This window comes from Pseudorasbora parva, chromosome 9 (assembly GCF_024679245.1).
Source record: "Pseudorasbora parva isolate DD20220531a chromosome 9, ASM2467924v1, whole genome shotgun sequence".
NCBI classification, from domain to species: domain Eukaryota; kingdom Metazoa; phylum Chordata; class Actinopteri; order Cypriniformes; family Gobionidae; genus Pseudorasbora; species Pseudorasbora parva.
Genome location: NC_090180.1, coordinates 21,116,961 through 21,261,139, shown reverse-complemented (window position 1 = coordinate 21,261,139; position 144,179 = coordinate 21,116,961). Strand labels below are relative to the sequence as shown.

At 38.2% G+C, this 144,179-nt stretch overlaps 8 protein-coding genes and 1 long non-coding RNA gene across 20 annotated transcripts; 5 read left to right on the top strand and 4 right to left on the bottom strand.

Annotated features, from left to right (window-relative positions):
- Nucleotides 1–10,906: 10,906 nt before the first annotated feature.
- On the top strand, nt 10,907–17,330 carry LOC137090354 (serine/threonine-protein kinase pim-2-like). Of its 3 annotated transcripts, none has more exons than XM_067454307.1 (11): nt 10,907–11,304; nt 11,758–12,027; nt 12,136–12,369; nt 12,987–13,184; nt 13,360–13,454; nt 13,580–13,630; nt 13,812–14,193; nt 14,299–14,478; nt 14,933–15,105; nt 15,343–15,568; nt 15,763–17,330. In XM_067454307.1, exons 1-9 carry the CDS (start codon nt 11,277–11,279, stop codon nt 15,073–15,075), a joined length of 1,581 nt encoding a protein of 526 aa, XP_067310408.1. In that variant the 5' UTR covers nt 10,907–11,276; the 3' UTR covers nt 15,076–15,105; nt 15,343–15,568; nt 15,763–17,330. The 3 variants fall into 3 exon arrangements, with proteins under 3 accessions (XP_067310408.1, XP_067310407.1, XP_067310409.1); XM_067454306.1 differs by having other exon boundaries at nt 14,933–15,081; nt 15,763–17,328; XM_067454308.1 differs by lacking the exon at nt 14,933–15,105 and having other exon boundaries at nt 15,763–17,329.
- A 3,751-nt stretch (nt 17,331–21,081) lies between these two features.
- LOC137089591 (glutamate-rich protein 6) lies at nt 21,082–46,315 on the bottom strand. 3 transcript variants are annotated; one of them, XM_067453181.1, is made up of 11 exons: nt 45,856–46,315; nt 43,758–43,816; nt 43,420–43,533; nt 43,238–43,330; nt 36,769–36,938; nt 33,342–33,403; nt 30,652–30,821; nt 29,789–29,871; nt 22,302–22,457; nt 21,751–21,973; nt 21,082–21,618 (listed from the first exon to the last, which is right to left on the bottom strand). In XM_067453181.1, exons 1-11 carry the CDS (start codon nt 45,884–45,886, stop codon nt 21,358–21,360), a joined length of 1,422 nt encoding a protein of 473 aa, XP_067309282.1. In that variant the 5' UTR covers nt 45,887–46,315; the 3' UTR covers nt 21,082–21,357. The 3 variants fall into 3 exon arrangements, with proteins under 3 accessions (XP_067309282.1, XP_067309284.1, XP_067309283.1); XM_067453182.1 differs by having other exon boundaries at nt 21,084–21,618; nt 43,420–43,530; XM_067453183.1 differs by lacking the exon at nt 43,758–43,816 and having other exon boundaries at nt 21,083–21,618; nt 43,420–43,530.
- Nucleotides 46,316–55,138: 8,823 nt separating this feature from the next.
- wu:fi34b01 (uncharacterized) lies at nt 55,139–57,583 on the top strand. Of its 2 annotated transcripts, none has more exons than XM_067454300.1 (4): nt 55,139–55,359; nt 55,459–55,639; nt 55,757–55,872; nt 55,949–57,583. In XM_067454300.1, exons 2-4 carry the CDS (start codon nt 55,504–55,506, stop codon nt 57,398–57,400), a joined length of 1,704 nt encoding a protein of 567 aa, XP_067310401.1. In that variant the 5' UTR covers nt 55,139–55,359; nt 55,459–55,503; the 3' UTR covers nt 57,401–57,583. The 2 variants fall into 2 exon arrangements, with proteins under 2 accessions (XP_067310401.1, XP_067310399.1); XM_067454298.1 differs by having other exon boundaries at nt 55,216–55,359; nt 55,490–55,639.
- A 169-nt stretch (nt 57,584–57,752) lies between these two features.
- Nucleotides 57,753–70,764, top strand: zgc:153615 (uncharacterized protein LOC777747 homolog). The gene is made up of 7 exons (XM_067454301.1): nt 57,753–57,908; nt 58,943–59,061; nt 66,579–66,696; nt 66,790–66,990; nt 67,151–67,274; nt 67,479–67,572; nt 69,202–70,764. Exons 1-7 carry the CDS (start codon nt 57,879–57,881, stop codon nt 69,290–69,292), a joined length of 777 nt encoding a protein of 258 aa, XP_067310402.1. The 5' UTR covers nt 57,753–57,878; the 3' UTR covers nt 69,293–70,764.
- A 2,850-nt stretch (nt 70,765–73,614) lies between these two features.
- On the top strand, nt 73,615–78,732 carry zmp:0000001127 (uncharacterized). Its single transcript, XM_067453386.1, has 7 exons — nt 73,615–73,880; nt 75,694–75,832; nt 75,980–76,066; nt 78,001–78,042; nt 78,131–78,247; nt 78,337–78,378; nt 78,464–78,732. Exons 1-7 carry the CDS (start codon nt 73,615–73,617, stop codon nt 78,581–78,583), a joined length of 813 nt encoding a protein of 270 aa, XP_067309487.1. The 3' UTR covers nt 78,584–78,732.
- Nucleotides 78,733–87,041: 8,309 nt separating this feature from the next.
- txndc12 (thioredoxin domain containing 12 (endoplasmic reticulum)) lies at nt 87,042–110,916 on the top strand. The gene is made up of 7 exons (XM_067453180.1): nt 87,042–87,209; nt 96,193–96,253; nt 97,124–97,176; nt 99,539–99,612; nt 100,139–100,208; nt 102,019–102,102; nt 110,070–110,916. Exons 1-7 carry the CDS (start codon nt 87,107–87,109, stop codon nt 110,147–110,149), a joined length of 525 nt encoding a protein of 174 aa, XP_067309281.1. The 5' UTR covers nt 87,042–87,106; the 3' UTR covers nt 110,150–110,916.
- On the bottom strand, nt 87,901–94,894 carry LOC137090350 (uncharacterized). Of its 7 annotated transcripts, none has more exons than XR_010907842.1 (8): nt 94,567–94,894; nt 94,088–94,167; nt 93,672–93,776; nt 92,116–92,178; nt 91,043–91,109; nt 90,840–90,919; nt 89,538–89,601; nt 87,901–89,265 (listed from the first exon to the last, which is right to left on the bottom strand). It is a non-coding gene; the product is annotated as an uncharacterized lncRNA (long non-coding RNA). The 7 variants fall into 7 exon arrangements; XR_010907843.1 differs by having other exon boundaries at nt 93,697–93,776; nt 94,567–94,893; XR_010907841.1 differs by lacking the exon at nt 91,043–91,109 and having other exon boundaries at nt 94,567–94,881.
- Nucleotides 110,917–113,258: 2,342 nt separating the features above from the next.
- On the bottom strand, nt 113,259–130,607 carry gipc2 (GIPC PDZ domain containing family, member 2). Its single transcript, XM_067453178.1, has 6 exons — nt 130,059–130,607; nt 119,338–119,523; nt 118,753–118,933; nt 116,633–116,751; nt 116,450–116,531; nt 113,259–114,184 (listed from the first exon to the last, which is right to left on the bottom strand). Exons 1-6 carry the CDS (start codon nt 130,332–130,334, stop codon nt 114,033–114,035), a joined length of 996 nt encoding a protein of 331 aa, XP_067309279.1. The 5' UTR covers nt 130,335–130,607; the 3' UTR covers nt 113,259–114,032.
- A 1,657-nt stretch (nt 130,608–132,264) lies between these two features.
- dnajb4 (DnaJ heat shock protein family (Hsp40) member B4) lies at nt 132,265–140,713 on the bottom strand. The gene is made up of 3 exons (XM_067454297.1): nt 140,165–140,713; nt 137,816–138,393; nt 132,265–132,623 (listed from the first exon to the last, which is right to left on the bottom strand). The coding sequence occupies exons 1-3, from the start codon at nt 140,373–140,375 to the stop codon at nt 132,390–132,392; spliced, it is 1,023 nt and encodes a 340-aa protein (XP_067310398.1). The 5' UTR covers nt 140,376–140,713; the 3' UTR covers nt 132,265–132,389.
- Nucleotides 140,714–144,179: the final 3,466 nt, after the last annotated feature.

Here is a 144,179-nt window from a genome sequence, read left to right as displayed (position 1 = left end):
AGTATAGTTTTTAGATTTTATAGTTTTTAGGAAATAACAAGAGTTCCGTACATGGACATCACATACTGTGAGTCTCAAAAACCATTGCCTCCTCCTTCATATGTCAATCTTGTTTGTGAAAAATACCAGGGAAAAACAGGCTATTTTAAACATATCGCCAACTGTGACGCAATCGCTGAGATCCTTAACGCCCCCAACATTTGCATGTCAGCTCATGTTCATTGTCAGGTGGAACTATGCAATGCGCAGCCATCGGGAGTTCAGCAGATAAACAAGCGCCACGCGAGGATAGCAAAAATGGCAGCTCTCATGGACACAAATATCATGTTGCAGGCTGTGCAGGGGATGTGAGGACTTTTCATAGCCTTCCCACAGATAAACAATGTCAACAGTCATGGTTGATGTTTATTTACAATTGGATACTGCAACAAAGTAATTCAAAGTTGTTCGTTTCCTCGGCCCATTTCACCACAGAGAGTTTTTCTAACCTGTGAATTTGGGTCTCGATGGTACAAAAATTGAGATTGAGCGAGCACATCGGATGGGCCAGTTCCAGGAAGGAAGAAAGCAGAGGAAAATTGTTGTTAAGTTTCTGAGATTTAAAGATTGCCAGCACATCCTTTTTTTTCTGCGAAGAAATTAAATATTTACATCAACGAAGACTTTTCAGATGTGGTGCAGCCAAGGAGAGGGGAATTGCTGCCTAAACTGAAAGCAGCCAGAGAAAAAGGTGAAAGAGCTAGTCTAAGGTATGACAAACTTTTTTCATCCAAAATTATTTGGCCTGCCATTGGACAAAGAGAATATGTTTACTATCCAACTCAAATTGTGTTTCATTGATGTTTTTAATCTTTTGTAAATGTCATCTTTATTTGTAAACTTGTCAAAGAAAGGATTAGCTCATTTAAACATATGCAGTCTTAGAAACAATATTCATGAAATCACAAGAATCTGTTCTACAGAAAATATTAATGTTTTAGCTTTATCTGAAACACATCTAGACGACAGTTTTGAGAACTCACAAAAAGTGGGGGAGTTGCATTTTATATAAAGAAGAATATTGTCACTACAATTAAATCAGATTTCATGTGCAGAGATATTGAAATATGGTTACAGATTAATCTTCCATTCAATAAGCCATTTTTGGTTGGTTGCTGTTATAGACCTCCAAACTCCAATGTAGAGTATGTACAAACAATATGTGGAAATATGGAAATGGTTTTAGATCAAAATATAGATATCTTTCTGCTTGGGGATTTTATTATTGATTGGTTTTCAAAAAAGTGCTCATTGCATAAAAAATTGATTACAATGGCTACTGTATGCAATCTCGAACAAGTGGTGACACAACCCACAAGAATTGCTATGGATAATACATCTAAATCAACATGCATAGATCATATTTCTACTAATGTTCCTGATTAATGTTCACAAGCTGTTTCTGTGGGGGTAGGATGCAGTGATCATAACCCGACAGCAATTTCAATAATAATGAAAATTCCTAAATCTGGTGGAAGGATCATGTATCGTAGATCGTATAAAAACTTGAATACCAGATTGTTTGTTGATCAGGTCATTAACTTAAATTGGTCTGCAGTTCTTCAGGAGGAGGATGTAAATGCTTCTTTTAACATTTTTATGCTTTTAGTAAAATAGTTGATAAACATGCACCTCTCCGGAAAAGATCTATAAAAATCAAAAGATTAGATGAAGAGCTAATGTCCCTCATGAGGCAAAGGGATAATGTCAAAGATAAGGCCTTCAAATCAAAATGTGATGTAGACAGAGCACATTATCGCAAGTTGAGAAACAAAGCTACAAAATTAAATAACATAAAGAAAGCATATTATGGACAACAAATCTCCAATTCTAGGAATGATAGCAAACAATTCTGGAAAGTATTACAGGATTTGCAGTGTAAAAAGTCAAATAATTTGAATATGTACATGAGGGTGACATTATTAGTAAACCATATGATATGGCCAATCATTTGAATGATTTTTTTTATATGCAAAGTAGAACAATTAATATCTTGTATGACAATGCAAGATATTGAATCTCCTTGTGACAATGTTAGATTTATTATGAGAGGGAAAACTTGCTTCCTGTCATTTAATACTTGTAGTGAGGACAACGTTAAAAATTTGCTTCTCTCCTTATCTGATGAGAAAACGCCTGGTACTGATCATCTTGATGGCAAAATGTTTAAAATTGCTGCAAATATTTTGTGCAAACCAATATGTCACATCTTAAATAGTTCAGTTCTCAGCGGAGTGTTTCCTAAGATATAAAAACAGTCTAAAATTGTCCCTTTACTTAAAGATGATAAGGCAGGGTTTACTCCTTCTAATTCCAGACCAATTCATATTATTCCTGTATTAAGCAAAATATTTTAAGTACTTATGCTAAAAGTATGCTAGAGTACTTTACATTAAACAAATTGCTAACTAGTTAACAGCATGCCTATAGACCAGGCCATTCAACTAACACTGCATTAGTGCATATGGTTGATCAGTGGCTTACATATATGGAGGATAAAAGACTTGTTGGTGCAGTACTGATTTTACAGCTGCATTTGAGGAAATTGACCATGATATTCTGTTGTCAAAGCTCAAGTATTATGGATTCTCACAATTGTCTGTTTCACTGATAAGGAGTTATCTCTATTGCATTAATGGTAGTTCCCTTTCGTTCAGTCACTCCGACGTAACGTCAGTGACTGACGAATGGGGGTTTCGCTTAGAAGCCTGTCATCTCCGAGACTAGAAAGCGCCCAATGGCAGTGCCAATGCCATGGGCATGCGAGATTTGCATGCGTAACTCCGCCTACCCACGTGGGTATATAAGGAAGTAGCTGGCATCATCGCATTATGTTTTAATGCTTCGGAGCCAAGGGTTACATACCTTTCACTCCTATAAGCCTTCTGAGTTAAGTCAGTTCTTCGAGACGATCAGGATCTTCCAGTCGGTGTTGGTGTTCGGCGAGTTCCAGCGGTCACATACTTCCTGCCTGCTGGTCGGACGATTGGTTTCCAGTTGGTGTGTGGTCCCCTGGGCACTTCGGCATCGACTGCGAGGTTAATCCTCTCACAAAAGAGCTCACACGTGGCACGTCCTTTTCAGGATGTCTCGCCCGTGTGCTTCTGGGTGTGGCCGGTCTCTACACTCTTCTGATGGGCACTCGCACTGTCTGGCATGCTTGGGCTTCCAGCATGCTCAGGCGGCGCTTGTGGATGAGTCATGTTCCTACTGCGGGAACATGGCCATCTCCGTGTTGCGGTCGAGACTCAATGATCTCCGTGCGGCCGCCGGAGTGAGAGTCCCCTCCGTCACCCCCCGATCTGACGTGTCCGCGGCCTTGGTCTCATCCGGTCCACGGGGCGTCTCTTCAGCTAGTGGCCAGGGTGACCTGACTGTGATGGTGTGGAACACAGGTCGAAGACCTACAGAGCTGCGGGGCAGGCTGCCGCCTCTTTGCATGCCATGGCAACTCTTCAGGCCTACCAGGCCAAGTTGCTGTGTGACATGCACGAGGGTGGAGCCGACCCAGGGCTCAGAGATGAGCTGCGTGCCGCGACCGACCTCGCTCTCCGGGCGACGAAGGTTACCGCACGCTCCCTGGGCCGGGTGATGTCCACTTGTGTGGTCCAGGAGAGACATCTATGGCTCAACCTGGCCGATATGCGGGACGCCGAGCGGACTCGTTTCCTCGACTCCCCCATATCCCAGGCTGGGCTATTCGGCGGTGCGGTCGAGAGCTTCGCCCAACAGTTCTCGGCCGCCCAGAAGCAGACTAAGGCTATCAAACACATACTGCCTCGCCGCCGAGGGCGGCCTCCTGCGGTCCCCCCCGCTCCCGCGCGGCCACAGCAGCAGCCTTCAACCGGGTCGCGCCGCGAAGCGCCGCAAGAAGCTGCCCCAGTCCGCGCCAGCCCCGCGGCCCGCTACACGCCAGGCCAAGCGGCGCTCCTGACGCGGACAGCTCAGAGATGGGCAGTTCTTTCCAGGAGACAGTAGCAGGGCCGCTCCTTCCCCCGGTGGAGGGCCGGGGGAGAATCTTTCGTTCCGCTGCCGCCCCCCGGGGTGGCAGCACCCTAATGTGGTTAAAGAAAGAACTGACATACCCATCTCTGAGCACCCAGAGACCGGTGACGGCAGTGTGCGCCGCCCCCGGGCCACGCCGCTCTCGTCCCTCTCTGTCGCCAGCCCCCTCTCAGAGCAGACCCCAGTGGAACGCGAGTCCTTCCCTGGTCTCCTCTGTCAGGGCGCAGCTGTTACCGCCGCCCCGACACCGGGCCGCTACGCCACCCGAGTCCGGGCCGGTAACGCTGCCTCGCTGCCCCACCGAGGGTACGCCGGTGCTCCGCATGACCCCATTGGTACACTCCCTGGGAGCGTGGCTACAGCTGCCGGGACTGTCCCGCTGGGTCGCACGGACCATCCGGCTCGGCTACGCGATTCAGTTCGCGCAAGCTCCTCCCCGCTTCCGGGGTGTCCGGTACACCATGGTGGGGTCCAATGCCCCAGTCATGCGTGCGGAGATCGCGACCCTACTGGCGAAGGGCGCGGTCGAGCTCGTCCCTCCAGCTGAGATGAAGTCCGGCTTCTACAGCCCTTACTTCATTGTACCGAAGAAATCCGGTGGGTTACGACCGATCCTGGACCTTCGCGTCCTGAACCGATCCCTGTACAGGCTTCCGTTCAGGATGTTGACTGCGAAACGCCTTTTCGAATGCGTTCGTCCATGCGATTGGTTTGCAGCGATCGACCTGAAGGACGCGTACTTCCATGTGTCCATCCTTTCGCGACACAGACCGTTCCTACGGTTTGCGTTCGAAGGGCGGGCATATCAGTATGCCGTACTACCATTCGGGCTAGCTCTGTCCCCTCGCGTCTTCACGAAGATTGTCGAGGCAGCCCTTGCGCCACTCAGGCAACAAGGGGTTCGCATCCTGAACTATCTCGACGACTGGCTCATACTGGGCCACTCTCGGGACCGGGTGTGCGAACACAGAGACCTGGTTCTCCACCACTTAGCTCGTTTGGGCCTTCGGGTCAACTGGGAGAAGAGCAAACTCTGCCCAGTGCAGAGGATCTCTTTTCTCGGTATGGAGATCGACTTGGTCGCCATGTGCGCGCAGCTTACCGGCTTGCGCGTGCAGTCACTGCTGACTTGCCTCAGGCAGATAGAGAGCAAGAGTGCGGTTCCACTGAAACTGTTTCAGAGGCTCCTGGGGCATATGGCATCTGCAGCCGCGGTGACGCCGCTCGGATTGCTTCATATGAGACCGCTTCAGCACTGGCTTCGCGATCGAGTCCCGAGATGGGCATGGCAGTCTGGCACGCTCCGGGTCCCAGTGACTCAGGCCTGCAGACAGACACTCACCCATAGGTCGAACCTCAGCTTTCTACGGGCAGGTGTGCCCTTAGAACGAGTTTCCCGGCATGTTGTTGTGTCAACAGATGCGTCCACCACGGGTTGGGGTGCCATGTGCAATGGACATGCAGCCGCCGGCTCTTGGTCAGAGAGCCAGAGCTGCCTGCATATCAATTGCCTCGAGTTGCTGGCAGTACGGTTCGCTCTGCACCGCTTCCGAGCGTTGCTGAAGGGTCAACACGTACTAGTCAGATCGGACAACACGGCCGTAGTAGCGTACATCAACCACCAGGGCGGTCTACGCTCCCGCCGCATGTCTTAACTCGCCCGCCATCTCGTCTTATGGAGTCAGAAGCGCCTGAGGTCCCTTCGTGCTATCCATATCCCGGGGATCCTGAACCGTGCGGCCGACGAGCTCTCACGGATTCAGCCAATCCCTGGGGAGTGGAGACTCCATCCCCAGTCGGTCCAGCTGATTTGGGATCAGTTCGGGGACGCACAGGTAGATCTGTTTGCCTCCCACGACTCGTCCCACTGCAGCCTGTACTATTCCCTGACCGAGGGCACGCTCGGCACGGATGCACTGGCGCACAGCTGGCCGCGGGGCCTACGCAAGTATGCGTTTCCCCCAGTGAGCCTTCTTGCACGTGTTCTGTGCAAAGTCAGGGAGGACAAGGAGCAGGTCATCTTGGTCGCCCCGTACTGGCACGGCCGGACCTGGTTCCCAGAACTAGTGCTCCTTGCGACAGCCCCTCCCTGGCCAATTCCTCTGAGACAAGACCTACTCTCTTAGAGACGGGGCACCCTGTGGCACCCGCGTCCCGATCTTTGGAACCTCCATGTGTGGCTCCTGGATGGGACGCGGCAGGTTTGAGTACCCTACCACCTCCGGTGGTGGCTACCATCACTTCCGCTCGGGCCGAGTCCACGAGACAGGCCTATGCGTTGAAGTGGAACCTCTTTGTCAATTGGTGTTCTTCTCGCCAAGAAGACCCCTGGAAATGCCCGATCGGGTCTGTGCTCTCTTTCCTCCAGGAAGGGTTGGATCGAAGGCTGTCTCCATCCACCCTGAAGGTTTATGTGGCCGCTATCGCCGCCTACCATGACCTCTTGGACGGGAAAACGGTAAGTAGGCACGACCTGGTCATCAGGTTCCTGAGGGGTGCGAGGAGACTACATCCTCCTCGTGCTCCTCTCGTACCCTCTTGGGACCTCTCAGTAGTTCTAAGTGCTCTGCAGAGGGCCCCATTTGAGCCTTTGCGGTCAGTAGATGTTAAGTTCTTGTCTATGAAGACAGCGCCCTGAGCGCACTGGCCTCTATCAAGAGGGTAGGGGACCTGCAGGCATTTTCGGTTGACGAAGCGGGCCTGGAATTTGGGCCGGCTGACTCTCACGTGATCCTGAGACCCCGGCCTGGATATGTGCCCAAGGTTCCCACCACTCCGTTCAGAGACCAGGTGGTGAACCTGCAAGCGCTGCCTTTGGAGGAGGCAGACCCAGCCTTGGCATTGCTCTGTCCAGTACGTGCCCTTCGCGCTTACGTAGACAGGACGCAGTGTTTCAGGACCTCAGACCAGCTCTTTGTCTGTTATGGTGGGAAGCTGAAAGGGAAGGCTCTCTCAAAGCAAAGGCTGTCTCACTGGATAATGGACACCATTGTTTTGGCTTACCAGCAGCAGGGACGCCCATGTCCCCTTGGGGTCAGGGCCCATTCCACCCGGAGTGTGGCCTCCTCTTGGGCTTTAGCACATGGCGCTCCGCTGACAGACATCTGCAGAGCTGCAGGCTGGAGGGATTTTTCAGTCAGATTATAAACTAAAAGTCTAAAACTAAAAGTCTTAAACCAAAACTAAAAATCTAAATTTGAAACTTAAAGTCCAAGTCGAAAATGAATTTGGTATTTAGGATTGGGCATTTGGCATTTGGTGTTTAGGATAGGGCATTTTCTATTTAGGATTGGGCATTTTCTATTTAGGGTTGGGCATTTGGTCATTTAGCCATTTAGGATTGAGGATTGGGGATTTGGGGATTTAGGATTGGGAATTTGGTATTTAGGATTGGGCATTTAATCATTTAGCCATTTAGGATTGAGGATTGGGGATTTAGGATTGGGCATTTGAGGATTGAGGATTGGGGAGTGTATGCAAATTAGGAGGCGTGGCCCAAATACTGGAGGCTGGGTTTGAAATGGCTGGTGCGCAGATGCATCTTATGGACAGCAGAGGGAGCTCCCAGTGCTAAGGAGCACACTTTAATGAAACCAAACGGAGCGAGTGAGCGGCTTGAGCGAGGACTGTGCGATAACTTCAACTTAATGACAGCTTTGTAACATTTGTGGCCTCAAACACAAAGTCACCAGTGAAAGGAGTGCTATCGGTCTGACGACGAGAAAGCAGCAGACAGTGCAGCAGGTAAGATGCTAACATTAGCTACTAGTTATATAAGCTGATATTGCTAATATGCTTTAGTAGGGAATTATTATATTGGGACATGCTGCCTTGTTTTTTAAACTGCGGTAACCCCTCTGACATTAGTAGATACACTCCTTTCCCATTGCCACTAGATGGTCTTGTGTATGTTTTTTTCTTTTTTGCTATATAGCCTATATACATTTTATTAAGATTGTGAGAGAAAAGAAATTAGGCTTGTTCGACTTGAACGCTGCACACTGCAAGACCTATCGGTTTATGACATCAAAGTACTGCGATGCAAAAGCATAAGGAGCGTCTACTCTCTTTGATGTCATATGTTGTGTGTGTATGTATGTATACGTTAAGACGATGTCAGTCAGAGCATAATATAGCAATATATTGCGGTCCTTTTTACACTGCACAAAAACCCTGCTGTTACATCGTCACTGGCCTTCATGATTGCTTTCCTAATATATATATACACACACATACATATACATACATACACACACAACATATGACATCAAAGAGAGTAGACGCTCCTTATGCTTTTGCATCGCAGTACTTTGATGTCATAAACCGATAGGTCTTGCAGTGTTCAGCGTTCAAGTCGAACAAGCCTAATTTCTTTTCTCTCACAATCTTAATAAAATGTATATAGGCTATATAGCAAAAAAGAAAAAAAACATAAACAAGACCATCTAGTGGCAATGGGAAAGGAGTGTATCTTTTAGGACATTAGGACATACTAATGTCAGAGGGGTTAACCGCAGTTTAAAAAACAAGGCAGCATGTCCCAATATAATAATTCCCTACTAAAGCATATTAGCAATATCAGCTTATATAACTAGTAGCTAATGTTAGCATCTTACCTGCTGCACTGTCTGCTGCTTTCTCGTCGTCAGACCGATAGCACTCCTTTCACTGGTGACTTTGTGTTTGAGGCCACAAATGTTACAAAGCTGTCATTAAGTTGAAGTTATCGCACAGTCCTCGCTCAAGCCGCTCACTCGCTCCGTTTGGTTTCATTAAAGTGTGCTCCTTAGCAGGGGCGTAGGAGCGACTTTGACATTGGGGGGGGGGACATTTTAGCCACTATGAATCAACGTCCATCCCACCACCATAATAGTAACAGTATAGTGACGTGGTACAAAATGTATAGAATCACAAACAGCAAATAAATAAACAAAATCATCCGTTTATCATCTGTTTAAAATTACACAAATATTGAAGTTGGGAAACATAAAAGTGTACAAACCCCTCCTGTAATTACAGGCAGAAAGGAAAGTAGCACTTTAAAAGGCAAATATTTGATTCGTAACCCCCCAAAAATACAAAAGTCACATACGGCTTTGGAAACAAGCACTTGGAACTAGAACTATTAAATTGTATCTATCATTATTATCTAGATCAATAACATGTTCTGTGTGTATCAGTGGAGTTTTGCTGACATCTAATGGGGAAACTTTGGCACTGCACCCAAACAAACTGACAGATAATTTTTGAGATATCAACCTCAAATTTGGAACACAACTTTTATGGCTTTTTAGTTTTAGAGTTTACTGTTTAAAAGTTCTGTTTCATAGAAAATATGTTTTATACAAAATATTATTCGTAAATAATTTTCATAAACTTAAAAATCTATAACTTTTTTTTTCTTTTTTTCACTTTTAAAACTTTTAGTTTGGCTTCAACAATAATCTGCCACAGGTCTTCTTTAAAATAAGACCACACTTAAGTTTGTGCTCCCAATATTACATGTTTTATGACAGTTTTTTTTACATAAATCTTTTTTTAATTGATGCACAAGGGTTAAATGTACTATGTATGTTAACATTTAGTCAGTTGGAAGTCAGAGTCCCTGCTACTGAAGTCAAAGAGCTTGAATAGGTGCTTGAAAACATAGCATGAAATCACTTTGGGTTTGACTGGCAAAACCGAATATCTTCTTTGTTGCGCTTTCAAAATAAAATTCCAAATGTTACAGTTTTTGTCCCTGCGTATAGGCTAATTTTTGGGTGGGACACATGCAGCATTTTCCAATATTGAGGGGGACACGTCCCCCCGGTTCCTACGCCAGTGCTCCTTAGCACTGGGAGCTCCCTCTGCTGTCCATAAGGTGCATCTGCGCACCAGCCATTTCAAACCCAGCCTCCAGTATTTGGGCCACGCCTCCTAATTTGCATACACTCCCCAATCCTCAATCCTCAAATGCCCAATCCTAAATCCCCAATCCTCAATCCTAAATGGCTAAATGATTAAATGCCCAATCCTAAATCCCCAATCCTCAATCCTAAATGGCTAAATGATTAAATGCCCAATCCTAAATACCAAATTCCCAATCCTAAATCCCCAAATCCCCAATCCTCAATCCTAAATGGCTAAATGACCAAATGCCCAACCCTAAATAGAAAATGCCCTATCCTAAATACCAAATGCCCAATCCTAAATACCAAATTCATTTTCGACTTGGACTTTAAGTTTCAAATTTAGATTTTAAATTTTGGTTTAAGACTTTTAGTTTTAGACTTTTAGTTTATAATCTGACTGAAAAATCCCTCCATAGTTTCCAGGCAAAATAAAATAGGAAAATATGTTTATATGTCATTTTGACACGAATACATATGAATAAATTACATTTTCATGTAAGTCTGTAGGTTAACATAAATGCAGATATAGGCCTAATTTTAAAAATAAGAAACAACATAATTGTCGATTTTGAAATATTAAACCTGTCAATACAGAACGAAATATTCGTCAATACCATAGATATGACCGTCAAACTGTAGACATTTTTGCGTAATGTGACCAATTATTTTTTACAGTCTATGAATGTGACGAATTGAATCTGATTTTAGGACAATTTATTTTATTAGGATAACTATTTAAACATGTTAAGGACCCGCGCGGCCACACGTTATAATAAAAACAATACAGATTTTTTTTCTCAAAAAGAATACATTTTATACTTATAGAAAGCGTCCAAAAAATCAAATTCGTAACAATTCAATAAATGTCTTCAGATCATGGTTCAGATTCGATGTGCGCTCACGCGCTCTGCTCGCTCGCGACTTCAGGTGATTCAAACTTTAGTTGCTATAGCGACGCCTGTTATGAATTCTGACTTTATAAACAAACAAACTGTCTTGAAAACGCTGGTTGAAAGACGAGGCGAATTCAGACTTTTGCAGAGTATTTTCTGTGCAAATCCTGTGAAATTGATCGGAATCTGAACATTTCTGAGAGAAGACATTCATTCTAGAAGACCGGAGGATATATCCTTTACATAGCTGTTTTTAAAAATATATATTATTATTACTTTATTGCGGAGGACATTTTTATTGTATTGTTCTTTTTATCATTTGAGTTTTATTTAATTTTTTTTATTTATTATTAATTTAGTTTATTTTTTGGGAACATTTCAGAGGAGAGTATTCTCTCTTTTTTTGTATTGTATTTTGTATTGTTTTTTTATTGCAGATTAGAGGATGTCGATGGCCCACATGGGGGAAAGAGGTGAGTGCTTTAGTTTTTCATGTTTATGGTAGCCATGATGTTGTACAGATTGACTAAATGAATGTGAAGAAACGAAACGTCTGCGAGTTAAACCATTTACTCCCCGAATTTTGTATTTGATTCCTGGCATATGAAAAACTTTTCAATTTGAGTAAATAAAGTAACATTTAAATTTCAGTAATTGTAATTGCGTTACTTGATTCAAAAAAGATTTAGTTAGCCTACATGCGTGTTAAGTCACTGCGAATGAATAATTTCAATAAGAGTAAGAGTTTAACAGAAAAACTAAGTATACAAATTATCTAATGACCAATCTGTATATATATAACAATTTGTAATTGACCACTGACATTGATTGTCAGTGGACAATCAATTTGATTGACTTTATTGATTATTAACGTTATTGATTATTATGAAAACATTACTAACTATGTGATGTCTGAAATATTCCAGCCTCTGGACACTCCGGATCCAGGAGAGCTGCTTTCTCTCAGACGGATGGTCAGGAGGTTTGGAGACCAGGTTCTGATGACCGTGACCAGGATGCACTGTCAGATCCGACCCAGACACAGAGCCAGGAGCTTCCTGGATATTTAACATTGTCTTCTGAGTCTGTTTCTGTGTCCACAGGTCAGGCTGACAGAAAGAGGGAGTGGCAGAGCGGCAGCCAGAAGAGCCCCGATGATGGAGGTCTGTCCACTTCAACAAAACGCTCTTGCAGAGGTCAGAATACAGGCTTTTATTAAAGAAGTTAATAAATGTTTAGTCACAGAAAATAGAAAGTAAAAAACAAAAACAAAGTTACAATCTCTCCCAATGATTCTTCACCAGGCATCCTGACATCATCATCCTTGTCCCTCCCTGAGGATGAAATAGAGAGGCAGTTGTCAAGCCTTCACAGTGGTGATAGTTGGGACAGCCAAAACGAGCAGGGCTGTTTGTTCAGGTCGGACAGCCTCGAATGGTGGCTGCCAGGTCAAGTTCCTGTCGAGCCAACAGAGACCGGAAGTTGCCGAACTGCTCAGGGTTCCACGGAAGCTTCTCCTGTGAACGAGATCTCAACAGGTGAGACTGACATAAAGCTGGACAGTGTAACTTGTATAGAGATTTTGCCAATTCATGCATAAGATTGCATTACATTTTTAACATGTTAAAAGGGGTAGTACTTCAGCGCTGGGAAGATGAATCTGTTTTTAAACTGGATCATTAATGTAGTAGAAATGTGAAATTATTTTGAATTTGGTGCTTTCTAGACTGAGAAAAGACAGAAAATGTATTTTTGTCTCATGGGAATGAAAGACAACAATTCCCAGAATGCTTCGCTGCCCTGTGAGGCCGCTCCAAAAGCCACCGCTACTGAATCACTGATCACTTTTTCCACCGCGTTCATCTTCATAAAATCAGTTCCGTTAGAGAACAGACTGACACTAAAATTAAACTCAAGCACGGTCATTCGAATATACTCCAGGGATTCTTCTGATAGAAAGCCATATGCTAATCACTGAAGTAACCCTTTAATGTCCTCTCAGCAAAAAAAAATCTGAAATTCAGACTTCCATCAGTTTGCATTTGTAACATTACAGATAAGAATTAAACAATAAAATTATGTTTTATTCAGGACTAATGAATTTTCAGTAAAAGATGTTTCTAATAGGGTTTTCATTTGTTTTTCTTCATTGCAGAAAAACCTACAGATTGTAGGAAGAGGAAATTGATTCGTTCTTTCCTCAAGAGGCTCTGGAAGGCTGTGAAGAGTCCTTTCCGCTGCTGTTGCCTCAGTGCTGTGGATGTTGTGGAGCCTTTCGTCCCTCCACCAGATCTGGAGCCGGAGCCAGAGCCAGAGCCAGAGCCAGATCCCTCCAGCATCCAGCCAAAAAATGGTACATCGCCAGTCATTATTTCTCCAACATTATTTTAATTGTTTTTTGTGCAATAAAATATCTTAAGGCTCGTTTTCAGAGAATATTAATCTTTTCTCAACACAACCAGCACTGATATATTATTAAAATAAAACACTGGATCTAGCAAGCTCATATTTGTCTGTTTGTCTTTCAGAGTCTTTTGAGTCTCTCTATAACGAGGGAGAGATGATTGGATTCGGAACGTTTGGCAGTGTGTATGAGGGAACACGCAAATTTGATGGCAAAAAGGTAAATCTTACCGAACTGTACAGACATTTTGCTCTTGCATGCATCAAAACATATTTAAAACAATTTACAGATGGTTTAATACTTAGTGCAAGGTCCGGTGCTTGAATACTGTACTGTTATTGCAGGTTGCCATCAAGCGGATGAGCAAATTGGACAATTTTCTTTATCTTGATATTGTAAGTTGGCTTAAACCTGAATATGTATTATTTAAGTGCAGATTACTGTACATACACCCGTAAGAAGCATTAGGTGTAAATGAGATTGATAAATGAGTCTAGAGGCACGGTATAAAGTAAAGATGATATGTTTTTTTCAGATGTTTTCCCAGCTAACCTTCTGTCTACTACTTTTCTTTAGCCTGGGCATCCCGAACCTCTCATTACAGAAGTGGCGCTGCTGCTAATGATGAGCCGAGAACCCATAAGCCCCTACGTCATACAACTATACCAGTGGTTTGAACACCCTCGAAAATTCACTCTTATTTTGGAGTACCCCGAACCCTGCGAGAGCTTGCAGGACATCATCACTCGTCATCCTCAACTGTGTGAAACAGTAGCACGGGTCTTGATGCAACAGGCTGTGCTGGCGTTACAACACTGCATCGAGCACGGCGTTTTTCACAGTGATATTCATGCGCAGAATTTCCTGGTGAAGAAAAACACGTACGAGCTTAAGCTGATAGACTTTGGCTGTGGTCAGCTATTTAGCAGTGATGGCTACGAGAGTGGCATATACCTCGGTGAGCATTTTGGGAGTGTGGAAACCTGAATGTAATGACTTGCTAATTATTTGATGCTTTAAAAAAAAAAAAAAACTCAACAATGTGCAAATGTCTTGCTTACAGGATTACAGGCTCACTGCCCACCTGAAGTCTTCACAGAACCTCGATTTCACGCCGTCCCAGCAAATGTCTGGGCTCTAGGAGTGCTGTTGTACGAGATGGTGAACGCACACCATCCTTTTTGCAGTAGAATGGAAATCGCACAAGCCGAAGTTAGATTTCGGAACGCCAACTTATCCCTAGGTGAGTGAATAATATTGAAATCATTGATAAACACTGTTAATAAGCAAATCTTTGTCAAAGTGAACAAAGCATCGTGATGCTACGTGCTACAAAGCACACTTCCGTTTCACACAGCATCATCATGCACTCGTTAGAAAGGCACATTTACATAAAGACAAATCCAACACAGCTAAAAGTATTCCTGATACGTTGGCCCTGAAACATGCCCTCACAAAAACCAGTAAGAGCTGCGTGTGAAGTTTAAGTCGGGGAAGACGCAATGCATTAAAGGGGCATTTGCAAGTTTTAAAAATATATATATTTTATTTTTTTAATAACGCTAGGGTCTCAGAAACTACATATTTCACATGCTTCAAAGAAAAGGAAGAACATTTTACATCACATTAATCATTTTTTAGATGCTGTTTCAAATGGCCATGACTAACAAGCTTTCTCCTTGTTAAAATTTGTACAGGATGCAGTGATCTGATTGGCCAGTGCCTAGCCCGGGATCCAACTAAACGGCCGACATTAGAGCAGATGTTACAACATGAGTGGATTAGAAATGACTGCTCTACTGTAGATTGGAGAAGTTCAGGAGATTCACTCGATCAGTGATTTTAGGTGTGAGGAAGTGTAACAGACAGAGTAGGATTATTATCATTTGTCTTCAAATCTTGATTATTTGTAGTGAGCTTTTCAAATTTGTGTTCATTGTGATGTTCTTGCTATAGTTATGTCACCTTCATTTATATAGCGCTTTATAAAAATATAGATTGTTTCAAAACAGCTTCACAGTAATAAACAGGAAAATATGTGTTTCAATTCTGCTTTACATCAGACATTCACGAGTTGACTTGTTCATATAATTTTTGTATTGGGCAGGAAATATCATACTTGCTGTCCTCGGTGGAGGGCTTGAGCTCAAGACTTGACCCGAAGCCTGAAGTCCTACCGCAACCTGCCAGGAACTCAAGCTGCCACACCAGAGATCCCAGAGCCAGTCCACATCTGAGCAAGAACATGGGAGACTGAAGACTGGAAAGAAGTCATCACAGACACATTTACTTTGTTTTTCACTCCATTCCACTCCACTGGTTTGAATCCACAGGTAGATCGTTCAAATTTGCCTGTAGAGGAGAGGTATCCAAAGCACATCAAATGACCACAGGGTTTCCTCAGGGCTCAGTGCTTGGACCTCTCCTCCTCTTCATTGACACTACATTACTGGGACCCATCATACAGGCACTTGGCTTCTCATACCATTGCTATGCAAATGACACAGATTTCTACCTTTCATTTCAGCCAGATGATCTGACACAGTAGATGCACAAATCTCAAGCTGTCTGGTGGAATCACCTGGAGCTCAACCTGGCAAAGACTGAGCTTCTTCCCTGCCAATCCAACTCTACAACACGACTTCATCATCCAGCTAGGTTCATCTTTGATTTCCCCTTCAAGGTCGCTCAGAAATCTTGGAGTAACCTTTGATGACCAGCTGTCCTTCAAAGACCACATATCAAAGACTCGGTCGTGCAGGTTTGCACTACACAACATCATAAAGATCAGGTCATTCCTAACAGGGCATGCAACACTGCTTCTAGTCCAGGCCCTGGTCCTTTCTAGGCTTGACTACTGCAATGCGCTTCTGGCTGGGCTTCCATCGTGTGTGATCCAAATGCTTCAAATTATTCAGAGTGCAGCGACACGTCTGGTCTAGCCTAGAAATCTAGACGCACTCTAGTGGCAGCAAATCTAATTTGCTGCAAGTGTCGTCGAGCAACTCCCAATACACTTCTGAGCAGTAAAAACCAAACTCTGGTCAGGCCAATCACATTGTGTATAGAATCAGTGGGCTGGGCTTAACATAATGACGGCCGAGTTGCGCTTGCGTGCTTCTAGTAAACACAGAAACTGGCGAACGGCGGTCTTTTGAATCAGCTTTGACCGTGACTCTAGAAGACTTGGAGTTAAGCTTTTCTTTGAGAAAAGAACAAAGAACGGCACCGAAGTCATTCTTAAGAAGGGAAGATGTGTTCTGAGTTTTGCAGACCGGATACGGCGAAAGTTTAATCTGTCAACAAGCTCTGCTTCACCTTCGTTTCTCTGGTTGGTTGTAGCGCTATCCAATTGCGTGCACGCCGTTCAGAGGGACTCCCCATCCTAATCTCTCTCACGCTGAGATCACATCAAATTCACCCAAAATCTATAAGGTTTAATGTGAACAAGTATCATAGAGTATTATACATGTTTGGTATCACTTAAAATGTCTAATGTTAATAAAGGTTTAGAGATATTTGGCAAGCAGTGGATCATGCAACATCCTCTGTCCCCAATAAGGTGTAAAATACCCACATCTGGGACAGTGATTAATGTAAATTAATTGTTAATACATTTCAATTTGAAAGAGGTTTCTATCTTGGTCTGATATTTAAAGAGAGGAAAAGGTTCGGGGTGATTTGTACACTCAGCCTCAGCACTCAGTGCACTTGTTTACACTTTACTTCAGACCATCTGATGTTATGTATTGATTATCTTTGAATTGATTATTTATGTAATTGGTGTTATACATTTACCTGACTGTTAATAAATTGTTACATTGATGTATTCTGACTTACTCTGAAATTATTTATTTTAGTGTATCTATCTATTGTTACCGTATGTTTATATTATATTACCCTATACTACATGTATTTTCCTCTATTGCCTCCCAATTCTAGCTTCTGCTGCTTTGGGTGATGTACCGAACTTAGTATTTCAGGCACTTTATGGGATTTTTCGCCTCTTCATGACAAATTAAGTTACTGTATTCCTCAGCTGTAAGTTGCTTTGGATAAAAGGGTCTCCTAAATTAATAAATGTAAATGTTTTTAAAAGTCATTCTAAAAATCTAGTTTATATAGCACCTTTTTATATGACCAATCCGTATATATACTGTATATATATATTATATATACAGGCAGAGGCGTAGCCATCTTTTCAGAAGTGAGGGGGACAGAAATGTCATAATACCATTTTTTTTGGACCGATATAATTTATTGCATCTCTTGCTTTTAATTTGGTAAGATATCAAATACACTGCTGAACAATAACCACTACTATCTATAATATTATTCTCCTATTTTTTATGCCAATTTTATGATTGGTTTATATACTACAGACGCTTGTGCATTAAGTCACCATAGATTTTATGCAATGTAAAAAAAATAAAATAATAAAGTTCTGATGTAAACCAGCTGTTCTCTGTGTGAATATATAGTAGAATGCAATTTATTCCTGTGATCAAAGCTGAATGTATCATCATTACTCCAGTCTTCAGTGTCACATGATCCTTCACTAATCATTCTCATATGAGGATCTGATGATCACACACATTTAGGATTATTATCAGTTGTGTTGCTCATGGTGAAGCTTAAATTCTAAACATTTGTGGTAAAATTAAAAAAGAGAAATTAATACTTTTATTGATCAGACATGCATTCAATTGGTGTTATTTTTAATATTACAAAAGATAATAATTTATTTAATAAATGCAAATTAATGCTGTCCATTGAACTTTCTATCATCAAAGAATCCTGAAAAATAAAATGTATCATGGTTTCCACAACATTTTAAAGCAGCACAACTGTTTTCAAGACAGATAATAATCATAAATGTTTCTTGATTATAAAATCCTCATATGAGAATGATTAGTGAAGGATCATGTGACACTGAAGACTGGAGTAATGATGATAAATTCAGCTTTGATCACAGGAATACATTACACCGTACTATATAGTCACATAGGAAAAAAGCTGTTTTAATTTGTAATAATATTTCCCAATATTACCATATCGGCCAGGTTGAGCCAGAGATGGCGCTTCCTGACCACCAGGGTGGATATCGCCTGACCAATGGCACGGGCGGTGATTTGTCGCCTGGAGGGGCTCTGGGCCAGGACTTGGACGGGAGCTTCGGTTCCCCACGCCAGTTGGAAGCGGTCACCGGACACAGTTGCATCACGACGGCCCAATCCACCGGCGGGAGACCTTCGTACCCCCTTGCCCTCCATGAAGGGTAGTGAGGAGGGAGGAACCACCAGGTCACCCTCGGGCGCTGAACGGTGTTTTACGAGACCTAGTAAGCTTACCGGATACGGTGAATGTTTAATCTATCAACAAGCTCTGTTTCACCTTCGTTGCTCTGGTTGGTGTAGCGCTATCCTATCGCGTGCAGAGGGAGTTTGAAAGACAACCGTTTATCCCGCCCCTCGGATTGAGCCCTGTCTATGGTGAGTTTCCAGACCAAATATCTTGATGTGGGTCTGGCTTGTCAGGCTAGCTCTGGGGTCCTAAGCGGACACGATTTCACAGGGGGGACAGGATTTAACTCCATAACTCGGTTCCCTTCAACATGAAATGAGTACTGCGTGATATGCCATGCTACGCACAAAGATGCTCATTCGTCACTTCAGTCGAACCCAAATTATTTGCCATGGTGAAACATCTGCTTTTATAGCCCACGTTTCCACCCCATTTCACTCACCATTGATTTAATTTCTTTAACTTTTTTAACTAAGGTTACATTTACATTAATTCTAGGGGCCTCTATAGGGGCCTAGTTTATGAATATATGAGGCAGCCAGTGGTTACTCCCAGAGTAAGCAGGATATAACAAAAAACATGTGAGTGCAAGAGTTCATGCACACAGGACCTGTGATTGAAGCGCAGGGACCTCAAAATTATAAAATCGAACAAATGTGGACGGTGAGAACCAGCTGGCCGCTGCACAGATGTCATCAATGGAAATGCCAGATGATCACGGCCAGAAGAAAAGTTTTAACTCCTGTTCTTCCTGAGAAGGAGGAAGGGCAGAGAGAACTACCATCTGCGCCCTAAAAGGTGTAGATAGGAGTTTTGAGATGAATCCATGTCTACGTTTTATATTATATAAACTAATATAAATGTCTAGGTTAATATACATTTTTATAAAGGCTTCAGAATTTAAGAAAAAGGAGTTTTCCCTGTAGCATCCTGTCTTATTTATATTAACAAGATGAATGACGCAGTACTCGTTCCATATCCAAGGGAACCAAGGTTACGTTAGTAATGGAGTGTGTTTGTTTGTGTGTGTTTTGTTTTAATGATGAGCCATTTATTTTTGTGTTAGCTATATTTTTAACTGTCCTTTTGGTTTTTATACAGAGAAATGTACGTTTGTTACATACTCCCGTGATCTCCAGAGTAGTACAGTGGCCTACATTTATATCAATTACATAATATACTCTGTCTTTAACAACATGTAACAAAATGAACAAAGTGAATATGTTAATTGGAAAATGTTTTACAACCTGTTACATTGATATTGTAACCTATAATTATTAATAACCACACCTGTTAGGAAATAAAGTTGTCAATACAAACAATGTGTAAATTAAGCAAATGATTAGATAGATGGATAGATAGATAGATAGATAGATAGATAGATAGATAGATAGATAGATAGATAGATAGATAGATAGATAGATAGATAGATAGATAGATAGATAGATAGATAGATAGATAGATAGATAGATAGATAGATAGATAGATAGATAGATAGATAGATAGATAGATATATAGACAGACAGACAGACAGACAGACAGACAGACATACAGACAGACAGACAGACAGACAAAACCATAACACACACACATGCATGCAACCCCCCCACCCCCACCCCACACACATTCACATAGGCACACTTGGATATGTGGTGTATGGTTACAGTGTGTGGTCATTGAAAATGTCTTCTGATATATATTCCTCACAGAAAATGAGCCAAGGCCAATGAGTCTCAGATAAAAAAGGAAAACGGGTCCAACAGACCCGAACACCATACAAGGGTTAAGCTTGTCTCTTGGCATTTTTTTTCTTACACTACTTTTACTTTTATACTTAAAGTAGTTTTGAAACCAGTACTTTTACACTTTTACTTAAGTAAAAAGCTTGAGTTGATACTTCAACTTCTACAGAAGTATTTTTAAACCCTAGTATCTATACTTCTACTTGAGTGATGAATGTGAGTACTTTTGACACCTCTGTTTGTTTGATATGTAATACTTAATGTTGAATACATGTAATTGTATATCACTGAGACAGCGAATGGAAGCTGACGACGAGTCAAGACTCACAATTATCCTGTCTTTTCTTCCCAGTCAATATTGTGCATCACATGGGAAGAGGCTAGTGCAGCAGATATTTTCTCTGATCAGGTATCCCATTTGTTTCTGAGCCAATAAATGTTGTTTGATGACTCGTTTTCCGACGCAGGGTACTTCATTTGTTTTAAGTTGTTTGCTCAATGCATGAGACGCCTTTAATTCTTTGCATGTGTAAAAGTAGACATGATTTAATTTATATTTGTAGGCTACTTTTATATTTTGGAGCAACTAACCCAACTCCTACTCTAAACCTACCCACTTCTCAACAATATAAACATGTAGCAGGGAAATAAAATTAGTCACAGGTATTGTGACTACACAAAAACAGTATAAAGGTATTAACTCATGTTGCATTCGGAAGTAATACAATATCTTAATGTGAAGAACTTATCTTAATGTTTTAATCGCTGAAATGATGCGACATAACTCATTCAAATGATACACCTGACTCTTTAGCATGACTTTATTGGTCGCAAGACACATGAGAGCCAATGGCATTTTACAGTGTGTTAAAAAGTGATGCCGAAGGAAACTGACCAAGCGTCAATATGTGACCAATAGGAGACTGCATTGAATTAGTTTGTCTATGTCCAATTACATTTCATGGAGAGGGCTGGGTTTATGACATACACTGCATTCTGGGGTGATCGATCGAAACTGCTTTAGCTTCACTTTTCAGGACTTGTGTGGCACACTTAAGCAAGAATATCATGTCAGTTCATAGACAGGCCCGCAGACAACGCTGGATAAAGGCTTTGTCTGGCTCTTCCATCTGCACTCTGTGGCTCAAACTCTGAAGCCTTCGGACCAGCGAGTGAAGGAAAGGTGGAGGTCTGACCCGCAGATGTGTGGGGCTGGATGGGAAGGTTTGGCACTGCTGTAACCGTATCAGAGCCATGTGAAGGCCGACCTTGCATGCTAAAAGTACTAGTTCCTCTTTGCACATGAGGGGTTGAGCAGGCACGTTGTGTTCTTTGGACTGTAAGTTGAAACATGGAAGACATAACACTAAGCTGGACTGATCTGAGTTGAGTAATAAATGTGACAGATCAAGATGTCTTATATGAATAGCTAAAATTGGTGAGCCGATTAAAAGACAAGACTTTCTTACCGACTCACAGTTGCCTACTCTGAACCTGGCTTGCTGCCCTGAAGCAAGGAATGACACAAACACCAACTGTTGCCCAAGAACTCGAACCCCTATATTTCTGTTGAGAGACAGAAAGAGTGGTCTCAGGGGTGTTGGTGTTTGAGCCTGGTCTGTCCAGCTCCACGTTCTGATCCTTCTTCCGCTCTCATCTAGACTCCGCCCACCCCAAGCATCCATACTCAACCTGCGCCACAGGAAACAAGAACCATATCACAGCAGATTAGTCACAGTTCACATAACTTTATATTATATTACAGTTTAGCTGTGTTTATAAATTAAATTTATAAAGGGTTAGTTTATCGGCATTTACTCGCACGGGACTGTAAAATAAAAGTTTTATAAAATTGAAACTCTTATGGATTTGGAACGGCATAACGGCGAGTACATGATGACAAGTTTCATTGTTCGTAAATTAATCCGTTAAAATGTTGGACTTTCCCCTCCTCTTGATCAAGAATCAGTCCATTTGAGATGTTCGGATCTGTGTCAGTGTAATAGCAATAGGACTCTACCAAATGCTGCCGTTGCAATGGTAACAAGTGGCTCTGCCATTGGACTGAAAGAGGGCTCTGATTGGACAAAGAGTTGTCGTCATGTCATCCCGTATGATACAGATCCTTTCCTTCTTACAGCTGAGAATGATGACAGCCAGGTTACCTGAAGGATAGCTATTACCATGACAATAAGGACAAACAACATCAATTGATAATATGACATATGAAATAATGGAGAACATGAAGCTCCAACCTTAGGAGGAAAAAAACAAAACACATAGCATCAATATGCGGTTTGGTGCAGTTATATTTATGTGGCTGAGAAGCTAATTAAATTCTGATGTATGTAATGTAGCCTACTTTTAAACTACTTACATAAAATATCTATAGATATCAGTCACTCTGTATCTCCCAATAAAATTGTAACATGCATGTTCTGTTTTGTCATTGTATTTTGGTTCTGTTTCTGTTGACGATTTGGCATAATCTTCCTGGACTTGGTGTCATAGAAACAGGTCCATAATCCTAAACATTGCTTGGGAGCAGGCTTATTTCATGTAAACAGGATTAGATTGCATCTTTTTAAACTGGGTTGATACCTAAAATCTGTCCCAACCACTGCTACTTTATTATATGAGTTCCTTACTGAACCAGGGGAACAATAATTAAAAATAATAGTATAAAAATACAATTTATTGAAAATATTATTTATATAGGTCAGTGGAGGTGACAAATTATAGGAGTGGATTGATGCATTGGCCCTCTTCAAAGAACACAACAACAGTAATCTCTTTATTCCAATCCACAAATTGTTTGAAGAACCAAATTAGCCAGAGTTTAGTTATCAAGATTAGAAGATCCTGATCTGTCAAATCATCTCAGATGTATTAAGCCCTGCAGGGTGCATTTCCCAAAAGCATTGTTAGCCAACTTAGGTTGCAAGTTTTATCGTTATCAGCATAGTTCAGTGAGTCTGTGTTTCCCAAAATCATAGATCCAGTGAACATTCACAAACAGCATCACAAAGTCATGTGGTGGGATTTCGACCTGTGGCTAGAAACAAGTACGACACACGTCGACTTAAAGGTGCCCTAGAATGAAACATTGAATTAACCTTGCCATAGTGAAATAACAAGAGTTTCGTACATGGACATCATACTGTGAGTCTCAAAAACCATTGCCTCCTCCTTCATATGTAAATCTTGTTTGTGAAAAACACTAGGGAAAAACAAGCTATTTTAAACATATCGCCAACTGTGACGCAATCGCTGAGATCCTTAATATGTATGCCCCCAACATTTGCATGTCAGTTCATGTTGTTTGTCAGGCGGAACTATGCAGTGCGCAGCTATCGGGAGCTCAGCAGATAAACAAGCGTCACGCGAGGATAGCAAAAATGGCAGCTCTCATGGACACAAATATCATGTTGCAGGCTGTGCAGGGGATGTGAGGAATTTTCATAGCCTTCCCACAGATAAACAATGTCAACAGTCATGGTTGATGTTTATTTACAATTGGATACTGCAACAAAGTAATTCAAAGTTGTTCGTTTGCTCGGCCCATTTCACCACAGAGAGTTTTTCTAACCTGTGAATTTGGGTCTCGATGGTACAAAAATTGAGATTGAGCGAGCACATCGGATGGGCCAGTTCCAGGAAGGAAGAAAGCAGAGGAAAATTTTGGTCAAGCTTCTGAGATTTAAAGATCGCCAGCACATCCTTTTTTTCTGCGAAGAAATTAAATATTTACATCAACGAAGACTTTTCAGATGTGGTGCAGCCAAGGAGAGGGGAATTGCTGCCTAAACTGAAAGCAGCCAGAGAAAAAGGTGAAAGAGCTAGTCTAAGGTATGACAAACTTTTTTCATCCAAAATTATTTGGCCTGCCATTGGACAAAGAGAATATGTTTACTATCCAACTCAAATTGTGTTTCATTGATGTTTTTAATCTTTTGTAAATGTCATCTTTATTTGTAAACTTGTCAAAGAAAGGATTAGCTCATTTAAACATATGCAGTCTTAGAAACAATATTCATGAAATCACAAGAATCTGTTCTACAGAAAATATTAATGTTTTAGCTTTATCTGAAACACATCTAGACGACAGTTTTGAGAACTCACAAAAAGTGGGGGAGTTGCATTTTATATAAAGGAGAATATTGTTACTACAATTAAATCAGATTTAATGTGCAGAGATATTGAAATATGGTTACAGATTAATCTTCCATTCAATAAGCAATTTTTGGTTGGTTGCTGTTATAGACCTCCAAACTCCAATGTAGAGTATGTACAAACAATATGTGGAAATATGGAAATGGTTTTAGATCAAAATATAGATATCTTTCTGCTTGGGGATTTTAATATTGATTGGTTTTCAAAAAAGTGCTCATTGCATAAAAAGTTGATTACAATGGCTACTGTATGCAATCTCGAACAAGTGGTGACACAACCCATAAGAATTGCTATGGATAATACATCTAAATCAACATGCATAATCATATTTCTACTAATGTTCCTGATTTATGTTCACAAGCTGTTTCTGTGGGGGGAGGATGCAGTGATCATAACCCGACAGCAATTTCAATAATAATGAAAATTCCTAAATCTGGTGGAAGGATCATGTATCGTAGATCGTATAAAAACTTGAATACCAGATTGTTTGTTGATCAGGTCATTAACTTAAATTGGTCTGCAGTTCTTCAGGAGGAGGATGTAAATGCTTCTTTTAACATTTTTATGGACACTTTTAGTAAAATAGTTGATAAACATGCACCTCTCCGGAAAAGATCTATAAAAATCAAAAGATTAGATGAAGAGCTAATGTCCCTCATGAGGCAAAGGGATAATGTCAAAGATATGGCCTTCAAATCAAAATGTGATGTAGACAGAGCACATTATCGCAAGTTGAGAAACAAAGCTACAAAATTAAATAACATAAAGAAAGCATATTATGGACAACAAATCTCCAATTCTAGGAATGATAGCAAACAATTCTGGAAAGTATTACAGGATTTGCCGTGTAAAAAGTCAAATAATTTGAATATGTACATGATGGTGACATTATTAGTAAACCATGATATTGCCAATCATTTGAATGATTTTTTTTATATGCAAAGTAGAACAATTAATATCTTGTATGACAATGCAAGATATTGAATCTCCTTGTGACAATGTTAGATTTATTATGAGAGGGAAAACTTGCTCCCTGTCATTTAATACTTGTAGTGAGGACAACGTTAAGAAGTTGCTTATTTCCTTATCTGATGAGAAAACGCCTGGTACTGATCATCTTGATGGCAAAATGTTTAAAATTGCTGCAAATATTTTGTGCAAACCAATATGTCACATCTTTAATAGTTCAGTTCTCAGCAGAGTGTTTCCTAAGCTATGGAAACAGTCTAAAATTGTCCCTTTACTTAAAGATGATAAGGCAGGGTTTACTCCTTCTAATTGCAGACCAATTCATATTATTCCTGTATTAAGCAAAATATTTTAAGTACTTATGCTAAAAGTATGCTAGAGTACTTTACATTAAACAAATTGCTAACTAGTTGACAGCATGCCTATAGACCAGGCCATTCAACTAACACTGCATTAGTGCATATGGTTGATCAGTGGCTTACATATATGGAGGATAAAAGACTTGTTGGTGCAGTACTGATTTTACAGCTGCATTTGAGGTAATTGACCATGATATTCTGTTGTCAAAGCTCAAGTATTATGGATTCTCACAATTGTCTGTTTCACTGATAAGGAGTTATCTCTATGGCATTAATGGTACACTGTAAAAAAAGGCAAATTTTGAACTTTTGCAGTACAATCGACTTAGATGTTTAAGTTATTTCAACTTAAATTATGTTAAACTGACTTTAAAAAATGAGTTACATCTTGTATAACTAATAAAAACAAGTTTAACATTTCTTAACTTATTTTGATGAGTTAAAACAATGAAAAAACTTATGTTGTCATAACTTATTGAACATATAATTTTTTACAGTGTAGTTTTTTCTGATAGTAAATGTATATCATGCAGTATTCCACAGGGCAGCTGTCTGGGTCCACTCTTATTTTCATTTTTTGTGAATGATTTGCCCCATGTTGTTAGAAATGCAGAAGTTGTACTGTATGCAGATGATGCAAGTTTATTGTGTGCATCTCCTTCAATAACCAATCTAAGTATGAACCTTTAAAAAAACCAATTACATTTGATTATCAACTGGGTTAATTTGAACAAATAAGTTCTAAATATTTCCAAAACCAAATGTATTGTTTTTGGTACTAAACATTTGTTACATAAACCTTGTAAGCTAAATTTGACTATTGATACAACTTTGGTTGAGCAGGTTACTAAAATTAAACTCTTGGGTCTCAAGCTGGATAATAAGCTCTCATTGACTGATCAGATAAATCATATTGTTTCTAGGATGGGCAGAGGCATTGCTTTAGCTAGGAAGTGTGTGCCGTTTTGTCCACCCTCAGTCATGAGAACAGTAGTCCAGTCTTTGGTCTTGTCACACCTCGAGTTGCTCAGTTATTTGGTCCAGTGCTACACTTGAAAAAATCTTCAACTTGCACACAATAGAGCTGCCAGAGTTGCTCTTGGCTGTTCCTACAGGACCAGTGTGAATGAGATGCACACTATATTAGTATGGTTGAAGGTACAGGATAAATTAAAGATAAGTCTTCTGTGCAACATGCATAATGCCATCTATAAAAACAGCCCCAGATTTTTTGTGGATAACTTGTGTACAGTGGGTATTGCCACCAACATTTCTCGGCAGGTCAGCTCTGGTGATTTAGTTGTTCCTTTTGCACAGTCAATTTGAATGAGGAGAACTGTTCTATTTACATCCTCAGTAGCTTGGAATCAACTGTCAATGTGTATAAGACAAATAAGCAACAGATCTTATTTTAAAAGATGGTAAAAATGTATGATCTGTAATGAAAACTAAGTGTAATGACTCAAATTGAATTGTATTTATTCTTTTGATAACATATTGTAAAAAGTGTAATGTGATTGTGTATAATATGTTTTGATATTGTAAAATGGACCCCAGGAAGATTAGCGACCACTCGTAGAAGCTAATGGGGTTCCAAATAAATAAATAAACTCTGCATTAATATTCACAACCCTTCCAAATAAGGCAGTAACAGAGAATTAAATCCTAGGGACAATTTCTAGGGTTGTAAATGGACCAGTAAAACTGTATCTGGACAATTTTTTACCTTGAATAAGCCACATACCCTCTATTTAGATATCAAAGAACAATTTAACATATTGTTTCAAATCATTCTAGGGCACTTTTAATGAATAATTATATTGAGCAAAATAAGCAAACTGTCATTCAGTACAATCTATATGTTTCATTTTGAATTCAAATAATTTTACATCTTTTAGTCAGTATTGTTTGTTTAATGCCTGATACACGTTGTACAATTTTGTACCATCTTAGATGAAAGATGAACAATCGTGGCAATTTCTATAGTCGCAGCTTCTAAACGATGGGGCTACGTCTTACAGTGAGAGAGGCTCAGAGACAGCCAAGATAACCTGTGATAATTTTATTTAACAGTGTGAGAAATTTAGCATGATCATCTCACAGCGTGTTTGTTGATACGATCTAAGTCTACTAACTATTTAATAAAAGTGCAACATGAAATGGCGTATAGAGCAAATCAAAGTGACATGCCGTTAAAACTCAAGCCCTATTGGCAAAATTGCCATGTCAAGTTGGCCTCTTTTCCCTAACCATGACGTTCATATTTTCCTCATTCACATCCTCTTTTTTGTCATTTTCATACATGTTGTACCCAAGTTTATTAGATCAATGTCATACAGTGTGTTTTGTAATGATCTTATAGGATTGCCAAAAACACACAGTCTGTAGCAGGAATTAAGGATAGTTATTTTCCTGAGCTTCTTCCCTGCGATTCACCAATGTTTTCTGAGCAGAATTTACTATTAAAAACACAGCTCCTGTCAAATATTGTATGTCTTAGTAAGATGATATTTAAATACTTAGTTTTATAATAAACGCTATTGGATTGTGGGGGCAACACATAATGCATTAGAAAATTAAAAGAAATATCTATGGATAATAAGTAAACCTATCATGCAGTCCAGCAAGATTGAGATCTTGAAATATTTATATATATATATATATATATATATATATATATATATATATATATATATATATATATATATATATATATATATATATATATATATATATATATATATACACTGTAAAAAAATTGGTTGTTTTTTGTTGGTTTAACTTAAAAAAGTAAGTAACCTGGTTGCCTTAAAATTTTGAGTTTATTGAAATTAAAAATTTGAGTTGATACAATGAAGGAAATTTGTTTAATAAATAGAAACTCAAAATATTATTGTATCTGAACAACACAAAAAATTTGATAAATCATGAAATTAGCAGTATTTGGCATGTTTCACTGCGTCATCAGAAATAAAACACACACAATTACCCAATATGCTTACAAAATCTTTTAATAATATTTTAATAAAGGTTGTCGAAGCTCAAAAATGTTCATTGTATTAACTCAAAATTTTAAGGCAACCAGGTAACTTTTTTTCTAAATATTTTTTTTTACAGTGTATATATATATATATATATATATATATACACTCACCTAAAGGATTATTAGGAACATCCTACTAATACTGTGTTTGACCCCCTTTCAGCTTCAGAACTGCCTTCATTCTATGTGGTATTGATTCAACAAGGTGCTGAAAGCATTCTTTAGAAATGTTGGCCCATTTTGATAGGATAGCATCTTGCAGTTGATGGAGATTTGTGAGATGCAGTTGTCAGAGGATGGGTACATGGTGGTCATAAAGGGATGGAAATGGTCAGGAACAATGCATTTAAACGATGCCCAATTGGCACTAAGGGGCCTAAAGTATGCCAAGAAAACATCCCCCACACCATTACACCACCACCAGCAGCCTTCACAGTGGTGACAAGGCATGATGGATCCATGTTCTCATTCTGTTTACGCCAAATTCTGACTCTACCATCTGAATCTCTTAACAGAAATCGAGACTCATCAGACCAAGCAACATTTGTCCAGTCTTCAACTGTTCAATTTTTGAGCTTGTGCAAATTGCAGCCTCTTTTTCCTATTTGTAGTGGAGATGAGTTGTACCCGGTGGGATCTTCTGCTGTTGTAGCCCAGAGAGAAATTGAACAGGTGTTCCTAATAATCATTTAGGTGAGTGTGTGTGTGTGTGTGTATATATATATATATCGGAATTTAATTAAAAGGCATTTACTTTCTAAAAATATAAACTCAGTTAATCAATCAGGCGACAGAAGGCATGTAGAAGATTGTGTACAACAGGTTTTTCATCAAAGATCATGTTGATAATTTAGAAGCCTTAAAATTTTGTATATCAAATATGATTCAGCATAGCCACTTTCACACAGCTATTATGACTTAAAAAGTTCCACTTAATATTTCAGATCATAGCCAAAAGGATACAAAACTTGTGCAGAACTATCTGGAAACACCGTGAGAAATTTATCTCCATTAGAGTAGTACTTCTCCAAGAAACTTGAATTTTGCTGAAAAAAAGAGACCAGATGTTTAGTTTAAGGACATTATTATGGAAGCTTGTTTCTGCCACTTGTTTTCGTTAACTGACACTTCTCATCTCACAATTCTAACTTTATAACTCGCAATTATTCATATTGTTCTCGCAGCTGTGTGTTATACAGATATAAACTTGCTATTCTACAAAAAAATCTGAATTGTGACATTATATTATATTATATTATATTATATTATATTATATTATATTATATTATATTATATTATATTATATTATATTATATTATTGTGGCGAGATGAACGAGCGAGGGACATGGGAGGAGCGAGTGAGAGCGAGTCCTCTCATGAGGGAGCTCGGAGGCATTTAAGGATGAGCGACACCAGTCAAGGACGAGAGAGGACCAGTCCTGGACTTTACGTTGAGTTTTGTTTATGGTTTGTTATGTGTGTGCGGGCAGTCGTCCGTGAGGGGCTGCCCGCAGTTTACTTTCGTTTTGTTTATTTAATAAAAGTTGTTGAATGTTCGCTGGTTCCCGCCTCCTTCCTTCCCATTTCTATGAACGTTATTACGATTATATTATATTATATTATATTATATTATATTATATTATATTATATTATATTATATTATATTATATTATATTAATTATTGGTATCCCTATAACGTTACCCCTAATTTACCGGACAGTGTATCCACGGTCACGCTCCAAAATGCACACAAAATCTCAGAACTTGAAACTTCCAAACCATGATAAATCAACTTTCTAACAGAGTGAATTATTATGGTCAGTTACCTGGTGATGAGTTAAGCCAAACTCAATTGTCGCCAATGCAGAAGACTCATCACGTGTCCAGTGTCCAGAGATCTTCTCCATGTGCATGTAATCTTTAACTTTCCAAAGATCCTCTTTGGGTGCGCAGTTAGAGAGACGGAAACTGATGACTGCTTTATCATGAGGCACATCTGAGAAGAGAAATTCAAAATGTAAATACTCAATGCACTAACAGGGCGGAGCAGATGAAGCCTCTCTTCTTCTGTCGACACATGGGATGGAGCATGGAAGGCCTGCAGACCCATAAACCATGCCATGCTAAAAGGCACTTTGGGCTAGACTCAGGTCTAGGATGCAGGATGGCTTGGACTACCCGAGGGGCAAACTCCAGGCATGAGGGAGAGTTAGAAAGGGCCTAGAGGTCCCCCATTCTTTAAGGGATGTAATAGCCAAGATAAAATCCATCTTGAATGTCAGGTTCTTAGCTCATCCTCATCCGGGGCTCATCCTCTACACACCACGGAGGAACCGTACGACCAACTGGTGCCTCCCCAAAGGCCCATCACTTAGATGGGTGTGCAAAGCTGCAATGGCAGCCACGTACACCTTAATTGTGGACGGGGTAAGACCAGCAGAGGGGCAGGGGGGACAGCCCTCAAAGGCCTCGCTGGAGTAAGGACCTCTTTCCCGAACCCTTCCTAACCTGAAGAAAGGTCCTCAGATCCACCTTTTTGTCTGGAGTCTTCTGGTGAGAATGTAGCTTAGGCTCCCAAGCTCTCGGAGGGGGAGCTCTAAAGGCAATGCTCTCTTTTTGCTCTTGCCGGTACAAGGAGCACGTTGATGGCTGAGCCACCTGGCAGCAGCCTTCTTAGACCTTGAGCGGCGAGGGAGGTACTGCTTAAAGTCTGCAGACTGCTTCTTTGCCTCCTGAAACCTGTCGGGACCGCATTAATGGCGTCACCGAACAGGCCAGAAGACGAGAGCGGGGTATCTAGGAGGAAGTCCATATCCTTCTCTGTTGATGCGAATGCTGCCATGGAGCGGGCCACCTCCATGGTAACACGGAAAGACGAATCTGCAGTCCTACACAGTTTCGGAGATATCATCAGGGCCCGGACCCTCGCCCTCATCAAGGTCGTCATGGTATGCCTGCATAATAGCCATAGTATGCAGGCAAGCACCAACCCGACCCTCCACCATATAAGCAGGGTTTTGTGGGCAGAGTCTAGGCTTTTAAGGAAGATGCAGCGTCAGGGAAAGGTAGCTGGCTAAAGCCTCTTTTTCCTAGTCATGGGAGTAACAAGGGAGTAAATAATGACATAATTTTAAATTATGGGGGGGCATGGTCATTTTTGTTACTTGTCCATCCATGGGCATATTGTCAAACACATTGGCCCTCATTTATCAATCTTGCGTAGAAACGCGCGTATATGTTGGCGTAAGATTATGCTTACACTCCTCTCACCGCCTGATTTATGAAGCTGTGCGCACCTCTGCAGTCCAGGTGTACGCAATACTTGCCCTTGATAAATGCCGCGGCTGAAAACGATCGTCATTAGAATAACACGCCCCTATATATTCAAGTCTCCGCCTCCCCCACGCCCTCATTTTACGCCATGGACAAACAGAAGACGACAAAGAAGCGAAACTTCTCCGACGTGGAGATCGGGCGCGCTCAATCACCTCACCAGTCCACTAGTCAGGGCAGTGATTAGGACATAAGTCAATGGGCTGACTCCCTGATCAGTGCCCTGACTACTGAACTAGTGAGATGATTGAGACACGCCCATCGAGACCATCACCAGGGAAGTGGGAAAAAAACGAAATTGTTTTATTTGGGAGTTTAAAGAGTGGAATTAAAGGCACCTACAAAAACAAAATATGGACACAAATAACGAGTACTGTTAATAGTGTGGGGGTTGAGAAGCGCACTCCAGCAGTTTATATAGCTGTTTGGATGATAAATTACCATCACTGCATTATTTTACAGCACGTTTTGAAACAATTAGCATTTAATTTCGTATCACGGCACATGTATTGGGGTACAATAGTGATGATGATGTGATGTGGAGTAAGATTCATTCACATTAATAATTAGGCTACATGACGATTTGTAAGATTCTTCTTATTATTATGATTATTATTCTTAATGACGCTTGTTATTTAGAAGAAGAGTGTCGTTTTTATTGATTTTATTATTATTTAAAAGAAGAAGGTCATTTTTATTATTTTGTCAGTCTGAATTATTGTAGTCCCAGTCCGTGCGCCGCTGCCGGGCCAGGCGGGCCTGAAACGTCAGATAAAGCGCACAGGCTCGCGACTGGAGGATTACATATGCCTACAAATCAAACGCTTTGGTAAAGTCACACAAATTAAACATTGACGTTCATGTTGCACAAAAATAAACACTAAATGTTGTTGTTGTGGTTTTTAACAGTGGGTCATATAGCATATCTTGTTAGTGCGTTTTGTGGTGTTAGGAATTGTTTTTCTGCGCATTTTCACACTAACTCAAACGTGCGTACACCACCTCCTGAGCTGGCGTAGGATTTGAGCGTGCCGTACGCCAACGTCCATATTGATAAATCTCAAAGTCACCGTGGGTTTGGGTGTACACAAGGTGTACGCTGGAAATTTGGTGTACGCACTTTTGATAAATGAGGGCCATTGTCACACAAACACACTCTCACTTATATATTGTGGATACTCACTGTTCTTTGATACCAATAAACTGGAGTGAGCAGCTCTGTCATTTCTCTGCTGCTGTCTGAAACTAAGCCAGAGGAATGATAAGTAAACAAAATACATATTCCAGTTTTCATAACATGCTCAAGTAAAAACACAGCAGAGGTCATATGCCATGTTTACACTACCATGTAATGGTATGGGGTATCAAATGTTTGGGGTCAGAAAACTTGTTTTTTATGGTTTTGAAAGAAGTTTGTTCGGCTCGCCTACATTTATCAATTAAAATACAGTAAAAACAGCAATATTGTAAAATAATATTATAATAAAAAAATTATATAAATTCAAAATGTCAAAAAGCTGATGTCAAAGCTGAATTTTATTAGCATCACTGCTCCTGTCTTCAGTGCCACATGATCCTTCAGAAATCATTCTGGGCTGCATTTCCCGAAACCTTCTTAACTCTACGTCATTCTTAAGCTATACCTTAAGGTATCCCTTAATGTTAATATGTGTTTCCCGAAACAAACTTAGTTAAGAATACCTTCTTTAAGTCTTACTTTCGTAAGGTTGGTCTGGACCACTCTTAGCTATACCTTATCACTATTAAAAGTTCATTCCACTAGTGGCCACCACTGTGAAAAAAAGTTTCTTTATATGTCAGTCTATACGAATATAATTCTGAAGTTGTAATATACACCCAGTGTTCAATTAGGCTAGTTGAATTGTTTTTTAGTTTTTTTTTAATGCAAGGATTAAAATTGTCATAACATTTTTAATTACAAACACTAATGGTTGTTAGCTTTTTAATGATATTATCCAAAGGTACATCAGCTGGCAAACCATTAGACAGGAAAGGCTTAGGAGTCTATTTAAAGGGAATGATTGTGAAGGGGAGGTTAGTCAAACTTTGGCAGCGAGGCAGCGAATAGAATTGTGCTAAATCAAAGACGGCGCCATCCGCAGAGCCATTTAGTCGTGAAAACTTTAGCCCCCTGGCTATCATGTCAGAAGCTGCTATTAAAAATACATTTCGCCTACCACGAAAGCAAATTCAGCAGCTTTTAGATCTTGTTGGACCAACTTTTTTGAGACAAACTGGACGGAGCTCAGCTCAGCCCTTAAATCAGCTCTTAAATCTGAAAGATCAACTATTTCTGAAGCGCTTAATTTATAAAGAAAATTTTTTTCCCCCGCATAACGCAGTGAAACAGCCCCTGCATAGAGTAAATAATCAACTCTTGAGCCATCGATATAAGCCAAATCAGCACCGCCGCCACGGACAGCACCTGCTAACGTCGCACTTAAGAAGGTTTACCTTAAGCGACCTCCTTAGGTATAGTTCGGGGAACACACCTAGAAATGGTATACCTTCAGTTAAGTTATGCCTTTAGAGTCTTCATAGCGCGCTTAGAGACAACGTTATCGGGAAATGCAGCCTTGATATTTTGATTTGCTGTACTGACCCCAAACTTTTAAAGGTGCCCTAGAATGATTTGAAACAATATGTTAAATAGTTCTCTATTATCTAAATGGAGGGTAAGTCAAAATTTGTCCAGATACAGTTTTACAGCTCCATTTACAACCCTAGAAATTGTGCCTAGGATGTAATGCTCTGTTTTTGCCTTATTTGGAAGGATCGTGAATATTAATGCAGCGTTCTGCTCTGATTGGCTGTTTCACTCCACTGCTGCTCAATGACAGCATCTATATACATCTATACCATCCGTCATAGTAATAATTTTTCAATGATAGCCTCTCAACTTTGAATCAAGAACTGAACTAGCGCGTAAATATGTTGTTTACAGTAACGTTACAGTTTGACAGTAGAGTACTGATTTAAAAGTCGATTTATTTAGCCAAACAAAGTAATGTAGAAGCCACTCAAAATAGTCAGTGTCGTGTTTACTACTCATATGCTGCAAAATACATTTAAATTTAATCATTTAGCAGACGCTTTTATCCAAAGCGACTTAAAAGGCGACAAAAAAGGGGAGAGCAATAGAAGCAACGAAACAAACAGGGCCAACAACCTGTAAGAGCAGTAAGAAGTCTCAATTAATTAGCCCAGTACACAATTTTTTTTTATTTTTTATTTTTTTATAGCCATCTACAATAGCCACCTACAACAAAAACTCACGTATGCAAAATACCGAACACTGGATTTTGATAGCCATGATAACAACCCATTAGGACTAAGGCTTTTGCCCCAGCTGTTGTCGTTAATGCAGATTCAGTGGCCCAATGGGTTGGTTTTGTATGGCATTCTAGCTAAACGCGCAGCAATAGCCGTCTACAACAAAAACTCACGTACGCAAAATACAGAACACTGGATTTTGGAAACTGGAAAACTGGAAAATCATCCTACTTTAGTTCTCAAAAATGTATATTTATTCAACACATTGAATAGAAGCCTTGTCAAATGACTATTGATTAGAAGCCTTGCCAAATGACTATCGTTTCAACTTAGATGGTGAAGAAGGTGACGTTAACTACAATGATCGACTGAGCTCTGTAAGCAACTAAACCGTAGTTGTAAACATAGTTAGTTTCTGAGTTGTGTTAATGATGAAATATAGGCTAATTTAGATTTCAGTCCGTCAAGAGGGATCAAAATTCATATCTACTGTTGTATTTTATGACAACACTGGCAGGAAATAATATTAACCTGTCATTTGACAAACTGTTATGTAGGCTACTTGGAGTTTCCAATTGTTATTTTTGCATCTTGCGTTAGATCTAGAAAACACAGGAGATATTATCGTAATGTTGTCTAACTAAGAAACTTTCAATTTAATCTGAAATGGGTTCGACAGTCACAAAGTGAATAAACTCACTATTTACTGCTTGCAGGAATACGGTTGAAATCGGCCCTTTTTTCAGTATCAGACGCCGAGCGAATCCTGCTATATTGCCCCAGGTTAGAAAAACTCTCCGTGGTGAAATGGGCCGAGGAAACGAACAACTTTGAATTACTTTGTTGCAGTATCCAATTGTAAATAAACATCAACCATGACTGTTGACATTGTTTATCTGTGGGAAGGCTATGAAAATTCCTCACATCCCCTGCACAGCCTGCAACATGATATTTGTGTCCATGAGAGCTGCCATTTTTGCTATCCTCGCGTGACGCTTGTTTATCTGCTGAGCTCCCGATAGCTGCGCACTGCATAGTTCCGCCTGACAAAGAACATGAACTGACATGCAAATGTTGGGGGTGTGCATATTAAGGATCTCAGCGATTGTGTCACAGTTGGCGATATGTTGAAAATAGCCTGTTTTTCCCTGGTGTTTTTCACAAACAAGATTGACATATGAAGGAGGAGGCAATGGTTTTTGAGACTCACAGTATGTGATGTCCATGTACGGAACTCTTGTTATTTCACTATGGCAAGGTTAATTCAATTTTTCATTCTAGGGCACCTTTAAGCAGGAGTGTATTACAACACAAACCTGTGTTTTCCTCTTTCTTTTGCTTTATCTCGTAACTCTTCGTCCTCACTGATGAAGGGGTCATCTAGTCGACCAGGTCCACTTGGCTGTGTCTCAGAATTTCTCAACGACAGATGCTTTTCATTGACCACAATCTCAAACAACTCTCTGTAGTTTTCACAGCAGAAGTCCTGAAGTCCAATTAGACATTTATAGATTCAGAAAAAAGTCTTGACACAATATTTGGATAACGCATTACAAGTTACGTAATGAGATGACTTTTTTTTACTAGTAAAGTAACAAATTACTTTAATTTACAATACATTATATGAGTTACAGTAATTTTCCTAATTAGTAACTCAACTTGCTTTGTTGTATTGACAACTCTCCTGTCCCCATGTTGAGAGAAAGTGTAAGTGTGCACTATGTAAACCTCATTGTAGTTTAGACTAATGTGAGCATTTACTAATCTCATTTGCACAAAAACAGATTCAGTATTCCTCAAATTAATAAAAACAGTAAAATGCCAATGGAATTACACAAACCTAATTAGATTTTGAACAATACAAAAATACATTAGCTATTAATCACATTTTGTATTTAATTTGTGTGTTTAATACAAATCTTCCAGTGAGATTCTGAATGCAATGGACACTTTGGGCCTGTCCAAATACCCACACTTGTGGTCTTGGCCACTTGAGAGCTTGTCAATGTGAAAAAAGATAATTGCACAAGACTGTCTCCGGTCTTAAAAATGCCAAAGCGCAGTGCCCTGAACGCACACTAAACCCACACTATCTTGAATAGCACTTTGGAGCGTTATTTAAAGCTGAGCATATCCCAGCATGCATCATATTTGTTAACTCATATACCCCCCGAAATCATGAGGTGTCGAGGAAAACATTCTACTGTAAGTTTTGTTTGTAAAACATAAAGTGCAAAGATTAGTAAACTGTGTATTGTGTACAACATTTGCAACTGCTTTTTATAACTTAATTAGAAGCAGCAAAAAATTTTAAATAGTTTATTCTATTCTACAGGGACTGATAAGACATTTAGAAGTATATTTTAAAAAGCAAAGTATTGGAAATCAAAATGATGCTCTGTTAAGATTTGCATTTTTGCAACACTGTATGTCCCATTGGGTAATCTAATGTTCTACACAGCTGCAGTTTTCACGCCTACTTGAACACTTCGGCTAAATTTGCTACAGGAAATACGTCAAGTGGTCACGTCCAACGGCCATAAGTTTGGGGTTACATCCAAAATGTAACTTCCTACACTGTAGATAAAAAACAGTTGTGGCAGGGGAGGCGTGGTTTTGCGGGATCGGCAGAGGGAGAGAGGAGGCGGAGCCGAGCGGGGCGTAAGTGGGTTAAGTGCAAATGAATAACACCTGTCTCTGATTGCAGTAGTTGGCGTGGAGAGACGGCTTAAAAGCCACAGCAGAGAGAGACGAGGGAGAGAGAGATTTGGACTGGGACTGTGCGTGGCTGCTGGAGGACGACAAAGAACAGAGCTGTTGTTGAAAAGTTAAAAGAGTTTTGAGTGTTTTGAGCATAACGCCAACGTGCGTACTTTGGGTTTGATAAAGAGAAATAAAGTTGCAAGTCCCAGTCACGCCGACCCCGCCTTCATCCTTACATCCTTGACCCGAACCACACTGGTGCCAAAACCCGGGAGGAAGAAGTGTGCATGGAAACTCCATCCCGCCACCCACTTGCGGACCTGGTGCAATCGCTCGCGGGCCTCCACCAGGAAACTCATCAAGATCTGCGGGCCGTCAGGGAGGAGCAGCAAAAAAGATTTGAGGCGCTCCTCCAGGCCCAGCATGAGGACCGTGAGCTGTTCCGGAGCTGGATGGACCGGGAGGTTCAGGCCAGTCCCAAACCCGCCAGCGACTCAGCCGCCACCATCGCGCTCTCGAAGATGGGACCGATGGACGACCCGGAGGCGTTCATCGACCTCTTTGAGAGGTCCGCTGCCGCTCGGGACTGGCCCAGGGATGACTGGCCAATGCGGCTCCTGCCCCTTCTATCGGGAGAAGCGCAGGTAGCCGCCCACCAACTGCCAGTCAAGAACCTCCTGGTCTACGACGACCTCAAGCGCTCCATCCTGCAGCGGGTCGGCCGGACACCGGAACAGCACCGCCAGCGGTTCCGGACCCTGGCACTCGAAGAGTCCGGCCGGCCCTTCATCTTCGCGCACCAGCTCCGGGACTCGTGCCGCAAGTGGCTGATGGCCGGAGAATGCGACGCCGAGGGGATCATCGATCGTGTGGTGCTGGAGCAGTTCGTCGTGCGGCTTCCGAGGAAGACCGCGCAGTGGGTCCAGTGCCACCGCCCGGCGTCGCTGGACCAGGCCATCCAGTTGGCGGAAGACCAGATGGTGGCGTGCCACGGGGTCGGCGAGCCCTTGCCAGCGGCTTCTCTCTCTCTCTCTTCTCTCTCTCCTCCTAACCCCGCCCCGTCTCTCTCCAAACCTGTCCCCGCTCCCAGGTCCAGAGCCGGAGTGCCACCCCGGCCAGCGCCGAGGTGGAGAACGGGGGCTGCGGCCGAGACAGCGGCGACTCCCCGGCCGGCGGCCCGGGGAGGAGGGAGCCTAGATCCGTTCCCGGGATCAGTATCCCCGTCCCTCTCTCCACGCCAAGGGCTGGACCCACTTACAGCCACTAGGGCGGCGGGGAGGCCTGGGCCGGCTTGTTGGCGCTGTGGGGACCCGGGACACTTTATTGATCGGTGTCCGATGATGGATGTGGGGACGCTGGTCCGGGTCCCCGACGCGCCACAAGCCGCCCCCGATCATGCTGGCCTGTACCAGATACCCGTGAGTATCAAGGGGGGTACCTATCAGGCTTTGGTGGATTCGAGGTGTAACCAAACCTCCATCCATCAAAGCCTGATTTCACCTAGGGCATTGGGTAACAGCCGCATGGTTAAGGTGAGGTGTGTGCACGGGGAAGTGGTGGACTATCCGTTGGTGCCCGTGGATATCCAATTTAGGGGACAAACGCATAGTGTTGAGGTTGCAGTTAACCCGCGCCTCCGGCATCCCATAATTCTGGGGACGAATTGGCCAGCGTTTAATAAATTATTAGGGCACTTATGTGTGGATGCCTCTTGGGGGAAGAACGGAGGTGGAAGGATAGCGGTTGCGCAGGCGGGCGAGGTGGATTTGGGACCGCCGGGGGCAGTTCCAGGGGAACCGAGCGCAATGGGTCCGCCCATCTTCTCAGAGCGCGATGACTTTCCCTTGGAACAGTCCCAGGACGAGACGCTCAAAAATGCCTTTGCTCAGGTCCGTTCCATCGACGGCCACCGTGTCCACCCTGAACAACCGCTCTCCTATCCGTACTTCTCAGTAATAAATAACCGCTTGTATCGGGTGGTCCAAGACACCCAGTCAAAGCAAGATACAACGCAATTGTTAGTACCAAAAAGCCGCCGGGAAATGCTTTTCAAGACGGCTCATTCCAATCCAATGGCGGGGCATTTAGGTCAAACGGCCACATTAAACCGTCTCATGGCCCGATTCTTTTGGCCGGGCATTCACGAGAATGTACGCCGGTGGTGTGCGTCTTGTCGGGAATGTCAGTTGGTGAACCCACCGGCCACCCCAAAAGCACCGTTGTGCCCTCTCCCATTAATGCAGGCCCCCTTCGAAAGAATTGGTATGGACCTCATCGGGCCATTGGAACGGTCCGCACGTGGACATCGCTTTGCGTTGGTGCTCATTGACTACGCAACACGATATCCCGAAGCAGTTCCTCTCCGCACGATTTCAGCGAAAAGTGTGGCGAGCGCTCTGTTTTCATTAATCTCCCGGGTGGGAATCCCGAAAGAGATTCACACCGATCAAGGCACGGCGTTTATGTCACGGACGATCCGCGAACTATACGAATTATTGGGCATTAAGGCGATCCGTACCAGCGTCTATCACCCACAGACAGATGGTCTGGTGGAACGTTTTAATCGCACGTTAAAAACCATGATTCGTAAGTTCGTTCACGAAGACGCCAAGAATTGGGATAGATGGCTTGAGCCTCTGTTGTTCGCTGTTCGCGAGGTCCCCCAAGCCTCCACGGGGTTTTCCCCCTTCGAGCTGCTCTATGGGTGCCAGCCGCGGGGGGTGCTGGACGTCCTTAGAGAGGATTGGGAGGACGGGCCTTCAGCGAGTAAGAACGAAATTCAGTATGTCCTGGACCTAAGAGCAAAACTCCACACTTTGGGGCGGCTATCCATGGAGAATTTGCTCCAGGCTCAGGACAGACAGAAACAGCTCTACAACAGAGGTGCGAAGCTGCGACAATTTTCACAGGGAGATAAAGTGCTTGTATTGCTGCCCACGTCCAGCTCGAAATTACTCGCGAAGTGGCAAGGACCCTTTGTGGTCACGCGGCGAGTCGGAGAACTCAACTATGAGGTGAGCCGGTCGGATAGGGACGGGGCACGTCAAATATACCACCTCAACCTCTTAAAAAAATGGTCAGAGGCGGAGTCAGTGATGCTAGCCACGGTTGTGGGCGGGGAGGAGGATCTCGGGCCGGAGGCGGTCCAAAAGCCTCATTCTCTCGCTCTGGCCTCGGAAGGGGGATCACCTCTCACCCTCGCAGCTCACTGACGTGAAACAGCTACAGGCCGAGTTTGCCGACGTGTTCTCGCCCCTACCGGGGCGGACTGACCTCATCCAACACCACGTTGAGACGGAGCCGGGCGTGGTGGTTCGCAGTCGGCCATATAGACTACCGGAGCATAAAAAGAAGGTAGTGCAGGACGAATTAGAGGCGATGCTGGACATGGGGGTAATAGAGGAATCTAACAGTGATTGGGCGAGCCTGATAGTTTTGGTGCCCAAAACGGACGGCTCCGTGCGATTCTGTGTAAATTATCGGAAAGTCAACACGGTGTCAAAGTTCGATGCGTATCCAATGCCAAGGGTGGACGAATTGCTTGATCGGCTAGGGACCGCTCGTTTTTATTCGACGCTGGACTTAACGAAGGGATATTGGCAGATCCCCTTGTCTCCAATGTCTAAAGAAAAGACCGCTTTTACCACGCCGTTTGGATTGCACCAATTTGTCACGCTTCCATTCGGGTTGATCGGGGCCCCCGTAACCTTCCAGCGACTGATGGACAGGATTCTCCGGCCGCACGCTGCATATGCCGCTGCCTATCTAGATGACATTATCATCTACAGTACGGACTGGCAGCGCCATATGCAGCATCTGCGTGCTGTACTGAAGTCGCTGAGGAGGGCGGGGCTAACCGCCAACCCGAAGAAGTGTGCGATTGGGCGGGTAGAAGTAAAGTATCTGGGCTTCCACTTGGGTCATGGGCAGGTGCGTCCCCAAATTGATAAGACAGCGGCAGTTGCGACTTCTCCGAGACCCAAGACCAAAAAGGAGGTTAGACAGTTCCTGGGGCTAGCGGGATATTATAGACGGTTTGTGCCTAATTATTCGGATCTCGCTAGCCCGCTGACTGATCTAACTAAAAAAGAGGTACCAGATACGGTTCAGTGGACGGAGCGGTGCCAGCAGGCTTTTACCCAGATGAAGGCTGCTCTGTGTGGTGGGGGGGGGGGCTGCAGGCCGGACGACTCCCCGGCCTGAGTCGGGCGGTGGGGGTATGTGGCAGGGGAGGCGTGGTTTTGCGGGATCGGCAGAGGGAGAGAGGAGGCGGAGCCGAGCGGGGCGTAAGTGGGTTAAGTGCAAATGAATAACACCTGTCTCTGATTGCAGTAGTTGGCGTGGAGAGACGGCTTAAAAGCCACAGCAGAGAGAGACGAGGGAGAGAGAGATTTGGACTGGGACTGTGCGTGGCTGCTGGAGGACGACAAAGAACAGAGCTGTTGTTGAAAAGTTAAAAGAGTTTTGAGTGTTTTGAGCATAACGCCAACGTGCGTACTTTGGGTTTGATAAAGAGAAATAAAGTTGCAAGTCCCAGTCACGCCGACCCCGCCTTCTTCCTTACATCCTTGACCCGAACCACAACAGTATTTGACAAAAGAAATATGTCTGAATTTACAGTCCTCATAAAAGTGTTGACAAAAAGTCCCCAGGTGACCTGCTACTTCCGGCGAGATTCTAAAGTGTGCACATGATGGACACTTGACAATCCCATAAGGGCATGGGGGAGGATTTCTGAATGGACAGCCTGTGTGATTTATATGTGAAAATTTGTTTTTGCGAGCATTTGTTACGCTGTTTCCAAATGTGCATATGATAACGCACTTCATAACGTGTTATATGCACACACCTCTAAACCTACCCAATGGGGAGACGACGCGTATCATACAAACGTAAAAACTAGTTATAATTTAAAGCTGTAAATAAATTAAATAAAAGTTGGAGTTTTTTATTATTCTGTATATTTACTGTTTTGTTGGCATTGCGTGTGTTGTCTTAAGAAATTTTTTATTAAAAAGGTAGCTTTCCCCAACAATGAATAAGTGTACATATCGGCCATATGTTCTTTCTCAAGAGACAAACCTCTTGTGTCTCTGCATGTCCCAGATCCAAAGGAGGACAAAATCTTGAACCGCAGAACTGACAGCATATTGGAGAGTCCCGTTGAGGTTGGGGCTTGTTAAAACAAAAGTTATTTATTCAAAATTAGTAATTTTCTAAGATCTTACACTTTTACAATGACAGAGATCAAAATAATAGGCTACCTGATGACTGTACATTCTCTCCTGGGACTCTCTTTTGTATTTTAGGAATCCTGGAAGCCCTCGACAGAGATCTGGTGAGGATTCCAGTGTTTGGAAATACTCCTGCTCCATCTGCTGGACAGGAAAGAACATGGTGTGGAGAGACCATAAGGGTGAACTTGATAAGAGAATCAGCACACATTTTTAAAACACTACTTAAATAGGGGCATCAGAAGCTGTTTACTTGTTGTATATACATTTGTACACACAATAAAGGGACGTATTTGATTTGGATAAAGTACAAAAAGAAAATTGTATAAAGCTTTCAGAGTCTAAAAATATCACAATAAATTTCTTACACAATCAATATAATTGAGGAGTGTTCCAATCTCTGAATCCATCACTGCAGAATCAGCATCTGATAAAATGAAAAGCAAGTTGAGTGTTTCAAATATCCCTTTTTTGTCTAATTAGATTTTCTTAAAGGGTTAGTTCACCCAAAAATGAAATTGAAGTCATTAATGACCCTAATGTCGTTCCACACCCATAAGACCACACAGTTTAAGATATTTTATATTTAGTCCGAGAGTGTATGGAAGTGTATGCACACTATACTGTCCATGTCCAGAAAGGGAATAAAAACATCATCAGAGTAGTACATATGTGACATCAGTTAGTTAATTAGAATCTCTCTAATATTTATTTGAGGATTGAACACAAACGAGGAAGAGAAGACAATGCTGAATAAAGTCGTAGTTTTTGTTATTTTTGGACCAAAATGTATTTTCGATGCTTCAAGAGATTCTAATTAACTAACTGATGTCACATATGGACTACTTTGAGGATGTTTTTATTTCCTTTCTGGACATGGACAGTACAGTATGCCTAGAAACGCTGTCAGACTAAATATAAAATATCTTAAACTGTGTTCTGAAGATGAGCGGAGGTCTTACGGGTGTGGAACGACATTAGGGCGAGTCATTAATGACATCAATTTCAAGGGTGTAATTATGGTTTGAACATTGGCAGGTTTAAAATGTATTGTACCACAGATTACAAAATACATACTTAGTAATTTGTAATGTATTTTATCTTACAATTCTGACCCCCCCCCCCCCTCCCCTTCAGGATAGTGAGATTTAACTCAATAAAAATTCTGATAAAAAGTCACAAATACCTTATTATTATTATTATTATTATTATTATTATTATTATTATTATTATTAAAGTCAAAATTCTAAGAAAAATATCACTTTTTACCCTTGCAAATTTATATCTCACAATTCTCAGAAAATATGTCTGAATTGTAAGATCACAAAAAGTCACAGTTACATAAGCAAATGACTAAACATGAAACATGAAAACAGTAGTGGATCATCTAAGGTAATGACAGACAGTTAAAGGGCAAAAATATTTAGCCAAAAATGAAAATTATTGATTTTCCCATGATTTACTCATTTTCAAGGCATCCTTGGTGTATTTGACATTCTTCTTTCAGATGAGCACAATCAGAGTTATAAAATGTCTGGTTTGATCATTTTTGAAGTACCTTCCGTGTATGCCGTCACATATTACGTCATGACGCAGCACCAATGAGGATTGGACAGATTTCATTCATGCTTCAGACATGCTACGCTGGGGGGGACACTACATTCCCCAAAGTGCCGTCACAAAGACACAGTGTCTCGTTCCCTTCTCGGGGAACATGGGTTATAGTCACACTATTTTTTTCGCTGCAACATTTTAGGAATTGTTGCCTCTGCCCATTTTGACTTCTGAGAGACACTGCCCCTCTGAGAGGCTCTTTTTATACCCAATAATGTTGCCAATTGACCTAATAAGTTGGTCCTCCAGCTGTTCATTATGTACAGTTAACTTTTTCTCTTATTGCTACCTGTCCCAACTTTTTTGGAATGTGTAGCTCTCATAAAAACCAAAATGAGAGCAACATCAAATGTTGAAACAACTTTTTCCCCTAAATGTATTAGATTTGTAAATTATTGCATTCCTTTTTTATTTACAATGTGTACATTATCACACATATTGTTTATATAAATAATACTTTTATATAAGATATAGGCTGCTAATTACAGTTAAGATTATTGATGGCTCCTCATTTCTTAGGCCAATGTTAACCGTATTCTTTCTGTTTTTTATATAGCATTTGTAATGAAAAATAGCAACATACAAATTTACATAACTAGCTACAACATTGTACTGTTTTAATATATATTTCTAGTGATAAATATTTTTCTTTAACATATTAAATGTTGTCAAGATGGTCAGAATTTACCACAATACAATAGAACATGATGGCACATTAATTTCACTTGGATGAGTTGTAGAAAAAGTTTTAAACCCAAATAAACAAAATAATAATTTTGTAATTGTACAAACAACCAGCAGAATTCTGCCACACAACATAGTCTGCATAAGATGATGAATTCACATGCTCACCTGGCTGAAAAGTTATCTTTTGATTTTCCATATCACATTCCTGAGGTAGGCTATATGCCAGGGTGTTCTGTTCACAAGTCCATTCAATTGTCTAATTGTACTGCAGTTTCTTATGTGAAAGTTCCTGAACTAGCTACTGTCTAATAAAGTTCTATCTCCCCTTTGTCACGCTGATCAAACCTGATGGAAGGAATGTTTAGACCATTTGGATCGTTCCACAGCAGTGCATTGGCGCCCAGTTCAGTGTTGATGGTATCCATGGATATCTGAGAGCCATTAAAGGAGTTGTCCAGCCTGTAATGTCAAACTCTGTGGGAGACCGTGAGCGTTCAAACTGACTTGAGTGCCGAAATACCAGATTTGCATTTGTTTCTTATGCTCTTTGCACAGCTAAGTCCTCCATATAGCACATTTTATCGAATTTCTCTCACTACATGTTTGTATTTTTAGTTGTATTTGTTTGCAAATTACCATCACAACAAACAGTAGGCTATACATAATGTGAGAGGCGGTGGGAATGTTCATTATAGTTTGTCAGAACACGGTAACTCGATACCAGCCCTGCAACCGAATACAACACATTAACGTCTATGTGGGGCCTTTAAAACTTTGCTATATTAAAATGATTAGGCCCAAGTGTTATTTAAATATAGGCTATACGCACGTTGTTCGTGCTAAACCCAACAAAGTGGCGTTTTACATGCAGTAAGATACATTTAAAAAAAAAAAAAACTAACCAGAGTATAGCTCAGAATAACGTTTTATATTTTAAGTGCGGAATCCAGCTGCAAATAACTCTCGCGTAGAATATAGCCCTTTTTTAAGAAAAGAAGAAACAACGAGAACTAGACCAGAATCTCACGTGTTCATTAAAGGAACATGATTTTAGGTAGGCTACACGTTAATTTACTTAATATGCCAATGCCAAGGCTTAACAGCACGTCACTCAAACATGCAAGCAGAATGGTCTGGGAAAATAGCCTACCTGGAAAACTGTTCAGTTTTTTAACATGCATTATTTTAATAGAGTGCTGAAGTTTGCTATCTGGAGCGCAAGAAGGGTCATTTCTGTTAGGCTACATTGACTATTCTGTCTCAATGATTTACTTTGGCCAACTCATATTTTCTATAAAATGAGTCACATATTTATAAGAAATAGCTTAAATGATATAATGTAGGTTTTCTTTCTTTTTCAGACTCAATGCCAGAACCTTCTACTACTGAAACTGAAGAGTATACAGCCACATCCCAAGAAATGCCCAGACCACAAACTCCTGGGTACCCTCAAGCGTTTCTGCAAAGATTTTGGCCTTACTACTGCCCTCATTACTATTATCCTGGAATAATTTATCCCACAGCTAAGCCAACAGCCCTACCACCAAACCGACTGTTGCTCAGGCACCAACCCAGAAGCCTCAACTTCCAGGATACCCCCAGGGTTTCTGACCATATACCACCATCATGGTAGACCAAAGCCCTCAGAGAAACTAGTTCCAACCTCTACACCCACCACAACATTAGCTGTCCAAGCACCAACCAAGAAGCTTCAACTTCCAGGATTCTCCCTAGACTTTTGGCCATATTACTACTCTCATTACCATCCTTATTGCAAACCAAAAAACCCCAAAGAAACAGAATCCAGCCATCCCTACCGCCTTCCCATCAAATTCGCCAGCAACAACCCAGAAGCTGCAACCTCCAATGTTCCCTGGAAAGGGTTTCTCTCAGTATAACTATTACCCCAATTATCCTCTCTATTTGCAACAGTTGTATTCACAATACCCAGTACAGCCTCCCAACATCCCTAACACACCACCTATAACTACTCCTCAGCCCTTTATCGGTGGCTGTGGCTGTTGTGATGGAAATATTTTATATAATGGTCTCAGAAGTGGTAAAAGGGTTATTTAACATGAAACTACAGAAAAAACACAGACTAAGGATGTTCAGGTCAAAGACCACCCAAAAGACCACCCAAGGTGCTTAACACAAATAGAAGTCATATGATAGAACATTATAAACTAATCATCAGAACCAATCACAGTGAAGGAAACTTGAGTGACACTGATTTTAATTCAAGCTGTATTGTTTAAATGTATACGTTTCTTTCAGTTCAGGAGACTCATTTGGTTGTTGTGACCAGTCATCTCCCAGTCGTGAATAAAACTTCATTCCAGAAAAGCAACTTGGGAGTGGTGTCAGTATTCTATGTAGCTAAGGACTAGAAGTAGCCTACGAAAGATTCTGTGCTCAAGAGATCACAGCAGAGACAGTGATAGTGTTGGAAGACTATAGAGCCGTTCTCCAGGTGAGGCTGTAATATGTAAAGTATTAAGGATCCTGCAGAGACCAGTGTACGTCTGAGAAGGGCGGTGAGAGTGTATAGATGCTAAAGACCTGTGTGCTCATGTGTGTTTGAGTAAACTCTAGTGATAGTAGCTTCTTGACGGGACGCCGTCACCTTACTTTGAATTACCTCGAAGTATTGAAATCGTGTTAGATGTATTCGAGAGGGAATTACCTCGAGATACTGTCATTTTCTTTTAACAACTGGAAGTTGTTTTGAATTATAATATAATAATCATACATGGTGTGTTAATAGGCCAGAGGAGAACTGAAATAAACAGGCCCGACTGAGCCTGGTTTCTCCCAAGGTTTATTTTTCTCCATCATGCCCTGATGGAGTTTTGGTTCCTTGCCACTGTCGCCTTTGGCTTGGCTTGCTCAGTTGGGGACACTAAAATTATGATCAAAGTTATTCAACTAAATATACAAATAAAATTTATGAATGAGGTTTTATTTAATTCTATAAACTATGGTGCTGATCTGCCAACATTGTCGCTATGTGATAAATTGGAATAAGCAGATAACATCACTGTTTTCTCCAGAACGACTGTACAGCCAAATCTAATTTTGTTGCAGTATTGTCTTGTTTGACACTGTGAAGCTGCTTTGACACAATCGTGATTGTAAAAGCGCCATTTAATACTATATAACCTACCACCCAGTTCTATGCTTTATGAAAAAGACCATTTTGCCATTCTGTTTGTGGACTCTGGCCCTGACTCTTCTAGAAGATTTTATTATTGAATTAAATGTAAAATAAGCTGTATATAAGACACTATTAGGTGTCAGATGTATGCTGAGGTTGCGTTTGCCCTGTATTAAATGTGTGTGGACGTTGACAACGTGCTCCAAAATGACATGCAGAAGATGCATGATTGACAGAAAAAGAACTTGGAACTTTCACCTAAAGCCTTTCTGAAATCAAATGATCTTTGGGAAATGATATTTGCAAGAAGAAAATTTCCAACACTCTTTACTTTGAATATTCAGAATTTGGTTGATGTGCTGCACCTGGCTTTTAAAGATTTATTCCTGCTTTAATGCTAATGTTGTGTGTGCAAAGTGGTACCTATACTTACAATATAGAGATCAGCTTGGTTTCAGACATTCTTTCAAATATCTTCCTTTGTGTTCTGCAGAACAAAGAAATTCATACAGGTTTGGAACAACTTGAGGGTGAGTATAAACTGACAATCTCAGGTATAGAGGAGCACAACATTTAGTACAGAGAGAAAAGAATAAAAGAAGATCGACTAGTCAAACCACGAACGTTGTGCTAAGTGATGAACTGTGACTTGGAATCTCATATGGTCCGTTGTTTCCGGAAGAAAGCACTGAATGCAACAGAGAAAATAAATAAATAAAAATAAAAATGTCAACGTAATTAGATTTCACAAACTTAATACCTATTGATCAGCTCACTTAGAACAGCGTTCGTCGCTCGACTAGTCGAGACTGTTTTCCAAGATGGCGTCTGACCATAAACGCGTAATGCATGTGGGTGCCTATCAATCTGCTCCCTAGTTCAGTTGTCAGGGCGCTGATCAGGGAGTCAGCCCATTGACTTTTGGGAGCTGATTGAGACGCGGGGTGTATCTTCTTATTAAACTGTTTGTACACTTACAAAGTTTTCAATGCTTCGGTTTGCATGTAGGGACCCTCATTATGCTACCGTGTTAGTGTGAGGCTATTTTGAGCCTTGTTAGTGGTATTAACTAGCGATTTAATTTCACTTACCCTTTGCCCCATTGACAAGCGTTATAAGCTAATCTGTTTTTAGAGATAAAACTCTTTACATTCGATTTTCATGAAAACGCATCCCAGAGAACGATCTACTCGGTAACCATCTGTTAATTATACCTAGGGTCCTTTCTCACCGGAGTTGTCCTTTAAGTCATTTAACAATTTGGCTGTGTGCCTGTGTCTGAATCCTGGAAAATGCTGCCTTCGGAGGACACATTTGAAGGCAGGAAGGCATCAAGCCATGACTGAATCTAATGTTTGCTTCACTTCCTGTCTGCTGAAATACCTTCATCTGATCGATTTTTGAAGGCAGCATATGGAGCTAGAAATATGACAAAATTATCTGAATTTGAAGTGTAATCTAACAAAAAAGTAAATATTATGTTGCATTTTATATAGTTTTGAATTTTAATTTTTAAATGATGAATATAGAACATTTGAAATTGAACACATCTGAAATGTTTTTATGTCGAAATTGTATAGACATGTATTTTCAAACAGCAGATATTTTGTTCTGAATTAATAGACTGGAAATATTCAGTTTTTGAAAATACAGATTCAAGATTTCAGATGAAGAAGAAATCCAGAAGATCAAATTCAATATTCTAAAATTCAAACCGCAGAAATTCTGATTTTACAGAACGTAGGCCAGAGGTCATCATCAGGGTAGAGTAAAGAATGTCAGAAAAGTCGAACGGAGCACCATCTGATCATTTCATTTTCTATTTGTAATGGAATAAAGAGAAAAGATCAAATGGCCCTTTATACTTTTTTGTTTAATTTAGGTTAATGCACGGATAATGAGATTTCTTAGCCTGACAAGCCAGACCCACATCAAGATGTTTGGTCTGGAAAGTCACCATTGGGGCTCAATCCGAGGGTGATTCATTAAAGGGTTAGTTCACCCAAAAAAGAAAGTTTGGTCACTAATTTCTCACCCTTATGTATTTCGACACCCATAAGACCTTTCCTCATCTTTGGAACACACAAATGAAGATATTAGTGTTGAAATCCGATGGCTCAGAAAGGCCTTCATTGGCCACAATGTAATTTCTTCTCTCAAGACCAATAAAAGACATTGTTACAAAGCCCATCTCACTATAGTGGCTGTATGATAGTTTTATAAAGCGACGAGAATTTAGTTTTGAAAAAAACAAGCTTGTGGAAACATGGCTTCCATGTTTTGGCGTACAAAGTGATGTCACACCTGCACCACTCTATTATTACCATACAACATACCCTGATATACACAGGTTGCTTCAAATAACAGTGGCTGGTGAATCTCTGCTAACTGTAAGGGGTTTTGTTGGTCTTCTAATCTTATGTTCATTACAGCGACCGCACCATCACTGGCTGCAAGTGAGGTCAAATAAATGAAACTGGCCGGAAGTGATGGTGCGGTCACTGCGTTTGTACACAGTGTTATTTTTTAGGTTAAAAATTATGTAAATTCTGTTGGGTTTCTTGCAGAAACCGATCGTTTGTGTCTTCAGACATCAATGTTTCCCCACGAGCCGCTGTGTTCAATATGGATTCGTATGTCTGTGTTTTCATTAATCAGAGTGTGGCTTATTTTGTTTACGTTTTAAGTGTTTTTATGATAAAAATGCATTACCCCACCCATTGGTATCACTGTGGTATTTGGGCCCAGCAAGATGGTTTGTAACCAGGACCCATAATTTGGTGCTACGCCGCTGACTGAAGAAACAAACACACCTATATCTTGGATGCCCTGGGAGGTAAACAGATAAACATCACATTTTCATTTTGGTGAACTATCCCTTTAATCATTGGTTAATTCTATATAAATTATTTTTTCACTTTCACAGATCCTGTGATAAAGAAGTCTTCAAACATTACAGTGTCTGAATCGCAAGCCCTCATTTGCAGAAAATGCAAGTCGTACTCAAAGAAGTGATCGTCCACTTGAAGATGATGTGGGGTGGCATTTAAACTCTTCTCTTTCTCTGTTTGGTTAAGACATTTGCAGGCTTGATTGTAAAGAAAAAATGTATTATCACTTCTGCACTCCCAGGTGAAAAAGACATACTATTAAATGTATTAAAAGTGTACTTAAGTATGTTTTTAGTACAATTCAAATATAATATAAACATAGGCTACTACTTGAATTTCAAGTGCATTTTTAATACATTTAATAGAACATCCTTTTCAACCTGGGCTTTGTTCTCCAGTAACTTTTATTCAACGATGTCATATTTTAACACAATCACATGAGACTATATATGATATAGTACATTCAAGTTTTCTATATTTCAAAGTGTGTCCGTGTCTTAACATTTATATTTTATAATTTTGCAATTTTTATACCATTTTGAATACTGAAAAAAACAGCATTATAATATATTAATAGTGTAAAATTAATGTATTTCTAATAAACTGAAATGCTATTAAAATGTTCTTGAAGTCCATTAAAATTATTTATTAAAAAATATTTTAAATACATTTTTAAAGAAATACATTTAAATTGCACTAAATGTACTTAAAGTTGTTCCATTTTAGCACAATTTAATATATTAAAATATATAGCAAATAGCTTAAAATTTAATTTAAGCATATCTTAAAATAAACTTAATAAACTTAAAGTTGTTGCAAAATAATACATTTAATATGCATTTAGCATAATGTAATTTAAATATACTAAATATGTCCAAAAAAGAACAATTTAAATATATTTCTTTTCGACCTGGGTTGGACACTCACGGCAGTTTACATTTGCTGCCGCTAGTGTGCGTCTAGATTTCAAGGCTTGAGATTTCTGCCTGATTTCTCATTTTCGTGTGTGGTTTACAAATCGCTGATTAGAGAAGAAAATCTCAGCATTTGACGTCATCTGTCGTTTTCCAGGGCTAAATCCAAAATCACCCACCAAATGTACATTTTTACCAACATTTTCCCTTCTGATGTCATTTCTTGTGATAAATTACTAATGTAGTAATACAATATCTGTTTAGTTCTCACCAAAGCCCTCTCTATTTTGCTGTAGATTAATCTGTTATACTGCCTTAAGTATGTCCAAAATTAGTTGTGTGAGGTGCCTTCGTGCACAAAACGCTGCCTTACAAGCCATTGTCTGATAAGACAGTAGGCAACGAGTCAGCTGCCTAGGTTTTCGGACGCAGCCCATAAAAACCAAACCCACAGACAGTTGTTCAATGGTTCTCAGTGGGTGCGTCTCAATCAGCTCCCTAGTTCAGTTGTCAGGGCACTGATCAGGGAGTCAGCCCATTGATTTATGTCCTGATCAGTGCCCTGACTAGCGAACTAGGGAGCTGATTGAGAGAGACGCAGGGAGTGACTCCTTATAATGCATGGTTTCACAGAGATCATCGCCCCCTAGCGGTGAACCATTGATGTATCGAAACAGTGATGACGTAGGCCTACCGAAGCCTCGTTAGCTGAAAAGCACGTGAGTTCGGCAGTTTAATATATGCGTGCAAACCAGATCCATAAAAAGAGATTTTTTTTAAACTTATTTTCTTTATATTGGCTATTATTGATCATTAAAACTGGTATTTAACAAAAAGAGAGTGGGTATGTGTATTATGTCCGATTTCATTTTATTACAGTGAAGATGCACATGAACCACATATATTAGGCCTACAGTTTTTTTTGGATTGCTTACACACTTAAATTAAAAGTAGTACACTATTAGCAAAACCTTACACTCAAGAAGCAAAACATCAGCCCATATTTGCACAACTAGCCTATAAGCAGATTGTCAACCTCACACTTGTTGCAAAACTCTACACAGTGATTTGCAAAACACTAAACACACTTAACATACATTACACACAAAAATCTATCATGAAGTCACTTCCTAGCAATACCAAAACACTGACTGTCAAATTACTGCACCATCCAACCAATTGGTTCAACACAGTCATTAGTTGTGCAAACACTTGTTTGCTTAATTGTAGACACACCAATCAGGTGTAGGCTATAAGCACTAAAAAGCAGCAGGTGAGTTCATCGGTCTTTAAGCACAATGGAATGAGTCAGAGAAAGAGTAAGATGACGAGGAGGAGGCCTTTGACCAGACGGAGGAGCCGCAATGCAAGGATGGATTCGTCATTCAAGATGTTTCTTTCCAAGGTGTCTTGCTAATGACAACATTGCCTGCAAAGTTGATGAAAATCTCTGGGCAGATCCAGCTAGGCGAAGAGACAATACGTTTTTTTTTATACAGTAAACTTACAGTAGAATGTGTAAAGTGACACTTTACAGTATTATGAATGTCCATGTCAACATTTTGGGCGTGTTGAAATAAACGAGTTTCTTCAGTCTGCAACATCTTGTGTAGTGTTTGGTGGATTTACATTATATTTGTACTTTGTTGGTGGTAGCCTGCTCCAATCATAGGGAAGTAGAAGTGCTAAAAGTGTTTATCACAGCAGAGTGTAACTTGTGCAAATAGAGTAGTAATGTGAAACATGTTTTATATGGTAACAAAGTGTGTTTTTTTAACAGAAGTGTATAGTTTTTACAAGAGTGTTTAATTATGCAAATGATCTGTAGTGTTTTGCTACTTGGTTGTGCTAATTGTGTGTAGTGTTCCTGGCCCTGTTTTGAAAATCGTGCTAAGCAATCCAAAAAAAAAAAAAAAAAAAAAAAAAACAAGTAAATTGTAAACGAAAAGAGCGGCAGGTGTTTTATATTTGATTTATATTGAAATTTCGTTTAGTAATAAATACATGCAGTGAAGATAGCCTACGTTGCCTAAATCACATTGTGTTAACATGTTTAACATTTTTAAAAATGTAAAAGAAAAGAGGCAGGGTTGTGTTTTATATTTCGTTTTTATAAATAGGCTATGCATGCAGTGAAGATAGCTAATACATTTATTTATTTATTTTTAAATAAAAATTAGGCAGAGTTTTATGACATGTTTTGTATAGTCTAAAATACATACAGAGCCCAGAGGACGCTGTCAACGCTATCAAGAACGGGAGTTCCCTTCTTTGGGAGTTCGTTGAGTCGAACTTTGCAAGTGTGAACCACAGATATGTATGCGATCATTGACTTGATGTGTATACATATCTAAGGTGTGAACTACCAAGGGCGCAATTGAGAAACAGCGCAGGTGGATTTCGCGTGGTCATTAAAAAGAACAGGTGATGCGTGTTTACTTGCGCGTTAATTTACCTAATGTTTCAATTGCTTAAAACAGAACGTCACTCAAACATGCAAGTAGCAGAATGGCGAAAATACGGGAAAAACTGTGCGTTTTTTTCACATGCATTTTATTAATAGAGTGCCGAAATTTGCAACAATTATCTGGAACGAAAGAAACAAAGGATGGAGGGGATGAAGTTATATCAGAACAAATGCCAGATCAGGAGGGTTTTGATGAGTCCTTGGCTGGTTTTGACCCCGGTGACGACGTCAGTGTGGCGGGTAATGAGCTCTCGATTTAATTTCATTATAGAATTGCATTAGAGTTTTGTATGATAATGAAGTGTGAATTCCACATGTACAACTTTAAAGCCTTTTCAGTCTTTGGTGGGGGAAACCTTCTAAATTTCAGAGCTGCAGAAGAAAATGATAATTCGAGGACAACTAATCAGCTCTTCTGAAGCAGCCTTGGTTGCCATGTCTCCAATGTTGAGGTGTGGTGACGATCTCATGAAGTTGCAACTTAATGGTCCAGAAGTAGCTCAAGTTGAGCTGCGTCGAGGTAACCTGCTACCCCCCCCCCCCCCCCCCCCCCCCCCCCACACACACACACACACACACACACACACACACTTTATGCTTGTATGTATGTATAATCTCTATATCGCTCCCATTACAGATAATGGTGCACCTGTATCTCTCACCGAGTTGCCACCTCATTGTGGACAAACCAGTCACACTAATGGAGGTCTTGTCTATGCAACACCCTATGATGGATGTGGTGTTGTGCAACAGGTATTGCTTTTTTTTTAAATTCCACTTATTGGGCCATATTAGAAGGACCAACCTGGATGTTCATGATGTTTTTCAGGGAGGGCGTTATGTGATGCAGATACAATGGAAGGGAAACTCTGCAGTCATTTCTTGTCCTATGCTTTCTAAAACTGCAAATGAAACCTTCCTAGGACCTAATCCACCTGCATATCTGCAAATTCTACTTCCGCACTCTCCTCCTGATGCACAGCAGAGTTCAGCAGCAGACTCAATGCCAGAACCCTCTACTACTGAAACTGAAGAGTATACTGCAACATCCCAAGAAATGCCCAGACCACAACCTCCTGGGTACCCTCAAGCGTTTCTGCAAAGATTTTGGCCTTACTACTACCCTCATTACCATTATCCTGGAAAGGTTTATCCGACAGCTAAGCCCACAGGCCCTATCACAGAACCAACTGTTATTCAGGCACCAACTCGGAAGCTCCAACAGCCTTTTGATTCCCAGATATTTTGGCCATATTACCACCCTCATTCCCATCATGGCAGACCAAAGCCCCCAGAGAAGCCAGTCCCAACCTCTATCCCCACCACCACATCAGTTGTCCAAGCACCAACCCAGAAGCCACAATTTCCAGGGTACCCCCAGGAGTTTTGGCCGTATTACTACCATTATGCCAGCCCAAAGCCCCCAGAGAAGCCAGTCCCAACCTCTATCCCCACGACCACATCAGTTGCCCAAGCACCAAACCAGAAGCCACAATTTTCAGGGTACCCCCTGGAGTTTTGGCCATACTACTACCCTCATTACCATTATGGTAACCCAAACCCCCCAGAGAAACCAGTTTCAACCTCTATGCCCACTACATCAGTTGCCCAAGCTCCAACCCAGAAGCCTCAATTTCCAGGATACCATCAAGAGGTTTGGCCGTATTACTACCCTTACTACCCTCACGGCAAACCAAACCCCCCTGAGAAACCAGTTCCAACCGCTATGCCCACCACCAGATCAGTTTCCCAAGCACCAATCCAGGAGCCTCAACTTCCAGGATACCCTCAAGAGTTTTGGCCGTATTACTACCCCTACTACCCTCACTACCATCATGGCAAACCAAAGCCTGCAGAGATGCTAGTTCCAACATCTACACCCACCACCACATCAGTTGCCCAAGCACCAACCCAAAAGCTTCAACTTCTGGGATACCCCCAGGCGTTTTGGCCGTATTACTACCCTTATCACCAACATCATGGCAAACCAGATACAGCCATCCCTCAGTACAAATATTACCCCAAATACCCTCCCTATTTGAAAAGGCTTTATTCGCAATACCCAGTGAAACCTCCCAAAACTCCTACCATGCCACCTACAACGACCACCCCTCAACCATGTACTACAACTGCAGCTACTGAATGCATCCCTTCTGCCAACCAGCCTCCCAATGAGCAACCACGGTACTATTTACCACCCAGTTCTTTGCGTTCTATGAAAGACCCCTTCGCACCACAATTTGTGAACTTGTCAGAGGTTGCAGCTGACTCTCTCCCATGAAACTTAAATCGTAAAGACTGGGGGGATTCAGAGTTATTTGGATGTGCTGCAAACTTGGCTTTAAAAGATTGCATCCTGTGTTGTGTGTGTATTGACTGCAAAGTGATTCTTACTCATAACAGGCTGGTGTCTACTTTATTTTGTCATTCTCTTAAATGACTCCATAAATCAAATATGGTCAAATACCCTTGTCAGTTTCTCAATTTAATTTAAAGTAACTGACTTCTCAATTGGGTCTCTTTATTCCTTTTTTTATTTTATTAAAAAAGCTCAAGCTAAATTGATGCCAAAAATGTGGTGTTTTTGTTTTCAAGTGGCTTTTTCATTGCAAGGCGCTTGTGCTCTTCTCGCATGCTTGCGCTCTCCCTCCTCCCCCTCTCTCGTGTGTGTGTGTGAGTGATGCTGGTCTCAAGGGTGTAGCTCAGACACTGCAGTAGAAGGTAGGGCTTGGCTGCTGCACTATACAATGCGCTGAAAGATGGTGCACCAAGAGAAATGTGTTTACCAGGTAAGACAGGTCTATGTATATATATTTTTATGGTGTAAGTGTGGCGTCAGTGTGCTTTATAGTTACAGGATTTATGTGTGTATATTTGCAAAGTCATGGTGTATGATATGGTTAAAGATTTAAATGAAGATTTTTTTAATACCAAGCAAACTACGTTTTGAGTGCATGTTAAATATCTTGTAGATTTAGTTCAGTGATGTAAATTGAAAGAAACGCACTGCTTGGAATAGGACCAATTCAACCCATCCCACACAAGGTTTATTTTTTTGGTAGCTGTTTTTGCTTGGCATTATCTGTAATGTTAATAGCAACCTCTCCTACAATAATAAAAGCAATGCATAGGAAACCCCAGATTGCTAATAATACATCAAGCCGAGCTATTGATGTTTCGGTTTTTAAGTGCCTCATGAATAATCCTCTCTTCTGCCCCATATTTTCCTCCATCCAAATGTTATTCTCAGTGGAACTGCTCTAGAATCAGCCTAAAAATGGAAAGTGATCAGAAATAAGTATGTCTGTGGATATAGGAAGGGAAAGTTATTGCTTTTCACAATAGAGGGGCTTATAATTATTCCAGAGATGAGTGCATGTTGTAAATATTAGTCATACTGAGCACCAGAAGGCAACTGAGTTGCTATGGCAATAAAATGAGTGTCGTATGCACATCTGAGAGAACATTATTCTTACAAATAAAATGTCTCCAGAAATAGTCAGGCAATTATATATTTATGTTTGTCGAGGGCTTGTGCCTTCCTTCACATGTTCTGCCTCGGGTCTCCATTTTTCTCTCCGTCTCTGTTGTTCATTTATATTGTACCTTCCCTTTCTCAATCCCACACCAATACATTCTTGTCCTTGAAATCTAGCTAGTTGTTAAACACACACATTCAATCGACGCTGTATGTAGATGTTTTCGAGCGAATTATCTCTACTTTAAAATTTCTTATAGTCACAAGGTCTTCTGTGGCCTACTACTTGCTGTGCGACACTATGAGTTCTCTTCATTTATGGAAGTCAACTGTGTTTTCGCTCAGGCCCAGAGGAACGAGAGGGAGTCCATTAGGCAGAAGCTGGCCCTTGGCAGTTTCTATGACGACGGACCGGTTACCTTTACTGGCTGCAGCAAGAGCAGCAAAAACTGCATGTCCTCACGGTCAGTGTGCATTTGTGATCATTGACTTGATGTGTATTATGTAATGTTGATCATTGCATGTATAACTGCATTGGATGGGATGATATAGATACTGGAATAATTATTATAATGAAACCATTCTCAAATATTTTAAAAGGTTCTGAGAAAATATATTTTTTCTACTAGATGACGAAGCAAATTTTTATTTCACGATGAGTACTTAGTAGGGTCACATTTATCAGTAGAGCGCTTAATAAAATACAGATTGTTTCAAAGCCTCTAAATATGAAAATAACTGTTAGAAAATTCTATCTCTGTTAGAATTTTAAAATTCATAAAGTTCAGTAGTTCACCTAGTCTAACATGTTCCTGGATTAACATGTTTGTTGATCCCGGAACAAAATTCCAATCAACCAGTCAGGGATTTCAAAAATGCTTTATAAAAGTGTCTTGGCCGAGTACCAAAGCAAACTTCTAGCCAATCAGCACTAAGGGGCCTGTCAGCTTTCCAGCGCTGGTGAGAACTCAAGAAGCGAAGATATTTTATTTATTTTCAATAGGCGACTAAAAAAAAAAAAAAAAAATTGTTTCACAAACTAATATATGCTGGCTTTTGCTTTAATATTCTCATGTGTCATGTTTATGTTGCCATTAGTTTCCATACCGCGTGAGCCTGGAGAGTCTAAACCTCCTCCACTGTCTGTTTCAAGCCTCAGCTTCCAAAATGTGTCTGACAAGTAAAACCCTAATATATGTTTGTTTCCTTTGGTTCCTCTTTTCATGACCGATATAACCCACTAGTACTGTCATAATTATATGTTCGTGCTCATGTTCATGAGAACAGTCTTTTGTGTTTTTGGGATGTAAGGAATGACTTTTTACTGAACATTCAAACTGGATTACCATAGTAACACACATTGCTTTCACTTATGACATCATACCAATGGCTGGCTGGCTGGCACAGCAGATTCTGCTAGTCATTGCCTGGGTTATGTATATGTGGGGCGGAGCTGTCAAAATAGGGGCATGTTTGTTTTGGTGATTTGAAATCAACATAGGTTACCAGAATGCACTTACCTCACTTTTAAAGGGATAGTACACCTAAAAATTAGGAACGATCCCTTTAAGTTGGACAGAACCGTGTCAAAAAGATGCATGTGATGATAAGGATATAGAATATTAGGATTAGAATATTATTACTGAATATTGTGTTTTAAACCCCAACTAAGCAAGACAAAGGTGACTGTGGCAAAGAAGGAAACCAAATTTCATCAGGTGGCTTTTACACCAATGAGGCATAACATTATAACCATTATGAAGTGAAGTAAATAACACTGATTATCTCCATCACGGCACCTGTTAGTGGGTGGCAGTGCCGATCCTAGACTTCTGGGGGCCTTAAAGGCCCATCACTCAAATGAAGATTATCCCATGGTTTACTCACCCTCAAGAAGTGTTGCCAACTTAGCGACTTTGTCGCTATATTTAGCGGCTTTTCAGACCCCACTAGCGACTTTTTCCCCCCAAAAAAGCGACTAGCGACAAATATACTTTCTAGTACTTTTCTGCGAGCACGAGGTCTTTTTTTTTTCCCCTCTGCAGTCACACACACCTCTCTCTGCGTCCCTATTCAGTGAATGGCTGAGAGGAGCTACACGCATGCCGGTAAACATACACAGACAGCAGTTGACAGACTTGAGAGCGAGGTACACGCGAGCACACAGGGTTGCCACGAATTTCCCACTTAATGTTATGTGCTGCTTTTGTTTTATATTTAACAAAATTAGTTTTGCTGGTTTCCAATCTTCTCTTGTGCTTATCACTTATATTACTCACTATCACAGAGCTTTAGTTCATCCAGTTTCTCAATTCAGATTTTACACATAAAAAAATGTGTAATCATACTCCTATTGTATGACAAAAAGGTATAGCAAATGAAAAACATTTATTAGAAAGTCGTCTGTATTAGATTATTTTAAAATACAGTAAATGAGCACGGATTAGGAAAGAAAATACGTTAGGTAGACTGAACGCAAGGACTGCGTGATGTCATGGATATGCTCATTGACACATGACGTTATCTAGCAACATTGAGCGACTTTTTGGGCCGGCTTTAGCTACTTTCCTTGGAAAATAGTTTGAAACACTGCCCTCAAGTCATCCTTGGTGTATATGACATTCTTCTTTCAGAAAAATAAAATCAGAGTTATATTATAAAAGTCATGGCTAATCCAAGCTTTATAATGATTGTTGCTCTGTTTTTGAAGTCTATAAAAATGTATCTGTCCATCAAAAGATGTGCTCCTCACAGCTCCAGGGGGTTAATAAATGACTTTGGAAGTGAATTGATTTGTTTGTGTAAGAAAAATATCCATATTTAAAACTTCTAAAGTAAAGTGTTGATCGTGCCTCTACAGTTCAAAGGCTTACTACCCTCAGATGTTGCGTATACGCAGCGGTGTAGCACCAAATTTTGGGCCTTGGGTACAAACCATCTTGCTGGGCCCCCGTACCAAGTACCATAATGACCAACGGGTGGGGTATTGCTTTTTTTAAATCATAAAAACACTTAAAATGTAAACAAAAGCCATTTGTACATAAATTCTATACAAATGTTAGTGCATGTATATGTATGTAATATATCCAAAAACCACTAGGCCAGTGTTATATATTTTGTTCAGTTGAGTACTTACAATATCTCAAATGTTTCCAACTATTTGTACATTGTGAGAAAATTGCTATTTTAACCAAGGACCCGGGATGTCTTAGCATAGTGTCTGAGGGAGTCACCTGTCAATTGAGTCATATCTGAGTTACCCTCGGTTTCCGGTTTTATTTGATAGAAGCGCTTTACTCTTAGCAGTGTGAACATGTCACAGCAGCCGCCGAGCGAACTTGCAGAGTAACGTCATAACATCATTTTAAGCACTGTCAAATGTGTCTAATATGATAAACAGAGCTGCGTTACCTCATAGTCATGGCCGGAAAAGCAGAAATGGCGCGGGTGCCCGACGACTGTCACGTCCCGTCATAATAAGTCCTGATGCTCGCGAGACGTGTTTGTGTAAAAATCGCTCCAGCAGCAGCGCTCCGCTCCACAACACTCGGTCCTGCTCTGCTTCATACTACAGTAACATTAATAACCGCATCCATGAACATGATTTCTCCACCACCACCAATGTGCAGCATCCACCTGGATGATGCGACGGCAGCCATATTGTGCCAGAACGCTCACCACACACCAGCTGAATGGTGGAGAGGAGACAGTGATGTAGCCAATCAGTATATGGGGGATTATTAGGAGGCCATAATGGACGGCGGTTAATGGGCAAATTTGGCCAGGATGCCGGGGTTACACCCCTCCCTTTTTTTGGGGGGGGGGGGGGGGGGGGGGGGGGGGCATCCTGTTTTTATTTTTATGACCACATAGTCTAAAAAGTAGGTGCTAAACAAACAAGTCTGACCCGTGGAGGCCCTACCTCGCATCTCACAGTACTTAAATGATCTGCTACTAACATCTTGGTGGTGATACCACAGCACACCTTGAGGATGGGGTCCATGCCTTGATGGGTCAGGGCTGTCTGGGCAGCAAAATGGGGACCAAAACAATATGATTGGTGTAATTGTAATCATTGCAGCATACCAAACCTATAATTTTTGTTCACCGTATAATTCATGTCTTGGGTACTCAACCCCCAGTCTCTTCTTTGTTTCCAGAAAGGAAACATTTTTACTTTGTTGCTATTTTAGTCTGGTGTGTTTGCATTTCATATTTAGAGCACTTTGGAATGGTTGAAAGGGAGCCTGTCAACTTTTCACATTTTCTTAAGAACGATATGCTGATGTGGAGATGAAAAGATGTTGCAGAGAGTGAAAATGTCATCAATTAATCTGCATAATAATCTTTTTGCAAAAATGTGCTCCTTAAAGGGTTAGTTCACCCAAAAACCCTCGGGTGCTTGGAGGCCCTTGCGTCTTCTGGCTGGACCCTTGGGTGCTTAGAGGCCCTTGGGTGCTTCTGTCTGGACCCTCAGGTGCTTATAGGCCCTTGGGGCTTCTGTCTGGACCCTCGGGTGCTTAGAGGCCCTTGGGAGCAGCAGAATTAGCTAGCTAGCTAGTCTTCTGTGTGTGTGTGTGTGTGTGTGTGTGTGTAAAATTAGGTAGAAAGTTAGATAGATTCACTTACTTTCTGCTTAGTAGCAGAAAGTAAGGTAGAATAGTTAGCCTATGTGTATTAGCATGTAGATACAATGGGTTATCCCACCGGTCACTATTGTTGCCGTTGACATGTTTGAGTTCTATGACCACATTAAACAAATTTGAGTAATTGCAAATGCATATATCAATACTAGACACCTTAAACATGATGTGTAGCAAAAATCTATGTTCCCTCATTATGTTAACATACTTTACTATCCCTCTCTTTGGAAGCTTTCTTGCTGCCATCCTCTTCTCGTGATGTAAACAGCTCTGGTCGTGACAATTTACAGTAAATATGCAAAACTGCACATTTCATTGAGGCCCTTTATTATTTTAATATCTGCTGGAAATGCATAGATAGATCAATGAGTAACAATGTTATAGCCTTAGAAATAAAACATTTTTTTATGGTCAATTTTGTGATCGGTTAGGATTAAATGGGTTAATACCAACCCTCATGTCGTTCGACACCCGTAAGACCTCCGTTCATCTTCGGAACACAAATGAAGATATTTTTTTTAATCCGATGTCTCAGAAAGGCCTTCATTGGCCACAATGTCATTTCCTCTCTCAAGACCCATAAAAGGCACTAAAGATGTTTTTACAAAGCCAATATCACTACAATGGTTCTACAATAATTTTATGAAACAAGAATACTTTTTGTGTGCAAAAAACAACAACTAAATAACAACTTGCACTTGCAACATCATACTAATACTGTGTTTGATCCCCTTTCGCGTTAAGAACTGCCTTAATTCTACGTGGCATTGATTCAAGGTGCTGAAAGCATTCTTTAGAAATGTTGGCCCATATTGATAGGATAGCATCTTGCAGTTGATCGAGATTTGTGGGATGCCCATCCAGGGCATGAAGCTCCCGTTCCACCACATCCCAAAGATGCTCTATTGGGTTGAGATCTGGTGACTGTGGGGGCCATTTTACTACAGTGAACTCATTGTCATGTTTAAGAAACCAATTTGAAATGATTCAAGCTTTGTGACATGGTGCATTATCCTGCTGGAAGTAGCCATCAGAGGATGGTGGTCATAAATGGATGGACATTTAAACGATGCCCAATTGGCACCTAAGGGGCCTAAAGTGTGCCAAGATCATACATCCCCCACACCATAACACCACCACCAGCAGCCTGCACAGTGGTAACAAGGCATGATGGATCCATGTTCTCATTCTGTTTACGCCAAATTCTGACTCTACCATCTGAATGTCTCAACAAAAATCTAGACTCATTAGACCAGGCAACATTTTTCTAGTCTTCAACTGTCCAATTTTTGTGAGCTTGTGCAAATTGTAGCCTCTTTGTAGTGGAGATGAGTGGTACCCGGTGGGGTCTTCTGCTGTTGTAGCCCATCCGCCTCAAGGTTGTCCGTGTTGTGGCTTCACAAATGTTTTGCTGCATACCTCGGTTGTAACGAGTGGTTATTTCAGTCAAAGTTGCTCTTCTATCAGCTTGAATCAGTCGGCCCATTCTCGTCTGACCTCCAGCATCAACAAGGCATTTTTACCCACAGGACTGCCGCATACTGGATGTATTTTTCTTTTCACAGCATTCTTTGTAAACCCTAGAAATGGTTGTGCGTGAAAATCCCAGTAACTGAGCAGATTGTGAAATACTCAGACTGGCCTGTCTGGCACCAACAACCATGCCACGCTCAAAATTGCTTAAATCACCTTTCTCATTCTGACATTCAGTTTGGAGTTCAGGAGATTGTCTTGACCAGGACCACACCCCTAAATGCATTGAAGCAACTGCCATGTGATTGGTTGATTAGATAATTCCATTAATGAGAAATTGAACAGGTGTTCCTAATAATCCTTTAGGTGAGTTTAGTGAGCTTTTGGAGCTAAACTCGGCAGGGCAGTGGCCCTCCAGGACCGAGATTGGGGACCCCTGCTTTAGAGGTTTATATATCAGTGTATCGAATCAGCGGTTCGGAGTGCCAAATCATGATTCGATACACTGATTCATAACGCCACAAAGCCTGGCGTAAAGAAGTCTTTTTTTATTTTTTATTTTTTTATTATTATTTTTTTTTTCACAAAAATATTCTCATCACGTCATAAAATTATTGTAGAACCACTGTAGGATGGGATCTTAATTTGTGTTCCTAATATGAACAGAGGTCTTACTGGACTGGTATGGTAATTGGTCATTTAATAATAATAAATTAATAATACATTAACCCTTTAAGTACTTTTAATTAGTATTTATACTTTTACTTACTTACTATACGTACTATAATTTGTATTTACATGTTTGTGGTCCAAGTATTGAGTGGGAATGCTAATTGTGGCATTTTATTCTTTCTTTTTTTCCCCAATTTATTTAATTTATTTTTTACATTGTTTAGAACAATGTAAATAGGATAGTCTGAATGCTGATAGGGAATGAAAAGCAAACCTATGACAAATGAACCTGTGGTGCTAATTTATATACATAGTTATGTACTGTTATGTTATGTACTGTACAGCTATTCATTTTAGTGCTTTCTTTTAATAAAGCCAGAAACACACACACACAGCCTACACATGCTAACCATGTGCGATGTTGCTGTTTTCGGTCTTTTCTCAATTTGCAACTACATTTCAAAAAAGTTCCTAGAAATCCAGGTAAAAGTCCAAAGAGAGTTTAAATGAAACTGAATGAGTTTCCCTGCAAAACCATTCTCTTTCTTTACCATATAACTTTACAAGAGATGCCGCAGATCCAGTCTCACAGGAGTAAACTCTTCGGCTCTAATTATAGACTTACTTGAAGCCTGTATATTCTGTTTTCTTAGAATACTATTAACCACAAAATTCTCTTTCAGTTGAAGAGGAAAGTCTAACGTACAGCTTTCCCATGCATGGGAAGCATTGAAGTGCGTTTCACTGTGGTTCACAGACACTAAAAATAGGTTGCTGTTTTTTTTTTTTAAACTACAAGATAAAATATCATTTTGGAATAAAGTTTTTTTTTCAAAATGAATATATTTTTCTGAAAAACATTTATTTCATTTTTTAGAATAATATTATATAGAACCAATATTAAATAATGAATAGCAGTAAAAATAAAAAGTTCAAAATAAAATAGTAAAATAAATGTAATTTATTTTTTCGAGTGTGCGAATCTTAAATAATGAATAGCAGTAAAATAAAAATGATGTAATACTAAATAATAATAATAAAAAAACAATACAGTACAATTTAAACATACTAATTTTTAAACGTACGTTTAAAAAATGTCTGTTTTGTACTATGGCATTCTCCAAAACTTACACCTGCTAACATTTCTTACAAAATCACGTCTCACCCTTCATCTTTTCTTGCTTCACTTTTAGCTTTCAGAATGGGGTGAATCTACAGATGTGCTTTGTGAATGACAGCAGCAGTGACAGGGACAGCGATGCAGAGGACAGCAGGACAGAGACCAGCTTGGACACCCCATTGTCTCCTATGGTAAATGGCATCTTGGATGTCTATTAAACAAAGTTGTTCCAAATTTTTAAACTGAAACTTATGCAAGCAGTTTTTCCCTCTGTCTCTCCATAGAGTAAACAGAGTTCATCTCTGTCTGACCGGGATACAGGAGAGGAAGACCTGGACTCAGAAGATTCAGAATTCTGGCGGCTACAGCGGCGGCTGCAGGAGGAGGCGCGTGTGGCTCTGGCTTTGGCCCGTCCCATGGCTCGTATGCAGGTGGAGGTGGAGAGACAGATTCAGCTACACCGCAGGTCACCCGTGGCAGATCTGGTCAGTGAGAAAACACTTGTCCAGGAATAGTGCTGTTATATTTCTTTTCCAAAGCTTATTTTATCCTTGCTTTAGGCTTTCACATCACCTCAGAGCGCTTCCTAAATAGAAAATCACCTCAATGTATTCAACTTGACTTCTCTTTGTCCTTGTGCTATAGTTACCACATCTGCCACACATCAGTGAGAGTCTAATGAAGAGGAATCTGAGGCCTGTGGACCTGAGGGACATGAGTCTTGGTCAGTTACAGGTCATCACCAATGACCTGCATTCTCAGATACAAGGTAAAGACAGAAATATTCAAAATAAGACATTCCATTCATATTATTATTATTATTAGTTTATTTTAGTCAATCTAATTGATAACACACAATTGCCAGTTTCTTATTCTTAATTATTTGTATGTAGTTATGCAGCAACCAGTGGAAGACACATGTCATTGTGAAAATGGCAGTGAAGAGGTTGATTTGATTTGTAATTCACTGCAGGTCTTAATGAGGAGCTGGTTCAGCTGTTGCTCATGAGAGATGAACTACACATGGAGCAGGATGCCATGCTGGTAGATGTGGAGGATCTTACCAGGTTAGGCCTAAAACACAATCAAAACGCTGCTTAAAGTGCCTCTATTATGCTATTGTAAAGGTTCCATGTAATTTTTTTTTTGGGGAGGTCTCCTACTATATATTTACATGCATCTAAGGTCAAAAAACACTTGAATTTTCTCAAAATATACATTGCACATCACCTCTTTTTTTTTACAGTGTCTGAAACTGTTCGATTAAATTCTTTTAAACCCCTATAGAGCGAATGCATCGACATCCCTTTCCCGCTGGGGCTGAGTGGCAGAAGAGCTGCTGCGTGACCGCAGCTATTAGAGGAAACCGCGAGTTGAGCAAACAATTATCAGTTTAAACTAAAGGTTGGGCTCGATATAGTGTTCCTTATAACTTACCACAGATTCAGTGATCCATGGATAATGACATGCAGCCAGGAATCGTGTTTTCCTGACATCTTTATGAGCCTGATTTTGACATGATCATTTATAACAGATCAGTCATCACATTTTTCGAGTGAATCCCGCTTGTATATGTGGATGGGTCAGTGTATTAAATCGTGTATGTGGCCGCTTGTTACGAATGGAAAACAAAAGTTTTATTCAAATTCTGAATAGGCCTATATTTTAGACCTAGAAAATAAATAATAAATATATTTCCCAGACAGCGTGCAAAGAGTGCTCCCTTTATAATCACTAAAAGCTGTCACTCATTCAATAAACGCAATCTCACAAAGTTCCGCACTGAAGCTGGTATACGAATCTCTTATTTTCACGATGTCTGCACTTACAGATGTGCGTGTTAACTGAACTCATCGCCTGGACAAACACTCGAGTGGTGAGTGGATTCCAAGTTCAACACCTGTGATTGGTCAATTCCGTTGTAGATATCTACAAACATGTCTGTGATTGGCTACATTATTCACCTGAGGCGAAAACACGTTGGAAATGTAATTATTTGACGAGTGCAAATACAGATACACACTAGATCATTTGCTAGCTCCTTTTCGCTGATAATATGCTATGAATTTTTACGGAGGATTACAGATCCTAGACAAGCGGTTATGGGCAGCTTTTCCTTCTTAAAGCAGAAGCTTCAGGTGTTTGGTTTGAGTGAGAAATTTACACGCTATTATCAAGTCCGTCTCAAGCTCGGAACAGGGTCCGTGGACAAGACTCCCCTACCCCCCTTCTGGCGCCGGACCTGGTTTTGTGTGTTTTCGCTGTATTAACGCTGTAAACCAGTACTACCTCTTTGTCTTTTTGCCACTCAATAGGGCTTAATCGCAGTCACTCCAGCTAACGGTGATGTCACGTGCATTCCCTCTATTTCTGAGAGTCAAGTCTTGTGATTGGTTTACTCTGCTCTGATTGGTCAGATAGCCTAGTCTATTTTGATTGGTCTACTACAGCTTATAGTATGTTTTGGAAACACACTAATTACCATATCTAAATTTCAGCCATATACATTTTTCAGATCTATAACTATATTTATCGTGCACTTTGATCTTTAAAACATTGTAGACCTTTTACATTTACAGTTATAAAACTACATGAATGTTAATATCTGAAAAAAGCATAATAGAGGTGCTTATAGATCCTACAATAAGTTTTTGATGAAATTACAAAAAAATATTTTCTCTCTTGTTTTTGAACAGGCATGCACATAGCCAGCAGAGGCACATGATGGAGAAATCTCTGGCAAAAGGCAAAGCAGTTTGCCACGGTCGCTGTGAGTCTCCATTTTGAGGCAAACAGCACAGGGTCCGACCACTTGTGTTTCACTATATTATGAAGCGGTGTCCTCGCTATAGACCCCTTTTTCAACTAGATGTGTGTTACATGCTTTTGTGTGGATGTATGTTAATTATACATGCTGTAAGTGTTCATGCATGCCCGCACCTTAGCTGAAGGTTACACACTCACTTTTGCGAAAGTCCTGTTGATCCTGCATAATGTATGACACCAGAAAGAATCATACAAGCTGAATCAATCACTGAAAGGCTGGATCTTTTCCTGTGCAGAATGTCTGCTGGTTTTATGATGTACTGAATACCAGGTCACTCCGTACGGACCTTAATAGGAAACAACTATGGGCTAGTTCACCCAATGTTTTTGTCGTCTTTTTAATGGATCTAATGTTGTTCCAAACCTGCGTGAAGATATTTCAAAGAATGGGTCAACTGTTTTTGTATATACAATGAAAGTCAGTGGGGTCCAAAACAACACTGGACCTTATTGACTCTCATTGTATGGACAATTTCTCTATTTTTCATAGAAGAAAAAAAAGGAATATTAATTTTTAGTCAGCTATCCCCTGAACTATGGAAGCTTGTAACTTTTATCTCAGAATTTACTTTTTTTTTCACAATTGAAGTTTATCTCTCACAATTAAGATTTTTTTTTCTCACAATTACGAGTTATAAACTTGCAGTTGTGAGAAATGAAGTCAGATTTGCAACATAAACTCCCAATTATGAGAAACACAAAGTAGGCCAAATAATTAATTTGCTAATTTGAGGGAAAATGTTTATACCTTGCAATTCAGAGATGTTTTTTTTTTCATTAGAATTGTGAGAAATACAGTTATAAAGTCTAAATTGTGAGATGAAGTGACAATTACCTTTTGTTTTTTGTAAGAAATTTCCATATCAAAGACTCTTTTAAACTATAGTTTACTGCTTCTCTGTGCAGATTATTGGATTCGCTTAGTGTCTCTCCTTGAACAGATTTCCTCTACTCTCTAGTTTTACTCTGAAACAGAGTTTGCACTGACTGAAGTGCTGGGAATTGAGCTCTCCTACCTAAAACTCAGAGAACATAACCAAAACTGAATATTAGGATGATGTTAGCATTATATTTGTTTGAAGCTGCCTGGTGTGGGGAAACATTTATTCCTTGTGTTTACAAGAACTATTATGTCAGTCCTTTAAAAATGCCTATTTTCCTTACTTTTTCAAATGTGGCGTTTCCAGTTTAACAGTGACACACCATTCTGTATATCATTGTGCACAGAACAGTAAAGGGAAGTTATGGTCAAATAAATGACTTAATATGGGGCAGTATGACATGGCATTGTTTTCATCTACAAAACTGTTTTGCGCAGTCACAAGGGACGAAGAGCTCAACACCAAACAAGTGTCATTGTGGTTTGTAATAGGTCAGTCCCAAAAACGAAACTTCTTAAAATGCAATAAAAGAAAATAACTGTGTAAAAACCATATCGTTCTCTTTCTCTCTGTCTCTATGAGTTCACTTCATATCTACATTTTGTATCTCGAGAGAATTTTTACACAATGGTGCATGAAAAAATAGCACTTGGTAAAGTATTAGCATACAACACAGTTCCCAGAGTCGAGTACCGGTAGTTCTACTTCCTTTTTTTTTTGTGGCCAGAGGCGCTACACTCTGACTCTCTCCCTTGCCCCGCACCACAATATTACGTCACTTTTTACAGAAGATATGACGTGTCTGCTCTACCAAATGATCACAAATAAGGAAAATAAAAACAGTTAAGTTGTTTTTAGTGGGTTTTCCACTCTTGTTCAATTTTGTGGTTACAAAATCAATAATATGGGGATGTATAGTAAATGTAGTATAATCATAAAATGTAAACAAAATGATGACGGCCTGTCCAGTTGTATAATGTAAACTCGGTAATGAGGCATTTCCAGGAAATGCGATGTCACCTGCAAAAAAAAAAAAAGTCATGACAACTTTTCAAATATGGTCTCTGTTAACACTTTTCATGATTTTCTATGAATATTTTTTGAAAAATCCTCCAAATAACAATACTAGGAAAGCTTACTGTTTCATACTTAAAATCACCAAAGAGAGGAAATGTGACTATTTTACTTGAAATGTGACATTAAAGGTGAAAAAGCAGAATATTCTAGTTTAATGCAAGATAAACTCATTAAGATCACTCTAAATTGTAATGTAGACAAATGTATTTTCTGCAAAGCTGATTTGAAACAACATGTACTGTGAAAAGGACTATATAAAAAATTGTGAACTGAATGTTGATTACCATATTTATACTTTAAAAAAATCATTACGACCTCGTGGAAGAAGAAGCAGGAAATATCAAGGTTACAGTGAATAACTCACATGGAATAAAACATTTTTAAGCTTATAATTTCATAAAATCACCTTTTTCTGTTAAAAACATGCTTGTATTTTAATAATAATAATAATAATAATAATAATAATAATAATAATAGATTTTATTTATAATGCACTTTTCATTCCGAAGAATCTCAAAGTGCAACAATGGAAAAAGGAAAAATAACATAAAAAAAGAATAAAAAGGAAAAAGAAATAATACAAATAATCAACCAACACATAACAGTTAAAAGCTTTTCTGAACAGAAAACAGAGCTGATGGTGGAAGTCTCTGTAGACTCCACTTTGAGATGTATACATAAATTATAATTTTTACAGTCATGTTACAAGTTTACGAGTTTTTACACCAAAAAGATCAGTAGGCTAAATATTTTTTTATTAACATGCATTATATATATATATATATATATATATATATATATATATATATATATATATATATATATATATATATATATATATATATATAAGCTTAAAAATGTGCTCTAAATGGCTGATTGAAGATTGGACTGGGAAATTGCGATCCCTATTGTGACGTATAGCCTTGTGAAGTGCTTCTCAAAAAAGAAAAAATGTAGGGTTGATCCTGTCCATGGTGAATCGATTGGATTGTTGTGGTTTGCTATTGGTCAATCTCATGTGATTGACAGGTTGTCCCACTCTCACGCTAGTAAAGGTCATTGGAAGATGCACATGAATTAAAAAAGAATGATGTGCACTAATAAATAATTTATTAATACTGAAATATTCCAAATTACAAATGAAAATTATCATTTATTTTGATTTCATGGCGACTTTAACGTTGATGACACAAAATCCCATCTCAGCACTTTTGATGAATGTTTCGCTATTTAAAATTTTGTCATTGCATCTGAGATTTAGTCAGTTGAAACAGTGGTTGATTGGTCTAATTTTGTGTCTCTGGAAAAGTGATCTATGACATTGTATTTTGTTGAATAACAGTTTTTTTCAACCCGATCACACATAAATGCGTATAAATAGTACGAGTGTGCAATGTCGTGGAATGTATACGCCAAAACTCATTTTGGCGTGCATATGATACGCTGTTTTTCGCGTGCGTATGATACGCTGTTTTTCGCGTGCATATGATACGCTGTTTTTCGCGTGCATATGATACGCACAATACCCTGTTTTTTTTTGTGTGTGTTTATTAATGAGAGATTTTTTTAAAAATTACAATAATTATTAGGGATATTATTCAGTATTTCATAACATTTACATTTCAGACATCTTTGCTTTCATTAAAACATAGGTTAAATGAGTGACATTTTTAAGTTTGCATTCATGGTGTTGCTATATGACATATATCTTCAATTAAAATATGGGCAATTAAATTTAAATTAATAAAAGTCATAGAATATTTAGAATGATAATTTTACCTTTCAGATTAATCTCTGTTGCTGGTATCATGCTTTGTCTATCATTAGAAATAATTAAAAAGTGTATAAATATATATACACTCCTGCAAATCTTAAGACCAGGGGATTCATTGTAAGTTTTTACATATTTCGCACTTGTGGATCATATCCGGGTTGCAAGTGCTGATTCAAAATGCCAAAAGAAGAAACAGGAGCAAGAGAGTAGGCAATTTATTGAAAACTGCATTTAAACTCAAACAGGCCGTTCATCGGCTGATCAAAAGTTTAAGACCATACCCCAAAAATAAACGCACAACAGTACTAAAAGTGTCAAAAAAGGACTCAGTAGTGAGTAGCCCCAAAGTTCTTGTTGATCACTTTAAAAACTCGTTTCGGCATGCTTGATGCGACTGTTTCCAGGAGGCTGGTGGGAACGTTGCTCCATGTGGTGAAGATGGCTTCACTAAGGACATCCACGGTCTGTAACTGACGTCCATTTTTGTAAACTTCCCTTGCCATCCATCCCCAAATGTTCTCAATGGAATTTAGATCAGGGGAACACGCAGGATGGTCCAAAAGAGCAACGTTATTCTCCTGAAAGAAGAAGTCCTTCATCAGACGGGCTTTGTGAATTGCAGCGTTGTCCTGTTGAAAGACCCAGTCATTACCGCACATTACCTCGGTCAAGAGGGATGCCTGCTTCAAAAGATCCACATAGCCAGTCGCCGTTTGACGCCCCTGCACAACCTGAAGCTCCATTTTCCCATTGAAGGAAAAAGCACACCAGATCATGATGGAGCCTTCTCCACTGTGCCGTGTAGAAAACATCTCAGGTGGGATCTCCTTGTCATGCCAGTAACGTTGGAAGCCATCAAGACCGTCCAGGTTACATTTTTTCTCGTCAGAGAAAAAACTTTCTTCCACTTTTCAATGTCCCATGTTTGGTGCTCCCTTGCAAATTCTAAACGGGCAAGTTTGTGTCGTGGGAGGAGACGTGGCCTTTGAAGACGTTTTTTGTTCTTAAAGCCCTTCTCTAGCAGATGACGTCTTATGGTTATTGGGCTGCAGTCGGCATCAGTAAGGGCCTTAATTTGGGTTCAGGATCGACCTGTGTCTTCACAGACAACCCGTCGGATCCTGCGGCTCAGTGCAGGTGAAATCTTTTTGGGTCTACCACTTGACTTTTTTGTCCCATAACTCTCAGGATTTTTTAAGAAATGTAAAATGACTGTCTTACTGCGTCCAACCTCAGCAGCGATGGTGCGTTGCGAAAGGCCTTGCTTGTGCAGCTTAACAATCCTGCCACGTTCAAAGAGAGAAAGCCTTTTTGCCTTTGCCATCAGGAGATCTTGACAGTATGACTGCTTGAAGGACAATGCCATTAAAGCCATATGTTTGTGCAGATTTTACCTTTTTATGGCTATGGTCTTAAACTTTTGATCAGCCGATGAACGTCCTGTTTGAGTTTAAATGCAGTTTTCAATAAATTGCCTACTGTCTATTTTTCGTGTCTTGCTCCCGTTTCTTCTTTTGGCATTTTGAATCAGCACTTACAACCCGGTTATGATCCACAAGTGCGAAATATGTAAAACTTGCAATATATCCCCTGGTGTTAAGATTTTGTTCAGGAGTGTGTATATATAGCCTATATATATATATATATATATATATATATATATATATATATATATATATATATATATATATATATATATATATATATATATGGGTGGGTGGGTGTGTGTCATAAGTAATTTATACATTCAAGTTTATCCCCAGGTAGGGGGTCATCTTACATCCTCTATTTATATCTATTATTATCCTCTAATATTTGACAACTACTATTATAACAACTTAATAAGCTAATGTTTCTATGTATTTCCTATAAAAAAAAAATAGCTGAAGCATCATCATCCTGCACATTCTAAATGCATATCTAAATATGTTATTATAATCAAAATATAAATGAGGTTAATCTGGAATATTATATTTTATATTAGATAAAATTCCCATAGGACGTTACTGGACAGATGTTTTTTCTCGTCCCCTCTGTCTCCGCTGGGCTCTGCCCACTTTTGCAGCGTTTTCAAATATTGCCAGTGGGCGGAGTTAGGCTGTGACCAGGGGTTTAGTTACCCTTTAAACTTTTTTTTTTACGTGTTTCTGCAAAATGTGTATTATGACTATAAACGAGAATGCAAATGTTGTTAAAGTGACTGATGACAGGGGCTTTACTGAATAAGAAGGCACAAGATTCTTATCGTTCACACACTGTACTTGTGAGTGTATGTGTAAATCGAAACGTGCGTTAATTCCCAATGTATGCAAGCAGTGTGCCCTAAACTCCAGAACTCAACATCTGTTATACCACGGAAATTACAAAACACATGCAGGGTGTTGTTTTCATTTGAGTTTTGACAAGGAAACTCCCATATCTCCAAAAGAATTATAAAAGGACAAATCCTGATCCGAAGGATTAGAATATGCAACAGCTTCACGCAACAATGCTGCCAAGGGTGTATAATTGTAAGTATTGCTACTTTTTGTAATCTACAAACGATTCCGTCTGTATTACAGACAAAATAACCTAAATGTATGTTTTTATTTTTATTTTATTATTAATATTTTTTAAGATTTCGCCGTAAGCATCTTGTGCCTCGCGCTTTGGCACTGTGGCATCACTGGACCGGTCGGAGCGCGTGACTCGCCATTGAGCCTCACAGGAAAGACGTGCAAAGCACTCGCGCGCTCTATGCTGTGGAACGTATCATCGGTGCTCGAGATGGTGAGTCTCTCTCTCTCTCTCTCTCTCTCTCTCTCTCTCTCTCTCTCTCTCTCTCTCTCTCTCTCTCTCTCTCTCTCTCTCTGTCTCTCTCTCTCAGAATACACACGTATTCTGTCTAGACTAACGATTTGTGTTATACGCTCACAGGACCACTTGTTCAGCGGGTTTGACTGTAAACAGCAAAACGCAGAGGTGCACCGCAGGACGCAAACGGTGGCTGTTTGCACGCCGCAGGTAACCCCCCCCCCCCTAATTTTGTTATATTTTTATTGCATAACAACAACAACAACAACATACACATACATTGAATCACAGTGTCTATTTCTATACTATCTTCTATATCATCAATTATTTATGTATACAGTCTATATTATATATATTAACGTACATTCATAATAACATTTTATTATTTCTTGCATCTTTGAGAGCATCTTTCAGTGTAATGCTTAAGTAATATTTTAAATAATATAATGTTAGGTTTATTATTAGTCCATTTATGTTGGTGTATGTGGTATTTTCCATACATAAGTTGATCACCAAAGTTTGCTCCAGACTCTGGAATCTAGAATCTTTACCAGATTTTGTGAATTTAAATGTTAGATGTTCAATATCAATCCAAAACATTCTACAACACATTTGTACAGAATTGCCAAAATTGTCCCGTTTTCGCACCCTTCTCTGTCCTCCTTGGTAGATGCAATGACTCAGATCTGAGGGAAGGTAAGAGGCGTATTATGGATTTAACCGATGAGAGAAAGATTACATCACATATCCATCTCATGATGAGAATGTGATACAGAGAACACATTTGGTAATCATAATATGGATCAACACTACATGGGGATCCTGCTGTTCTCTTCCAATGTAAAGAATAGGGACCATCAGACACTCTTACCAGACAAACCTAGCAGAGCCTTCTTTACATAAGAAACATATGCAAGGGAGGGGGGAACAGTGTTCACATAAGGAGAGAGAGAAACGGAGAAATCAATTCTGGACTTGAATGTGTCAGTATAATGCTTACTGTCAGTAGCCACAGTGGAAAACTAGTAGTGTTAAATATATTATTACCAATGTCAAAAATCAGATACCAATTTATATGAGGTGGCCTTAAAGGGTTAGTTCACCCAAAAATGAAAATTCCATACCCGTAAGACTCCATTCACCTTCAGAACACAGTTTAAGATATTTTATATTTAGTCCGAGAGAATATGCAAGTGTATGCACACTATACTGTCCATGTCCAGAAAGGGAATAAAAACATCATCAAAGTAGTCCATATGTGACATCAGTTAGTTAATTAGAATCTCTTGAAGCATCGAAAATACATTTTGGTCCAAAAATAACAAAAACTACGATTTTATTCAGCATTGTCTTCTCTTCCTTGTTTGTGTTCAATCCTCAAATAAAGGCACACGATCTGAATCATTGATCGATTCACTGATTGACTTTGAATCTTTATTTGAGGATTGAACACAAACGCGGAAGAGAAGACAATGCTGAATAAAGTCGTAGTTTTTGTTATTTTTGGACCAAAATGTATTTTAGATGCTTCAAGAGATTCTAATTAACTAACTGATGTCACATATGAACTACTTTGAGGATGTTTTTATTCCCTTTCTGGACATGGATAGTAAAGTGTGCATACACTTAGATACGCTCTCGGTCTAAAAAATATAAAAATATGAGGTCTTTGTAGTCATTAATGACATCAATTTGATTTTTGAGTGAACTAACCCTTTAACTACTTACAAAAAATAAGTATAATGTACTTATTGTGTTCATATTGTATTGCAAAACACATTTGCTGATATTGAGGTGGCAGACCGGGTAAAGTTAGGGACATGGGTGGTGGTATGGGCAAGTTTAAGGGTAGGGAAGCATCGACAGTGTAATTATAAATGTCACGACAGAAATTAATTCCAGATGTATTACATGCAGTTCATTTAAAAAATGTAAGTACAATGTAAAACATGTACACAATAAGTGCATTGTATCAAATTATTAATTAAAATGTTAGTACATGGTAGTTAAGGCCACATGATATAAAGTGGGTCCAAAAATCATTACTCTCCATCTCCTTCATCACAGTTCATTCTTGATTGATGAATTTCAGGATATATTCAGAATCATAATTTGACAACTATTATTTGTTTTTCACTCAACAGGTCTCCGACTGCGCTCACAGGACTGTCCTAAATATTGACGAGGTAAATTTACAATCCATTTTTGCCCTTCTTGTTTTTTGGCAGTATTTCTGTCTGTTACACTGACATATGGTGGCATGTATCTTTGTAGAATGAATGCCTGCAGAAAATTCAAGAAGATCTCCACTATTATCGAGAAACATTCCAAGCGTACTTAAACACAGAGCTCACCAATACACTTGTTAGAAGCATCGATGACCTCATACAGGTACAAACACAAACAACTGTAACTCTACTGTAAGTAACTATATGACTGCAAGGCTCTTTTTCATTCTTTCTTTTTTCTCATCATCATAGAATTGTTTCTCTGTTTCTGTAATGGAAAACTCTCCAGACGAGGTAAAACCAATTATATTTTATATGTTGCTTTCAATACATTCCTTTGACCTCTTTGATGTAAATGTTTATGTTTTTTTTTTCCCAGGTGTCCATGGATCATCAAAAATCTTTTCAGGAGCGACTGCAGCTGTGCAAAGTCCTAAAGGGTTTCAACCTTCGGACAATAACAATAAATCGAGTTTTCAACTACATTTTGGAAAAATAGCAAACTAGTTGTTAACCAAGTACAGTCATTTTAGTTTTCTGTCACTAAAAGGAATGAATATTTATTATTAAGTTATTTATTTTATTTAAGTATTATTTATTAATGCAGTAATATTGTTTTTGGTGAACTTTTGATTTGTTTCTTGCTTATTTATTAAATGGGGCCAAGCATTTCAGCAAAATGTTGTACTGGTCATGATTTTGTCCTTCTGCAATATCATTTGTCTTTTATAAGTAATATGAAATAAGGCACAACAACAAACACAGAATCTGAGTGAATAAGAAAAGGGATTGCTCAGGTGATCCTTTCTTTTGAGATCACTGTTGTATTAAAGGGTTAGTTCAGGCAAAAAAAAAAAAATTCTGTCATCATTTATTCACCCTCATGTAGCTCCAAAACCATATGAGTGTCCTTCATCAGCTGAACACAAAAGAAGATATCTTAAAGAATGTTGGTAATCAAACAGTTGATGGTAGCCATTGATTTCCATATTTTTCCATACTATGGATGTCAATGGCTACTGTCAATTGTTTGACTACAGCATTCTTTAAAATATTTTCTTTTGTGTTCCACCGAGATAAAGGAACCTCAGAGAGGTTTGGAACACAATTTTTGGGTGAACTTTCACTCAAGGCATTGATTGCTTAACACTCATTTCCACTGTTATACCGATATACAATTAGTAAGATACACATTTTTCTCTCTACTTCCCTACCTTTTTGAACATGTAAAAATGGTTGACTTTTTGCAGTCACATCATCAGTAAAACCAAATATTGAGAAATTCTACTTTTCTTTTTGGTTTCACAATGCTTAATGACCACAAAAAAACTAGTTGTAAATTAGCTGATGTCATAACATAAGAGGAAGTCTTCCACCACCAAGTAATAGTTTCAATAATATGACAAAATTTGAGAATATTTTTTTTTCTCCTTCAGTTATAATATATATATATATATATATATATATATATATATATATATATATATATATATATATATATATATATATATATATATATATATATATATATATATAAAAATATGGGAGGAGGGGGTCATGAGAAAATGAATTTGAAAATAATCTTCATTAATAATTCCACATTTTTCAACTTAAGCAAACTTAGACAAATTGTTCTCAATGAGGGTTCCAGTCATCAAGTTTAATGGCAAATAAATGTTCTGCTTCCTCTGCTTCTTCCAAGAAATTGCACTAATGTCTCAATGTAATTGTATTTCTGAATTTGATTCAAAAGTTATAAAGTCATAACCTAACAGGTTTTACTCAGAGTGTTTCTAGCATTGCATCGTCCTCAATGGAAACAACAACATGAAAATGGAACACGCAACTTCATGTTAGAATTTTTTTTTTAGCTTAATCAAAACCTTATTATATAGCAGCATTCTACAAAATATGTATTGCACAATGGACATCATTGGATATTATTATACACACTTTGTTTTTTTAAAGTACGTAAATATTAAGTAATATTAGGTAATTGGTTTTAAGGAAGCAAAGGTGTAGAGATAAACATTGAATTGAATAATAATGATTCTTTCAGTAGCCTAATGATTGCATCAGTGCTCACACACTTTCATCAGCTGCATTCCCCCCCCCCCCCCCACAGAAAATAAAGTCTTTGTTTAAGTGGTAAAAGCAATGAACATAAGACAAGTCAAGTTTATATAGTCTATAGCGCTTTTTACAATGCAGATTCTTTCAAAGTAGCTTCACAGTGTTAACAGGAAAATAATGCAACAGAATTTGACTCGGCTTTACAGCTGCTCTGCAGAAACCACTGATGTCATCCAGCTCAGTTCAATTATCATATAATGTCAATGCGGGCAGATCAGTGATAGTTAAATATTTAGTGTCCCCAACTAAGCAAGCCAAAAGTCAAAGGCAAAAAAAGCAACGGTGGCAAGGAATCCAAACTCCATTAGGTGACATAATGGAGAAAAGATGCTAGAAACGTGGCTTTCAAATGAAAGATTGGAATCAAAGAGCACACCCAGGTTCCTAACTGACAACAAAGACTTGACAGAGCAGCCATCAAGCGTTAGTATTCTGTATTACTTGCAAAGGTTTTTGTTCTAAAAATTAAAATCGCAGTTTTTACAGAATTAAGTAATATGAAAGTATGCAAGTTGTAAGTATTACTACACAGCAAAATCTCCAGTGTTGAAATCCTGGTGTTAAGTGTTACATTTCTGGTGTTAAATTAAGTGTAAACCACACTCTCTGGCTGGTGAACATATGTAGAGTTAAATCTCAACACCGAGAGAGAGAGTAAAATTACATCCGCGACATTTCGGCGAAACAAGCTGAAACTTTTCTCACAGACGCCATTTTCTTTGACTCGCGCCGCGGAACGAGGGATAACGCTGATATTGCGTGTTTTATCCTGGCTTCATCGTATTTCCATATGCATTTTGTTACATCATATTATTTTATAACTATATATGTGCTGTGCACAGCTAAACAGTTCTCATAGAGGAATTTTTATTGACGCGTGATTCGGACCAGACCTGAGGCGGTTGCTTTTTAACAGGGAAATCGCTTTTATGATGGATAGATCATAAAAGTGCACTTTCCTAGCACTTCCTAGCACTTTTATGATGGATTGATGCACCTTTATGATGGATAGGTGCACTTTTATGATGGACAGATGCACTTTTATGATGGACAGAATAGATGCACTTTTATGATAGATAGATGCACATTTATGGACTTCAAAACATAAACAGCCATTCACTGCCATTATAAAGCTTGGAAGAGCCAGGACATTTTTTTTTTATATAACTCTGATTGTATTTGTCTGAAAGAAGAATGTCAAATACACTTAGGATGACTTTAGGGTGAGTAAATCATAATTTTCAATTTTGGGTGAACTATCCCTTTATCCTACTTGTTGCTGAAGTGATTGAAGTAGGCATTTTAATTTAATTGATTCATTAAGAATGGGGTCTGTTAAATACTAATGAAAAATGTATTCTTTAAGACTATTTAAAGTATTTCTTCATCCTCAAACTATCTTTTACTCTTGTTTGCCAGCACACCTACCATATATGACTGAAAAACAGAAGAACAACTCCACAATTTCCTTATTTGGAGGACTAATACTTTTATAATGGGTAAGTAATTCTTTCAGATTAAATATTTATGCAAAATGTATTTATCATTTTAACTTTTGGTTAATGTTTGAATATGCCTTCATGTTTAAAGGGATAGTTTAAAGTTCACCCAAAAATGAAAATGTGATGTTTATCTGCTTACCCGCAGTGCATCTAACATGTAGGTGTCTTTGTTTCTTCAGCAGAACACAAATGAAGATTTTTAACTCCAACCATTGCTGTGTGTAGGTCATATAATGATGTGAATGGGTAACAATTCTATGAGAGCAAAAAAAACAAAAAAACATGCTTAGACAACATGCACAAAGAGTCCTGTGACTCGTGACGACACACTGATATCTTAAGACACAAAACGGTCAGTTTGTGTGAGAAATCGAGCCGTATTTTTTAGCCTGGATGCCAGCCGAACTTAGTCCCGCCCACAATTTTTTTAGGTCGGGCAGTTCGGTCTGGCCTTGCTTCATAGAGGAGTAATTATCCCCGAACAGAAACTGTTCGGACCAATGAAATCATCAGGGCGGGCTTTAGACGATGACGGACAGATGATAACAGTAACGTAATCATGCACGTCATCAAAGGGGCTTGGATTATATTTGTTCAATCCTAAACGGAGAGCTTGTTTGTATATGCATTCACCTTCACAATTTCTCTCAGAAATGATGATCATGTTGGGTAAGTACTCTGTGTATCATTAAATTATTATTATTTTTTTTACAACACCGGCAAAGATCGTGTATTCCAGCCTGATTTCAGCGTGCGTGCAGACAGGGTTGCCAAGTTTTTATAACAAAACCCGCTAACTACTAGCCCTAAACAATAGCTTCTCGGGGGGTTTTCCCGGGGAAAAATGGCGTTTGTGGGATACAATTTGTTATTTTGGCAAGGTTGCCTGCTAAATCACACTCATGGGTATATCACATAATAGTCGCTTCAACCCGCGGACATATAGAAAACAACCCCCGGGGGAAAAAAAGTGCGGACTTGGCAACACCATGGGCAACACAGTGCAGTTGAACTATGTTGACATTTGACAATGCGTCGCTTCGTTGCTCTGGTTGTAGGTCTATCCAATTGATGTCTTTCCTGGTTCGGTTGAAACACGCCCGATAATCACAGCCCAATGGAGCAGTTTCAGACTCATATTCTGACTAGAATTGAGTATGACCACGTCAGGCTACGTATTTTTATCATTTTTTTTTACCTCAAATACAACGCTATATCCAACAGCCTGGAACGTGCTTCACTTCCGGTAAGGTCAATATCCCCGCTCTGGCTCGTATATCGAGTGTGGATATTGACCTTCTTTCCCGGAAGTAAAGCGCACACTGGAAGTGAAGCCACAGGACTCTTTGTGCATGTTGTCTAAGACAACATTTGCTCTCATAGAATTCTTACCCATTCACATCATTATATGACTGGCACGCAGCAACTGTTGGAGTTAAAATTGTGTTTTTCATTTGTGTTCTACTGAAGAAACAAAGACACCTACATGTTGGATGCACTGGGGGTAAGCAGATAAACATTGCATTTTAATTTTTGGGTGAACTATCCCTTTAAATGTATTTGTTTTTTCTATTGTGTTTTTAGGAGTGTTTCTATAATGCATCAAGTAAGGCCCTGGGTTGGTGTTTGAAGACTACAGGCTAGAACCTGCCTGGTGATGATAAGATTTAACAGATAACATATGAGATAGAATCATGGGCACACAAATAATCATAGCTTTGTTGGTATTTGGCTAACATAATTACAAATAATAACAACAACAAAAAAAGAGTCAAACAAATTGTTTTCATGATTTGACAAGTAGATGTTTTCTGTTTGATTTTAGACTCAGATTGGGAAATCTCTGCTGGTAGATGTTTTCTGTTTGATTTTAGACTCAGATAAGGAAATCTCAAAGTCAGGAAGAAACGGAACAAAAATCACTCCAGCAACTGACTAGTAAGTGGGATTTCTTAAAGGGATAGTTCACCCAAAAATTTAAATTCTGTCATTATTTACTCGCCTTCATGCTGTTCCAAACCTGTATGAGTTTCTTTCTTCTGTTGAACACAAGAAATTGGAAAAATGTTTGTAACCAAGCAGATAGAGCAAGCATTCACTACCATAGTAGGGGAAAGAAAACATAAACTTTCTGTATTTATACAATACAAATAATATTAATTGTAATTGGTCTGGTTTTGTGTTGTCTAGGGAACCAGCATTCCAGTATTTTTCGAGAGAGTTGGATCTGCACAGCCTTCCCTGCTCTGCATGTGAAAGAACAACTGCACTGAACTGTACTGTTAGAAACTGGAAACAACTGATCCACAGATATCTGTTTTTCATCTGCTGAATGTTGTGTTGACTCAAGTACTGCTGTTCTGTTGCAAAGTTGAAGGTACTGAACCAACTTCACTGACACAGGACACTTAGCTTTAATATAATTCTGATGACGGAAATACCTGTGCCTTATTCATTTATTTTAAAAGTTAACCTTCCATGATGTAAAGGGTCTTGTTAATAAAGAACTAGTTTGTTAAACAACTCTTTGCTTTCTTTTTTTAACTTTACAATGAACAGGTTGTTACTCAATATAATACTCAATCTGAGTCAAATTTAACACTCATAAAATGTATATATGACTTCCTCCATTTGGGAGTTAAAATCACACTTTTTAAAGTGTGAAAGATCTACATTACTCACAAGAGTACATTCTAACACTTAGGGAGTTAAAATGTACTCTGTGATTAATGTACATATTCCAACTCCCAAATGGAGGGAGTGATATATTTAATGTATGATGATAGCAAATTTTTTTGTAACACTGATGAGAGCAGTCTCAGTACTATGATACGGTCTAAATCCTGACTGGCAATCCTCACAGATACAATTTCTTTCTAAGAAGGAGCATAATTGCGAGGACACTGCCTTTTCTAGTATGTTTGACAGAAAAGCTGGATTTGAGATCGGCATGTAATTGACCAGTTCTCTAGGATCAAGTTGTGTTTAAGTTGTTTTTAACTCTTAAAAAGTTGTTGGTAATAATAATAGCCAGCTTAAATGTTTTCGGTACATAATAACAAAGATGAATTAATGATATTAAGAAGAGGATCTATTACCTCTGTCGGTATAGGGTCGAGTATACATGTTGTTGATTTTGATGTGAAACTGATGTGTTTGATGTGAAAATGTATAGATGGCTGCAGTTATAATTTTCTCGCTAATATTATCAATCCTTCATGTAAAGAATTTCATAAAGTCATTACTGCTGTGCCATTTAGAAACGTCAGTAATTGAAGCTTTATTTTTTGTAAATTTAGTCATTGTATCAAATAAATACTTAGGGTTGAGAGTAAAAATAAGCAGATCTCTGTTTTTATAAGCTTAAAGGGGGGGGGGGGGGGTGAAATGCTGTTTCATGCATACTGAGCTTTTTACACTGTTAAAGACTTGGATTCCCATCCTTAACATAGACAAAGTTTCTCCAACTAATGTTGGACGTTTGATGGAGTATTTCTGTGTTAAAAATACTCCTTCCAGTTTCTCACAAGTTTCGGAGAGTTTTTTTCGAGTATGGCTCGATTTGACGTTAATAGAACGGAAGGTCCTTGTATGGGCCGTACGGGCTCTTCTCCCGGTAGGGTGCGCGCGTGCGTGACTAGAGCGAGAGAGGAAATGCACGCCCATAAACACTCGCTCAGATGCAGATCCACTCGTCCGTGAACACTTATGATGCGCCGCGCTACCGTTCCACTTTATTCCTATGGGTGATATCAACGCTTCAGCACAGCATTCCCGGAAGGCAGCGCTGCATTTGAACCGATTTGAACGCCGAAATGACGGGAAGCTTCACAACATCGCGGATTTCCACGGTCAATCCCAGCTTACAGGGAACGTTCTCAGAACGTTGGCTAACGTTCTTTGAAAGTTCTCTCAACGTTATCAAAAAACGTTCTCGCAGTAACGTTATTAGAACGTTGTGCCAACGTTTTTTGCTATAGAGAAACGTTCTAAAAACGTTAGCTATAAAACGTTATTCTTACATTGTTAGTGGAACGTTTTAAAAACATTACTACATTAAAAAAGTATTAGTCATTACAAATTAGTCATACAGCTTTTTCTTAAACTTCAGATATTTCATTTGTTTATCTAGAGATAACTTAATGACACTTAAATGCTATTTTCGTGTATATATTAATTTTTTTACAATCAGAAGTAAAATCTTGTAAACTAATTGTGTACTAAATATAAATGTAATATAAATTTAAAAGTCAATTATAAAAGTGGTTTTAGCTTTTTTTAAGAAAGAATAAGATGTCAATAAACAAAAGCAAGTACAGTAAAGGAGAAAACAGGAATATTTTATTTGATCATACTCCACACCCTTATAAGAACGTTATTTAACGTTCTTAGAACCTAAAGAGAACGTTAATACAACGTTCCACAAACTGGACATTTCAACGTTCCTAGAACGTTCAAAAACGTTTTAAGAACTTAATGGGAACGTTAGGGAAACGTTCTTATAACCTAAAATTGTTAGCTGGGATGCTGTCACAGGACTTCACCAAATCATACCAAAGAAGTGTGTTTTTGACGGAGCGGTCCCAGCGATAAAGGCTCGGTCCTGCTTTGGAAGCAGCCGGTGAGTAAAACTGCTTCAAATGTCTATGCTGTTGGCTCGTCGCGTGAGTAAACATCAGTAAACGACACGATCGCGTGCTTCGTCATTCAAATGCGCTAAAGGTTACTCCATTGTTCCAAACGTCCAATATTAGTTTTTGAAACTTTGTCTATGTTTAGGATGGGAATCCAAGTCTTTAACAGTGTAAAAAGTTCAGTATCCCCCCCTAAAGTAACTTCCGGCCTGGAAAAAGCATTCCTTCTCAGATGACGGAAGTTTGACCGCTTATAGATTTGAACATGCTTACCATTCCCCTCCAACCATTAATCTGGTTTGAGTGAGAGATGGAGAGAAGGAGCGCTGAAGTAAAACCCTGCCCTCTGTTCTATATTCTTTCACTTGAAAGTACATCACAGCACTGAAGAAAACTCACTTGCTACTTCCGGTTCACTGAGACTTTAACGATGACAGGTCCGTGACAGGTTGCCCTTTTATCAGTAGGCTAAACAATAAGCTACATCTCCAAAGAGATGTTGCTTCAAGAGGGTGGGCCTCGGAGGAGTTAGTTTGATTAAAGTTTATGAGGACACAGATAAATAATTTATAATAAGGAAATATTAAAAAAACAAACAAAAAAAAAACAAGAACTGTCTGCTTTGGTTTCAGGGTGACTTTAAAATGTGACGCATCTGACGGCATTAGCGAGATCCTTTAACGGGGCAGGATTTAGGACCCAGCGGTTTTGTCAGCGTCACATCCAGGCAGCTCAAGGCTAACTACCATCGGAATGAAAATGCCGTCGTCTTTACTCAACATTGCGCTGGTTTCATTTACACTGGTTTTTATTGCATCACATTGCGGGGAAGTCTTAGCTGATGGCGATGGACGAGGTAAGAATGGCAATACATTAAGATATTTGATCTAGAACAACCCCTATCAAAGCTAGCCGTGCTAGACCACCGGCTTCTTCTTCTGACCCGGAACGCGGATCTAACGTTAATGTAACTCTCGACTGACCGATATAAAACTCAGTACCTATGCTCAGTACTACTGTGTTAGTAAGGGTTATTGTCTGTAGTATACAGTTGTGGCCTATATCTGTCCCCTTGTAGGTAAGATAAGTCCCACCAACTCAAAACCTGAGTTGGTGTTTTTTTTTTTAGCATCAATCCATAAGTGATCATAAATGATTAGACGAAGTCGGAGTTGTGTAACGTCCCAGATAGCAAACTGACATTGAATCAACATAGAAACGACGTTTCTCGTGACATCGAAACGACGTTGATCTCCGACGTCGATCCGGCATCGTTTTGCTCATCGAAGTAATGTTGAACCAACGTCAGACACGCCATTCAAAACTAACATAAAATCGACGTAATTGGTTTGCTTACCTAACGTTGAAACGATGTTGATTTTCAGTTGGGTGAAAAAACGTTATAGAATCAACTTAAAATCGATCTAATGGTTTATACCTAATATTGATGCTGATTTCAGTTAGGTGAAGCAACTGTATAACAGTCATTTTCTACTTGTTTTAAAATCTTAAATACTTAATACTAATAGATAAATACACACATCACATTCAGTTAACATTGCTTTAATATTTACCAAATACAGTTACAAATAGCCTACATAGAGTATACAAACCTTCTGTATAAAAAACATTCCCTTATGAAACAAAAATATGTTGCAGTATATTGGAAAATATCATGTAATACATTAGGCAATATATTCACATATATAGGATTTAATATTTATATTCTCCAAAATATTGCAATATATGAAAGCGGCAATCATTTGTATATTTTGCAATATATTACAGGAATATATAATATATTGTATAATACCATCAATATATTATTCCATGTATTTACAATATATTATAATATTTTTCAAGTAATATATTGGTAAATATATTTTCCTTTCGTATGGGTTTACAATATAGAAAAGGCATTTACACTCAAATACACAGAAATATCAAAGTTAATTATATACCAATTTTAATTATATACCAATTTACACAAATGCAATATTTACTCAGGAATAAAACTGGTCATGTTCTTTTGCACCAAATAGCCTATATTATTTTTATTAGGGCACAAAGGAGATTTTAGGCAGAACATTGTCACAATTCACTATCACTGCTTCTTTTCTAACTGTGACTGAGACTATTGATTAAACTATTATGAGACAAAATGATTTCTGAAGGATCATGTGTCACTGAAGTAATGATGCTGAAAATTCAGCTTTGATCACAGGATTTACAGAAGTCAATTAAAATAGAAAACAATTATTTTAACTTGTAGTAATATTTCATAATATTACAGTTTTTACTGTATTTTTGATCAAATAGGTGCAGGTTTGATGAGTACCGGTATATTGTTTATAGTTAAGAAGTTTGATGTAATTGGCATTGTTAAATGTGCTTGGGGAAAAAAGAGATCTGAATATTGACTATACTGATATCTAGTATTAGTGTAGCAAAACTGAACAACTGTGACAGTGGAATTTGTAGACAATATTTCCATTAAATCATCAAGAAAAAGTTTTAAGAGTTGCAAGCTTAGTAGTTTTTTTCCCTTTCTCGTTCCCAAACACAAAACAACCTTTTTAAAATCTTCATTGCAAGTACACAAATCCAATTCTACAAATTAAGAAACTCAGGCTCAAACGTTTGTAGATCAGTAAAATTTTGGCCAATCATGCGTATTTCTGTATGATTTACATTTAGTGATGTGTGACTATTCTTTAAAACTACACATTTCACTGTCACCGGTGCTCAGTTTTGCTATAATAATAGCAACACACACATAATAATATAGCACAGAACATGGTAGTAAATCAGCCATCTATGCAAAAGCAGAGGTCGGTGTGGTGGACTGTTGGTACATCTGTCCAGGCAAACATCTGGGGTCTTGATGCCTTTAACTGGGTATCCCTGAAAACCTGCAATAAAAATAGAACAGTTCTAAATCCATCATACATACCCTTTATCAAGCATCTCTGGTATACAGTATCACAAATGATAATTTCCAGGTTCAATTTCAATTTAGCTCAATATACAATATTTGTGGTATGATATTCCCCAAAAGGAATGATTTCTCAACTCACCCATCTGAATATTGCTTTAACATGGCATTTTATGAGAAGACCAGTGACCTTGTCACATTTCTTTTAATTTTCATATAGAATAAAAAAACCTCCACGTATTTACTAACCTCATTTGGATAAATGGAATGGTGGAAATCTTGAATCCGTGTCACAAAGCTGGTCAGTGATGTGCTGTAAAGTAAAAGGAAAGATAGATATAAGTAAAACTGTATTTTCATAGTAAGTCATTTTCTAATTAGGTCATTATTATTTTTTTTTAAAGATCTTTGTTAATAACTTTGCTTAATAAGATTAACATAATAATAATAGTATTAGTAGTAGTAGCAGAAGTAATAGTAGTAGTAGTATATAAATGCTATAAAAATTATATCATGAGCTAATGAGAGTAGAAAGTGAAAAACTTTTCAATCAAGTCAAAGGAGTACCAGCAGCACCTGTTCTAAAGTTATAGTACACAAGACACAAAAATGGGAGGTACAGCCTCTCACTAATCTTACAAAATAACAACCATCCTGACAAATACTGTATAAAACACCTCTTCTAATCCTCACATTATATCTAAAAATACAAATAAATAAGTTATTTTAGTAGTTTATCCTCCTCAAGTCCATATTTTCAGTTCAGAAATCTTCTTGAAGCCATCTTACAACCTCCATGCAGTAGATAGGTAGTTAGAGATGTTCCGATAACCTTTTTCCTTCTTGACTCCGATACCTGGGCTCAGGGTATCGGCCGATACCGAGTACTGATCTGATACTACTAGCTCTGTATGAGTTGCTAGAACTATTTTATAGTGTGCTTCAGACTTAACCCTTAATAGAACATGAACAAATACATACAGTAAACTACTGTATTTAGTACAGTATTTTTATTATCTGACATGCATATGACAGTAATATTATTTTCTTATATATTAGCGAAAAAGAACTTCAAATGCAGCCACAAATCTAGCACGCAAACTGAAAATAGGGATTTTAGTTTTACAATATAACTGTATTAAAAGAACTGCAAAAAAAAAAAAAATCTAGGATTATAAAAAAATCATATATTAATTAGAAAATAATCTCTACTACAAAACAAGTGAAAAATAAGCAATTATCTAGGCATAATTATTATTATTACATAGAGACACAGCCATGTGCACTTATGCTGAGTAAATACTATATTTATATTATCATAAGCAAGGTAGATTGTAGGGCTGGGTAAAAAAATATTGATTTCAATCCGAGTCTCCCTTTTACAAAACAATATTCATTCTTAAATCCCTGTTTTCAGTTAATGAATGAAATAAACATTGTAGTGCGCCTCCCAGCCAATAAATCGCAATAAATGTATGTGCTTTAAGACTTTACAAAGTCTCAGTTTGAAAATGTTTTTTTTTTTTAAACAAAATTTAAAAACATAAATACCGTTTTGGTGTTGTGATGTGAGATCGCTCTGCCGCAGCTCAGCTCAAGAGAACCAGTGCCAAATAAACATGGATGAGCATCTGAAAGTGTGTTAAAAGATACAGGACAACTTAATGAAATCCGTATCACTTGAGAAACATGTCAGTAAAGGATTGCAAACAATGTCATGTAATCAAATCGAATTGTGAAATTTGTGTCAATACCCAGCCCTAGTAGCTTGTGACGACATGAACAGATGAACTTCATCTCCAAAGCCGTTCTGAGATTGTACTGATTAATTTGAAAAAAACAACTAGTCATATATTAAGTAAGGGATAATGTACACCCAGGCCGGTTGTTATCGCAGAATAAACCCCTTCAGAGTGATCAGGACCCCGAGGCGAAGCGGAGCGTCACTCTGAAGGGGTTTATTCTGCGATAACAACCGGCTGGGTGGACATTATCCCGCTTATTACACGGCTACTAGTCTCAAATAAATTAGACACTAAATATTGTCTCGAGATTAAATATTTTATTAGCTCTTACGCAAAGCTTCCGCGAAGAAAAACAGTTCCAACCTGCTTTAAGCCTTTATCTATTGCTGCTAAATCTTGAAAATGAATGCTGAAAGGGTTAGTTCAGCCAAAAATGAAACCAAGCCTATGATTTACTCACCCTCAGGTCATTATAGGTGTTTATGACATTCTTCTTTCAGACAAATACAATCAGAGTTATATTTAAAAAGTCCAGGCTAACGTTAATCCCAGCAGTAGTTGGAGCTGTTTTTGAAGTCCATAAAACATGCAGCTGTCCGTCAAATAACGTGCTCCACACGACTCCGATGGGTTAATAGAGCCTTCTGATTCCAATCGATGCGTTTGTGTGAGAAAAATATCCATATTTAAAACTTTATAAAGGAAACCCGCCTTGAAGTCTTCCATTGTAACCCATGGCTGTTTAAGCCACAAGATGGCGCCAGCGTTAAGCACAGAAGTAGTACTGGTCAAGATAACTCGTAGTACCCGGATGAGCGGGTGTTATCTGGAAATAACATACTGCTGGAATGCACGATTGACCAATCAGAATCAAGTATTTCACAGAGCCGTGTAATAAACACAGATACTTCAAGACCTTTACAGCAACTAGGCTTGCTGTGATAGTCAGTGTTAGAAAAGTAGTTTTTGTTGGTATATGGTGTTAACTATTAAAAGAAAATTGTCAAAAATTGGTATCGGTGGGTCACAAAATTACAAAATCGGTGCATATCTAGTAAAAATACATACATACAAATAAATACCTTTGAGTGGAACACTGTGCAGTATGGTCTCTGTCTCATTAGCAAACATAACTCAAAACAAACCTAGAGAAATGAAATAAAATATATTAACGAACATGACATCCTGCTATCATAACAGTTAAATTAATTATCATAACTACAATTATAACATTATATTTAGGGATGCATGATATATCAGCAAAATATCGTTATCGGACGATATATGAGCATTTTTTTTATATTATTCTTATTGATCCGATAAGAAAATGTTACCGATATATTCAACCCGATAGATAATGTCTTATTTCCTTAAGCTGAGACACAGGAGCGCTGTCCGCCATGATGGGCTTGAATTGCTCGAAATATGATTGGAATCACTTCAAACAGGAAACTACATTTTTGTGCAACATTTGCAGCAAGATTGTTGTGTTACAGCGTGTTTGTTGAGGGAAGAGCGAGTCCACGGAGTTACACCTTCATGACGAGCACTGTCAAGTTCGCTTGTGCATTCGCAGCCTTTTGTGCCATTGTAAGTTGTAATATTATATTTAATCTGTGTATGTAATTATAAAGTTCTTCATTTTATCGGTCTAGCTTCAGCATGCGCAGTTTAAACAGAAATGCTTAGCATTAATAACTACTGGGACTGTCATATACATAACACTGTATTGAGGACTTTTTTTTGTAATAAAACGTTGTGAATTCTCTGGGTTTAGTTGTGTTTCAGTTTAGTTGTGAGAAGAGCGCGTCACCAACGCATTCTGACCAGGAGTAAAGATCGCTTGTGCATTTGCGTCATTTTAAGCATGTCGTAATATTAAGTTTATGTAGACAACATCTGATTGATCTCATATAGGACGCATTTTGTTGAGTTAATAACCTGCAGCCCTTTATTGTACCAATTTCAGGGAAGAGCATCCACAGGAGTTTTAGGTATTCACCTGTGTGTGATTTTGTGCGAATATAAGTTGTAATAATATATTTCCTAAGACTTGTTTGCAATATTATTTAGGCTTTTTTTTGTTTTTGTTAGGCAATATAATTGTTGGTAACATTTCACAAATAAGGTCTCATTTGCTAATGCATTAACACGAACAGAGAGCAATAACATTTGTTAATGTTACTAATAAAATGTTTGTTTATTAACAGTCCATTTACAGTGTATTACTTAATCTTAACACACAACTTTGGATCTGAAAATGTTGAGATTAACATGAACTAAGATTGATAAATCCTGTAGAAGTATTGTTAATTCATTGTTGGTTAACTAATGCTAACAAAAATTATGTTCGGCTCATATATCGGTTATTGGCTTTCAAATATAAAGTTCTCAGTATCAGCCAAAATTTTCATAACAGTGCATCCCTAATTATATTTGTTGCCTTCTTCATTTAGCTGATTATTTAGATTACAGGCTTTTCAATGACAATCTCACTTTTTCTTGAGATTTTGTTTAATATAAAGAGCATTACACATAAAATGTATTATTATTATTATTATTATTATTATTAAACAACCTGGGGTTAATGATTTTAAATGTGAGACTTATTTCAAAAAACATAAAAAATCTTACAGACCCCAAACTTTTGAGCTTGAGCTTACTCAAACATCATATGGTTTTATAGCCTTGGAGATTGTGCTCAACTCTGCTGGGATGCTGCAGGCCATCAGCATGGGAGGATCTAGGAACATAAAATGCAATTTGTCAAAGAGTCAAACATATTTCATATATAATGCCAGTTTTATTACAATGAACCAAGCTCTAGCTTGCAGAGGTTAAAATGTAGAAAAGAGGAAGAACAAAGTAAATAATATAAATACATTTCTTAAGATAACAGATTTTATATTTTAAGGTTTGATCATTCAGTATTGTTCATGTGTGTATATATATATATAATTTTGTGAAAGAAAACTACAGATGCATGGTGATATAGGTGAGATATATTGTGAAATTAATGCAATACATATTAAATTATGAACTTCCTCTGTTCACCTGATTCTGTCAAAAGCTCCATTGAGAAATGTTGAAACCTTGGGAGCTTCCTCGTAGGTTGTAGAGGGTTTTTTTCAGTCCTGTAATAATTTTTTATGATATCAATATTTGTTTACAATGAGTTTTCATCTGATTTTCGGCTACGTGTAAGTGACGTCACCGATTAGCGTTACATCGCATACTTTTAGGTTAAATAAATTAGCTTACTAATTACCAGCTAAACATTTGCATAACTATCAAAAAATGTTTTCTACACATAAAGATGTGATTAAAACCCCAAACTTTCATAAGCAAGAGCTCAATCGATAGCCTGTTATGTTAGCTCTTCTGAAAACGGCTAATGCTAACTGACGTTTTCGAAGACACGTAACCATTTCTATAAAGTAAATATTCAACAGAAGCGTGTCAATTACAGGTAAGAAACGTGTCAGGAACAGTTTTATGTATTATTTGTGTGATTTTAGAGACTATAAACTCACCTGAAACCAGTGAAAACAGCGAGAGACGGAGTTTTGCTGCTTGTCAGTTGACGGTTCCCAGTTTCCATGGCAACTCCGAGCCGCTCCAGTGTTTGAACGGTTTGAACGCAACTCGAATATATTAACGCGCACGCACATTAAACACGTCACAATCAAGCAACATTTGCACAAATAAACATACAGTTAACATAGAGTTAAACCATGACATCATTTAAAATCTCATTAAATATGTAATTATTACAAAAACGCTTTTGTGATCCAGTCTTTAGTGCTTTCAGATTCTTTAAACCCATATAGTAGACATGAAATAGCTTCAATCATACAAATCAAAAGTGTTTGCTGTCAAGATGCTCTCCCCCCCCCCCCCCCCCCCGCCCGCATCTGACCACAGAAAGTCCCTTCTGAAGTCAGTAGTGTCACTTTTCAAACGTTCTTTGATGGGTAATTATTTTAATTAATTAATTATTTTAGTAATTATTTTAAACTCAAAATGGGTTTGGTGCACACAGGGATAAAAACGTACCCAATGTGTAAAATGTAATTACTCTGCATTTATTTTCTCTAATGTTGTTGGCCTACATGGTATCATGGAGCAAACAAATACCAACAAATAAAAAATATTTACCAATGAATAATATATATATATATATATATATATATATATATATATATATATATATATATATATATATATATATATATATATAGGCTATAATATAATACAGCCTAGCTTTAGAAATAGTAAACATGCAAAAACTCACTTGAAACTATATGACGCATGAATATATTTTCAGATAGCCTATGTACACATATTTACACATAAAATGAAATATCCTCTTTAAGCTTTATTTTCTATGCATTTTCAAATATAGGCTATTTCAATATATTTAATTGTTTCACGTATTGTAGCCTAAATATTATTTCTGTGTGGGATTATCGTCCTTCATGTGTTTTTGACCTGTACTTACGCACCAATCTTTCATTCTTTTTACTGCTTTCATTTAGTAATTTTAATTCGTCGGCATCCGACGACAAAAAAAAAAAAAAATCTGGGAAACTTCAAAGACTTGGTATTTAAATATCAACCACTTCTATAAACTTGTGGAGATTACTTAAAAGTTTTTCATAATGAATTAAAAGACATAGGCTATCCTATTTCCATAAGAATTCAGTTCAGGCGATGGTCTGATTCCTCTAACCAAGTTTCAACATATATTAGACGTTATTTTGACCATATCCGTCAGCCGTATATCGTTGGAAAGTCAACCTCATTTCAACGTGGAATCAACGTTATATTTTCGACGTAATAACGTTCTGATGTACCGACCAAATAGTGAACGTTGATTCAACGTTGAAATTTGATTGACGACTGATACTGACCTTTACAACCAAAAATCAACGTTGAAACGACGTCTGTTTGCTATCTGGGGTTATGCTGAACTAACGTTACGACGTCAGTTCTGCCATTGCATTTGGGAAATGAATGAAAGCTCACAGGTGTTTTGTGGCAGATCTCTTTGTTCTATTGTTGTAGTCCTGGCTTGTTCCCACAGGTAAGTTACACTTGTTCCCAACCTGATGTATCATGTCAAATCTCTATAATGCAGTTGTTTGTGTTTATTAAAGGATTTGGGGACCACATTCACTGGAGGGGTCTTGAAGATGGGAAGAAGGAGGCTGAAGCAAGGTACATATGACTGCAATACCCATTCATCCTTTTAACAGTGTAGTTTTAAATATGTCTATGTAAGGTAACGTTAGGCCTGACCAGACTTTAGGAAAACAGAATCTTATCAAGTTTAACCCTATAAAGCCTACTGTTATATTTTATACAGGCATTTCTAAGTCCTCTAAATTAATCCACATAATCAAATCTTTGCTGAAAAACCTGCTGTCCACAATCTACTACATACCTTCCTGCTGCCTGATTTATTTTGGTATGTAAAAGGCCTTTTAATTGTAAACATTTTCTATGTAGCCTACGTTATGCTAGTAGTCTGCTATACTGTTGTAAAGATCGGTGATTTCAGAATTACTTTGCCACATAAAGTCAGCAACTTTACCAAATTGTATTTTTATTTTTTATTTTGGCTCAGTTTGGTGGTCCTCCTCATAAAATTGAGTACAGCTATAAACGTATGAGCTCCTTCTTCTCATATATCATACTACTGTATATGATGAGCCATAAAATCCTGATGTATTAGGTCTGATGCTCAAAAAGAACCACACATGCAAACTTTTTCTTTTTAAATATTTTATCTTTTGTTCAATAAACTGTTCCATTTAAAACAAAGATTCTTCTGATTATTTCAGACTTTAAAGGGTTAAACTTTATTATTTATACCGTCAATATTTTACACAATGACCAGAAATTTAGCAGGTTTTTTTGTTTTGTTTTGTTTTGTTGTTTTTTTGTTGTTTTTTTTTTTTTTTTTTCCTGAATGTAATTAAGCATGCCATTGCTCGGTAAAGGAAAGAGAGTTTGCTTGCATACAGTTTGCATCTTTAAGCATTTGAATGTGTTTTACAAATGTACTTCTGACCTTTTTCTGTCCAGTGGACTCCCTCTGATGGTCATCATTCACAAGACTTGGTGTGGTGCCTGTAAAGGTATATGGTTTTGGTCAGAATATCTGTCATTAGAATGGAAATACAAAAGCATTTCAATATAATATTCTAAAGTTTGGGGTCAGTAAGATTTGTTTAATGTTTTTTGAAATATGAATGGGAAATATTATTAGAATTTAAAATAACATTTGTAATATATTTTAAAATGTAATTAGGGGTTCAAGCACGAAGTGCTGAAACCCTATTGTAATTGTAAAGATTTTTATTATTATTATTATTATTATTATTTTTCTTCTCCCCTAAAACTGAACGTGCAGACAAAACCGTAAGTGCTAGAGACTTCAAACTTGGCCAATAGGTAGTCCTCAATTTGGGGAGAACCTGAGAAGCTATGACCCCGATTGGCCTATAGGTGGCGCTACAGCGACCAAAAGCGCAAAAGGGCTCATAACTCCTAAACCGTGTACTCCACACTCAAGTGTCTTATATCATTGGAAAGCTGAGACCATGACGAACAAAACGTATATCTCCGATTTCATTTCCGTCATGAAAAATTTTCCGCCATTTTGAATTTTGTCGAAAACCTACTTTTGCGAACTAGTCCCTGGTTTTTTGACCGATCGGAACCAAACCAGTGCCAAAATGTTCTCTGTAGGCTGAATATCAATAATTATTGAAAAAATGTTGATATTTCGATTCACGGTTGCTAAGGGGATTCAAAATGGACGTTCAGGGCGGAGCCTATTTTACTAAAAAGGCTATAACTCCAGAAAGAAATGAGCTATCTTCACCAAACTTGGTACACATGTTTATGGGCTCATTCTTTGGTCACGATAAAAAAATCGCGACGATTGGCCACTTGGTGGCGCTATAACATGAAAAAAACACTAAAACGGCTATAACCACGCGACCGCTAGTCCGATTGACTTGAAAATTGGTATGCGGTGTCTTGGTCCAAGGCCCCATGTATGTCTATGAGGACATTGGCGTATCTCAAAAAACATGGCCGCCATCGGCCAATGAAGTTTGAGCACCTATTAGACGGGGTTAACGGAGGCCGATCGGAACGAAACTTGGTGGGCCTGTTTGACTCATGGTCCTAGAGGACTGTAAGAATTTTGAAAGAAATCGGCCACTAGTTGGCGCTAACGAGCTTTATGGCTCTGCAATCACGTGGTGTTGCAAACATCCCCAAAATATGCATATCATATGATAGATCTCCTCATGCTGAACAACTTTGCCTCTGGAACCATTGCTGTCAATCAAATCGTTAGTTAAATATTTGCAATTATGTTAAAAACCTACTTTTGCGAACTAGTCCCTGATTTTTTGCACGACCGAAACCAAACCAGTCTAGGACAATTCTCTAGACTCTCTAGATCAATAATTATCAAAAAAAAGTTGAACTTTTGCATTTGGATGGCTATAACAGGGCCAATTAGAAAAGAGGCATGGCAAAATACACTCAAAAGCCTATAAATCCTAAGGGAAAACTCAAAACTTCACGAAAATTGTTGGGTATATGTGGCATAACATGGTGAAGAAGGATGCAACATTTCATGGAGATCGGAGTATAGGTGGCGCTATAAGTGTTAAAAAGCTTTGAAAACCATGTATTCCCTATGGTGAATTGCCTGGATTGGCTGTAAATGGACTTTTCCATCGATTATTTCAGCATGCTAATTGTGTTACCAGTATGTTAAAAACATGCTAATCGTGTTAGCATTTTGCTAAAAACATGTCAGCAGTGTAGGGTAGCAACAGGGCCACAAGTTTTGCCATTGCAAGCACAACTCAAATTCAGTCTTTATAAAGTCACTATTTTAACATTTGCAATCACATTTTGTCAATGTATCACTTCATTTCACCTGAGCTCCCAGATTTAATTATTTTACTGCTTTAGAGCCTTAAATGCAATAAGCCTTAAATGCTTAAATGCCTTAAGTCGCTTGAACCCCGCTAATTGCTGCTCGCAGCTATATTTTTTTATTGTGATTTAAAGCTGTATTTTCAGCATCGGTACTCCAGTCATCAAATTATTGTAATATGCTGATTTGATGCTCAAGAAATATTTGATTTTATAATCAATCTTGAAAAAAAAGTCATGCTGCTACATATTTTTGTTGAAAAACTAAAGTGCAACATTTATTTGAAATAGATTTTTGTCAAAGTTTAAGAGTCTTTTGTCACTTTTTGATCAATTTAATGCATTCTTGCTGAACAAAACTATCAATTTATTTTAAAAAAAAGAAGGGAAAAAAAAGCATACAGACCTGAAACTTGAGCTTACAGACCTGAGTGTGTATGTTTTCTTATTCTGTTACCTTGAAGTGAGCATATAAATGTTATCAATGTTATGTATTATGTTGCAAAAATAACTTTTACAATTATGTTGCATAAATAGCTCTAAAGCCCAAGTTTGCTGAATCGAAGGACATCTCGGAGTTGGCTCACAACTTTGTCATGATTAACTTGGAGGTGAGTATTATTTTCTTTACCGAAGCCGAATACAGTGTTTGGAAAGGAAATTACGCATTCTATGGAGCACTTAAAGGGATGGCGATGGGGGGACAAATATGAAATGGGAGGAAAAAATACATTCCAATGCTTGTTCTCTTGCAATCATATAGTTGGGTGATTATATTGTATATAATTTGCAGCCATCAGGGAGCTGCTATCAATATACAGAGTATTAAATCACTTTTGAATTCGCAATAACGCATACTCCTTGTATAGGTAGCGTCTGTAATGACCTCAAGATTTATAAGATATTTGTAAGTGACGCTCAGGATCAGTTGCGCACCAATCGTTGAATCATTCTGTCAGTCATCTCCCCTTACTCTCTTCACATATGTGAAATCGGTTAAGTAAAATGTGTTTTTCATTTTCTGGGCCTTTCTGAATTTTGGATTTAGGCTTTGGGCACATCCCTAATACACACATTGTCAAAGAAGCATTGGTTATTATATGGCATCTTCTCTTTACATGTCCCATGGGGCTATAGGATGAAGAGGAACCTAAAGATGAGGCCTTCAGCCCTGATGGTGGTTACATTCCCAGAATACTTTTCCTTGGTAGGTTATATACATAGACAAATTGGCTAAGCAAATGCTCTAGTTTAGAACATCAGCCATTGCTTTAGTGTGGACTCATTTTCCTTTCTCACTAAAAAGGTACAGAAATAGTTTACTTTTTATTAACCTTGATGAAGTAGTAAAAGCAGTTTTATTTAATTTTACATGGAGGGAGGAGTCAGTGTAGGGCTGGGCGATATGACGAAATATATCGTCTGGACGATAGAAAATGTCTATCGTTTTATATAAGGCTCTATCGCTTGCGCCACGATAAGACATTTACGGCAGAATTTTACGTCAAGATGCACCTCATGCCACGGCATGCCCATGCACGCTGCAATACATAAACAAACATGAAGGAAGACGGTAGTAGACGCGGTTCAGACCAGGGTAATTCTCAGAGTAATTATGCCAGAGTGGTGGCATAAGCGCTCAAAACAAACTTCAGACAGACGCTGCAACGGGCTTTTACGCGTGGCACACCATATATTGAAATATTTTAATGGCAGGTGTAGCAGGGAATGGCGAAAACTAAACATTTTCTTGACCGACCACCGAGCCTCGTTAGCCGGTTGAAACCGGTTAATCGATTAGTTTAAAATATGCTGCGCTAATTGAAATAACAGCCACGAGCCTCTCTCTCTCTCTCTCTCTCTCTCCCCCACAGCGCGAAACACAAGTCCCGCAAACGCGCCGCCGAGGAGCTTGTTTGTATTCTGAGGACAATGGCTCCTTAGTTTCGAAATGGTTTGGGCACAAGGTGATCGCGTTGAAAATAAATGCATTTGTCTAGCGTAAGAAGCTCATTTGTAACATTGCCGCGGCTCATTTAAGAAAATGACAGCTCCGAAGAGACGCCGCTTTAGTTCGAGGTAGTGCTAACAATAATAAAGAAAGACGATCAACACCGAAACATAGATGTAATATATTTCCGGAAGCCCATCTTAAGCGAAATGCACGCTTCATTCTGTCGTCTGCCCTGACTCTAACCTCGAGTGTTTTAGCCTGTTTACTTTTTGCAAACCTTGTGAGCGCGCAAACCCAAACGCTGTGACCTCGCGCCAAATGTTTTTATTGGTTTATTAAGTACAAACAGGCGAGTTATGAAAAATTGAGTGCGAGGGATATGTTCACTTCACACAAAAAGATTTTGGAATGATACAGCTAACTTTAGTAGCGTTTAGTCCACTAAAACTATAATAGCCTAATTTAGAGATCACTTCTTTTTTTTTTTTTTACCGACAACTTTGATCGGTTAACGTTGATACGGTCAACCATCGGTCAAACGGTCATCGGTTAACATCCCTAGGCAGGTGTTAACTTTACCAACAGTCTTGCTTGAGAAAAAAGGTTCTAAATAAAATAAAAATGTAGTCCATACTACCTTTATTTGTTTTGTATATCATTTCAAACTGCATTTCCACATTGCAATTTTGTATAGACTATTCACAAACTGAATTAACAGAAAAATTGCTATATCGTTATGTATATCGTTATCGGGATATCAAATGAGCTATATCGGGATATGAAATTTTGGCCATATCGCCCAGCCCTAAGTCAGTGAGGTAATGAGTGGACGAACTGTTGTCACGTAACCAGCCAAATATGACTGTTATCTCCGTAACCCTCATGTTATTGGACAGTAGCAGAATAAATGAATCATATTTGAATAGTCTGTTTCTAGAATACCATAAGTAACAAAACCATTTTATCGTTGTGTGATGCTACATCCACTGCACTAGGTGTCAGTAAATGGCTGTAGTGAGTTGTCACAAAATGGAAGGAAAAAATATGTTTTGTTCTTTGGTAGATCCCACTGGTAAAGTCCACTCTGAGATCACAAACAAGAATGGAAACCCCAACTACAAGTACTTCTACAGCAATGCAGATCAAGGTAAGACATTATAGGTGATTTACTGACCCAGAAAATCATTGGCTCAAAAGGAAGTGAAATGGTCAATTTACAATGGACGAAGACGGAATGATAATATAAGACTTTGCTTTTCCGCACCATCTATAAAGGTCATCAAAACATTGGGTTGAGCCTAGAAATTCTCAAGGCTTAAACTTTTGTGACAATGCAGCGCAAGTCTTGATTTAATGGGTTTTATATACTTGCAACGGCAAGGCCTCATTTGGCGCTTTGGCCAGTGTTAATTCTAGGCCCTGACCACATGGGAGGAAAAATTGGGTTACTTGAACCATGTAATCTAAATGTGGTATGTGGCATCAATGAGTGCGTTTACATGCACGCCAGTAAGCTGATAACTCCAAAAAATCAGCTTATTGAAGTTTTCCCCATTTACATGCAAACCAGTAAACGGACAACGCAAGTAAACTGCGTTTACATGACTTTATTTATAAACCGGGTTATTTCCTAGTAGTGACTTCAAAAATAATAATGTCCGTATATCTGACTTTTGAAGTTTTTCAAAAGTTACGTCAGTTGTGATTTTAAATAAAGCGTGTGCCGTGTCAGCGGGAGATTTACGGCTCATATTATCCCTTATGCAGTTATGCAGCGTTTTGACTGAACCTCTTCTAGGCTACTTCTGCTGCATGAGAATAGAGAACACCTCTTTACAATTTGCTGGGTCTTAAACGAGATATATGTCCTTATTTCATACAAAACGCTAGCTCGCTCTGTCTGGATGTGTTTAAATCTGCTCTAAGTTTGCGTTTTTGTCACCTATCACACATGCGCACTCCAATAAGCCGACAGAAAGCAGGTTAATGTGTTTACATGCAGCGCGAAATCGAGGTAAGAGGAAGAAAACTACCTGTCCCGACCGGTTTATGCTTACGCCGTTTATGACATTACTCGGATAAAAGAAAACGGGTTACCGCGTTTACATGACCATGTTCATTGTCGGCTTATTGGGCATAATCCGCTTAAGAACGTGCATGTTAACGCACCCAGTGACATTCACTGATAGCCTGACAAGCCAGACCCACATCAAGATGTTGTGTCTGGGGACTCACCATTGGCATGGCTCAATCCGAGGGGCGGGATAAACGGATGTCTATCAAACTCCCTCTGCATGCAATAATATCAGTAGGGGTTCAATCTTCAACTGGCTGGGAGGAGCCGCCACTGGGTGGTCATGTGACCTGTCAGTGGGTGGTGGGAGCTGCCAGTCTCATTCTGGGTGGTCACGTGATCTGCCGGTGGCTGCCAGTCTCAGCCGCTGCTGAGCTATGAGTATAACATGTTCTCTTTCACTCTCGCTGCATGGAAATACAATATTTTAATATCAAAAATATACTCTTGGGAATCTATTATTTTGTATGTTTGATGATTTAGACGGGTTTGTCACTAATAAGGCAGTCAAATGAGCGTGATCATGACTGGGTGCTGACGCTTGACTGGCCACGTCCAACCAGCGGCTGTCGAGTATAACGCGTTCTCTATCACTGAAACTACAATGAAAAACATACTTTTATGATTGTGAATATAACCTTAGGAATACATTTTTTTGAATGATAGACGTTTTAGACGGGTTTGTCACTAATAAGGCAGTCAAATGAGCGTGATCATGACTGGTGCTTAATGACGCTTGACTGGCCACGTCCAACCAGCCGCTGTCGAGCTACGAGTATAACGCGTTCTCTATCACTGAAACTACAATGAAAAACATACTTTTATGATTGTGAATATAATCTTAGTAATCTATTATTTTGTATGATTGATGATTTAGACTGGTTTCTCACTAATAAGGCAGTCAAATGAGCGTGATCATGACTGGGTGCTTAATGAAGCTTGACTGGCCAACCAGCCGCTGTCGAGCTACGAGTATAACGCGTTCTCTATCACTGAAACTACAATGAAAAACATACTTTTATTATTGTGAATATAATCTTAAGAATCCATTATTGTGAATGATAGACGTTTTAGACGGGTTTCTCACTAATAAGGCAGTCATATGATATGAGCGTGATCATGACTGGGTGCTTAATGAAGCTTGACTGGCCAACCAGCCGCTGTCGAGCTACGAGTAATACGAGTACGCAGCGGTGCCGTTGCCGCGTTCTGTGTGAAAGGCCCATAACGCGTTGACTGCTTTAATAGTGAGAAACCCCTCTCAAATGTTTATTATACAAAAGAACATATTCCTAAGATTATATTCACAATAATAAAATAATGTATTTCATATGAAAGGGCCCCCTTCATATGAGGTTGGGCCCCCTAAACATAGGCTACAGGCCAACCTATAGCGATCCAAAATCATTGTCAGCCCATTAATTATACTACTCAAACAAAAGTTTGAGAATGGTAATGATTTTTAAAAATGCTTTTAAAGAAGTCTCTTCTGCTCACTAATGCTGCATTTATGTTATTAAAATACAAAAAAAGCTATAATATTGTGAAATATTATTCAAATGTAAAATAACTTCTCTAGTATGGGAATATATAATTTATTCCTGTGATCAAAGCTGAGTTTATCATCATTACTCCAGTCTTCTGTTTTACATGATCCTTCACTAATAATTCTCATTTGATGATTCACTGCTCAAGAAGCATTAATGATTATTATCAATGTTGAAAGCAGTTGTGTAGGCCTATAACCTTTTTTTGTGGATTATTTGATTAATTATTATTATTATTTTTGAGAAAGAACTTAAATAAATGAATTAATGATTTATTCAGCAAGGATGCATTAAAATGATCAAGTGAGATTATAGACATTATTAATGTTGCAAAAGCTTTATATTTAGAAAAAAAGGTGTTCTTTTGAACTTTCTATTCATTAAATTATCCTGAGAAAACTGTTTTCAGCACTGATAATAGTCATGAATGTTTGTTGAATCCTTCAAATCCTCATATTAGAATGATTTCTGAATGATTATGTATCGTTAGACTGGAGTAATGAGGATAAATTCAGCTTTGATCACAAGAATTTAAATATATTTTTTGGCCTATTCAACTAGAAAAAAATATATTTAACATTCTAAAAATATTACACTAATAATATTTTTGCTGTATTTTGGATCAAATAAATGTAGCCTTGGTGAGCAGAAGATACTTTTTACAAAAACATCTTACCCTTCTCAAACTTTTGACCGGTTGTGTATATCCCCTGCATATTTCCCTTCTCAAAGCTGAGCCTTGGTTGACACAGTCTTTGCAAACTGATTGTTTCTGTCGCTTGTTTAACCTCTGTCACAGCTGTTTAGTTAATTAACTTACACATCTAATCTTGCACTTTGTGACCGTTAACTGAAGCGTTGTGCTGGAATTATTTGACGTTCTACATTCTTTTTATTTTCAGTGGTGAAAAACCTATTGAATAGACTATCTATCGCTGTAGCCTCGGTTTTGATCACCAACGCAGAACAACACCGAACCATGCAGTAGCCTACTAGCCTAAATGGGGGGAGAATTTTTTTTGCCAGAAATGCAGAAATAAGACATATATTTTTTTTTTGTTACTCTGGTAGATTTTACATTTACAATTTATATTTAATTACTACTAGTACTGTTACTACTAATAAAAATGATCTCTGGAAGCCCCGAAAGAGCACGGGCCCTTAGAATCGTCACTCCCCGCTACGCCCCTGCTATAATCACAATTGCCCAAATAATGTAATGGAATTTTTAGATTTGTGTTCTAAAAATAATATTTGAATTGCAAAAATATGAAATGTGTGGAAAAAAGTAATTATTCCAGGGCTATATGAAATATAAAACTGCTATGGCACACTTAAATTATTAACTAGCCTTTCAAAAACGGTGGATTATTCGAGAACAACTTTGCTGAGAGATCCACTATACTTTGTTTGAATCCATTATATATATATATATATATATATATATATATATGGAAAGAAAGAAAGAAAGACAACTTTGACCTGTAACATTTTGTTGTGGAAAATAGCATTCATATGATATTGCCTAACTCACAATTTCCTCTTTAATTATACTTTAAAAAACGATTTTTTTCTTCTTCTCGTTATTAGCCTTTTTTTATGAAAATAATTAAACAACAATAAAATATAGCCATTAAAAAAAACTTGCATAGCCTATATAGGCTAACGTTTGTTAAGAAAATGATTAATACAGATGATATAAAATAGTGACCCGCATTTAAAAAGACAAATTAAATATTTGGAAATTCCCCTTTAAAACGAATGTTTCGCTCGACAGCGGCTGGTTGGCCAGTCAAGCGTCATTAAGCACCCAGTCATGATCACGCTCATTTGACTGCCTTATTAGTGACAAACCCGTCTAAAACGTCTATCATTCACAATAATGGATTCTTAAGATTATATTCACAATAATAAAAGTATGTTTTTCATTGTAGTTTCAGTGATAAAGAACGCGTTATACTCGACAGCGGCTGGTTGGACGTGGCCAGTCAAGCGTCATTAAGCACCCAGTCATGATCACGCTCATTTGACTGCCTTATTAGTGACAAACCCGTCTAAAACGTCTATCATTCAACAAAATGGATTCCTAAGATTATATTCACGATCATAAAAGTATGTTTTTCATTGTAGTTTCAGTGATAGAGAACGCGTTACTCGTAGCTCGACAGCGGCTGGTTGGACGTGGCCAGTCAAGCGTCATTAAGCACCCAGTCATGATCACGCACATTTGACTGCCTTATTAGTGAGAAACCCGTCTAAAACGTCTATCATTCACAATAATGGGTTCCTAAGACTATATTCACAATAATAAAAGTATGTTTTTCATTGTAGTTTCAGTGATAAAGAACGCGTTATACTCGACAGCGGCTGGTTGGACGTGGCCAGTCAAGCGTCATTAAGCACCCAGTCATGATCACGCTCATTTGACTGCCTTATTAGTGAGAAACCAGTCTAAATCATCAATCATACAAAATAATAGATTACTAAGATTATATTCACGATCATAAAAGTATGTTTTTCATTGTAGTTTCAGTGATAGAGAACGCGTTACTCGTAGCTCGACAGCGGCTGGTTGGACGTGGCCAGTCAAGCGTCAGCACCCAGTCATGATCACGCACATTTGACTGCCTTATTAGTGACAAACCCGTCTAAAACGTCTATCATTCACAATAATGGATTCATAAGATTATATTCACGATCATAAAAGTATGTTTTTCATTGTAGTGTCAGTGATAGAGAACGCGTTATACTCGTAGCTCGACAGCGGCTGGTTGGACGTGGCCAGTCAAGCGTCATTAAGCACCCAGTCATGATCACGCTCATTTGACTGCCTTATTAGTGAGAAACCAGTCTAAATCATCAATCATACAAAATAATAGATTACTAAGATTATATTCACGATCATAAAAGTATGTTTTTCATTGTAGTTTCAGTGATAGAGAACGCGTTACTCGTAGCTCGACAGCGGCTGGTTGGACGTGGCCAGTCAAGCGTCAGCACCCAGTCATGATCACGCACATTTGACTGCCTTATTAGTGACAAACCCGTCTAAAACGTCTATCATTCACAATAATGGATTCCTAAGACTATATTCACAATAATAAAAGTATGTTTTTCATTGTAGTTTCAGTGATAAAGAACGCGTTATACTCGACAGCGGCTGGTTGGACGTGGCCAGTCAAGCTTCATTAAGCACCCAGTCATGATCACGCTCATTTGACTGCCTTATTAGTGAGAAACCCGTCTAAAACGTCTATCATTCACAATAATGGATTCATAAGATTATATTCACGATCATAAAAGTATGTTTTTCATTGTAGTTTCAGTGATAGAGAACGCGTTATACTCGTAGCTCGACAGCCGCTGGTTGGACGTGGCCAGTCAAGCGTCAGCACCCAGTCATGATCACGCACATTTGACTGCCTTATTAGTGACAAACCATTCTAAATTTATCAATCATACAAAATAATAGATTCCTAAGAGTATATTTATGATATTAAAATATTGTATTTCCATGCAGCGAGAGTGAAAGAGAACATTTTATACTCATAGCTCAGCAGCGGCTGAGACTGGCAGCCACCAGCCCGCCCACCGGCAGATCACGTGACCACCCAGAATGAGACTGGCAGCTCCCACCACCCACTGACAGGTCACATGACCACCCAGTGGCGGCTCCTCCCAGCCAGTTGAAGATTGAACCCCTTCTCATAATATAGCACTTCGACCAACCAGAGCAACGAAGAAGGTGAAGCGTTAGTTGATAGATTAAACTTTCGCCATATCCGGTTGGCAAAACTCTGAACACATCTTCCCTTCTTAAGAATGACTTCAGTACCGTTTTCTTTAAGAAAAGCTTAGTCTTAAAAGCTTAAGTCTTCCAGAGTCGCAACCAAAGCCGATTCGAAAGACTGCTGTTCGCCAGCTTTTGTTTCCAAGTAGAACGTGGAACCTCCGCAACTCTGCCATCATTATGTTAAGCCCGCCCACCGACTCTATACACAATGTAATTGGCCTGACTAGAGTTTACTTTTTCCAGCTCGCAAGCCAATGGAGAGGTGCTAGATGATACTCGCTGCAACTTGGGTGTGTCTAGATTTCTAGGCCAACACTGTGGACATTTTCCTTTGAAAGTGTTGAAAAATATGCAAGGAACTACAAAATATATTTTTGCAGAAATGTCGCCACTGGCATGTCTCACCAATGAGCTTGGATTGGTCACATAATAAAGCACTGCATTGACCTGAATATATTAGTTTATTCACTTTGCTTCGTATAGTAAAGTGTGGCATTCTAATAGCAACACAAAACAGGATTCACAGTGTGTGTGTGTGTGCGCGTGCAGCAATGATGCATGGTTTGATCCAAAATGAGTGGGTGCCTGTGGTCATCTAAAAATATTTTTTATGATATTCGGGTCACGGTCGGTCAGGTCGTTTGAAATAAAGATGCAAATTAAACCTTTGTAATTTATATAGTAGGTACTAGACACAATTTACTATGAAATACATTGGCAAGGAGGATCCTCTCCGTCAAGCATCAAGTGCAGCCAGTGAGCGCACATTCAGCTCTGCAGGTCGTGTCAAATGCTGCCTTCACGTGCTATTGGAATTATCGTAAATACGAGTTTCCCAGGGAAAAATTGCACATGAACGCCCTCCCATTTCAACATTTGAATGCGATGAGCTCGTAATCATGATTTCAGAAGTGGGAATTATTAAAGGGTTAGTTGAAAAAGTCAGTCGGGTACGGGTTTATACGTTGACCCGTGCATCACTGGTGTGAAGTCCATTCTAAAGATAAATTTGAAAAACAAATTAGACTTAAAGGGTTAGTTAGGGAAAGTCATTAATGTCTCACCCTAATGTCGTTCCACATCTGTAAGACGTATGCAAGTATGACGTATGCAAGTGTATGCTCACTATGTCCAGTCCATGTCCAGAAAGGGAATAAAAACATCATCAGAGTAGTCCATATGTGACATTAGTTAGTTAATTAGAATCTCTTGAAGCATCAAAAGTACATTTTGGTCCAAAAATAACAAAAACTACGACACTATTCAGCATTGTCTTCTCTTGTTTTTTTTTTCAAACCTCAAATAAAGATTAAAACGGTCACGAATCAGCGGATTGATTCATGATTCGGATCGTGTGTCAAACTGCTGAAATCATGTAACATTGGCGATCCGAATCATGAATCAATACGATTATCGATGCTTCAAGAGATTCTAATTAACTAACTGATGTCACATATGGACTACTTTGATGATGTTTTTATTCCCTTTCTGGACATGGACAGTATAGTGTGCTACACTTCCATACGCTCTCGGACTAAATATAAAATATCTTAAACTGTGTTCCGAAGATGAACGGAGGTCTTATGGGTGTGGAATAACATTAGGGTAAGTCATTAATGACATCAATTTCATTTTTGGGTGAACTATCCCTTTAAATGCAATGTGATCCAAAACAAGCTAAATGTTCTTTCCATGTGCAGTTGTGGCCAGCATGAAGGAAGCTCAAGAGAAGCTGACTGGAGATGCCTTCAGGACCGCTCACGTTGGTGATGAACTCTAAGGGCAGAAGTGGCGTGGAAAGATCTCAGCCAAAACACTACATCACTCTGCTGGGCGCTCTAGATCCATTTATACATCTGCTCATTCCCAACCTCAACTCCTCCTGTGCTTTCATTTGACCTGCTATAGCACAAGACAAGCTCTTTCAAAAATGAAGGAATTTATGATGCGTCTACTGATTACATTTCAAAGTATCGGAGCTTGCGGTAGACTGGCTTATTACTTTGAGAATCAAAGCATACACACTGTCCATGTCACATAAAGGGTGCTAAAAGTTTTTAGGTATTTTTTCCTCCATCTTGCATTTCAGAAATTCAAAGCTTATGTCCATATTGACTGCATTCTCAAGGCACTCCACATTTTGTCAGACTAAGAAACATTTAACACGTGATTAAAGCAATTCTTGTGCTTCCAAGCCATATCTTGCAAAGCTGCTGTAAAACTGATCCAGTTACCCATGTATAAAGGGCCTTATAACCCCCAAACTCTACCCACCTAAAAACCAACTTATGATTTGTTTTCATGAGTGTGACAGATCTGTTCTGTTAAGGCCATTAGAAATAGGAACCATATCTATTAAACTTGCCAAGTTTTAGTCCTCAATATATGGAGTTTCCTTTGGTTTTAAAGGAGAGATTTTTAATATTGACAGTACGTGTGATTTAAGGACTGTGATGTAAACTTTTTTTTTTTTTTTTTTTTTGGTTTAAGAGGGGGATTGTCTTTCACCATACTGTATTTTTTACCAATATGTAAAATGAGGCTACAAATAAAGTTGATATATAAAATATTGTAATATATTTATTTCAGTGTTGGCTTTTAGAGTAACCGATACTTGAAGGATTAGTTCACTTCAAAATGAACATTTTTGATGAGATGGGGGTGAGTAAAATGTCAGTAAAATTATTTTGAAGTGATATGATCCTTTAATATACTGGTAGTTATCTTTTAGTTACACATTTCCCATAAGGTTCTTTATGAAAATATTGTCTCAGGCCCTTCTCCTGGGTCTTAAGATGTATATCCTGAATTGTTTCAACTGTATTTTAAGCATAATGGAAAGTATTTTTTTATGACAACATAAGTAAAAAAAAAAAAATATTGTGTGTGTATAAAATATATAAGGATCCTTATATTCATTCAAATATTAGGCTCTATAAGATTTCTTTTTTTAAAGGGTTTAATATTTTTAATATCTACTTTTTTTTACATTTTAACTTTATTAGTATTATATTTTTGAGAAGTTATACAAGATTTGTAATGTCAGTTTAATATAATTTAAGTTGAAATTACATCCAAGTTGATTGTACTTCCATTAAGTTAGCATTGTTGTCAGTAAAGGCATTTATAATGTTACAAAATATTTAACACGGTTTCTGCAGATTTTATACAGGTACATTTAAGACTTATAAAATATATTTTATATTTTTAAAACCAAGTAAAGAAAATGGAAGATTCAAAGGAACACTATGCCAATGTTTTCTAAATGTAAATGTCTGGAGAAACACGATTATTAGCAACTCTTCAGAGTTTGAAAATACATCTTTCAACCAATATCATCAAGAAGTATGCTTGAATTGCTCTGCTCCCAACCATTAGAATATGGAAATAACTTTTACTGTACCTTCTGATCATGCTACAAAAAGTTCTTCTTCATTATTTGTCTTTTCCAGTGCAGAAAACCAGAGATACAAAATTAAAATTTTGTGTAACTGATGAAAATGAAGTGTTTTGATTTATTTATATTTGAAAACATGTCTAAAATAGGGCAGATTCATTTTCTTTGCAGTGTAAGCAACATTTAATGCCACAACTTTGATTTTCAAGACCCCTTGCAGTTAAAATCAAGTTGATTAAATGTATATGTGGTGTTTTTAAGGTTTCAAACAAAACAAGTGCAAATTCAAAGTCAGTTCTATTGCTGTGTATTTTCTCCTTGCAGTGAACCAAAGATAGTACCAAAGACAACCAGTCTCAAAAATGTGGTTTAAAAATCGACCGATTCTCTGACATCACAAACTAACTTGCCATTGCGATACTGGCAAGTAGAGGATTCTCAAGATCCCAGTATATTTTTCTGATGATATGGAAAATCTAGTACTTTTAGCAATATTGCAGGTGAATTGTGTATATTATGATGTTATGATTATATGTCTTTCTACACTGCCGTTCTAAGCATTTCTAAGGAAGCTGATTTTTAGAAGGCAGTCCGACTCTTGATGAGGCGAACAGGAACATGATTTGTTTAGCAACACATTATTAGCTGTTTGATAAGTCAAGCAAAAGGCTAATCATACACTCAATAAACGATTATAAAATTGTATCTTATAAGGTACAAGTGACTGTCTTTGGGGTGGTACCCTTATTTTTGTACCTCTAAGTAGAGGGAAACAATGGTATAATTGTGCAATACCGTTCTGCAGTATTTACTACAGTAAAAGTTGATATCTGAGCTGGTGTGATTGTGTGGAAGCAGGGCTAATTTGCATAATTATGGATCCAATATATTAAACATGTAAAGTTACATTCAAGCTCTTTTAAGGCATGAATAATTTTTTTTCAGAGGAAAAAACATTTAAAGGTGTCATCTTGGTGATCAAAGGCTTTAAGGGATAGAATTTAAAGTCCTTCATTGGTGTAAGGGTGAATCTATACTTCTAAAGAGCCGCAGAAACCCTTCTTCAGATTCAAATAAATGCAGACTCTAAACTTTTGAAAGGAATTTTGATCACAAAATTTAAATAACCTGTTAACTACGCATGTGTTTAAGACATTTCTGCTTATTGAGCATATTTGACAAATAAATCAAGAACCCCATTTAACTAATTATTTTTTTTCTCCCAACAGTTTTCAAATCAAAAAACTTGCAACCATTTTTCTGTTTAGCAGTTCCAAAATATTGTAAACACATACGCTCATGACTTGTGGTACAGCAGAGGGCAGTCTTGATCCAGATATTCCCTCTGTTCCACTTCTCGACTTTTGGTGGCATTTGCATTAAGTGCATTTACAACCGAGTAAACTTGAGTCTAATGAAGAATTAGAATTAAATGACACTGGTTTAAAAGATAAACGGTAATAGTACATGATGTTAATATTTGTTAAAATGATGATAAGAGGAATAGATAGGCAACAGTTTATTATTTGATCACTAGCGAATTATCAAATTCACAAAGATATTTAGTACATCTTTTTGTCACCTTTAATGCGAAAACATCAGGCAAAGACAAAAACCTGCGATTTGAGTGCAATATAAATTGTTCATACAAAATTAAATTGACAATACAACAGTGAAGGCACACAAAAATAAACATACGTCTGTCATACAAAGTGATCCCTTTTGGATTGTATTTTACAATAAAATCAACAATGTGATATCAAATTATTTTGTGATATTTCTGAAATTAACTGTCTGTATGGCACCATTTACTTATGGCCATGTTCATGTGTATATTCTGAATTCACTAAAATGACAATCAGCTATTGACGCTGCTATTTTTTAAAAGTCTAATCACTTTATTAAATAAATTAAAAAGTCTAAAAAATATCTCTAATGATGTATATCCATAATTCTATACAAAATTCATTCTATGCAAAAGAGTGTTTCAAACATCAGCCTTTCCCTTTGCTTGTGTTAAATATCATATACTCCCACCTTTAACTACAAAAGCTACCCACTGAAGTAAATTCTAATGATAGGTCAAAACTCGGTGACTAAATGCTGTTGAAGTGTTTAAAGGCTTGTGAATGTATTACGTGAAGAAAAATACAGTGGTGATATTTACTACTATGTTTCTTTAGGTTTTATGTGTATATTTAAACGGCTGAAATCGAGGGGATCGTGTTCAGAGTTGTCCAGTTTTTCAGTGTGTGCGTAGCAGCGTTTAAAACCGTCCCTGTTTGGCGTCACCGATGGCTCCCCAGACGTCAAACACAAACTCATCCGGGAAGGCGAAGTCACCGAGGGCCTGGTCCAGAGCCATGGCAAACTCGTCAGGGTTGTTCTTGTCTCTGCCCACCTCCACCATTGTGGCCGCTGTGCAGAAGTGAGGAGGAAGATAAAGTCATCCCGTTTTGCAATACTCAGAGCCTGACATGTATTGATAGTAAATGCAAAATTGTTTCCAAATTACACTGAATAGGTCAGTGGTAGTTTCGGCAACCAGATTTTAGACTGGACATAAATGGTTAGACATCACTGTACCAAAACTATATAATATACAAAAGTAAATAAATGTATAATTTATGTTCCGTCCCAAATATGCACTTTATATATTATATGGTCAGTATTCAAGTAATTGAATATGCCCCACACACGCGAGTACTCTCCTCAAGCCATCCTAGGTATATATTCTTTCAGGCGAATACAATCGGAGTAATTTTAAAAATGTCCTTCCAAGCTTTATAATGACAGTGAATGGCATCTCCAAAAATTGAAGCCTAAAAAAAAGTGCATCCATCCATTATAGATGTTCTCCACATAGTTCCGGGGTTTAATAAAGGCCTTTTTAAGAGAATCAATGGGTTTTTGTTTCGAAAAATATCCATATTTAACACATTATAAAGTAAAATGGGCAGCCATATCACCCTGTAGCCCAAGACTGGTTTCCCACTGAAGCTAAGCAGGGCTGAGCCTGGTCAGTACCTGGATGGGAGACCAACTGGGAAAACCAGGTTGCTGCTGGTAGAGGTGTTAGTGAGGCCAGCAGGGGGTGCTCAACCTGTGGTCTGTGTGGGTCCTAACACCCCAGTATAGTGATGGGGACACTATACTGCAAAGAGCACCATCTTTCGGATGAGACGTTAAACCGAGGTCCTGACTCTCTGTGGTCATTAAAAATCCCAGGATGTCTTTCGGAAAAAGAGTAGGGGTGTAACCCCGGCATCCTGGCCAAATTTGCCCATTGGCCCCTATCCATCATGGCCTCCTAATAATCCCCATATCCTGATTGGCTTCATCACTCTGTCTCCTCTCCACCAATCAGCTGGTGTGTGGTGAGTGTTCTGCCGCAATATGGCTGCCGTCGCATCATCCAGGTGGATGCTGCACATTGGTGGTGGTTGAGGAGATTTCCCCCCTTCTATGTAAAGCGCTTTGAGTGCCTTGAAAAGCGCTATATAAATCGAACGCGTTATTATTATTATTATTAAAATGTCTAGCTTCCGGCGGACCGCCTTCTGCATTCAACTTACGAGAAAAGCATAACGTATGACGTCGGATGTGGCGTAAGCATTTTGAACTGCGAGAGGTGCTACACTTTTTTTTAAGTTGAATACAGAAGGTTGTCTGGCAGAGGCTAGATATTTTACTTTATACAATTTTAAATACAAATATTTTTCTTACAAAAACCCATCAATTCACTTTAGAAGGCCTTTATTAACCCCCTGGAGCCGTATAGATTACTTTTTATATAATGGAGTTACTGTTGCCTTTCTATCAGCTGAACCAGTCTAGCCATTCTCTTCTAACCTCTAGCCTCAACAGGGTGTCTTCACCCACCGAACTGCCGCTCGCTGGATGCATTTTTTTTTTTTTTTTTGGACCATTCTCTGTAAACCCTAGAGATAGTTGTGTGAGAAATTCCCAGTATCAGCAGTTTCTGAAATTCTCAGTTCAGCCCATCTGGCACCGACAACCATACCACTTTCAAAGTCACATAAATCAACTTTCATGTCGTTGGACACCCGTAACACCTTCGTTCATCTTCGGAACACAAATGAAGATATTTTTGTTGAAAGCTGATGGCTGAGAAAAATTTCTACTGGAGTTACCAGTTTGCCAAGTTTCAAATGATTATTAAACAGCAAGCAAAAACTTTACAAAATCTGCAGGCCTTCCGGCACATTCAGTGTCCTAATTCACTTAGTCGTTTTCATTCACTCTCTCAAATAAAATATATGTGAACAAATGTAGGACATGGTGAATAACAGTGAATATATAGGGCACTTTCAAACACAGCTCACTGCCTAAATATCTAATCAGTATCTAATAAAGTGTCAGGTGAGTGTATACTATAATCTTCATTAAAATGACTTGTTAGACCTCATAGTTCCTCAGTTCCAAACAGAACTAGGAAAAAAAAGACTTCAAATATAACGATTCTGTGTCCTTGAATAATATACTAAATATTATAAAGCTGACCTTATTTTATCACTAAATGAGTTCAAGGGAAAATCTCATTAAAATCTTAAAAGCCCCAAACAGTAGTGTATTTTGTTAAAACACAATTATACATCAAAATTGAACCTTTATATAATCTTATAAAAATAGGTGATGTGATACACACTACAGAAGTCTCACCTAATTCAGTGTCTCGGATGCCCATGTAACTCTCAAGAAGGTCATCCACTTTCTTCACTGCCTTCTCTTCAAACTCAGTGGGCTGTAGAGTAATAAAAAGGCATTATGATATACTATCAACTTTAACAACCATGTTTACTAATACTATTACAATCTATGGAAACATCGAGAAAACAAGGTTACCATCTCCTCGACTGTTGCGGGACCCTTTGAGCGCAATCTGAGAGTTTCTCTGCCAGTGCCTATTTTGCCCTCTCCTGAGGATTTGCCTCCGCCTCCTCTTGACCTTGGTTCAAGCATCTCTGCCAAGTGAAAGAAAGAACATTTATTTTATTTTTTTTACAATAAATTTACATTTAATAGATTACATGATGAAGTCTGAGGAGAAATTGAAGACTTGTCAAACGCAATGCCTAAACGAAGTGACCAATCGCTGCTGAGTTCTTTTGCTGCATTTTCCATTGCCACGGCTTCTCTCATTGGTGGATCTCTCGAGGATTATGAGTAGTGTAGTTCCTCATTGTGAATTTAGCAATTACCCTAAAACGCATTCATCTGGTCTTTAGTGACCCAGGACGTCATTCACTACCCCCATCTTAATATTTTTTTTAAAAGTTAGACAGCAACCTTCTTTGTTTCTCAATCAATTCAATATAAACAGTAACAAGAAAGAAACAATATATATATATATATATATATATATATATATATATATATATATATATATATGTATATGTATATATATAGGCAAACATTGGCAATATAATTTTTTCTTTCTTGTTACTGTTTATATATATATATAGCGAGGACACACTGGAGTATCCTTTGCGGAAGTGTTTTATTGACTAAACGTGACACGCATCATTCTCATTCCCCTTCACATCGTGCCACAGTTTATTCATCATTATTATTATGTTTACATGTACAAGACACAAATCTTTGTCAAATAACAACAACTGACAGTTGCAGAATTATATCAAAGCACAAGAAAATGAAAGAAACAAATAGAAACTAATACTATACAACGAATAAAAAGCTGTTAATAATTTGTTGTTAATAGTAACTGGTAATATTAAATAAAATATGGACAAATGTGGTATTTTGTGGAGGTTGATGCTTACAATATAAATAGTTATCTCTATTGTTCAAGAATCCTGACTAAATCCAGCGGTGCAGAGTCATTAATAATTATTAATTGACGATGCTTTGAAATGACGTTAAAGGGAGCAAGGCTATTTCATTTCACTTGATTCAATTCCTCTGTCCTCACTTCTTTTCCTTGTGTCCTTCCCTCTCATCCTTAAGGGGTGGAGCTAAGGAGCTAGGAAAGGAAGCTAGGAAAGGAAACTAGGATGGACAAATAAGAATTGGGAAGCACCCAGTGTCACTGTCACTTGATTGTAGACTGGGTAGACCCAGCCTGATCTGTCTGCGATTTGATTTCTCCCTGCAACTCAGTCTGGAAGCCTGTACATTCATTTCTACTGCTTCTGTTACACTTGTGCGGGAACCAATCATAGACTGGCATATCCACTGGCACGCTATTGGCATGTTTAACACGATGACGGATAGAGACACGATGGGCTGTTGCCCATTAATCACGCCTCTGTGGTCTGATTGGTTGAAGGACTATCCAATTGCATACAAAGTCATTTTAATTTAATTAATATGTTGAAGGACTATTTGATTGTTTACAGACTAATTTAATTTATGTTCATTTATAACTCCTCTTGTGCAGTAGAAAATACATAGCAGACTCCCCAGACCAATGTTCAATATTAAATTGAGCTTGATCTGGTGACAGCCAGACAAACTTGATGATGGATCTGGTGAAGAAGCTGTCAGCGATCAAAATATTGATTTTCAAATTTTTTTTGAAAAAGAGTGTTTTGAGAATATGTTTTAGATGGTGAATATGAGCCAGATGCTGAATATATTGGGAAATGAGCTCTGACGAGGACAGTGATGATGGTATAAAACATCTGCTCAAACTGAACCCTTCCAAGCTCCAAAAGGTCACAACATAGGCTTTATTTTATTCTTCTGTAATTGTTACTCTAATATTAGGAGAGTTTTATATTAACATGACAGGTAGAGATCCAACTGTTTTAAATATAGAGCTGAATATATAACAATTGGAAATTGATAATTAAAATCATCGATTTGTGGCTTTTTGAGAAGCAAATAACATCACTTCTGTTGCACTCTATTGTCTAGATTTTCTCCCATACATCAGTCACGTACAGTATGCAAATTAAGAATATACAAAAATAGTGCTTCAACAACAAGCATGAATAACAAACCGAAGGCTTTCATGGGCTCCACCAGTTTGAGGGTAAAGGACTGATCTTTTGGCAGCTCCTTCAGCATTCGCGCCACCTCATAGTGCCTCATCCCCACAATGTTCTTTCCGTTAATGCATTCGATATGATCTCCCACACAGATCACCTTGACCCCATCCACCACACTGCCCTCTTTGATGCGCTGCCAAATGGAAAACACACACACACACACACACACACACACTTCAGCTGTTATGTTAAAGTAACAATTGAACAAATAGATTTTACTTTAACCATTACCTAGGCTTATAAATAAACTTCTCTCAATCAAAGCATTGCCAAACAAAGCCGACATCAGTAATAAATGGTAGATAATGTTTTTATTTATAAAGAGGGATATCTTACAACTTACGCAATGTCATAAAATACTCTTCAGGCACTGGATTTGTTTACTTTCAAAAACACGCAAATCATTGGCTGTACATGGGAAGAGCTCGTATTACGACAAGTTCAGTATGTGCACTATGCTTAGAAAACTACGCTGCTGAAGGGCCGGCATCCCATAATAGCAGCCTGTTCTAGAAAGAAGCCTCATTGTGAGCCTACCTTTATGAAGGCGTATCCAGCTCCATTGTCTGTGATGGTGAGGCCAAGTGCATCCTCAGCTTTGTACACCTCCACCTCCTTTTTGATCCCTTTTATGTGAGCGAAGATGAAGTCCTCCAGTCCTATCTGCCCTCCCAACAGCTTTTCCATATCAATTTTGTGGGTGTTGAGTGTGCAAAATAGGATCTGTTGTAATACATTTAGAGGAGAGTTACAACTACAGTGACATGGCACTTTTAAAATAAAACACACAGAGACGACATTAAGGATTTATGCAACTTTACTAAGTTTAATTAAGCAGCTGACCCCACAGTTATAAAATATGAAACATTCAGTTGTTATATATTAGAAAATGTTACACATCACCAAATATACTGTGATATTTTTAGAAGATAAAACAGAAATAAGAATCTTCACTGCAGTATTAAACAAAGCTCTGGAGATTTCTTGACAGAAATTTGTTTTTTTGCCCATTATTAGCTATAATTTGGTTGAAATCCTGTAAGATCATTAAAAAAATAAATCACATTGTATGACATGGATCTAGCTTAATAAACTTGGGTACGACATGCATGTAGACTGCAATGATAGTCTTGAAAGTCTTGCTCTTGTCTCTGTCTCGACCACATTTGTACTTGGTCTCGTCTCGGTTCTGAAACTAAGAGGTCTCAGGATTTTATCTCAAGACCACAATGGGTATATCCCTAAATTGCTGGTGCATTGTTAGATTTATTTAATATCATCAAATCACATTATGGTAAGACTTACTGCTGAAAAATAAATCGATAACTTATTTCTAATGTGATTTCTTTTTTTACTGTTGTGCCAGGTTCAAAATCAATGCAGGATTGTATCAAAAAAGTAAAATGATCCAAATTCATAAACCCCCCCTGAATTCAAGATATGGTTTCAAAAAAAGTACTTGTATGAGATGTTTTTATATTATAACATAGGATATAATAAAGCCATATCACAAGAGCAATAGAGCTGTTTTCACAAATATGAGCATGATTGCTAACGTGATTCTAATTTTATACAAACGTCCAATAAACAAGTTTGTATTAATAGATTTAATTTCCAGACAATGTTTGTTTTTATTATTTTAGCAACGGAAATTGTTCCAAACAAATCCTTCGGAGAACCGTTATTTGTTATATTTCGTTATTTCATACATGCATTTCTGCTGTTTTTTGTTTATGTTTTTTTTTACTAAATGAATCAGCTGCGTTGAACAAAATACACTCCTGAACAAAATCTTAAGACCAGGGGATTCATTGTAAGTTTTTACATATTTCGCACTTGTGGATCATATCCGGGTTGCAAGTGCTGATTCAAAATGCCAAAAGAAGAAACAGGAGCAAGAGACAAAAAATAGAGAGTAGGCAATTTATTGAAAACTGCATTTAAACTCAAACAGGCCGTTCATCGGCTGATCAAAAGTTTAAGACCATAACCCAAAAATAAACGCACAACAGTACTAAAAGCGTCAAAAAAGTCAAAAACTCGTTTCGGCATGCTTGATGCGACTGTTTCCAGGAGGCTGGTGGGAACGTTGCTCCATGTGGTGAAGATGGCTTCATGAAGGACATCCACGGTGTGGAACTGATGTCCATTTTTGTAAACTTCTCTTGCCATCCATCCCCAAATGTTGGATTTGGGATCTAAATCTCAATGGGATTTAGATCAGGGGAACACGCAGGATGGTCCAAAAGAGCAACGTTATTCTCCTGGAAGAAGTCCTTCGTCAGGCAGGCTTTGTAAATTGCAGCGTTGTTCTGTTGAAAGACCCAGTCATTATCGCACAGACAGAGGCCCTCGGTCAAGAGGGATGCCCACTGCAACAGATCCACATAGCCAGTCGCCGTTTGACGCCCCTGCACAACCTGAAGCTTCATTTTCCCATTGAAGGAAAAAGCACCCCAGATCATGATGGAGCCTCCTCCACTGTGCCGCGTAGAAAACATCTCAGGTGGGATCTCCTTGTCATGCCAGTAACATTGGAAACCATCAGCACCGTCCAGGTAAAAAAATTCTCGTTAGAGAATAAAACTTTCTTCTTTTACCTTTTTATGGCTATGGTCTTAAACTTTTGATCAGCTGATGAACGGCCTGTTTGAGTTTAAATGCAGTTTTCAATAAATTGCCTACTCTCTATTTTTTGTGTCTTGCTCCTGTTTCTTCTTTTGGCATTTTGAATCAGCACTTACAACCCGGTTATGATCCACAAGTGCGAAATGTGTAAAACTTGCAATGAATCCCCTGGTCTTAAGATTTTGTTCAGGATAGTATTCTGGTCTTGGTCTTGACTTGGCCTCAACCCCATAAAGTCTTCGTCTTGTCTTGTTCTCGGTCTCAATTTAGATGGTCTTGACTCTTGACTGGTCTTGACTTTGTCCATATCATGCACAAGTGATGAACAAATAAAGCAAGATGATGCACGCTAAGGTGGAAGCAAAAGAAGGGAATATGGACGTGGTCACTGGTAGAAAACCAAGGCCAACTTGGTGTGCCAATTTTGTCGCATTGATCAATATGCCATTCCATATAGCATAGGACCACTGTTTAGGAGCCACTACTCAGAAATCCCTACAATTGGTCATTTTTCATCTGTGAAGGCCTAAAATTGTACTGGCATTAGGGGAAATCAAAAGTTGTGTGCGGGACTACTACTACTTTTAAAAAGTTTTTTTCTCCCATCTCATTTTTTATCACCATGTCCCTTTAGGGGCTCCGTAATAAGGAGAAAATAGGAGATGTGAGGAAAAATACATCTAAATGATTTTGCGTTTACTTGCTAAAGCATTGCATTCTGTATATTTTTTGCCCTCCGTTATATTTATCAATTTTGCATTGCTTGCAAAAGTATTTCAGATCATATCTTGGAGGAGACAAAAAATCTAATACAATTTAAACAAATACTTTTTGAGTTTAATTGCACTTATGATCCCATAAAGATTGTTTACAAATGATACAATTCTAATAGGATTCCTGAATCAACACCTAAAAGCATATGAAGGATGTATTCTTTTTAAAACAATAGTTTTATCCCCTTAATTATCGGTACACCTATTTAAAAAAGCAATGATGCAGCAATAAAAGTTACTTCAAAACGAGTCAAATGCTGCTGTCCAAAAAACAAACAAAAACACTTTAGTTTCGGGCTCAATACTCACTATTAACTAGTTGCTTATAAGCATGCATATTTTATTAGTACTTATAAAAAGCACATTAATGCCTTGTTCTGCATGACTTTATTCTATATCCCTTAATCCTAATAAACTTAACAACAACCATACTAGCTATTAGCAAATTTTAGGAGTTTACTGAGGAACAAGTAAAAGTTAATAGTTAGGTAATAGTGACAATTGGACCCTAAACTAAAATGTGACCAAAATACTTATGGTATATATGCAATAATACACAAAAACAAAAACAACCAAGGCAGATGGCAGGATATTCATACCCCCCATAATGTCCACACAGACAGATGGAATCACCCTGGTATCAATTATCTAAAAATCTGGCATCATGTCTTTCAGTGTCTGGCAGCAGTGAGGAAACATGAGACCTGGCAACCCGAGACACCAGATTTAAGGTTCATGACTGATGGTAACCGGGCCAATGAACACCTGATGAAAACTAAACGTATAGTAGTTGTGCAGAGGTATTGTATAACAAGTCAAGAAAGACTAAAGTGTTTCACTTCCTTCATGAGAACTTGATTGTAAACATGATCTTATGCTTTTAAGAACACATGCATGTTCTAGGCAGGACAACCTTTGGACGCAATTTAACGCAAGACAAAAGATCAGCCCATATCAGCTCTTTACAGCGACCTTTGGTGGTGCAGACACTCCAACAAAGACGACTTGTTTTCTCCCCCTCTTGTGCACTGCAGGCACTTTGGACACACATCAGCTGACACGCATACAAGACTGTTGTCCTGGTTACCAGAGCCTATCAAAAGGCTCGGGATTAAGGGGGAGCTTTCGCAGGGACAGGAGGGTGGGGGGAGCAGCTTGGCTTCGTCCTGGCAGGCGGATCTTTGTTGTGTCTGTGGGCGGATTCATGGACACCTACACTGTGTTACCAAGGTTACGACTGATATCATTCTTCCTCTTACACATCGCACGTTTTTAGAGACGCAGCGGATGTATGCTCTGACATACCCGCCCACATCACACATCATATGAGAAGAACCTCCTTCAACTGGCAAATGTTTCACCTTCGATACGAGACACACCCACAGACAGGATTGCAACATGCCGACCTTTCAGAAGCACATTCTTAAAGCTAGCAACCAATACACAGGATTATGATCTACTACACCTCTGAGGAAGTGGATTGTGGAAAGCTGGGGGGGGGGGGGGGTGCTATTTTGGGGCCTTGGCAGGGCAATCTGCTCTAATGAATGAATGAGAAGTGCCTAAACATTAAGCCAGCATTAATAACGGACCATAAAAAGAACAAACATGATGTATACGCTTTGAAAGATTAACACAGTTTAACAGGTCAAAATGCTGAAGCAGCCAGGTTTAACACCACACCAATATGTCTGTTGATGAAGTAAAGAGATAAAGATCATCAAATCATTCATTACAATGACTGACTAACCAGCTAGCTTAGATATTAAAGTGTAAATCCATTCAAAACAGCAAAATAAGACTCATCAACTTTTTCATCCATTAACGTTGGTGGGGTAAAGGAAGGATTTACCAGCTTTCAAAACTTCATTGTGTTTATTCTGTGAATGAGAGTGACATTCTCAAATGGGTCAGCTTTGACACTTTTACATTTATCAAAAAACAAAAGGATAGTTCGCCCAAAAAATGCATCCGTCACCATTTACTCACACTCCAGGTGTTTAAAAAATGAATGACATTCTGAAATTTAGAACGTTGCATATATTTTTGTCCATACAATGAAAGTCAATGGGGTCCAAAACAACAGTGGACCTGGTTTACTTTCACTGTATTGATTTAAATATATAGCCTCTTTTGTGGTTCACAGAAGTCATAAAGGGTTCGAAAGACATTAAAACTTTTTTGGGAGAACTACTCCCTTGGGGGTCAAATAAATGCCATGTTTCTACTTTTTTCTGTATTTCATAAAGTAAATAAGCCCATCTTACATCCATATGTTAAAATGTTTAAAATTCAAAATACTGACGTCTGAAGTTACAACATAACCATCTAAACGGGTTTCAATAAAGGCGTGACTCAAACTGTGTTGTGTTTGAACATTCCATTCAGCTGACAACACCAAGTGCTTACTTGAAGAACATGTTACAACACTGATAAATCATATTCCTTATAATGACCCTGAGTACTGTATAGTATCAGCCACAGATCTCGTATGGGTGACGAGTAAGTATATCAACATATGATATGATTTGCAGGTTGGCAGACTTTAAGCAAGACATTTTTTTCTAATTCTCATTACTGTATTATATTTTACTTTTGAGCTTCATGGTGCTCAAGTACTTGAGTAAAAGTAAAGATACCCTAATAAAATATGAATCATATTTAAGTTTACTTGAGTAAAGATATAAAAGTACTTGATAATCAAAATTAAACTTTAGCACACTAAAATGTAAATTTGAATTACTGGTATGTAAGTGTGCAAACATAAACACTAATAAATGCCATAGCATTCAAAAATGAAGCGCGGGGGTGGGGGGTGGGCTTTCTTTTAAAGCTACATCATGTAACTTTTCCATCCGCTAGAGGGCGCCTATTCAAAACCAATGCTTAGCTTGATGACGGAAAGTTTGAGTTTAGAATCTTGGAACATGTGGTTTTCACCTCACAGCCGGAGGAAAAGAATCGGGATAGGACTGGTGTAGAAAAAGTTTATGAATGCGATTATTAACGTTACTGTAGTGTGAAGACTGTGTTAACATTTTAAGAACACTATGCATGCAAACTTAATAGTTCTATATAACACTGGAAGACTTCAATTGGATCAGTATGACTTACAAATGAATCATTCATTGTTATGTCATGATATATTCAATGATGTCACAATAAAAACAGTAATGAGAATGTGTCAGGGGCAGGGCACAATTGTAGTATAATCAGCAGTATAGAAGCAAACACACAACTGCTTTTTGAAATATGGTACGAATTCTTAACAGCCATTTGACATTTTTATCATTCCTGACATATTGAAATATAATTTTTTTTTCCATTGCTGACATTTTGAAAAAGGAAGTCTGTAGTGGAAATAGGAATTATCACATATCCAAAGGACTGTCATATTTTTTTTTTATGGCAAATATACTTTAGTTGAACCATTATTCTAAATAGCTGGTGGTGTTAGAGGGTGGGAGAAAAATGTGTGTAGTGCAGGATGTGTCATATTTTTGGTCCATTTTCCCAGGATAAGAAGACATTTTAAAAAGAGTAGTCTGTGGGCTCGATCAATATGACGGCAGGCGTGACGCATGTGTTTTGTGGAGAGTGCATGTGTGAGAAAAAAAAAAAAAATCTTGAGTTCGTGTTGACAGGGCCCAAGACCATGCACTCGCGCTCAATTTTTCTCAAACAAAACATCGGGGCTGTATTAATGAAAAAATGCAAAGAGTAGCTCCTCCTAGTGACAAACTTCTAAGAAAATTCTTAGAAAGGAGGGCATTTCATCATAAATGTAAAGAAACAATCCTATTAAAGATTCAAAAAAGCATCTTAACCCTTAAAGAGTTCTTAAGGTCTAAAATTGTTAGGAGTATGGATGAGGACTTAAGAGGCTTGAGTTTCTTTAGAAGCAGAGAAAATGGACGAAAAGCAAAGAGGGAGAAAAAATGTGTTACTCACAATGCATGAGTGAGTTAAGAAACTACACATCAGATCATGCAGGGATCATGTCTGTGACCTCTTATTAGAGACACACTAACATCTCTGACAATGGCATGGCACCAGACATGGACATAACATGTTTGGCAACTGGAAAAATACGACTATGCAGCAGTGATGATTTCGGTCTTTCATTACCTTCTATAAGCGATCACACAATTACAGCAATTTCAGAACCTTATTGTGTCGCTATTCATTTCAACAGCATGGCTCATATATATATATATATATATATATATATATATATATATATATATATATATATATATATATATATATATATATATATATATATATATATATATATATATATATATATATATATATATATATATATATATGCGCCATGCTGTTGAAATGAATAGCGACACAATAAGGTTCTGAAATTGCTGTAATTGACATAACATCAACTTATTACATCCAGTTCCAAATTCTAAATACAAGAACCTACATCCTTAAGAAAGAAAAATGTTTCATTCAGCGAGAAACTATTAGAAAAATTAAGAATTTCCAACTCTATCTTGAGAAAACATGGTGGTAATTTAACCTGGAAATGTAATATAATGTAAAGCGGGTCATAGACAGATTGTACGAAAACATACAAATGAGATCGTATGAAATGGAATTAACCACAATTCAACAAAACATAAAACAGTTGAACTGCCACACGAGTGTTGGAATTTCACATGTATATGGGTCAGTGACAAAATATGCCTATATCGTTTTTTCCAAGTCATTCAAATTCAAAAGTAGGCCTAGGAGCTAGGCCTACACCAACATTTTTTTGTTTGTTTTGTTTTTAAAAAAAAGTAGCCTATAATAATGGCAATTTTTTATTTTGTTTGTGTGTGTGTGTGTGTGTGTGTATATATATATATATTTATTTACACAAACAAAATAAAAAATGGCCATTATTAGTGCATAATCAACCTGATAAATACAGACCAAACTATAATTTATATTTTAACTTGGTTACACAGGAGACTGGTCTGGTATCTACAATGGATGATACTAGAGATCTAGATATAAATAATCTCACTTGGGGTTGCATGCTGTCACACTGAGATATATTGTATGTTCTTTCCACATCAGATAAAGCTGATACTAATCAACAATGTTGCTGATATATCCAGCCTTTTTTAAAAGACAGCATGTGCAAGTCTACTCATTTGAATTTTAAAACGACACAAATGACAACACAGCTTTTATTTGGATGCTTTTTAGAATTATTAGCAATACTACACACATACATTCCACTCTGATAGAAGGGAAATTTGCAGTTCATTTTTAGCATTAAGGACTTCAGTGAGGAGACTGCATTATACCGGCTTGCTGTTATTAGAACAAAAACTGGTGAAGGAAGAAGAATGTAAAATTAACTAGTCAATGCATGCTGCCATTTGAAGGCCTTAGAGCAAAATATTCAGGTTAGGCTTGCTAATTCAAACAATCTACTAAAATGACTGACCCCACAAAACATAGAAAGCTGTTGAGCAGAAAACACAAATGTCCAGACATCAGCACCTGTATGCAAATGCTAAACAAATGACATTTTGGCTCCATGAAAGTAGACTTCAGTGAAGTCACGTAGTTCAGCATGTGCAAGTATCCATGTCATGGTTATAAACAGACTTTGACCAGTGAAGTTCTGTAAAAATCACAGATAAATCTTTACAATGTCTTTGTTTTACCTTTGTTAAACTATGAAATGGCTGAGAAGTCTGGCTTCAGTCTGCCAGACACTTGACAAAAGAGTCTCTTTGTCACATTAATTTTGCATAGGAAGGTAGCCTAAACGCGCTAACATGTAACCAGAAAACAGTCTAACCGAATCGATAAAGCCCTTAATAGGTATACTTCATTTTTTTAAAGTTGACATGGTGAAAGTTTAAATGCCTTGTGTGCTATGGTATTGGCAGTACACCAAACAATCCATTACATATTACAGCTTTAAAAATGACTGCTCAAACCCTAAATAAAATAAAATTCATCCTAATATCCTGGTAACTGAGCCATCTAGGAATCAATAGGCAAAGCATGCAAAATAATATTGCTGCACAGTATGCACTACTCCGCACACCCCCCATCCCCGGGGAGGTCTGAGCGGTTTATTATCATGTGTTAGGGGTGTACCCACTGTAACAGGATGTGAGGGACTTCCTGCAATGTTCCTATATCATCATCAGGACCCACCATTTGAGCACGCAAATAATGGATGATAGATTCATAAAGTAACTGTGTTGGTTTGATGTATAGGCAATAAATTAAATTGACCAGGCCATCAGGCCATCAAAAATTCTTATTTAGTACACTATCAAACCAATCTGTTGGCTGACCTTTAAATCCTTTAAAGACCACACACCTGACAACAGTCCAGTTACTGGTCTGACTGGTTTTTTGGATGAACCCCCTTAAGTGTTTTCAGTACAGGAACTAGTAGGAAACTTTCCTAAATGAGTGCCAACTGATATATGAGAGGCCAGAGATAAGAGACAACCCTATTGACTCACTCTCTCAAAAATAAACATTTAAATTACAGCCCAAAATATTTTTCACACTTGATGCCATAGGAGAACCTTATTGTTTTCAACAAATAACTTTTTAGTTTATTATACACTGAACTGAAGTATGTAAAATGCTTCAAGAATTATTCTGTAATCTCCAACAACCAAACTCTAAATTCAAGAACCTCTCAAGTTCCAAACTCTAAATTCAAGAACCTCAAGTTCCAAACTCTAAATTCAAGAATATATCAGGTTACAAACTCTAAATTCAAGAACCTCTTGAGTTCCAAATTCTAAATACAAGAACCTGGTTCCATCCTTAAGAAATACAAATTGTTCATTCAGCGAGAACCTATTAGAAAAATTAATAATTTCCAACTCTATCTTGAGAAAAAAAAATGGTGGTAAATTAACCTGGAAATGTACGATAATGTAATGTGGTCATAGGAAGGTACGAAAACATACAAATGAGATCGTATGAAATCGAATGACCACCAATACAACAAAACATAAAACAGTTATGAATTGCCACACGTTGGAATTTCACCTTGAATGTGTATTGTATTGCCAAAATGATGTGGTGCTTTCAAATTCATGTATATGGGTCAGTGATAAAATATTTTTCAAATTAAGAATTAAATACAAAATAACTTCAAAACACATATGATGCCATACAAATGCAAAACTAGGCCTAGGAGCTAGGCCTACACCAACACTGAAACTGAGAAAACTTTTTTTGTGCTTTTTAAAAAAAGTAGGCAATAATAATAGTCATTTTGAATTTTATTTTAAAATATTCTATTTTGTTGACCAACTTGAAGTGTGTGGTGTTGTAACCAGCATGCAGAAAATATGTAATGTAACAAGAACCCTATAAAAAAAAGAGAGAGGACCCCATTAGACCCTCAAGGTGATTAAGTCCAGACCTTTTTATGAAAATGTTCTGTTCAGGTCAAAAGGACTAATAATTAAATAAGGGGAGACAAAAAATACATTTCTAAAGACTTGGCACATGTGTTTTAAACTAGGCTAGTTTTTATATATAAGCTAAGAATCAATTTTTTTTTTAATCATATCAATATCCTTATTTGTCATTGACCTAGGCCTATGATATATATCATTTTTATTTTGGCAAGTCCTTGTAAAATTATATCTTTACGAAGAGATTTTTCATGATGTCAACGATGTTCCCTGTAGCCTACTCAGAAAGACGCACCTTATGCAAACACCACAATGTATTTCTGGTGTTAAAGATGCTTTTGATTTGCAACTTCGTTTGTGTTGATAATTTATTCCTGACTCACTTGCCTGCGTAGGCTACTTACTCAAGTTCACACTTAGATATTTAACAGTTGACATTTACCTCATCTTGACTTAAATTAAAGGTTTCTGCTATTTTGCTGTACAGCTCTTTGACGTTCGTGAAGCCCTCGATTCTCCCCGTGGGACTCCCGTGCGCGAGCTGCGTGTGAAACACCAGTTTCGGTCGGAGACTGGCAGGTGGAGCAGGGAGTCCGCCTGCGCCGCCGCCGTTGACGGCAGACTTCCCGACACCTGCGTGCCCGCTGACCTCCTCGTTCTCCACTAAATTCGAGCTTTCCCTCGTCTTGTTTTTCTTTTTCCTGAGTCCCAAAGGCATTTTCGCTCCTTCTGTAAATCCGTATGGGGGACTGAAAAACCCGGGAACCGGACAGCTAGAGCATTGAAAAAGGGAAAACAACCTGTTGAATGTGTCCTTTTAGTTCGGTGCGCTAGTTTCCTCTCTACGAAAGCGACTCAAATGCTTAAAACGGCAGGTAATAGATTATAAAAACTGTATGTCGATCTAGGCTACTGTAAACTCTCTTGCCTTTGAGACGCAGACAATGGACAACTCTATGGCCGAATGCACGCGCGGCGCGCTACAGGGCGCCGTGACGTCATCCAGAAACTAATTTACCTGGCTCAGGTGTCAATTAATGATTTTTTTTCAAACTCCAACCGGTGAAAGCAGACGAAGATAAACACACGCCCACAATATGGTATTATTATGCCATAAATAGGCTATAACTCAATTGTCATCGACTGTCATCGATAGGGCGTGTGTAGACAATAGGCTAACCAATAAATACCAGAGGCGGACAGTATTGAAGTATTTTTACTTTCCAAGTAATTTTGTTTTTCAAGTAGGCGTATATGTACTTTATTAGTGTTCTTTTTTTTTGGAAAACTTTTACTTCACAACATTCCAAAACATAGGTAATATTGTACGTTTTATCAATACATTTCCATATTGAATATCATTTAATACTTAATTACATAAAAAATGTAGTACTGTATAGGCTACTTTTACTGAAGTAAAAGTATTAAAAGTTCTACTTGAGTTTTGAGGAATTACTACATTTTTAATGTAATTAAGTATTAAAGGTAAGAAAACAACACCTTTTATTTATGAAATGTAGTGCAGTAAAAAGTGTGACATTATATAGTATGCTTTGGAATGCAGTGAAGTAAAAGTTTTCCAAAGAAATACACTGATAAAGTATATACATAAAAATGTACTGGAGTAGAAAGTAAAAATACTCCACTAATGTCCAAATAGGCTACACCTTGCGGGCTACTATCCACACTTTCATCCAGTAGTCTACATTGTTTTTACATCTTTGTGCCACTCATTCTTAATAATTTAGTTAGGATACAAACAATTATCTAGCTATTTGTCAGCATTTTCACTGAGAATTAAACAATATGCTTGTATAATTCACTCCTCAAAGGTTGCTTATTATTTTGGACCTAATTTCCCTCATATAACCTAGTCTGTTTTTGAACATGTGGCGTCCTCTGGTGGATGTTTCAATGAATCAAGTGTTCAGCAGTTGAGGGTTCTGTACCTTCTACAGTTTTTTATTAATTATATCATAAGTATTTAGTCAGAAGAATCTTCCAAACACAAGACACTAGGAGCAGTCAACAGAGTGAAAATGTAAGGTAAAATAATACTAATTATGCAATTTTTTTTAAATTAATAAACATGGTGTGCAATGAACCCACAGTAGAAGTCACCATTTTTTTGGTCTCTGTCAAAGACAGGTACACACATGGCGTGAGTCTGTAGCTCACACTTACAGGGATCTGACGTATCAGATGTGAAAAGGCATTAGCTAAATGCTAAGTATCATTAAAAAAAGGCAAGTATCCATGGTCACGCAGTTCACTTCAAGCCATCATTTACTAAAATGATATTGTTTTGTGCATTTAGAGAAGAGAACAGTACATGATCTGTCAGTACAGATGCATTTTCTACTTGAAAAAGGCAAACAAATACATATTTCTAATTTAGTCTGTAGAACACTGACGTTGTATAGCGTTTCAATAAAACATTTTAAATACACAATTTAAATGAAGCATAAAAAAACTAACTTTGCAGGGGAAAAACTTTCAGACACAAATTGCACTTTAAGCTTGCACTGTCACTGACATACATAGGCATGCAACAATTTCACCTATATATATATATATATATATATATATATATATATATATATATATATATATATATATATATATATATATATATATATATATATATATAAAACATTTAGATAAAAAATAGAAATTGCACATTCTCAAAATTTGATTTGTCATTTTAGTCCACATATGCGAGGGGACTGAATTGTTCATGTAGAAATGTCAATAAAGTCTGTCCAAGTTCACTTTATGAGACAGGTAAGTGTCTTTTCAGGACATCCTTGGCATTAGATGGCAGACTGTCAGGAAAGTTCACATCAAACTCCACAATGAGGTCCCCTCTTTGTTCTGGGTTCTTTGGGAAGGGCAGTCCTTGTCCAGCAATGATCTTCCTCATGCCAGGTTTGATAACATCAGTTATCTTCATATTGCACGTTTTACCATCTATCGTCGACACGGTGACGGAGCAGCCACACAATGACTATGATCAAAGAAATACAATACAGTTGTTAGTAGGATAAGACATATTCTTTATATTATTCTTTTAGTTCTAAATGTACCCCTAATTCAACTTCAAGTTCAGTTGCTGCCTTAAATTTTAATATCAAATTGTCTGTACAAGTCATTTCAACCAATCATGCAGTTAAATCCTTTATAACGTAAAAGTTGAATGTGGTTATATTATTTTGATGACCTATAGTCAAAAGTAAATATACTCAAATATATTTTAAATACATTTATTTTATGCTATGTATACTATACATTTACATATTACGTACTTTATATAAATACCTTGCAATTGTACTTTTTGTATACTAAATTGGGATACTTAGACACTTAAATTGACTAATTGTGTCTACTAATTTTGTAAGTATAATGTATTTTAGTTATCCAGAAAAATGCAAAGGTCCAACTAAAGATAGTTAAGTATATTTGATTGTGCTAAAATTGAACTATTGTGAGTATACAGGTCCTTCCCAAAAAATAGCATATTGTGATAAAGTTCATTATTTTCCATAATGTAATGATAAAAATTAAACTTTCATATATTTTAGATTCATTGCACACCAACTGAAATATTGCAGGTCTTTTATTGTTTTAATACTGATGATTTTGGCATACAGCTCATGAAAACCCAAAATTCCAATTCCAAAAATCTCACAAAATTAGCATATTTCATCCGACCAATTAAAGTGTTTTTAATACAAAAAAAGTCAACCTTCAAATAATTATGTTCAGTTATGCACTCAATACTTGGTCGGGAATCTTTTTGCAGAAATGACTGCTTCAATGCGGCGTGGCATGGAGGCAATCAGCCTGTGGCACTGCTGAGGTGTTATGGAGGCCCAGGATGCTTCGATAGCAGCCTTAAGCTCATCCAAAGTGTTGGGTCTTGCGTCTCTCAACTTTCTCTTCATAATATCCCACAGATTCAGATCCCACCTTGATTTCCGAATGACATGCAAAATGTGCTTTTATCCGAAAAAAGTACTTTGGACCACTGAGCAACAGTCCAGTGCTGCTTCTCTGTAGTCCAAAGTGGCTTGACCTGGGGAATGCGGCACCGGTAGCCCATTTCCTGCACACGCCTGTGCACGGTGGCTCTGGATGTTTCTACTCCAGACTCAGTCCACTGCTTCCGCAGGTCAACCAAGGTCTGGAATCGGTCCTTCTCCACAATCTTCCTCAGGGTCCGGTCACCTCTTCTTGTTGTGCGTTTTTTGCCACACTTTTTCCTTCCCACAGACTTCCCACTGATGTGCCTTGATACAGCACTCTGGGAACAGCCTATTCGTTCAGAAATTTCTTTCTGTGTCTTACCCTTTCGCTTGAGCGTGTCAATGATGGCCTTCTGGACAGGGTCGGGTCAGCAGTCTTACCCATGATTGTGGTTTTGAGTAATGAACCAGGCTGGGAGTTTTTAAAAGCCTCAGGAATCTTTTGCAGGTGTTTAGAGTTAATTCGTTGATTCAGATGATTAGGTTAATAGCTCGCTTAGAGAACCTTTTCATGATATGCTAATTTTTTGAGATAGGAATTTTGGGTTTTCATGAGCTGTATGCAAAAATCATCAGTATTAAAACAATAAAAGACCTGAAATATTTCAGTCGGTATGCAATGAATCTAAAATATATGAAAGTTTAATTTTTATCATTACATTATGAAAAATAATGAACTTTTATCACAATATGCTAATTTTTTGAGAAGGACCTGTACTTAAATATTTTGCCTTTAAAGAAATATTATTCAGATATCATACTATCCTTATATTAAGCACATTTCAGACTTATTATTAAGAAAATGTGCATTGTGCCATAAATAAGTAAATAATAAGTAAGTAAATAACTGCCTTTTAACAAGATGTAAAACAAGTCTCTGATGTCCCCAGAGTGTGTATGTGAAGTACATTTTCAGTATGTTAAAACTGTCACTATTTGAGGATGAGTAAAAATGCAATTTTTGTGTGTCCATTTAAAAAAGGCAAATGAGCTGCTGCTACCGGCCCTCTTTCATCAAGTGGCTCATTTTAGCAGCTCTGATTACCTCATGCAGACACGCACTGAAAATGCCAGAAACTGTTCGGCCTTTTATGTTCAAACCGTTGGACAATGATGGAGAGACTCAAGTGACAACATGCAGAATGCAACAGGATGTTTCTGAATGGTTAGTTGATTCATTTATGTATGCTGATGTGGAGTTACTATCTTCAAGTCTTTGATTAGCATATTCTTTCATAATAATCTATAAATTGCTCGTGTGCAAACTGCTTAAGATGCCTCCCGCCCGAGCAGACTCCTAAATGTGCTCTACTACAACAACTCTTCCTCTTCTCAGCACGGCATTCGTTGTGTGTTCCTGGGGGCAGGGTTTATGTCAATTTTAGGGTTAGTGATGTCACTAACCCATGAATAAGCTGGTTGTAGTCCCTATACCAGTTGTGGTCCTTAAAAAATTTCTTTAAAATAAATATGGATTTTTAATTTCCTTAGTTAGATTTTTTTTTTTTCTGTATAGGTTTTTTTGCTATAGGGAGCAATGTAAAAAAAAGTTGCTGCCATAACATTTTTAGTAGCCTACAATCAACTAAAGCCCAGGATACAATTATATAAGATCATTACAAATCACACTGTGTGACATGCATCTATTAAACTTGGGTATGACATGCATGTAGACTATAAAATGATGACACCTATTTACTTGTGGGCTATGATGCAAGTTAGTATATAAGAATAAAACCTGATCAGCATGTGCTAGTAAATCAAAAGAACATGATGAATCACACTTTGGCAGTTTTAGTGTTTATGTGTGCTGAGAAAAAAAAGGGTGTGGCGAAAGATGAAGGGAAAAAAGCTTAAGGTAAGCATTTTTACATTTTAGCGCCATGTTGCATTGTTTTCATGTCGCATTTTTATTGGCTGGTCAGTAGATGTAGGGCGTTGCAGCAAACACACTGTGCGATGATCATGATGAATTTGATCAGAAAATAAAAAAATGATCGCAGGCTATCTTTGGTCACCGTCCTTGAACCTCTCTCATTTTGTGACATATAATCACCGTTTAGGAGCTGAGATCGCAGAAATAACCACGATTCTTTCACGATGCTAATCTTTTGTCTGGGACAGACGAAAATCTTGCAGTGTGGCTTTAGATGTTTAAAGGGTTAGTTCATCCAAAAATGAAATTTATGTCATTAATGACTCACCCTAATGTTATTCCACACCCATAAGACCTCCGTTCATCTTCAGAACACAGTTTAAGATATTTTATATTTTGTCAGAGAGCATATGGGAGTATATGCACACTATACTTTCCATGTCCAGGAAGGGAATAAAAACATCATCAAAGTAGTCCAAATGTGACATCAGTCCAAAAATAACAAAAATTCAGCATTGTCTTCTCTTCTATGTTTGTGTTCAATCCTCAAATTAAGATTTGAACGGTTATGAATTAGCGTATTGATTCATGATTCAGATTGCGTGTCAAACTGCTGAAATCACGTGACATTGCCGAATCATGAATCAATCCCCTGATTCATAACCACTTTGAAACTTTATTTGAGGATTGAAAACAAACGCGGAAGAGAAGACAATGCTGAATAAAGTCATAGTGTTTGTGATTTTTTGGACCAAAATGTATTTTCGATGCTTCAAGAGATTCTAATTAACTAACTGATGTCACATATGTACTACTCTGATGATGTTTTTATTCCCTTTCTGGACATGGACAGTATAGTGCGCATACACTTGCATACGTTCTCGGACTAAATATAAAATATCTTAAACTGTGTTCTGAAGATGAACGGAGGTCTTACGGCTGTGGAACAACATTAGGGTGAGACATTAATTACACAAATTTCATTTTTGGGTGAACTAACCCTTTAAGTCATTTAAACTTAAATTACATTAAACTGACTTAAAAAAGGGTTGAATCTTATATAACGTATTTTTTAAGTTAAAGCAATGTTAAAACTTATGTTGTCATAGTGAATTGATCAAATAATTTTTACAGTTAGCATAACTACATATAAATAGTTTCATTTTACATTGTCATGCATCTAGAAAAAAATAATTGACTAGTTAGGCAAACAGATTTAATCATGTCTGGTGTGAGCAGCTGTTTGAAAATAATTGGACCTGCTTTTAGATTTTAATTTTCTTTATGACATGAATACATATTAATCCTGTATTCACAGTATTCTTTACACTTTCTTCTTAAATGACTAGCATCAGGACAGGAAGCTGGCAATTTCAGATGTTACATATGACCGTATGAAACTTTTACATTATGAAAGTAACCTGTGCAAAACGCTGCCCTCATTTCAACTTATTCATTATACTGCACATATTGTGTGCAAAGATGTATCCAACTCCTTCCCTTTCAACACACACATCCCTTCAACAGCCTAAAAGTACATTTTATTTCTTGGGTTTGGTACTCTGTGTACAGAAACAGGACGGTCTGTGCCATAGAAGTGCATTTTGGTGGCAGTTCACAGTTTAAGTGGGCGAGCTGCTTCTCTGGCATCTCACAACAGCTGATCGAGCTCAAATTCATTTCTCGTCCAAAATGCATTATGTAAGAGACGGAATTTCACACAAAGAATGTATGTTTTTAGCTAGGGACATTTACAAAATAGAGCCTTATAGTAACATGCATAGATCTATTGAAAATATAGGCTTTAAATATGTCTTAAAAGTGCGTAAAACATGTTAATTGGTAATTTAACATGTTGGACGTTAAATATATAATGACTGCAATTTAACTTACTTGGTGGAAAATTTTATTATATTGCATTAAATGGACAATACATGTAGACCAAATGTTACTGTAAAATATTGTATAACTAATGTTTTTTAAAGTAAAAATAACGACTTAAATTTAACTAGACAACTTAGCAAGTTGGAAATGGATGGATGGATGGATGGATGGATGGATGGATGGATGGATGGATGGATGGATGGGTAGACAGACAGACAGACACAGATAGACAGATAGATAGATAGATAGATAGATAGATAGATAGATAGATAGATAGATAGATAGATAGATAGATAGATAGATAGATAGATAGATAGATAGATAGATAGATAGATAGATAGATAGATAGATAGATAGATAGATAGATAGATAGATAGATAGATGACAAATTAATTTGAATGAGGCTCTTCTCACCTGCCGCAAACTGACCCGGACCGGGTACACGATATCAGACCCCTCTCGTCGAAAGTGGCCATGAGGCTTGTCTTTAATGACAAACACAATATCAGCAGGAATAGTGTTAGGTGATTCATCACCCTCCCGTGGAAATGTAATTTTGGTTCCCTCTTTCCAGCCACGCTTGATCTCAATAGTGAGTATTTTGTCCTCGGTTCTCATTGTCCGACCGTCCGGATTCAAGCGCTTTCGTGAGATTTTCATGCGCTTTGTGCACCCATGAAAGACCTCCTCTAGAGACACCCGGAGCTCGTGGTGGATCGCGGGGTCCTGCTTTCTGCGCGGCGGGCCACCCTGACCAACATGCCGTTCGCGTGGAAATCCATTTATGTTAAAGCTCGTAAAAGAACCGAAGGGGTCACTTCCGTCCACCTCCATGTCTTCGTCATCTCGTCCATTGACTTTCCTGCCGAAAAATATCTCGAAAGGATTGGCTCCCCCAAAAAACGTGGCAAACGTTGCATGAGGATCTCCATGGAAGGTGTAGGTGAAGTTGCCTCCTGGTCCGTCGGACGCTCCTCCACCTCCTTTAAGACCTAATTTTGCAGATTTGAGAGAAAACACATATTTATCTCTGTAGAAGATTTAGGTTAGGCTTGCATTACTATACAACCTACTGTATCCCAATAAACACTCAATATAGGCTACTAATATACTTCTACTGCTGTTTATTGCACATCTGTACATGGTTCATTGACAAATAAAGCTTAAAAAAAAGGTTTGTTTTTATCTTTTCAAAACTGAGTTAATGCTTTTTTTGCAGTCATGATGAACAATGTGTTTAAACAAGTATCAGTTGTTAAATACAATTTCAGTGTTTAAATTAATTTGTTGATTTTTTGTATGTCAGGCATTACATCCAATAGGCCTAGTTGTGTGTTGCAGTTGTACTACCTGACATGGAAAGTGATCCAACCTACCCATGCTTGAAATGAGCAGTTTTTACCAGTATTTAAGAGAGATCTATAAAACATTTTCCAATTCATAATAAAAAAGCCATGTTTGTATAATTGTGTCACCCTGACATTTGAAAATGCACAAATTGCTGTACAAAAGATTTTCAATAACCTCAACAACTTTAAAACGACACTGTAAAAAAAACATTGTTGGTTTAACTTAAAAAAGTAAGTAACCTGGTTGCCTTAAAATGTTGAGTTCATTGAAATTAAAAATATTAGTTGATACAAAGAAGGAAATTGGTTTAATAAATAGAAACTCAAAATATTATTGTTTCTGAACCACATAAAAATATGATAAATCATATCATCAACTAGCACAATTTGGCATGTTTCACTGCATCAAAAAAAAAAAAAAAAACACATTATTACCCAATATTCTTACAAAATCTTTTTCAATATTTGAATAAAGGTTGTCGATTCTAAAAAATGTTTATTGTATTAACTCAAATTTTAAATTTCAATGAACTCAAAATTTGAAGGCAACCAGGTAACTTATTTTTTAAATAATTTCTTACAGTGTACTGATATTTATAAAATGTGTTAAAAGGTTATATGAAAGATTTTAAACCTAAAATGAGGCCACAGAATTTATTTATTTTGTTGTTATGACACCATTTTAATTTCAGAGTTGCACCACCTGACACTTCGGAGGTTTAAGATAACACAACATTTAAAATAAACTGCATTATTTAAATGTACTAAAAATGATTTCAAACTAAATGTTTATAGAATAAAGTGATATATTTAATTAATTTATCAAATTATTTTAAAGGAAAATAGCCTAATGCACATGGACACAAAAATATGCATGTCATATGTCATTGACCCAAATGTGTCCGTTTTTTTAAAATTTAATTTATTGATACATGTGTATCTTAGCCTGTTCATATCTATTTATTATTTATTTTACTAGCTATCTGTGTAGGCCTATATTATTGTCTCTGTGTAGTGGACGCTTCTTCTGTCACCAAAAACAAATTCCTTGTGTGTGCTCACATACTTGGCAATAAGGCTCTTTCTGATTCTGATACGCACGTACGGACCAGTTAGAATCAGACAGCAGCCGTTAGGCTACATATTGTAACAGAGCTTTATTTCCGACTTAAAATGTGTTGGTTGAGAACTGCCAGCACAATAAAACCATGACTTCATATGGTCAACTTTTTATGGCAATAGCTAGGGTATTTAGGGTATTTAGGCTTTCTAGAACGATATTTATCCGGAGATTTCCTATTTGTCTACATTCGACATACTATTTAAAAAGATGGGCAGAAGGATTAAGCATTCGTGGTGACAGCCCAATGTTCACTGCTAATATGAATGCATTACAGAGATGGAAGAAGCCTACCTTCTTCGCCGTACTGGTCGTATATTTCCCGTTTCTTTGGATCACTGAGAACTTCATAAGCCTCCGCGACCTCCTTGAATTTCTCCTCCGCATTGGCCGCCTTGTTTTTGTCAGGATGCCATTTCAGAGCCTGCTTTCTGTACGCCTTTTTGATGTCGTCGTCTGATGCTCCTTTCGCGATTCCCAATATTTTGTAAAAATCTTTGCCCATTTTCTCCTAGCTTATACAGACCGGGTTGGCTCCGCTGCCCGAGGATTCGTCAGTCTACTGTAAAAGAAGACCGTGAATAAAAGCACCGTCGGTGTCAAATCCTGCCGCTTTAAACCGTGACACAGATGATCAGTTGATCCCGTTGTGTCTGTTTGGAGGCGGTTACTCAGCACTAAAGATCTTGTGTTATTTTACTCTCTTTAAATAGCCATTGCTCCCTCCCCTGTACCAGTGCAGCTCTGGAATCAGAGGGCGCTTTCTAGAACGAAGCCGAGGCACGTCATTTCCCATTTTCAGATAAATCCATTTTCAGAACTAAATCCTTTCTAATCAGAAAAGCTAACGCAACGATGTGAATAGCCCATGTCTCTAAGAATATTGTGTGTAGAATCTATCTATCTATCTATCTATCTATCTATCTATCTATCTATCTATCTATCTATCTATCTATCTATCTATCTATCTATCTATCTATCTATCTATCTATCTATCTATCTATCTATCTATCTATCTATCTATCTATCCGTCTGTCCGTCCATGAAGACAAGATCTTTATTTTCACTTTATTGCCTTGTACAGTTTTTTTTTTTTTAAATCAATTTCTCTATACTTTATTTATTTTTTCAAAGTCTTTACACCGTGAGCACATCATCAGTCCTTTATCACTGCTTTGGAATAAAATGCATTCACTGACTAGTAGTGTTGTAGTAAAGACCACCTCATCCAAGACCAAGACTTTGAGGGGTTGAAACCAAGACCAAGGCAGAGCGAGACTGAGTCTAGACCAAGACCAGACCAGTATTCCTTAAATTCATAAAGCTCCATATTACATGCATGAGAAAGGTCCATGGAAATTACTTATTTTTAATTAGTAAATATAGAATAAGACACCATAGAGCAGTTACCAATCAAATGAAATTCATCTTTGCACGTCAGAGTTGGTACAGATCTAAATTGGCAAATGCAAATAATGTTGAGAATAAGTTTTTATTTTTTATGATTGAATGTTTGTATAAAAGCAATATGTTTGCACGGCAGTCATGCTCAAATTTATGAAAACAGCCCCCTTGCTTTTGATATTGCTTCACATTATTATATACAAATTTAGATTACAAACAACTTATTTGAAACAATATCTTGCTTTTTGTGAGCATTTTAATTAATTTTTGTGACATTTTTGACACAATCTCTCAGTAATTTCTGAACTGGCACAATAAATAAATCAAATTAGAAACAAGTATTGATCTGAAGCAATAACTTTCACATCCAATCACATTAATGATGTTAATAAATAAATAATTTGCTCCGGCAATTTAGTAATATCCCATTTGCGGTCTTGAAACATAATCCAAAGTCCTCCAGACCGAGACCAAGACCTTAAAAAAATGGTTTAAAGACCGATCTCAAGACCGAGACTGGTTCTAAGTACTACAACATCTTCAAATTACAGGAATACAAATTTTTCACTTCACACCACCAAATCTATAAAACTACAGGTCAATTTCCACATGTTTATACTATTTTCAAAACTGTTAAACACAAGTTCAAAACCTTACCATTTCTACAGTAATACCAATTTTTACTGTAAAATCAAATCAGACTTACTTTAAAAAAGCATGCAAACCGATTGCCTTAAAAAACAAGTAAAGTTAAATAGGAATAGTATGTTGTACTGACAAAAGCGGACTTACACAAGAGTTCTAGTGATGGGAAAAGAACTAGAGAGTACTTGATAATTTACTTTATTCTTGACTTAGTATAGTTGTATTTTAATTAGTTAATTATTCAGTCAGAAGCTTAAGTTAACTTTTAAAGGCAAACTATTTATTACTTTCCTTTGAAACCAAAAAAACTGATTTCTTGTTGTGTCGCTGCAACGATAGAAAGAGAATTACAATAAAATAAAGTTCCAAGTGCCCAACCAAAGGGAACACTGATCATAAAGGTGTTTGTCATTTGCTTGACAAAATGGCTAGAGTTTTGAAATTGAATACAGAATGTGGTCTGCTGGAAGCTATTTTACTTTATAAGTTTTAAATATGGATATTTTTCTTTCACAAACCCATCGTTTTGATGTCAACACAACGTTATATCCGTTATTTTGAGAGAACTGAAGAATATATGTTTTGGGGTTTGTTAAATTATGGATGGCCCACCTTGAAGTTCAAAAGTCATAAAAGAAAGCATTTAAAAAACAGTGGCCCACTTCACTTGAATTCAGCCATTCTGTCATATCCTCATATTTACTACACTTATGAGAAATCAAGCAAAGAGATTAATTAGCCAACTTGTGCAAATCAAGTAAACTAAAAACCAGTTGCATATAATTACTTTATTTTGTCTTATCATTGATTAAAAAAAAAGCCTGATGTAGGCCTTGTCAGGGTTTGTTGAAGAGAAAGGAGCGAGGACTCAACTGCGGGATGAATGGGCTTTATTTAACAAAAAAATAAACCAAGACAAACAAAAACTTCCCCAAGAGGGAAAAACAAGACTTGACTATAGCGTGGAACCATGTGCTATATACAATGACAATCCAGCTCAGGGGCCTATTGCACAATACTAGGCTAAGGGATTAAGCTGGGATATTTTGGTGATCCTGGCTCAATTTATCCGCTAATATACAGTTATCTTTCATTATCGTTATCGTTCTTGGTATGAGTTTGCCTTCAAGATATGTTTACATGACAGCTGTGTCCTACATTTTGCATAAAAACGACAAGATCACCAAGATATCCCGGCTTAATCCCTTATCCTAGTTTTGTGCAATAGGCCTCTGGACTGCAAACACAAGGAGATTAAATAGGGAGCAAACAAATGAGGGTAACAGACAGGTGGGGCAAATGAACCAAATATCAGGAAACAAGGTAGGTGGGGTTAGAGAATCGCATATGAGAGCACATGGGATAAAGAAACACATGTGCTCACACCAAACGTGACATGAATATGCAGCAAATAAAAACTCATAAACTGTTCACACAAAACATGACAGCATGAACGCACGCAGCTAGTAAAACACCAGCTGCATGCTACACAACACAAGACAAACACATGGACAGAAGAGCGCACACTCACATGACAAGACAGAGCGCACAAAAACGAGCAAATGCTCAATCCGTTCGCTCACAACAGAAGACAAAACACAAGGAGCATGAATGTCCGAATCCCAACACAGAACCGAAACCCAAGACCGAAGTGCTGGGATCCGAATACCTTGCCGCACACACAGAAAACAGAAGGACAGAACAAGGACAGAAGAGCACACAGCTTGAGCATGCTCAAAGCAGCGTGCTCACACAAGACAAGACAAACAATACAGGAGTGTCAGGGCTCTGTCACAAAACCAAGAGAAAGCTAGACCGAAGTGACAGAACCGTGACACCTATCTGAATGATTAATATGCTTAGATCAAAGTTAGGCCTAACATCTTATACCCCTTATACCTATAACATTTAACCCCTTATGGGGACACTAAAAATATGATTAAAGTTATTCAACTTATTTTACAAATAAAATGTATGAATTAGGTCTTGTTTAATTCTATAAACTATAATACTGATCTGCCAACATTGTCGCTATATGATAAATTAAAATAAGCTGATAACATCACTGTTTTCTCCAGTACGACAAATCTAATTACAAAATAAATGCAGCCAAATCTAATTTTGTCGCAATATTATCCTGTTTGACACTGTGAAGCTGCTTTGACACAATCGTGATTGTAAAAGCGCTATATAAATAAAGTTGATTGATTGATTGATTATACCAAAATTATTGTAAGCTGCATTAGCTGCTGCAGCCAGG

Bases quoted from the DNA above. Each gene is read 5' to 3' on its own strand.
- LOC137090354 (XM_067454307.1), top strand. From the start codon at position 11,277: ATGTCGATGGCCCACATGGGGGAAAGAG. The intron at 12,028-12,135 runs GTCAGAATACAG...ATTCTTCACCAG, and splicing joins AACAAAACGCTCTTGCAGAG to GCATCCTGACATCATCATCC. The intron at 13,631-13,811 runs GTAAGTTGGCTT...ACTTTTCTTTAG, and splicing joins ATTTTCTTTATCTTGATATT to CCTGGGCATCCCGAACCTCT.
- LOC137089591 (XM_067453181.1), bottom strand. From the start codon at position 45,886: ATGGAAAATCAAAAGATAACTTTTCAGCCAG. The intron at 33,404-36,768 runs GTTTGTGTTGTA...CCTCTGGCTTAG, and splicing joins AAAGAAAGAGGAAAACACAG to TTTCAGACAGCAGCAGAGAA. The intron at 22,458-29,788 runs GTATCCTTTTGG...TCATGGTAATAG, and splicing joins GATAGTTCTGCACAAGTTTT to CTATCCTTCAGGTAACCTGG.
- wu:fi34b01 (XM_067454298.1), top strand. From the start codon at position 55,290: ATGCCAGATCAGGAGGGTTTTGATGAGTCCTTGGCTGGTTTTGACCCC. The intron at 55,360-55,489 runs GTAATGAGCTCT...TCTAAATTTCAG, and splicing joins TGACGACGTCAGTGTGGCGG to AGCTGCAGAAGAAAATGATA. The intron at 55,873-55,948 runs GTATTGCTTTTT...GATGTTTTTCAG, and splicing joins GATGTGGTGTTGTGCAACAG to GGAGGGCGTTATGTGATGCA.
- zgc:153615 (XM_067454301.1), top strand. From the start codon at position 57,879: ATGGTGCACCAAGAGAAATGTGTTTACCAG. The intron at 57,909-58,942 runs GTAAGACAGGTC...GTTTTCGCTCAG, and splicing joins AAGAGAAATGTGTTTACCAG to GCCCAGAGGAACGAGAGGGA. The intron at 67,573-69,201 runs GTTAGGCCTAAA...GTTTTTGAACAG, and splicing joins GATGTGGAGGATCTTACCAG to GCATGCACATAGCCAGCAGA.
- zmp:0000001127 (XM_067453386.1), top strand. From the start codon at position 73,615: ATGGTCCAAAAGAGCAACGTTATTCTCCTGAAAGAAGAAGTCCTTCAT. The intron at 76,067-78,000 runs GTAACCCCCCCC...TTCACTCAACAG, and splicing joins TGGCTGTTTGCACGCCGCAG to GTCTCCGACTGCGCTCACAG. The intron at 78,248-78,336 runs GTACAAACACAA...TCATCATCATAG, and splicing joins GCATCGATGACCTCATACAG to AATTGTTTCTCTGTTTCTGT.
- txndc12 (XM_067453180.1), top strand. From the start codon at position 87,107: ATGAAAATGCCGTCGTCTTTACTCAACATTGCGCTGGTTTCATTTACA. The intron at 87,210-96,192 runs GTAAGAATGGCA...TGTTTATTAAAG, and splicing joins AGCTGATGGCGATGGACGAG to GATTTGGGGACCACATTCAC. The intron at 102,103-110,069 runs GTAAGACATTAT...TTCCATGTGCAG, and splicing joins CTACAGCAATGCAGATCAAG to TTGTGGCCAGCATGAAGGAA.
- gipc2 (XM_067453178.1), bottom strand. From the start codon at position 130,334: ATGCCTTTGGGACTCAGGAAAAAGAAAAACAAGACGAGGGAAAGCTCG. The intron at 118,934-119,337 runs GTAGGCTCACAA...TCCATTTGGCAG, and splicing joins CTGGATACGCCTTCATAAAG to CGCATCAAAGAGGGCAGTGT. The intron at 116,752-118,752 runs GTTTGTTATTCA...TTCACTTGGCAG, and splicing joins GGAGCCCATGAAAGCCTTCG to AGATGCTTGAACCAAGGTCA.
- dnajb4 (XM_067454297.1), bottom strand. From the start codon at position 140,375: ATGGGCAAAGATTTTTACAAAATATTGGGAATCGCGAAAGGAGCATCA. The intron at 138,394-140,164 runs GTAGGCTTCTTC...CTGCAAAATTAG, and splicing joins CGACCAGTACGGCGAAGAAG to GTCTTAAAGGAGGTGGAGGA. The intron at 132,624-137,815 runs GTGAGAAGAGCC...CTTTGATCATAG, and splicing joins TCCGGGTCAGTTTGCGGCAG to TCATTGTGTGGCTGCTCCGT.